Source organism: Macaca thibetana, chromosome 11 (assembly GCF_024542745.1).
Source record: "Macaca thibetana thibetana isolate TM-01 chromosome 11, ASM2454274v1, whole genome shotgun sequence".
Taxonomy (NCBI): Eukaryota; Metazoa; Chordata; class Mammalia; order Primates; family Cercopithecidae; genus Macaca; species Macaca thibetana.
Genome location: NC_065588.1, coordinates 68,123,484 through 68,267,662, shown reverse-complemented (window position 1 = coordinate 68,267,662; position 144,179 = coordinate 68,123,484). Strand labels below are relative to the sequence as shown.

The window sequence follows — 144,179 nt, the reverse complement described above, 5'->3', positions numbered from 1 at the left end:
AATTTTTCTAAATAAAAAATGAATGTATGTCATTTTCTCCAGTGCTTTCATGTCTCTAAACTGCTGGTGACAGAAGGATCAAATTTAGTGATATAAAAGTTCTTTAAGTTCTCTGGGATGAATCTATAGGCCAGATCTAAATATCTCCTTATTAAAATCCACCTTTACCAAAGATAAGAGAATGACTATGGAAAACGTTTCCCAATCCTACCCTTCATTTGCACTTGTTGGCTGTCTTCCTAGTTGAACAAACCTGTTTCCCAGCCTCTGGTCAATTCCCCAAAGCTATCCATCATGCCTATGCCTGTTAAAGGAGTGTATTTTCCCCTTAAACTCAAGTATAAAGATATCTCTTGCTTACCTAAAACCCCTACTAATGCCTGTTTCCTACAGAATAAAGTTCAGATTCTCCAGACTCACCCTTCAGGCCCTCTGCAATGTAGCAATTTTCCAACTCTCCAAACATGTGTTCAGTAGGCACAACTGTGTTTCCATCACACAATTATGCTCAGTTCCCTAAGGGAAGTTAGAGCTACTTATTTCTAAACCAGCATTTCTCAAACGCCTTTGCTTCAATGGACTTCCCAGAAATCTTTTAGGAAAGTGCTCTGGCCTTTGTTCAGGCAGTTCCTTCTGCCTGGGACATGCTCTTTTTCCACATGTTCAAAGTCCCAGCCTTCTGTGAAAGTCCACATCAAAGTCTCTGACAGCAAATAAATCCCTCTCTCCCTCACTCTTATAAATCATGTGGAATCTCTCTTTTACCACTTTATATGCCAATATAAGCATCAATATGTACCAATATAAGCACAAGGCTTTACAGTTAACAAAATAACTTTCACATATATTTCACATGAAACACAATGCTTTATAGTTTACAAAATAATTTTCACATAGATCGCCTCTTTAAATGATTACAAATGTCCTTTGTTTTTGGCAGTGTTTTCTTGGAGAAAGAGGGAGACATTTTTCAGGACTTCAGACCAGTTACTTCTATCTGAACATCAGTTTTATTTGTAAAATAGAAATACTAATGATATGGTTTGGCTCTGTGTTCCCACCCAAATGTCACCTTGAATTATAATAATCCCCAAGTGTGGTGGGAGGGACCCAGTGGGAGGTAATTGAATCATGGGGGCATATTTTTCCCATGCTGTTCTCATGACAGTGAATAAGTCTCATGAAATCTGATGGTTTTATAAAGGGAGTTCCCCTGCACATGCTCTCTTGCCTGCTGCCAAGTAAGATGTCACTTTGCTCTTCCTTCACCTTCCACCATGATTGTGAGGCCTCCCCAGCCATGTGGAACTGTGAGTCCATTAAACCTCTTTCCTTTATAAATTACCCAGTCTCAGGTGTGTCTTTATTAGCAGCATGAGAATGGACTAATACAGTGAATTGGTACCAGTAGGGTGAGGTGTTGCTGTAAAGATACCTGAAAATGTGGAAGCGACTTTGGAACTGGGTAAGAGGCAGAGGTTGAAACAGTTTGGCAGGCTCAGAAGACAGGAAAATGTGGGGAAGTTTGGAACTTGCTAGAGACTTATTGAATGGTTTTGACCAAAATGCTGATAGTGATATGGACAATGAGATCCAGGTTGAGGTGGTCTCAGATGGAGATGAGGAATTTGTTGGGAACTGGAGCAAATGTGACTAGTGTTATGTTTTAGCAAAGAGATTGGAGGCGTTTTGTTCCTGCCCTAGAGATTTGTGGAACTTTGAACTTGAGAGAGATGATTTAGGGCATCTGGTGAAAGAAATTTCTAAGTAGTAAAGTGTTCAAGAGGTGACTTGGGTGCTGTTAAAATCATTCAGTTTTACGTATTCACAAAGATATGGGTTTGGAATTGGAGCTTATGTTTAAAAGAAAAGCAGAGCATAAAAGTCTGGAAAATTTGCAGCCTGACAATGCTATAGAAAAGAAAAATCCATTTTCTGAACAGAAATTCAAGTGAGCTGCAGAAATTTGCACAAGTCATGAGGAGCCAAATGTTAATCATCAAGACAATGGAGAAAATGTCTCCAGGGCATGTCAGAGGCCTTTGTTGCAGCTCCCCCCATCACAGGCCTGGAGGTCTAGGAGGAAAAAATGGTTTCATGGGCCGGGCCCAGGGACTCCCTGCTCTGTGCAGCACAGGGACTTGGTGCCCTGCATCCCAGCTGCTCCAGCCATGGCTAAAAGGGGCCAAGGTACAGCTCAGGCCATGGCTTTAGAAAGTGTAAGCCTAAGCCTTGGCAGTCATGGCAGCATGTTGAACTTGCAGGTGCACAGAAGTCAATAATTGAGGTTTGGGAACCTTTGTCTAGATTTCAGAGACTGTATGGAAACACCTGGATGACCAAGCAGACGTCTGCTGCAGTGATGGGGCTTTCAGGGAGAACCTCTGCTAGGCCAGTGCAGAAGGGAAATGTGCGGTTGGAGCCCACACACAGAGCACTCACTGGGGCATTGCCTAGTGGAGCTGTGAGAAGAGGGCCACAATTCTCCAGACCTCAGAAAGGTAGATCCACCAACAGCTTAGACAGTGCACCTGGAAAAGCCACAAACACTCAATACCAGCCTATGAAAGCAGCCAGGAGGGGAGCTGTACCCTGAAAAGCCACAACGGCAGAGCTGCCCAAGGCCATGAGAGCCCACCTGTTGCATCAGTGTGACCTGGACGTGAGTCACGCAATCAAAGGAGTTCATCTTGGAGCTTTAAGATTTGGCTGCCCTGCCAGATTTCAGACTTGCATGGGGCCTGTAGTCCCTTCATTTTGGTCAATTTCTCCCACTTGGAAAAGGTGTATTTACCCAATTCCTGGACCCCCACTGTATCTAGATAGTAACTAACCTGCTTTTGATTTTGCAGGCTCGAAGGTGGAAGGGACTTGCCTTGTCTCAGATGAGACTTTTTGGACTGTGGACTTTTGAGTTAATACTGAAATGAGTTAAGACTTTGAGAGACTATTGGGAAGGCATTATTAGTTTTGAAATGTAAGAACATGAGATTTGGGAGGGACAAGGGGCAGAATAATATGGTTTGACTGTGTCCCCACCCAAATCTCATCTTGAATTGTAGATCCCACATTTCCCATGTGTCATGGGGGGGACCCAGTGGGAGGTAATTGAATCATGGGAGCAGGGGGTCTTTCCACTGATGTTCTCAGGATAGTGAATAAGTCTCATGAAATCTGATGGTTTTACAAAGGGGAGTTTCCTACACAAGCTCTCATTTTTCCTCTTGTCTGTTGCCATGTAAGACATGTCTTTTGCCTTCTCCCATGATTGTGAGGCCTCCCTAGCCATGTGGAAGTGTGAGTCCATTAAATCTTTTTCTTTATAAATTACCTGCTCTCAGGTATGTCTTTATCAGCAGTGTGCAAATTTACTAATATAATTGGGAAAGCATGATTGGCTTCAAAATGTGAGGACATGAGATTTGGGAGGGGCCAGGGGTGAAAAGATATGGTTTGGATCTGTGTCCCCACCTAAGTATCACCTTGAATTATAGTAATCCCCACGTGTGGTGGGAGAGACCGGTGTGAGGTAATTGAATCATGGGTATGGGTTTTACCAGTGCTGTTCTTGTGATGGTGAATAAGTCTCATGAGATCTGATGGTTTTATAAAGGGAATTCCCCTGCACATACCCTCTTGTCTGATGCCACATAAGATATCACTTCGCTCTTCCTTCACCTTCCACTGTGACTGTGAGGCCTCCCCAGCCATGTGGAACTGTGAGTCCATTAAACATCTTTCCTTTATAAATTACCCAGTCTCGGATATGTCTTTATTAGCAGCATGAGAACGGACTAATATAACTAATAACACACAATTAAAGAATCACTGAGAATATTGTCATTTTTACACCAAGGTATTTGTTCCCAAGGACCTTACATCATTCTCACACAGGGAACACAAAGTGATGGACGGTGAACAAAATCTGACCAGCACATATACTGAGTTTGGCCTGCACAGTATTTTATAAATTCAGTCAACATTTAAAAATCAGAAGTTCACTTAAAATTCAGATTAGCTCTTCAGCTTCTCTCTCTGTCCCCTCAAAAGAAGAAGGAGATGGAGAAGAAAAAGGACAAGCAGAAAATGAAAAGCTGGAGGAAGAGGAGGAAGGGGAGGAAGAAGGATTTACCATTCCTATATGACAATAATACTCTGGACTTGAGTAGCTGGTGTTCCCTTGGAAGAAGTGAGTGGTCTCCAGTGTGTAATAGTCCCCAACATTTCTTATCGTTTTCCTGACATGAAAGCCAAGTGTCAGCCCCCCTTAGCCATCACACATTGTTATTTTCTCGTAGAAGAGAAATATATCTCAAAGGTGTCTCTATCATAATTGGAAAAGTGAAGGATAATCTAAGAGAAACTCATTTTTCAGTAAAACCAAGAAATAGCACAAACTCTGTGGAAGTGAAAGTTGTTTCTACACACTTGATAGTCAAAGAAAGTGACCTATACCTGGGCTGCTTCACTCATTTACGTTACCAACCTGTTCCCTGAAAACATTTGGACTTGCAACACTTGGGCTTGACTGGAAATCCCATGAAAGAGAGTCAATATTTTGCTGTTATTGTTTATTACCATATCTTCCATACCTGGCACAAAGGAGGCCCTCAATAAGCGTTTTTAAAAGAAACACAGTTAAGTACTAGGGGGGACAGTTATTTAGAAATAATAACAGCAATTGCCTAATGGCAAGTGCTTTAAAAGAAGTATATACAGGATACAGTGGAAACACAAATGACTTTGCCTCCTCACCCAGCACAACATATAGTAAAGTTGAGCAAACAGGCATCTATGTCTCCTTGCCCATTACTCTCCACGGCACTCCCACACTAAATGTAAGCTTCCATAGCAAGAGTAAGTAAATGGTTTCTATAATGAGCCAGAGAGGAAATATTTTAGGTTTCTCAGGCAATACCATTTCTGTAGCAACTATTGACCCCTGTCATTGAAGTACAAAAGCAGCCATAGACAATATGGAAACAAACATGGCTATGTTCCAATAAAACTATATTTACATGCAGCGAGCCATATTTGGCCCAAACATAGTTTGCTGAACATTGTTCTAGAGGCTAGGAACTATTTTTATCCTCTTTGCAGTTTTTGAATTGACTTGAACTACTTGGAGAACTTTATTCTTTTGATTTTGGAGTCTGATCTTTGCACATATACCCACAAAGAGAGAGAAAGAGAAGGAGAGAGGGCAGGAGAGAGAGCAAGATATGGAGCAATGATAACTGACACTAACCACTTTTAGGAAAATGCTGCTGCAGAAATGGAAACAGGATGGGACATCTTTTTTATACAGCTTCTTAATGAAAACAAAAATCTCTGGATTTTCACAATTAAAGTCCTGACCTCAATACTACCAGTTGGTCTTAAAAAGATCCAAGGGAATATCAGTTTAGAAACATAAGAACTAGTGTAGAGAAAATTGACCTGATTTTTTTCTGATGTGAACTCTAGGAATGATATTTACTGCTGAGATTATGTTGCTTCCCTAAATTATAGTTTAGTTCCTTGAGGTAGGAAAAAAAAAGAATAACAAACACCATTTGCATAAACCACCATTTATATATATAGATAGATAGATAAAAGTATTAACATATCTATATTCTCTTAAAGGGAAAATGAAGAAGCTCTTCAGTTTAAAAAAAAAGAAAATACCTTAACATAGAAATTGTCATTTTAGTCCTGAATGTTCTTGATGGGGCTATAAAATGACTATTCTATGATTTAAAAAAAAAAAAAATTAGGGAAAAGAGGCAGGAGAAACAGAAAGAATAAGTAATAAGGAAGAGCATAGGAGAAAAAGAGAAAGAAATAATAATAAATAGAAAATAAAAGAGAAGAGAAAGAGACCAATAAGCCTGCAATAGAAAATTGGCAGACTCTCAGTAATTCCTTCAAGGTCAGGCAGAGATTTCAAAGTCATGAACGACCAAAGCCTACTTCACTGTACTTTTAAAAATCCATAGTGTTTTTACAGAAGTAAAGGTTATTGGCTTATTTCAAGTCTATGAATCAAAAAATCTATTCTAAAATCCAGACCAAATATAATTAACATAGTATTATCTCTGTGTGTTTGGGCCCCTCAGGATCTGTGCTGATGTGCATTGCATCTCCATCATTTGAGATGTCTGTTGTGGGAAGAACCATACTGCATGTGCCAATGAAAGAACATATATGGATTCTAAGATAGGCCAGAAATTGCTAAAACTGTGTAGACTGCCATTTAACATGACTGGATTTAAGATGACTCTTAAAAGTGTGAAAGACGTATCAACACAAACTTCAGAGAAAACTCCCGTGTTCTACATTCTGAAACCAATGTTGAATGAAGATAGTCATAGATTCATATGTGTCTTATTTTTCCTATCATTTTGTTTCCTGGCTCCAAGATGGTAACCAGGTCTTCAGGTTTTCTTCTTAGAGGAGTTCATGTTGTATGGCCAAAGAATTTACCTAAAGATTATGCATTTTTCTGTATTCTTTCTTCCTAAAATCCTAAACTCATCTGGGGAGTTATGCTAGGTCTTTGGGGTAAGAAGAAAAGAAAAGAAGGTGAATATGTCAAGGGAAAGCTTCTCCCAAGACTACAATGGGGACTGAGATCTGTGGGTTCTACAAGGAGGTTCTACAAAAGGAGGAGATGGCAGACATCTGAAAGGAACAACTGCATTGTGTATGCAGGGAGACTGGACACTAAGTGCCTGGGCACCCAGCCTCATGAAGACACAGGCTGAAGCTTGAAACAAAAGTAGAAGATCCCCTTCCCCTCAAGGGCTGATGTGAGTTTGGGCAGAAATCCATTTGAACCAAAAACATCAAGATCTGCCTTCCACCCATCTACCCTAAATAGCACTTTTGCCCAATCCAGAAATGGAAAAAAACTCCAATAATTATTGAAATTGAACTTTTAGTCAATACAATGAGATGAAGGCTTGGATCAGATTAAATTTGATTTAGAGAAGTATACACATACCTTGAAGATACTGTGGGTTCTTTTCCAGATCACCTAATAAAGTAAATATTGCAATAAAACAAGTCGCATGAATGTTTTTTGGTTTTCCAGTACATACTTAAGTTATATTCACACTATACTGTAGTCTAGTAAGTACACACATTAATTAAAAATGCTTTGTTGCTAAAAAAATCATGAGCCTTCAGCGCACTGTAATCTTTTCGCTGCTGGATTGTCTTGCCTACCTATTGATAGCTGATGACTGATCATTGTGGTGGTTGCTGAAGATTCAGGTGTCTTAGATTCAGACAACAATGAAACTTGCCACACTGATTGACTTTTTCTTTCAGGAAAGATTTATCTGTAGCGTACATTACAGTTTGATAGCATTTTACTCATAGTAAAACTTCTTTCAAAATTTAAGCCAATCCTTTCAAATCCTGCTGCTGCTTTGCCAACTAAGTTTATAAAATATTCTAAATCCTTTGTTGTTATTTCCAACAATGTTCACAGCACTGTGACCAGAAATAGATTCTGTCTTAAGAAACCATTTTCTTTCTCATCCATAAGAAGCAGCTCCTCATTTATTAACGTTTTATCATGAGATGGCACCAATTCAATCCAATCTTCAGGCTCCACTTCTAATTCTAATTCTCTTGCTGTTTCCACCACATTTGCAGTTATTTCCTCCACCAGAGTCTTGAACCCCTAAAAAGTCATCCATGAGGGCTGGAATCAACTTCTTCCATACTTCTCTTAATGTTGATATTTTGACCTCTTCCCATAAATCACAAATGTTCTTAATGACATCTAGAATATTAAATCCTTTCCAGAAGTTTTTCCGTTTACTTTGCCCAGATCTATCAGATAAATCACAATATATGGCAATTATAGCCTTATGAAATGTATGTCTTAAATAATAAGACCTAAAAGTCAAAATTACTTCTTGATCCGTGGGTTGCAGAATGTATGTTGCATTAGCAGGCCCGAAAACATTACTCCCTTGTACACCTCCCTCAGAGCTCATGGGCAACCAGGTACATTGTCAATGAGCAGTAGTATTTTGAAAGGAGTCTCTTTTTCTGAGCAGTAGATCTCAATAATAGCCTTAAAATATTCAGTAAATCGTACTATAAACAGATGGACTTTTATCCAGGTTTTGTAGTTCTATTTCTAGAGCATAGGCAGAGTAGATATAGCATAATTTTTAAAGGTACTAGAATTTTTTAAATAATCAATAAGCATTTGCTTCAACTTAAAGTCACCGACTGCATTATCCCCTAAAAAGATTCAGCCTGTCCTTTGAAGTTTTGAAGCTAGGCATTGCCTTCTTCCCCTCTCTTGTTATAATAATCCTGTATGGCTTCATCCTCTGATAGAAGGCCATTTTGTCTACATGGAAAATCTGTTATTTAGTATAGCCACTGTCATCAATGATCTTAATTAGATATTCTGGATAATTTGCTATAGCTTCTGTATCAGCACTTGAATCTTCATCTTCCACTTTCATGTTACAACTTCTCTTCTCAAACATCATATACCAACCTCTCCTAGTTTTCAACTTTTGTGTAGCATCCTCACCCCACTCTCCCTTCAAAAGATTGAACAAAGTTAGGACCTTGCTCTGGGTTAAGTTTAGACCTGCGGGTATGCTGTGGCTGATTTGATCTTCCATTCAGACCACTAAAACTTTCTCCATACCAGCAATAAGACTGTTTCGCTCTCTTCTCATTTGTATGTTCACTGCAGTAGCACTATTAATTTCCTTTAAGAACTATTCCTTTACATTCATAACTTGTTTAACTGATGGCATAAGAAGACTAGCTTTCAGCCTGTCTCAGCTTTTGACACGCCTTCCTCAGTAAGTTTAATCATATCTAGCTTTTAATCTAAAGTGAGAGATATGTGGCTCTTCCTTTCACTTGAACACACATAGGCCATTATAGAGTCATTAACTAGCCCGATTTCAATATTGTTGTATCTCAGGAAACACAGAGGTCTGAAGAGAAGAAGATGTGGATATGGTCAGTCGATAAAGCACTCAGAACATATACAACATTGATGGATTAAGTTCACCAACTTATATGGGTGCAGTTCATGGCATCCTAAAACAAATACAATAGTAACATGAAAGAGTGTGGGTCACAAATCATTATAACAGATACAATAACAATACAAACACTTGAAATGCTGCAAGAATTATTAAAATGTGACATAGAGACAAAAAGCAAACTCACGTTGTTGGAAAAATAGTGCCTATAGACTTATTCAACACAAGGATGCCACAAAGCTTCAATTTGTTAAAAAAAAAAAAAAAAAAAAAAAAAAAAAACACGATATCTGGGAAGTGTAAAAAAGTGAAGTGCAAAAATTGAGGTATGCCAGTAAAAGAAATATCTTACACCTAAGTGTTGGGGTGGAATAAAATTCACGGCTGCTGTAGCACTTTTTAATGAGTCACTTTAATTTTACATGGTTCAGTCACATCTCACATTAAATAAAAAGTAGAATCATTCTTAGTCTCAGCCTCCTCCACTCGCAGCTCATGAGCTACAATGTGTCAGACACTGTTCTAAGAACTTTACCTCAACCTAATGAGGGAGGCATTATTATTTCCCCCATATTACAGATGAGGAAACTGAGGCACAGAGAGATTCAAATTACTAAAGTCCCACAGCTTGCAAGTAAAAGAACCGGGACTCAAAGCCAGGCAATGTGACTACAGAGGCCACATTCTTTACCAGCCAGCTGTCTCCTGGCTCTACAGACTGGGTGGGGCCTCTCGCCTTCAAACAAGTGAAGTCTAAATGATGCAGAAAAAGAACTTCCTTGTGCCCTCAATGTCCTGGTATAGTCATATGACAGCAGATGTGAAAACTCTGAACATGAAAACAAAATAAGCCTCAGTGAATAGCTGTTGATTAACTGAATGTTTTCAGTGACAATCTCTAAAAGCAGAAACTTAAAACCTCTTTCTACAATAGTGCCTATCGTAATGCTTTTACATTTTAAAAAGGTGTGCTGAGGTCCAACCAACCCCCTTTTTCAGCTTTCCCCTAAGGTAGAGAAAGTCTTAACAGCACTTCACGCCCTATATACCCTCCTGTGGAGGAAAATGGTTCTCCCTCCTAGTCATGTGGTTGTGGCTACAGCAAGGATTGTAACCCAGCAGGAGTGGCTGGGTCAATAGGTTGTCATAGGTAGGAAGTGGAAAGGGAAAGTGGATGTTCACTATCTTGTCTATGAAGATTTACACGCCCTGTCCTCTAGCCTAAGAGGATGACCATAGTTTGCCCAATACTTGGCTGGAAGGGAGTGGGAGGTAGAATGTTGTAAAAAAGAAAAGATCTGATTAAAATCCCCCACAGCATATTCTCAGTCTAATCTCCTTTTATCTCTACAACCCGATTTCAGCAATTATGTTTATCACTTAAATGCCTCCTCTTGTTCATAACTTTGATGATTCTCACATGGGCTGTAGACTGTTTACTCTAATTGTGTTCTTATTAACATTCCCATTTTAAATGACTAAAAATAAGACTTTGACCTTCCAAAGTGAATGACTGCTTACTGCCCTTCCTTGGGGAGAAATTAACTTTGGAAGTATCTGCAAAGTATGTACATGGTGATATGTCCATTCATTTTCCTTCCGATTTGTTTCTTTAAGGTGGAGTCTCCTATTTATTTTCTGGAAGAGACGTGGGGACAAAGGATCACTGGGCCCCAAAGAAAACGTGAGAAGATCATATTGACAAACTGAAAAGGTTTCAGTAAGAAAATACTAAAGTCACTATTCATTCTCACAGACCCACTGCTCTATTGCTTTTATTTTAGGAATGAGATTAAATACCAGATGTAAAGTATTTTTCTTAATATATGCCAGCCATTAAAAATGACATCAATTAAGTTCCATTTTTTATATAAAGAGAAATTTTCATTTGATGATTTTGGAGGAAAAAAAGAAACACAAGATTGCGCAGTGCTCCCCCCTCCCAAAAAAAGAGAAAAATCCTCCTTTGGGATGTGGAACATGAAGAAGCAGGATAATGAGGATTTTGTTTCCTATACAAATTGAAGATTAAAAATGAATTTTAAAACATTTAAATTTGAATGAAAACAATCAAAAATCAAAAGAGCTATTTATAAAGACTTGAAAAACCTAACCCAACACATCTCCTGTGCGTTTACAAATGTGCATGAGAAGTGGTGTGTCAGTGCTAAATAATAATTCTGTACATTTTATTGATAATTGTCTTCAGCCTGACATACGGAAGGAAGCATAATAGTTGTAGAGAATTGCAGCAATATATTTAGTTCTTTTAAACCTCTACTTCAATCACCTTTCATAAAGTAAAAGAAATGAAAGGAACTTTGTAAAATATGCAAAGGAAAGTAAACTTATTGATATATACTAGGAGACCTAAGCCAATTCATTTCATCCACGCACACATAATTCTGACTGCAGACCAGCCTCCATTTTCTTGGATGAGCAGTCACTCCCTCCCATTTGAGCTTGACAATATCATGATCTCTGATCATGTCTCACTATTATTAAAACTGAGGCAATATGCCCACCTACCCCTTGCATATGAAAGGAAAGAAAAGTGAATAATAATAACCAGCTTCCTAACATAGAGTTTTTATGTATTTTCAGAGCTCCATGAATCTTTCAAAATTAATGACAATGGATAAGCTTCCTCAATGATTTTGCAGGATGCTCCTGGCACATTTCTGCAAGGTAAAGAAATTTACTTTGCCCTCAGTGGAGGAAAAAAGTTGGGGGGGCTTAGAAAAATAAACTAGCTTGAAAATAAATGTTTAAAGCTGAAAAAATAACAGATAAAAAATCTGACCTATTCTCAATCTTATTCATCTCAAAATCTAAAGGAGAATTAAACTTATCTATTTCTACAACTGAGGTAATTTTTGCTGAAATTCCAAAAACAGTCATTTTACAAAAGGGATAAATGACATAGATTCTGTGCTGTTCAGAGTAAGTAATACGGATTAAACAAGAAGAAGAAAAAATAAAAATGAAGTTCAGGTAAAAAGAAATAATTCCAATGAATATATTGTCTACCATTGTAACAATAATGTATCAACATGTAAATGATAAAAATATTCTAGCAAAATAATTCCTAAATCCATAGCTGACTGCAGAAAACTATAAATAATAATATGTCAAAAGTTAAACATCCCTAAGATATTTACTGGTAATTATTCACAAATAAGCAAATGAATAATCTTTCTGTCCATTATAAACTAAATACTGATAAAACAGTAAAATTCATTCAATCATTCTTTTATTCAAAAAATATTTATTAGGGGACTACCACATGCCAAGCATTCTTTGAAACAATGGAGATATAGTAGTGAACAAGATGGGGGGGGAAACTCAGAAAAAAGGTGTAAGAAGAGAGTTTATACTCAAGTAAACAAAAATAAAAATGAACAAAAAAGTAAAACATATGTATGTTAGATGGTGATAAATACTATAGAGAAACAATGTAGGAAAGGATAATGGGGAGGGCTGGGGATGGCAAGATTTGGGATGAGTGAAAAGAAGCAAATTGAATAATTAAGGCCTCACTGAAAAGATAGAATTTTTGCAAAAACCTAAGAAAGTACGAGAATAAGACATGTTGCTGCCTGCAGCAAAAGCATTTCAGGTAGAAGGAACAGCAAGTTCAAAGATCCTGCCTGACCCAAGGGTATGGTTGACATTTTCAAAAAACATCAAGAGGTGCAATAAGCCTGCAGCAACACGAGACAGAAGAAAGTAACAATGATATCATAGAGGTAAGGGAATAGGATTAAGATCAGGGTACATTCTTTTAGGCCATAGTAAGAATTTTGGCTTTTTTCCTAGGTTAGAAAGCTTCTGGAAGAGTTCAAAAAGAATGACATGATCTGACATTTTAACAGGACCACTTTGGTTACCTTGTTAAGAAATATGATCAAGAAAAAGAGATAGCAGCAGGGAAACTGGATAGAAGACTATTATGGTTATCCAAATAAGACCTGATGGTGACTGGGACCTGAGTGGAAGCAGTGAAGGTAGTGACAAGTGATCAGGAGTTGGATATATTTTGAAGGTAAAGTCCATAGGATTTACTGAATGGATGTAGGGGGAGTGGAGAGGAATGTGAGAAAGAGGAATTTACTACGACACCAAGGATTCTGGCTGAGTGTAATCAGCCATATGATTCTTCATGTTTCCCAGCATCCATGCCCTCCCTGTGGCCTCATTGTGAGCAGCATCTGGTTTTCCATTTCTTAACTATGGATTCAAACACAAATTTAACTTTGGCGAATGACATGTGTATAAAAGTGACTGCCTGCTCATTCTGAGCGTAGAACTTAAAAGGTCTTGCACATTATTTCTGGCCCTCTTACAGTTGTTCTATCAGCATGAAAAGAATATACCCTAACCAGCTTTCATGTTCTAGGAAGATAAGAAACAGGTAAAAGAGAGCTGCTCAAGTGACCGACAGACCTGCAGTGGGAAGTAGAACTGCCTTGGCCTCTGAAGCTTGAAGCAGAGGTACCTGGCCAAACCCAGATCAGCCAAATTTAAATCAACCTCAGACACGTGAGTAATAATTAATGATTGTTGTTTTAAGTTTTTGAGGGTTGGAGTGGTTTGTTATGATTCAATAGCTAGCTGATACACTGAGCAACTTAGAGGATAAAGTTATATTTACTAAAATAAGGAATTCTGCAGGAAGACCAAGTTTTGGGGGAGAAAACAGGATTTTAGTCTTGGAAATATTAAACTTGAGATGTTAAAGGGGAGATTGAATAGGAATTGCGTATACCAAGAAAGAGGTATAGGATGAATAAATGTAAGTATCATAAGAGTTTAGATGGTATTTAAAGCCATGAGACTAGTTAAGATCTTCTAGGAAGTGAATGTAGATAAAGAATAGATGAAATCTAAATCTTGAGACACTTCAGTGTCAAGATGTTAGGAAAATGAGAAAGAACTAGCAAAAGAGACTGAGCAGGAGCAGACAAAGGTACTGGAGAAGGTCCAAAAAGGAATGGCACCTGGAAGTTTAGTGAATAGTATCATGTGCAGAGCAGGTGACTGTATTAGTCCCTCTCATGCTGCTAATAAAGGCATACCCAAGACTGGGTAATTTATAAAGAAAAGAGGTTTACTGGACTCACAGTTCCACATGACTGCGGAGGCTTCACAATCATGGCAGAAGGTGAAGGAAGAGCAAAGGGACATCTTACATGGTGGCAGGCAAGAGGGCATGTGCAGGGGAACTCCCTTTATAAAACCATCAGATCTTGTAGGAATTATTCACTATCACAAGAACAGCATAGGAAAACCTGTCCCCATGATTCAATTACCTCCCACTGGGTCCTTCCCACAACACATGGGGATTATTATAATCCAAGGTGAGACTTGTGTGGAGACACAGAGCCAAACCGTATTAGTGGTCCACCGGACCAAATTACATACTGGTAGGTCAAGTAGGATGAAGACTGAAATAGCACCATTGGATCCTGCAGTGTGAAGTTCTGGTGACTTTATTAAGTTTTGCTATATAGAGAAATGGAGAAATGGGAAAGTAGCTAGAGAGAAAAATTAGGTTTAAAAAGGAGTTTTTGATTTTTTAATAGCATTGAGAATGGCTTTTTTTATTTGCTGATGAGAATGATCCAGCAGAGAAGAAAACCTGATGAAGAAGAGAGGGGACTAATTGATAAACCGGAGAGAAGGCAGAGTATATTGAAACTCATGCTGGGAGGCAAGCAGTGTTGAGTAAGAGCATAAAGAAAGTATCTTTTGGTTGCTTATACTTTCCAAGTGGAACAGGAAGCAAGGTCAGCTAAGAGAGAATGAGGGAGGAGATCTGAGCATTCTATAAGAAAGGAGAAAGTGTGAAATAATCAGATAGGAGAATAGAACAGTAAATGCACTACCTAAAGTCAGGTGAGTGATCACAAATTTAAAGCGAGACCAATCACATAGTTCTGTGTTTATCCACAATCACATTGTCTCATGGGTGTAGCCATAGAGTAGAGGGATAATTAGATTTACACAGGTTAGGATTCTCCCAAACAAAACTTATAAAAAGGGTACATGAGGGAAGCTGAGAGCACAGGCAAGGGAATAATAATGAATGACCATGGAATTGAAGCTGGAGAGGAAGCGAAATGTGTACAGGAGGGGAGTGAGGGGAAGTGAAAGACTGGATGGAAGCACTTTTAGAGTTGTGATTACTGAAGGAAGCTTCACAGTCAGGGTGGCGATGGCAGGAAGCAGTTGTTTGAAACAGAGCTTATGGAGAGATTGCAGGTATCAACAACCACAAAGATGGGGTATAGACTTTGAGACTGAAGAACTATCTGAAGGGTGGAGGACAAGAGAGGTGGAGGAGGGGAGATGAAGAAAGTGAGAAGTCAATGTAGTGGAAAGTTCACCTTCCAATATCCAATCCAGATATTGAAATTGCCAAGATTAGGGCAGGAGTACTGTTAGAGTGCCAATGATGTAAAACGTAAAATTTTCCAGAAACTCAAACTAAAAGATTTTGCATTTCTGCAAAATATTTCATACCTTAACTGAAATCATAGCAAGTAGCACTCAAATTGTTCTATAAAGTATTTAATAAGGTTCTTAAAAGTACAGTAGAACTCTCGTAACCCATTTCCACTCAGCCAACTTGCCAGATTACCTATCCACATGCTTCCCTTTCTCTGCAAAGCGTTTCTGTTGAAGCCCAAAGATGAGAGAAAGCCCCTGGCAGAGACTGCTCTCTGGTCTGCTCACTCAGTTCTACTCCCACCAGTTGAGTTGGATGCTTGCCAAGAGTCAGTTATGTTTGTTTCCAACACTGTTAGTGCCTCTTAAATTCAACGTTATAATTACATAATGACATAGTTTCATGAGATGTTATATAAGTCAATGATATATGAATGCAAAAATGTGGCTTCTTTGAAAACCACCTGGAATGCTAAAAAGATTTTATAAAGATAAGTCACTAAGAAACATGCTATCAGATTAGGTGTGAGTGAGACAAACACAAAATATTTTTAAAGAATCATAAAAACATAGAAGGTATCAGCACTCAGACTGCTTTACCCATGTCTTTGGGTTATTGCTCCACTTACAAAAGCAAAACCAGAACTCACAGACAATGAATTGTGGTTGTGGTTGATGCAAGAAAGACAATGCAGAGCTTCAACCAGAGGACCCATACTAGAAATGAAGACAGTGAGTCTCCATCAAAATATTGATGAGTGAATACAAATATACATGTTTTAAGGTAAGTAAAATCTTGAATGTGTCTTTTTAAAATAATTCCTATTTTAAGCAACTTCTTCAGTTAACTTCCTTAACCAACTACTGTCTTGATTGAACTAGATTAATGGACTTCTGATGCTACCTTAGACAAGCAAAACACAGAGATCCAATGATTCATTCTTAAAGTAAATCCTTTATAAACATGGAAAAAACATGACTTGGTTGAACTGGACAGTAACTTTGATTTTTGTTGTTATTGGTGTAAAGTCTCATCATGTAATTATTGGAATAGGAACAATGTTACAAGAGCATCAACCACAAACTTGCCTTTAAGGCAAGCTGCTTGTGAATTCCTAAATAGATGAGAATCTCTGCATTGAAGTTTCCCTTGGAATGCTTTTGTCAGAGTAAGAGTTTTGCTGTAGTAAATTGTAACTTTACATTCACCTGTGTAGGCTGCATGAATATGGTTAAGAAGTAGTTAAATAATTAAACTGATCTGCTCCAGTCCTGAGTGACACTTAACAGTGTGACATAGAAAACATCCTGGTGATTATGCTACTAGACAATTTGACCCAATATTTCTGCCTAAATCCAAAATACTAGATGAAACTACTATAACCAGGCAATCCATGAAACAAAGAAAGACTCTGAAGAGGACCTTTAAAATATCATTAAGGTAGGATGGAGCAGATGAGAAGTATTTAGCATGACAGAAGAGAGTATCAGTCTCTTCCAAACACTAGAATAGACTGTATAGTTTTCAGAAGCAGAAGGAAACTAAAAATTTGCTGCAAATAGTGAGAAATGTCCTGTTCGAAGGAAATAATCTTCTAATGTAGAACAAGGACACCATGAAATACATGGGAAAGAGTCAACAAAACTTGGAAGGACCAGGAGGAAAATTTGGAACCAAAACTGTTGTCTCAAACATGTTTAGCTGTTTAGCTCAGGTTTGTACTCACTCTTTAATAAAGGCGAGTTAAAATCCTGGTCCCATTATCATCATTGATAGTTTATTATATGTAATTATACTTAAGTTAACTAGATACTAAACTCTATGTAGTTTTCATCTCATACAATTAATTCAGTCAAAATTAAAGTTCAACGTTTACAAACCCCTCCAGGTATTTTAGGAGCCATGATTGAAGACTGAGTTGTAACCCTGTTAACCACTACAAGCAAAATTCTGATACCCATTATGGATATCACCTTTTTCAGAACAATTTAATGACTGTAACGGGTACTATAAATTCTTCATACATCTTCATCAAGTGATACTACATCAAGAAATGTGGTCTGTGAACATAGAGAGTAAATAAACACTTATATACAAAGATTTGGAGACTCCCTAAATTAACAACTTGAAAGAAATAGATAAATTATGATACATTTATATGTTACTATTGGGTCTTCCACGGACAAGATAAATAGCAAAATGGGCAATGTATATGTGTACAGGGGAGAATATTTGTTGTTTTGAGAGTTGAGTACTTTGTTCTTATCAGGATAGAAACTGTTTCCAGATGGAAAAGAAGTAGCAAGCTCATATGCTTAAAGGAGGCAGGCAAGTGACATAAATGAGTGAAATAGTCCCTATATAAGAGATAACATGGAAGATGACAGTGGGGGCATCTGTGGCATACTGAAGATCACTTGCCAATCTATACAGACAACAAAAACTCAGTTCCAGCCCAGTTGTATCTGAGAATGTGCACCCATTGTTGCCATTTCTTCTGATTTTTTTCTAAAGGAGCTTACCGCCTGGATTTTGCTATGCTTTTTGTGTCATCATGCTCAATAGTCTAAAGGGCCATTTCATATTAATCCAAGAGATGCCAGAGGGTTTGTTTTTTGTTTTTTCTTTGCATCTGGCTTAGAGATCAAAATAAATTAAGATCCCTTCGTGACTGTGGTTTTTGGGGACAAGGAAGCTTTCCAGGGATAGCCTTGATAGCCAAAAAAAAACTTCCAAAGAATGGCTAGACAAACTGTTCTGCATAAAAGGTTAATTTGGGGGTGGAGGAAAAGTAGACAAATGGAAAGAGGAGAGGGAGTAGGAAGTGAAGTAACACAACAGTAGGTGAAGTAAGGACTTATAAGACACAGATTTCTAAATATCCAATTCACTAGGATCGCTGTGAACCCTCAGTAAACTATGCCTTGCATATAAATGCCTTGGATGATGATATTTTGAGAAAATCAAAGGACAGTAGCTAGTTGCACATCCCTCTTTGTTGGTGCAGGCAAAGAAGAAAAGAATCACTCTAGGAGTTGAGAGATGAGTGAGCTTCAAGGCTTTAAGGAAATGAGAAATTGAAGAGAGGTACCATAAAATATATAATATTACTTCCAGAGGAAGTGATAGAAAATATAGCTAGGGTATTGGACACCCTATAAGACAGAAATTATTGAGCGTATTAAGGTAACCCTACCTGCCTGTCTCAAGATCTCAGTGATTTAAAGCAATAGAAATTTATTTCTATGTCATATCACAGTTCAATGGATAGCAAGTGACAAGGTGTGAACTCTGCTCCACACAGTTATTTAAGTTCCCAGGCTGATAAAGGGTACATCACATGGGTTCCAAAGTCAACCTGGACAATCAGTTAGCTCTTGGTAGGAGAGAGAGAAAGAGTGGATAACCATGCAAGATATTTCTATGTTCAACATTCTGTTAGCCATAACTCAGTCATATGGCCACACCTAATTGTCACAAAGGCTAAGAAATGTGATCTAGATGTATGCCCAGGAGGAAAGGAGAACTATGTTCTCTGACTTAGTGGGGTCAAGCCAAATTTATTTAAACCTAAAAATAAATTGTAGGACCAAAATCATCGTCTCTGGTTAGTGAGAAAATACAAATTAAAGCCCCAGCCAAAATGGGATATTAATGCTATATGGGAAGAAGGAGACACACTAAGCTTGAGAGACACTATATGTCCTTGGGAGAAAAGCAACTTCTTCAGAGCTGTGGTAGCTGAGCACCATGAAAATGTCAAGTAATTGTCCCAAACAAGGCCCTTCATCTACCCACATTTTGTGAATGGGAGGAGTCCCTTTGAGATTCTCAGCCTAGTCTTGTTCCTTCAGTGGGTATGACAGCCCAGTTGGTCTCAGCCTACCTCAGTGAAAATGACCAAGGATAGTAATAATAGCTGCTAGCATTATTGAGCACTTGCTGTGTGCACTGCCATGTACAATTCCAAGTGCTTCACATGTATTATCTCACTTAATCCTTGCAGTAACTCTGAACATTTTTATACCCATTTTACATGCAAGATAACTGAAGCACAGAAAGGTTTAGTAACCTGTCAACAGTTATTCAGCTACTAAGTGGTAGAGCTAGAATCTGAACCCCGATAGCGTGACTCCAGAGCTAAGCTGCAGACAGGCTCTGGCTTCTCTCTTGCTTCAGACAATGGACTACGTGGGGGCAAGAATTAGGTCTTACTCATCTATGCAGTTTCAGTGCCTGGTACCACTTCAGCACAAATAGGGCAAAATAGCACAGAGGTCAGAGACTGGACTATGGGGTCACTCATTCCAGGTTTTAAAAAATGACACCAGCACTTGGTATGACCTTGGGTAAGTTACTTACCTTTTCTCAATTTCAGATTGTTTACCTTAAAAAGGAAAAAGCATAATAAAAAGAGACATCTTTATTATTTATTATCTATCACATCAGGCTGTTGTGAAGATTAATGGTATAACACATTTCAAAGGCTTAGCCTAGCATTGTATTTGATAAATAATAAACGAGACTCCATACAATTGGAAGTTATTTTTGTCATCTTTCTTTGCTTTTCAAAATTATTTTTTAAATGTTCCAAAAACCTAAATGTCTCCCAAGTCCCCTCCCAAGTATCATGAAAAGTCCATTTAAAGAAAAAAAATTTTAAGTTTTATAAAAACAGGATAAAGAAAAACATCATTCAAAAGAAGTTTGATTCCCTTGAAGCTCAAAAGAAAAGTTAGGCTATAATTTGGTAAAACTGGCAGTAGCAGTGGAAAATAATTGACAAAACATACAGTTTTATGAATGTTTATAGGAGTGTATTAAGGTAGCTAATTCACAGATGTTAATTACGTGGCTGAAGAAAGTTCTATCTACCAGTAGATATTCTGTTGCATAAATCTCCCTGTTCCTACAGGTACTACTTATATGATAGTAGTAGTTTCCAGAACCTGATTTATCTTGGCCTTCCATCAGAAAAATATTACTGAGCAAAACACAATACTAGGTCTTGTGAACACAAAAACACATAATACACAATCCCTATTCTCAAGGAATTTAGAGTCTACTTGGGGAGACAGAATACATCCATGCAAAATAATTAACATAGTAAGTGGCATGGACTAAATACCAACTAGAGTTCAAATGAGTTGCACTTTTTTTTTTTTTTTTTTTTTGAGACGGAATTTCACTCTAGTTGCCCAGGCTAGGGTGTAATGGCGCAATCTCAGCTCACCACAACCTCCGACTCCCGGGTTTAAGCAATTCTCCTGCCTCAGCCTCCCGAGTAGCTGGGATTACAGGCATGTGCCACCATGCCTAGCTAATTTTTGTATTTTTAGTAGAGATGGGGCTTCTCCATGTTGGTCAGGCTGGTCTCGAAATCCTGACCTCAGGTGATCACCCACCTCAGCCTTTCAAAGTCTTGGGATTACAGGTGTGAGGCACCGTGCCTGGCCGGGTTACACTTTCAATTGCTCATGCTAGTCACTAATGTTGGTAGTTTTTTTGTAAGAACTAATAGACATTTTTCAGGAATTGACCAGTTCAGTAGTTACTCTTTCAGAGCAAGAGAGATCAGATCCAGAAAATTGCAGAAATACATCCTACCCTCTTCTCAGAGTCTGGCTAAAATCTCAATTTGGCTAAATCTTCTGACAGTAGATGATATATTTACTTGCAGATCTGTCTCCCAGCTAGCCTGAGCATTGGTGAAGGGAAATGTCCCTATTTTGGCACATTTCCATATCACATACAGGGGCTCAATTAACAGCAGTTGAATGGAATGGATATCTGTAGTGTATTATACATAGCTAACATTATTGTTAAAGTTGGACATTTTTTCATATTTGACATTCTATGATTTTCCCCTTTGGTCTGGTAAACCCAGTCATAAACAGACTCAATTATTTGTTGACAGTGTATTTTCCTAATTAAGCCCCATATAATTATGTGGCTTAAACGTAACTCTCTGTAATCAAGAAGCTGGCCTATATGGACCTAATATTGGCACAAGGCGTGAATAAGGTCCAAACACACACTAGGAAAGAAACAATGCTATCCACGGCCACTCTGCTGATGACCTGTCCATCCTTCCAAGTCACATATGCCGTTTGTTGCCTCCTCTTGGAAAGCTTTTTCCTCCCCACATGATGTCCATCCATTTCCTTCACCACATTACTTCGTCATCATCCTTAGGATTTCAGCTTATACTTCAATCCCTCAGGAAAGATTTCCCAGACAGCCTGTGATGCTGCCAGAGCCAATACTTCTCCTTAATAGCAATCATTATAACTGATAAAGTAACATTTTCCATTAATTTTATGATTATTTCATTACTGTCTTCTGTTTGTGATTGTAAAATCCATGTATGAACATAATATGTGTGCATTTTCTTCATGTTTACGTTTATATCACAGAGCAATGTGTCTTGTTTATGTGTCTATGTGTGTATATATAGATATATACGCACACATATATATTCACACACACAAGACACAAACATATATGCCCTCACATAAGACACTTTGCTCCATAATCTATACATGTGAATGAATAGGTGGTGCTCAGTAAATATTTTGAATGAATGAAGTCAGCAGATTTTACCCATGAATCATAAAGGAAGATTTGAGAGCAGGGCTGGGTCATTCCAATGATTCAACTGCATTCCAAGTTGAAAGCAGAGAAACTTTTCAACTCACCGCTTATCCTGTTGTCTTACCACCCCTAGGAGACATCAATTGTGTTTCTGGAACAACACCCCAAACAGTGCTTGTATGGGTCATATTGCCAATCTGTATCTGCAAGGAACGAACAAGCAGTGTATTGTGTAGCTCACCAAGAGGAAAGGCAGGCCATGCATGGTGGCTCACGCCTGTAATCCCAGCACTTTGGGTGGCTGAGGCAGGCAGATCACCTGAGGTCAGGAGTTCAAGACCATCCTGGCCAACATGGTGAAACCCCATCTCTACTAAAACTACAAAAATTAGCCAGGCGTGGCAGTGGGTCCCTGTAATCCCAGCTACTTGGGATGCTGCAGCAGGAGAATCACTTGAACCCAGGAGGCAGAGGCTGCAGTGAGCCAAGATCGTGCCACTGCCCTCCAGCCTGGGTGACAGAGTGAGATTCTGTCTCAAAAAAAAAAAAAAAAAAAAAAAAAAAAAACAAGGAAAAGGCAGAGGGAAGTGGTAAGAACCCGCCTATATCTCTGTGGTTCTCACCCTGTTTTGGTCAGAATATTAATTCAGCTGGAAGCATAGTGCTGTTACTCCCCTACTAACAATTATCAGTTCCTAATTAGCAGACCAAATATCTCCTTGTCTCTGTCTCTGTGTCTCTGTGTCGTACTCTCTTTCACTAGCTCTCTTTCTTGGTTTTTCTCTTACTCTCCAGGATATTATATGTAAAACAACAATAAGAAGACTCTGAAAGTTGGAGAAAAGAAGTCATACCAGTTGGAGACCTTGGGATCTGAGCAACAACATAGCAGTAAGTTCCCGGGGTTTCCTTTATGGCTTACATATCCCAAACTGGGTGCTGGAGAAGCCAGTAACCTAGACACAACAACAGGTACAGACAAAAAAAAAAACAAAAGCCCCAGCAAATGCCACTCTCTACACCCAAAGAACCAGGAAATGTGCAGCCTTCCAAGACAATACCACTTTATTGCAGACAAAATGGCAGAAAAAACTGTGGCCCCACCCCAACTAGCAAAATCCAAAGGGGAGCCTAGACTTTTCTCTTTGCCAAGTTGTAAGGAAGTAGCTCAAACCCCCTACCCAGACGATGTCAGAGAAAGATGAGTAGGGAGCTGGGACTTTCATCATCACTGAGCAGTAACTGGGCCTGTCCTCTCCTACAGTGTCAGTGGAGACCACAGGGGGACATGGAAGCAGTGACAAGGCACCTCTACCCTCTCTCAGAAGTAAGAGGAGCCCCTCCCCATCCCAGGTGTCAACAGAGGCTGAGTGGGAACCTGGACTTCTACCCCCACCTGGTAGTAACAAGGCAGGCTCCACCCCTTTCTTTGCCAGAGTGATGTTGGAGGAAGTCAATAAAAACAAAAGGTGTAAATAAGACTGAACGTCTCGTAACATAATATCCAAAATGTCTAGGTTTCCATCGAAAATCACTCATCATATCAAGAGCCAGGAAAATCTCAACTTGAATGGAGAAAGACAATCAATAGATGCCAACATCAAAATGATAGAGATGGCAGAATTATCTGACAAATATTTTAAAGACAGCCATTATATAAATGTTTGAAATAAACTATTACAAACATACTTGAAACAAACAAAAACTAGTCTCAACAGAAGTATAGAAGATATAAAGAAGAACCAGATAAAAATTTTAGAACTGAAAAATACAAAAGCCAAAACAAAAGACAACAGCAGAATAAATGAGACAGGAAGAAAATCAATGAACTTGAAGATAGAGCAGCAGAAATTAAGCAGTATGAATAACAGAGAGAAAACAGACTAAAAAAATGAAAAGAACCTCAGGGACTTATGAAACTGTAACAAAAGATCTAACATTCCTGTCACTGGAGTCTTGCAAGGAGAGAAGAAAAAGGGCAGGGCTAAGAAAAGGACACAGAAATCACAGCTAAAAACTTCCCCCAAAAAAGTGATGTAACCTTATTGGTAATTAAGAATGCAAATTGAATAATAAAATGACATTTTTATCCTTTGCTCCTCTAATTGGCAAAACATATTTATGATTGACGACATTGCATATTGGTAGGTATATAACAAATGAGGATTCTTACAGTTAGTGGCAGTTTAAATTGATATGTTTTTCATTAAGTTTTTCTGAGTTGTCTATTGCTATCAAAATTGTAAATGCGCACATTCTCCTATGCTGAAATTACACTTCCAGAAATAAATCCATCCCATGAAATAGCCACATATGTTCAGGAATTCTAAAGAACATTTATTGCAATATCATGTGTAATCATGGAAAATTACAAATAAAAACATCCATTAAAACAGAAATAGTTAATGAATTGTGACTTATTTGTACTATAGACATGACAGAGTTGTTTAATAAAGGTATGAGATTGACTTGCACACTTTGATATGGAAATAACTCCAAGTTTTAAAATGCTAGTAAAGGAACACTATGTATAATATGGTCCCAAATACAAGCACACCGAGAAAGGCGTATGTTTGTGAATACAATGCATAGAAACTGGATGTAGAGATCAGACATTTTAAGAATATCCTCAGTTCCAAGCTGTGTTTGCTTGAGCCTTTGAATAAACTGGAAAAAAAAAAAAAAAAAAAAAAAAAAAAAAAAAAAACAGAAAATGTCATTGTTAAAGAATGGTGTGGAAGGATTGATTATGAGGTGACCAAAAACTCCCTAAAGCAAAGTTTGACAGTTAATTGGGTTTGACAGAGGTGGGTGACAAAGGGAAATGTTCACACTTCATTCTCCATTCTTGTATGTCTTTGGCTCATGTCCAATGTATTGACATACTAATTGTATGAAAAAAGAAAAGTTATGAAGATATAACCATGTGATTAAAAACGAACAATGGATAAAATAATAATAGCTCACATTTATTGGGTGTCTACAAATGTCATGTGTCAAGCGTTGGACCAAATGCTTTCCGTATATTATTCTATTCACAAAAACTCTGTGAGATAGGTGGTAGGTGCCATTCTGAGTTCTTTAAACGTATCATCTCATTTAGTAATCACAGCCACTCTATAATATCAGTACCATTATTAGTTCTCATTTCACAGAAAAAAAAAATGAGCATTTAGGCCAATTACCCCTGTTAGTAGCAGAATTGAGTACTCAATTGTGTTTTTTAACCCCAGGATCTACATTCTTAGCCCCAATTTCACAGAGAAAAAAAAAATCCACATATCTGCTGAGCCTAAGCAAACCTGTTTCTTCATCAATACTGGAAGAATACTGACTGTTTGATAAGCTTTAAATCTGATTCAGGAAGAAGAAAAAGAAAATTATTCTATAAACTAAAAGAGAGACATTGTTTAATTGTATGTGTGTGTGCCTCTGAAATACAGGACAACGTGATGTTGTCTTCAGACAAATCCACTGTTACATTCTCTTTGGTGCCATTTTATGTGTAGCAATTATACTAAAAATAATGGATATTAAACTAATCTTGACAAAACAAGCTAATTAATATTAGTGTGCAGTTATCTAATTTTCTCTGGATTGAGATAGGTAATTCTAAATGATAAACTATGATTAGTTAGTGAAACACTTTAACTCATTTAAAAAAAATACTACACATTTCAAAAAAGAGAGAGGAAAGCTATAAATATCTTTACAACTCAAGTGTGGTCATTTGAAGCCAACATTTTTAGTATAGGTAGAAGTTTCAACTCTGAAGCATTGAGTGAAGTTAATGAGTCAATTTCTTTCTAAGATTAAAGAAGACATTTGACACTGTGTAGACCTCTTAAACTTCAGCCTCTGCCCTCATTTTTCTAGGTTATTCAGCACAAACCAACATAACCACAAGGTCACAGTATACAAAGGAAAAAGGTTTTGGAAAAGTTTAAGACAGAGAAAATAAGCAGGACCAAATTTTCCCACAGTAGGTACCACAAACCTTTCACATATATGACATCTAGCTAGTCAAATGAGATTTAGATCTGTTGTGTCAGCCTATTTTTCTGATAGTATCTTGATAGAAACCAGGCTGCAATAAAATCTACCTACTTCTTAAAAACAAGAAAAAGACCACTCCCAGAGTAAGGCAAGAATCTCTGTAGGAACACATACTCCACAAGCATGGAACTTGTCCAGCTTTGCTCATCATTATGCCCAGTGCCCAGGGTCTCCACCAACACCTCTGGAAAGACCATAGTCTCAGTTTTGCACAGTCCATAGTTCCTTAACCTTTGTTTAAAGTCCTTCTCCTTAGGCTGCTGGGACCACACTTTGCTAAGCCTCCTATCTCTCTTGATGCTCCTCCTGTTTGCATCATTCCTCCTCTTCAGCCACCAATTTACCATAAGAGTCCCCCCAGAAGCATTTCCAGCCTGCATTTGAGATGACATCAGGGAAAGGGAGAGGAAAAGGGAGAAGGAAAGAATGGATGGGCTAAAGGTGGTTTACCTGTAGTATAAGTTCACTTTACCCATTCTAAAAACTAGAATATTTGGATGAAGAGCCAGCAAATCCAAAAGGGGTTCATAAATTGAACCCCTTTAGTCTGATCATTTAGGACCCAAGGACAAGCTCTGTTAGGCATGGTGATTTCCAAAAGGGCCAATGCTTGTAGTCTGGACTCTAAAGATCTATTCAGATTTCTGCCCAGCCCATCTGCTTCCCGGAAAGCCTCCCTACCCACAGGTGAGGGTCTCTGCAGTCATATCTAAGTCACTTTACCCTTCTGTGCTGGCCATAGTCAACTGGACCAGGAATGGACAGCTGACCCATACTGGATCTATCAGATTCCCTTTCCCAAGATTTTGGAATTTGAAATCAGAGGCAATGAGTCTGTCTTTTTCTAAAACTATAACCTGTAACTCAGAAGTTATAAAGTCACCATATTCCATCATGTATATGGGTAAGCAAAAAATCCCATCTGCAGAGAAAAAAGAAGAAAAGAAAGTCACAGACAGTAGAGTGAAACACATGTGCAGAGAAGGCATAGTAGAGGCAGAGAGAAAATTCTGAAATCTCCTCAGTTCCCAGCTCTCATACCTTTTGAAGGCCACCACATCCCTGCTCTTGGATTCCGTGAGCCACATACAATAAAGCTCCCTTTAGTTTGCCAAGCAAACCCAAATTATACAGATGATACAAAACTAAAGTCAACAAAATAAATGTAGGAAATGGAAAATGAAGCTAAGACTGAACCAGTCTTTAATTATAAACCCTACTGAAATGAGGTAGGCTGTCACATGTCAGCTCTCCCAAGGCCTACCCTAGTTCCCCATGTACAGGCAAGCCACAAGCATAATTGCTCTGTGTCTAGGCTGATGGTTAGAATTAGTGCTCCTTTCAATGTTGTTTGCAACAAAGATAAAATGAAGAGAAAAATAAAGCTCAAAGGGAAAATGAACCCAACCATTGTTCCCCTTCCCATATTAGGATATTTTTCTAAAAGTGAATTCTCCAGCAAAGAGGACATCACAAAGAAACAGATGGTTACTTTAAGGAAAGTAGGAGACTTTCCATATTGCCTTTCCTTGTTCCTTTTTTTAACAGGAAGGACTTAAGCAGTTATGGGTATTCCTCACATACATTTGAGCCATTCTGTTTATGCAATGCAAAAGATGGATAATTGCACTACTGCACTACAAAACAAGCAGCTGAATGTGGAATGGTACTCAGAAATGGAAACCTTGTCAGTTAGTATTAGCGAATCATCACATGAAACAAATTGTTCACTTTTGCTCAGCCCATTAGCTGCAAGGATGAAAGGAATTGCTCTCTCAACACATAATATTCCAATTTCCTGTTTTTACTTAGCATTTCTCTTTCCTGCTCTGCAAATAATATACATTTATATTCTGGACCTAATTTGTTCCCTCTGACCGGGAGTTTATTTTAGTCAGAGACAACTTAAGCAATTGCTTTGTGAAATGAAGCCTTGGGAACGCAGTACCTCTCATATAGAGGGGATTGATTTGGCCTTCCTTTTAGTAGATGGTCTGGTGACTAGAACATAACACTCACCAACCACTATCCCCTGTATTTCAGTTTTTCCAAGAAAGACAATTGTGGAATGGCTCAGAGCCCACTTACCACAGTTCAATTATATGTATAATAATCATGATAAGTCTATAAATGAGGTATTTTCATTCCTATTTTTCAGACAACTAAAATGAAACCCCAAAAGTGTCAATAATTCTGTAGTGATCACCCAGTAAGTAGAGATACCAGAATTCGTACTTCTGTTTACATGATGTCAATGCCCATGTTCTCTCTCCTATGCTCTGGGAAACAAGTTTTATTTAAAGGTGCCCTAATGAAAACCAGATCATCCTAATGAAAACCAGATCATCCTAAGAGTTACAGTGAAAAACTGAGACAGCAAAAGTCTTATCCAGTTATCTAAGCTGCCTCTCATCATAAGTTGAATTCATTTCAGTTTTCTTTTTCCATAGAACAAACCAGTGAGTGACCTACAGAATGAATCTCAAGTTGTCACCTGGAATCTAATATTTCCGTTGAGCAATTTTGCTGGCCACATCTCACTGGAATCAAGTCCCACCACTCCCAACATTGGAGGAGTATAAACAGGTCAGATAACCCATATTTCTGTAGCATAGGAAGGACAAAAAGACACAAATAGTACAGACACACCATATTTCATTGCACTTCACTGTATTACACTTCACAAATAGTACATTTTTTACAAATTGAAGGTTTGTGGCAACCCTACATCGAGAAAGCCTATCAGCACCATTTTTCCAACAATATGTCTTCACTTCCTGTCTCTGTGTCACATCTTGGTGATTCTTGCAATCTTTCAAACATTTTTATTATTATTATATGTTATGGTGATCTCTGATCAGTGATCTTTGGTGTTAGCATTGTAATTGTTTGGGGGCACCATGAATCACACCCACATAAGACAAATTAAATCATAAATGTTATATGTGCTCTGACTGCCCCACCAATCAGCCATTCTCCCATCTCTCTCCATACCCTCAAATCTACTATTTGCTGAGACAAAACATTATTGAAATTAGGTCAGTTAATATCCCTACAATGACCTCTAAGTGTTCAAGTGAAAGGAAGAGTCATACATCTCTCACTTTCAATCCAAAGCTAGAAATGATTATGCTTAGTGAGGAAGGCATATCAAAAACCAAGATAACCCAAAAGCTGAACTTCTTGTACCAGTTAACCAAGTAGTGAATGCAAAGAAAATATTCTTGAAGGAAATTAAAAGTTCTACTCTAGTGAATACACAAATGATAGGAAAGTTAAACAGCATTATTGCTGGTATGCAGAAAGTTTGAGTGGTCTGGATAGAAGATCAAACCAGCCACAACATTCCCTTAAGCCAGAGCCTAATCCAGAGCAAAGTCCTAACTCTGCTCAATTCTTTTGAGGCTGAATGAAGTAAGGAAGGTGCAAAAGAAAAGTATGAAGCTAGAAGTTGGTTCATGAGATACAAGGAAAGGAGCCATCATCATCATATTAAAGTGCAAAATGAAGCAACAAGTGCTGAGGGGGAAGCTGCAGCAAAGTTATACAGATCTAGCCAGGATTGTGGATGAAGGTAGCTACACCAACCACAGGTTTTTCGTGTAGACAAAATAGCCTTCTATCAGAAGACAATTCCATGTAGGACTTTCACAGCTAGAGAGGAGAAGTCAAAGCTTCAAAAGACAAGCTGACTCTTTTGTTATACAGCTGGTGACTGTTAAGGTGAAGCTAATGCTCATTAACCACTGCAAAAAATCCTAGGGCCCTTAAGACTTACGCTAATTCTACTCCACCTGTGCTGTAGAAATGTAACAAAACCTAGATGAAAGAGCATTTATTTATAGCATCATGTACTGACTATTTTAAGCCTATTGTTGAGACCTACTGCTCAGAAAAAGAGACTCCTTTCAAAATACTACTGCTCATTGACAATGTACCTGATTACCCAAGAGCTCTGATGAAGATATACAAGGGAATAATATTGCTTTCAGGCTGGCTAATACAATGTTCATTCTGCAGCCTATGTATCAAGTAGTAATTTTGACTTTTAAGTCTTATTATTTAAGGCACATGTTTCATAAGACTCTTGTTGCCATAGATTGTGATTTATCAGATAGATCTGGGCAAAGTAAATGAAAACCTTCTGGAAAGGATTTAGTATTCTAGATGTCATTAAGTATATTTGTGATTTATGGGAGGAGGTCAAAATATCAACATTAAGAGAAGTATGGAAAAAGTTGATTCCAGCCCTCACGGATGACTTTTTAGGGATTCAAGACTCCAGTGGAGGAAGCAACTTCAGATGTGGTGGAAATAACAAGAGAATTAGAATTAGAAGTGGAGTCTTAGGATGTAACTACATTGCTGCAACGTCATGATAAAACTTGAACAGATGAGGAACTGCATTTTATGGATGAGCAAAGCAAGTGTTTTATTGAGATGTAACTGACTCTTGGTGAATATGCTATGAGCTCTTGAAATGACAACAAAGGATTTAGAATATTTCATAAATGTAATTCTTAAATCAAGAGCAAGGTTTAAGAGGATTGACTCCAATTCTAAAAGAAGTTCTACCATGGGTAAAATGCTATGAACAGCACAGTATGCTACAGAGAAATATTTCATAACAGGAAAAGTCAATCAATATGGCAGACTTTACAGTTGTCTTATTTTAAGAATGTGCTACAGCCACCCCAGCCTTCAGCAACCACCACCCTGATCAGTCAGTAGCCATCAACATCAAGGCAAGACCTTCCACCAGCAAAAAGATTATGATTCACTGAAGGCTTAGATGACTGTTAGCATCTGTTAGTAATAAAGTATTTTTAATTATGATATCTACATTTTTAGACATAATGCTATTGCATACTTACTAGACTACAGTGTAGTATAAATATAACTTTTACATACATTGAAAAAACAAAAACAAAATAATTTGTGTGACTCACTTTATTGCTATATTTGTTTGATTGCAGTGGTCTGGAACCAAACACACAATATATCTGAGGTTTGCCTGTACTTCTTCAGGAAGTTATGATTCCCAGAACCAACAGGAAAAGTGTGAAGAAAGCAATCTAAAATCCTCTACCTCTCCCCTCTTGCTTTCATCATGGATGTTAGCACTTTTTTGATGCCAGTGATAGCATGCAGGAAAATGAGAGCAGAGAGGAGAGGTCATTTATTAGCTCATGGACCTAGAAAGTCTAAAGGTACATCTAGCTACATGCACAGCTAAATCTGTGAGCTTGACAATGTTACTAAGACATCGTCTCTATCTTTTACTCTTGGCCTTGCATTCTCTATTTGGTGGTCCATGGAAGTTCCAGACTCACTTTCTACCACCTTAAATTACAGGAGAAAGCAGCACACCTCTTTCTCAAAGGTTTCAGAAAAGTCCAGGGTTTGGCTTTAATTGGCCCAACCCAGGTCCTGGCCTACCCATGAACCAATCATTGTGACCAGAAGAATATAATAGCTCACTGATTAAACACTGGTCATAAGCCCACCCCTAGAACTGAGAAGTGGAATCAGCCCCACCCAAGATAAGGAATAAGAGCGAGGGACAGGATTCACAAAAGGAAAACTATGGTGCAGTCATAGAACAACGAAGGTATGGATACTGGGCTAACAACAGCTGGCTGGTATGATCAGAGAGACAATCATCCTAAAAGACATATTTCCAACATGGAAAAATAACCTCAGTCCAGGTTAGGAGTTTGTAGGAGCTATGGGGCTTTTTCCCTCTGTTCTCAGGCAGAAGCTCAAGAGGCAGGCTCAGTCTGGCAATTAGCTGTCAGCTCATCACCAATTCAAATGTCCTGGAGTGGGCCATGCTGATGATCTGTACTTGCAGTAATCATTTGGCTGGGTGAATCAAATTATACTTTCCAATGCCACTTCAAATCAGAATTGCTATGTCTGCACTCATTTTCAGCAGTAATACCGTGCAAGTTATTTTCTTTGATATTGACTCTACGTGGGCAAGGGAGAAATTTAGGCTTCTTTTAAGTTCTGCTCAACAGGAAAGACCAAAAAGTTTTAGAGATTTGCAAGGAGACTAATTAGGATCCATTCCAATTTAATGGCTAGGCTTTCACACTGAAATGGATAGGGAAACATGTTCTGTCCTTGCAAGGTAGAGATTTTTCTTACAAGTAGCTATCTAACTTGGAAACCTCATTCTTTCATAATGCCATGTGCAGTGATCAATCAGATGTAATGATCAAAAGAAAGCGTGCCTCAATCAATCCTGATAAACAAATAACTGCTATAGTGGCAAATCTAATGTGTTCTTCACTTCAAATTCACTTGCCAATAATTGGCCTCATTAGCGTCTGTGAAGTTAGCTGTTCGCTAAAATTGGGCAAGCTGTACATTAGATGTGTTCAGTGGTTTGCAAACCTTTGGGAATAATGGACCTACTGAATCAGCAATCTTGCTGGTTCCATGGAAATGAACAAGCTAAAAAGCAAGGAGACTGCAAGAGATCTAGGAGTGAAGGAGGGACCAGGAACTTCCTCCCACCTACCTATAATTAATATTGCCTTTTGCAACCTGTAAACTAAGGACTAGTTCTGTACCGTTTTTTAGAGATTTGATTTTGACAGAAAATGAACTCGATTTCTTTGTGCCATCTAGCTTTCAAATTACCCTGCCCACATCTGTCAGATGTTTTTGTTGTTCAATTATAAAAACTGTATCGACTGGATTATGAGAATGCTGTTTGCAGGCACCATAACCACAGATGCCCCTGGGTTGAACATCAGGCTCACTGCAATCTTCCCAAAGAAGGAAATATACTTCCAGCTGCTGCACCAGACCTTCTTGGAAAGAGGACAAAATCACAGCAGGTGAACCTTTTCTGGAATATCTGAACTATGCATTTGGGGAGATGGGAGGCAGAGAGAAGAGTGGAAATAGACTTAACTAATCCACTAACGTTTATATGGCTTATTCCTACAGAAATAGCAGAGTGAACAGTGAACACAACTATTCAGCTTGCCTAGAGGTAAGAGAGGTTTTTTTCCCCCTGAATTAACCTATATGTCAGCACCACCAACATTCACCAATAATGCCTCATTTTCTGTGTCATTTTTGCTTCTGTTGTCAATATCTGTGAGTCACAAGAAAAAAAAAATGCATTTGCTTTTCATTCTAGCTTTTTCTCCGTTAAAAACTGGCCAGAAAAAGTTTCACATGATGTTTGTCAAAGGAAGGTTTAAGTATTTGTGAAAGACACAGGGTATGTTTGGATGCCACCTTTTCCAGCCAAATGCGAATCAACCCAGGTACAGTTCATTCCAGTTTCTGTTTTTCATCTGATGGCACCCACCCTCTTAACTTTGTAACTTATTTAATTACAACTATTTTTAACAACATCCACCATGATCAAGTAAGATATTGATTTTGCAGATCCCCAATATTGCAATGGCCTCCTAATTGGTTTCACTACTTCTACTCTTATTCCCACACTCACCCTTTAACCCCACTATACTCCCTTCCCACAGAGCAGCCTAAGTAAGCTCTTAAAAATATAAATCAACTAATGGCTAGCCAATTTTCCCAGCACCATTTATTAAATAAGGAATCCTTTCCCCATTTCTTGTTTTTGTCGAGTTAATGGATGCAGCACACCAACATGGCACATGTATACATATGTAACAAACCTGCACGTTGTGCACATGTAACCTAGAACTTAAAGTATAATTAAAAAAAAAAAAAAGAAAAAAGAAAAAGAAAAAAATGTAAATCAGATCTTGTCACTGTCTTCCTTACATCCCTCCACTGACCTTCCGCTGCACGGAGAGTGCACCTGAGCTCTTGTGGAACCCTGTATTATTATCTCATCCTTGTCTTTCATGCTGCCCTTATATAATTCCATTCCGCCCACTGACAATCTGTCTCTTCCTCAAACACATAAACCCAATTTCTGCTTTGGAGCCTTCAGTCCTTTTTGTTCCCTCTTCCGATAGCACTCTAATCATGCCCCTCTTCAGGCCTGGCTCCATCTCATCCCTGGTTCTTGGTCAAATGCCACCTGCTCAGAAAGGCCTTTCCAGTCCCCCTGACACCATCTCCCCATTTCTCTTTATCAAATCATCCTGATTATTTTCTTCATAGAACTTGCTGTGATTTCAACTAACCTGTTTTGTTTTGTTTTGTTTTGCCTGTATCTCCCTCTAAAAGGTAGATTCAAAGTGGGTATAAACTTTCCTCTACTTTATTCATCACTACATCCTCAGTGTCTAAAATAATGCTGATATTGTACCTGACATGTTCCAAGAAACTGGATGAATGTTTTGAAACTCCAAGTCGCATTATAAAGAATCACCATTTTATGTTCTAGAACTGGTTTTATTTCAAACATTTGCAAATCTAATATTACAAGAAGCAGTCTCCCATTGTTAATTCCCTTGACTCTCCCCAGAACATGACAATTTGCATAAGAATCATTTTCCAAAAAGAAAAAAAAAAAACTCAGACACACCAGAAAACTCTGGACTGCTTTCTTCTTCATTGTAAGTAATACAAGTTTGTGAGAATAAACATCAGGGCTTGATTCTTTAGAAGCTGAAAATTAGATCAAATGAATTGGAGGACAACTACATCTTGTGTTAATGTTTTCCTTCTCGAATGAAGAAAATGAGATGATGCGAGCCATGACTCCATTTGAAAATGAAACTCTGTATTTCTATTCGATTTCACGTTAAAACATACTGTTTCTCATTGCAGACTTTTCATGTTGGTAAATGTTGCAATACTTCACAATCATTAGGCTCAGGCCCATTTACTATAAGCAAGCAAGACAAGCACAGATATATCATGCCCATAAAGCATCGTTTGTAAATTACACAGTAAATAAATGAGACTAAGTCAGAAACCCGAGTCTCACAACTTTCACCACTAATGTGGAAAAAAAAAAAAAAAAAAAAAAAAAAAGAAGAAGAAATTTCAGGTCAAATTTTCCCACTCTTAAAAGGTATAATTTATAAATAGTCTATTATGCTTTTATTATGCCAAATAAAATGAACATTCAAGAATATACCGTATGCCTTATTCTAACTCATAATAGACTAAAATGCTTCAAGAATAAAACTGGACTAATCAGATTTTGGCCATCTTTTGCAAAGTGTGACGCATAAGCACCCTGGTCCTGCCAGGAATTTTGTGTTGATTTCTGATTAGCTGATTACAGAAGTCAGCAGCAAAGCCATAATAAAGTAACAACTCACCGTGAGATGACAGTGAGCAAGTGTCTTTAAATTTATAATTGCCCTTGGATCTATTTAATTTAGCTTTAGGTTATGAAGCGTAATTGAGATAAATGGTTACACTGAGCAGGTATCAAATATGACAAGAAGCTGGCTGTGATTATTTTGTTACACTATTTCCTTACAGGGAATTTTTCTGCCAACACTTTTCCTATGACGGCTATTAAATTTTATAGGATTTTTCCCACCATTAGCTGTAATGGCATTTGCATGTTAAATGCTCACAACAAATGAAAACCGTGATTCCATTGTTTCACAGGGGGAAAACCACAGTTACTGCTATTCCAAATGGAGAACAAATCTAAAAAGAATCAAGTAATTCCACTTCCTTGTATGATACCTATATAAGCTCTGTGGGAAAGCCCATTTACTTTGTAACTCTTCTATTTTTGAAACAAGATAGATTTTGCACATATTAGAAAACTGGATTCCACTACAAGCCAAGCAGAAGACACCTCAAATGCTATTTTTGTTGAGGGAATTTGTTTACAATTAAACATAATTTTCTCTCAAGTATATTTAATTAAGAAGCTCTAATCTCATGCAACTAGAGGGGGAAGCTTCATGGCTACTTGTAGGGGTTTCTTAATGAATATATATATGACAGGACTCTAGGACTTGTGTCTAAAGCAATACCAAATTATGAAAATAACACCAAAGGCAGACACTGAGCATTTCTTAGGCAATTTTCTTCTCTGAGAAAATTCAGCAACCAGTTCTGAAAATTTGTGGATATGCTATTCTGGATTATGATTCTGGATTCTAATTTATAAGTAATTTATTCAGGGTCATCTAAAGTTAGCAAAGCAAGACATAAGAAGCTATATATTTATGGATCTATGAAACTATCAAAATTTATGACTGCTTGATCAATCTAGATCTTTTAAATTTGGTTTAGCTTGTTCCTCATTTCTCTACCACCAGTTTTTCAAGGCACTATTCCCTTCACCCGGAATAGCGTTTATATTTTGTGACTCTCACATTCTATCCACCAAATTATTTCTCAAAATTCAGTTGTTCTGAGAATGCTTCAGAGATAAAAGATCCTCAATAGTTAAGACAACCAACACTCAAACATCTGGGTTTTCATTTTAGTTTGATCTCTCCCTGATGTGTCTTTTAGCTCTTTCTATGTTCTTCCTGAATATATTTAGTTCAAAGATTTCTGACCCTTCGTGGGCTCCATATAAGAGTATGAATTAGTTTAAAATTATATGTAATTTCTTACTAAAAGAACATCTTTGGAAATTGCTCAAGTAAATATTTTAAATTGCTAAAAGTTATTTTGTCATTTTTTTTCTTCTCTAATTTTTCTTGCCCCCTCCTTCCCCAGTCCAGTGTTCCTTACTACCAAATGCAGAATCAGAAGAACAGTATTTATGTTCGGTGAGGGAATCCGAAGAAATTCGTTCACTCTTAGCAGTTTTCTATTTGTTCACTTAACCACTTAATGTCATCTTTTACTGCAAAGACCACCAAAAATTTGTGCTGCGTCACTACTGTTTACCCAAAGTTGCCGAAACTTTGGGAAAGTGGAAAACCTTCCATAGATCTGGACTGATGTGCAGCTGTGAGGGGAAACAACAAATATACTGCTGGCAACCCTTGACCACAAACCAAGTTCTATTTACTGATAAACATTAGTTTGGATAGGTATTATTTCCCATCTCCAATAACATATTCACACATGCACACACCAGGACGCATTTATCAGGAAAACAAAAGGAAAGTGCAATGGACGATGAATGCTAGCGCACAACTAACTGTGCTGCTTCAGGCAAATCACAACTTCTCTGTGACTCAATTTCCACAACTCTGAAATCAGAGATGATCTTTATAGCTCTGTGATTTTATTCTCCTCTGACCAGAAAAAAATTGTTTAACCTCCTAAGCACGATAATTTACTTTATTTCAGCAAAAAATTCATAGTCCCAAGATTGATTGTCCACTGTTTAGTCTTTCCTAATGTCCTTTCTGAAAGTACTATCTTCCAAAATGCTTCAGGAAGCTTTCCATAACTCAGGTTCTACAAGGTCAATGCAACCTACATATTCCATTTATAAAAAGGTCTTTTCTTGCATTGTGTAAATATTCAACCTAAAAATCATTCCAATGCTGTATTACCTCAACAATTTTTGAAACAGAATATTGAATCTTTTGTTATTGTGATGAGAAGTTTCCTACAATTCTGGGTTTATATCAAATAACGCTGTGAAAACACTGATACTGTTGAAAATGGAAATAGCTTTACTGCTTTTTTCATTTTACCTAACGAACACAGAGGAAAGGCTTAGATCTGAAAAAGAAAAGGGCTTAAGTTAGACTCGTAAGAGGGCTATTTGTTTACAAATTTTAAGTAGATGCAGTTTGGTTAAGGAGACTAAGCAGGAATGTCAAATCTTTTTAAGACATTTAAACATATTACATTCTTTCATACAATGAGTGGTTATCTGCCATTGGGTTTCTTATGGTGTTTTAGATATTAACACAGTGAGTTACAAGATGGTATAGATATACAGAATTGTATGCTTATTAGCCAAGCCATGACACAGAAGGTTATTTGTGTTATATGACACTGACGGAATTGCTGCTAAGCCGCAAAAAGATCATGCTGGCAACAACATTGGTTCCAGGCATCAAATCCCCAGATATTGGTTCATTTTGTTTAAGGCATCACACACTGTGTTCAAGTCGCTGCGAAGGTCCTGCACCACATTTTCAATACTTCTGGTGTCTTTCAGAATTTCAATACTCTGCGTGTAGGGATTGAAGTATACTGAGAAGGGACGGGTAATTGACTTTGCAAAGTCCCTGCAGAATAAACAGAAATAGAAAGAGGTGTGATCAACCCTCATTTGTACAAGAGATAGACAAAAGGAAGGAATAGAGACAGAAAAATAAAGAGTTATTTTCTCTAGGTAGGAGAAAAAAGTTTACCTCATCTTTTCTTTGGCTTCTTCAAAACTTTCTGAAACAAAGTAGGCTTCCTGGAAGGTGGTGATAAGGCATTCCTGTAAGCAAGTTGTCTTTGGGTCAAAGGCTTTCACACATGCCTTGTCAGAAAGGGCATGCTGCAAAATATACCACAAAACCCGTTAAACTCTGTAATGAGACTTCCAAAGTGCCGCGACATCACATTTTTACAACACATTTGATAGCTTGGTAATCCTACAGAGCTGCTCAGTTACTAGCCTGTCATGAAATATAGAACTCTCCTGTGTGCAGGGTAAATTGGACACGAGGATTTTGTTTGTTTGTTTGTTTTGTTTTTTTAAGTGTACTAGGTACTGTGGGAGAAAATGAGATTATGGTATTATGTAATTTATTACCAGCCAAATTCATACTGAAGGATAGTTCAGAGCTATACCCCCACAGAAATGGGATTTTAAATATATGCTATGAGTAGAATCAGGGACAGCATAAATATGCTCCTAAATTTATTGCTATAAGCAATGTACTAAAATTTCACTTAAATGGCAGAAGTAATAATTATCTGCGTGGAGAGGTAATTGAGGCTCTGACTAAACTATTTGTTGACTCATTGCAGGATATTTTGAGGCCAGGTACTGTGTATCAACAGAGTCTGGAATGGGCCTGTATATTTGAGGATACTTACAAAGCATTCATGTACCTTCCAGCAACTACAGCAGAGCAATATACAGCAGATACATATTGCCAGTTGAGGAGAAAAGGAGCTCATACTAATAGTTAGAGTTATGCCAAGAGCAGGTATTAGAAAAACAGGAAAGCTGGTGTAATTACTCTTTGAACCATCATTAGCTCCGTTCAGCTCACTACATGACTGGCACTAAGAACAGCAGGGAACAATGAATGACTATATTCTCAAGATAAATTCAGTGATGTTAAAAGTTAGTGGTCATTTCCTGCCATGTGCCGCCTGGCTATTTATAGACCCTAGATTGATGGTTCTAAAAACGCAATGTGCATAAGAATCACTGAGGAGCTTATGAAAATACAGATATCCAGGGTCTCAATTTCATTTGGCAGGTCTCGATGAAACCCAGAAATCTTCATTTTAAAGGAACCCAAGGTGACTCTGACATAAGTGGTTGTGAACTATATTTTGAGAAATACTCCTCTTGATTCTTTTTCTTAATTTAAGGGGGAAATTAGTTGGGAGAGAGAAGCAGAGAGGAAAAAAAATGGAGTAGCAGAAACTGCCGCGAACTGAGAGTTGGAAAACTGGGGCTTCAGTCCAGGTCTGAGTAACTTTAGCCCAGGTTTGGAAGATTTTGAAGACAATCTCTAGGCCAGCCTCTGGATTCTACCCATTGTGCTTTTCTACCTTCTCAGTGTCTAACAGCTAAGGTTCCCTGGAGAAGTTCTGAAAACCCTTTCCTGTTCAATATTCTTGGTGCATTCCTCCAACAATTTCAAAATGCATGGAATGATTTATAGCCCTCCATGAAGAAGTCTGTGGTTCCCTAAGTTTGAAAATGCAATTGAGAACCAAAAGACTGACATGTAAGAGAAAGGGCACCCTGCATGTGATTTGCTTTCCTGCAAAGTTCCGTTGTCCAGATAAATGCACATATGAATCACAGAATGCAGAGGGCCTCTCAGTGTGAACTCATTTTTTTTGGCCCACAGAACAACTTCATTATAAGCAGAAGGTCACTACACTTGCAAATGCATTTGTGCTAGATTCAACGCAGGGCAGTGAACATCAAGGGATTTTGGTTCCACATGACCAATAATTCTGTCCACAATTTTAGAAACAAATTCTCAGTTTCAAGAAACAAAATGTCCCTTTATGAAAGCTGTTGCTTCTCTGCAAAAATTGGCTTCCTATTGGCTTGCCGTGATTTTCAGAATTCAAATTAGCTTTCTTTGCATCCATACACTCTGGTTACAATTAATGTACTATGTTGTTCTAATAGTCCATTCATCCATCAGTACATATGGAAAGAAGGACAGTGGCTGGCTCAATGTGTTCAATCTTTCTACTCTCTCATCCCTGCATTCAGGGGCATGGCCAGAGTGGTAGCAGAACAGGCTGTAAGAACATTAAAGCCATGGCTCCCTTGGGACATCCTTGCTAAGCTAAAGACATTTCACTGGGTCAAGGACAAGCACAAGAAAGAAGTGAAACTCATCTGTTTGTGTCTCCATTGCTTCTATAAGACATTAGCAACCTTAGCAGTCACTATGTATAGAGGATGCCTCCAGAGGTGTGTATGCAACGACAGAGACTGAAATCAGTGTGGTTTTGGAAAAAAAAATCATTTTGTGACAATTCCACTGGATATCCAGATACTTATTTAGTCATTTTAACAGCTAAAAAGGATTAAAGTAGATCAAGAAAAGGCCCAGAGCATAGGACACTCTGCCCCAGATTTCAAGAAAAAACAGTGGGTTCACACGTGTGTAATCTGAGACAGACCATTTGGCAATATAGATCACACTTGGCCAATGCAATATTTAAAGGAAAAACTGGAAGTTAATGGTCTTAAGTTCTCAAAAATGCAGACTATCCTCAGGAGCCTGCTATGCATGTGATATGCTGGTTACCTGCTGGAGACCTTTCCACCCAAGGAGTATGGGACCAGTGCTGCTGTTTGGCTGTTAATGAATACGGGGGTAATAATGGTACCCATGGATTAGCCTGGAGATGACAAGAACCTGGAGTTGGGGGAGCAGCCAGTGAATGAAGCCAACAAATGAAGTGATGATCACCCATATAAATGGCCTCATTTACCTGACCATGAGCTGACTGTGTGCTGAGTTCCAGGAACATCCATGCAGCCCACGAAATCTCCTATCTCTGAATATTACAGTGTGTCCCAAGAGGTATAAAATAGCATCCATGTCTTTGATTCCACCTTCTATTGCCCAATGCAGAAGTCCAACTGAGTTTGCTTCTCAGTTTCTATCCAGGTCTCACTCTAAGCCCCTCAGTTTTGGGGAGCAGCTATTGTACCCTCTTCTCTATGTCCAGAGTGGATTCTCTGTAAACATTGAACCAAACTACTTGATGTCCCCAGGGAACTCTGCAGTGATTCCGTCTTGAAATGGTAGCAGTCTGATATCCTGAAGTTTGCAAGAATTAATACAACTTCCTGCAGAGAGAAGCTTTATAATGCTGACAGAATCTGGTTGACAATCTTTTACTTTGAAGCCATTTTTAAAGTACAGGAATGCTTGAGAGTCACCTTCTCTCCTCAGAACACTCTCTAAAAGGACTATTTTGGATTTACCCATAGTGCTAGAGACAAGGGCACAGGGCTGGGAACCAGGAGACCTGGGTTCTAAATGTAGCTGTCTCCAGAGGCTAGACGTATAATATCAAATGAGTGAAACTACCCCATGTTGGGCAGCAGCTTTATCTTTGATAAACTGAAAAGATTGACCTAGATGAATTCTAAGACTCTTCTTGAAATGTAATTTTAACAGACCGCAAGTATACAGCACTCATACTACCTTTACCTCCCTCCACACCAGCCACAATAAATTGACCATAGCAGCCCTTCCCACTGGGCCTGGGGATGGACTTCCCACCCTTCTCCACAGAGGCGGTTACTACCAATAAATTGACTTTGGTGCACAAGTTAAGACTTATTTGCCATTCCAGTTTTTTTAATATAAAAATTTCTTTTCAATATAAAAAATTTCCCAGAATCCAACTATTAGTAGACAATACTATAAGGTAGTTAAAAATACAGGTCTTTATGGTTAAGAATACAGGTCTTTATGGTTAAGAATTGAGGTGTAAATCTGACTCCATCTCTACCTAACTACGTGTCCTTGGGCAAATTACTTTACCTCTGTAAGCCTATTTGAGTATTCATCTGGAAAATGGAAATACTAATAGTCATATCTATAACCTGGGGTTGTGGTCAAAATTAAAAGAGATAATGGATGCAAAGTGCCTGGCACGGGAAGTGCTCAGTATATTTAGTTATCATCACTAATTCAGTCCAGCAATGATGCTTTGTGTACAAATATGTTCAGCCAAACCTTCCACCATTTGTGCAGCCCTACTCCCTCAGGGGTCTGAAACCCATAGAGAATGAAATGGCCCCAGATCTGAGGCTTTCAGGTCCTAGACTATGATAGTGCCTGCCCTGGGTTCATCAGTTTAAAATCTTCCTTCCCAGACACCTGCTTTTGCAATGACAGTTATTATCTCAACTATTCTAGACGCAAACCCTGTGATCCTCACTATCTATATTAGGACTGGTTAAAGTTGAAAAAAAAAACCTCAAGTATGAAGTCAGGTTTGTGAATAGTTTGGGCCCTAGATTCTGAATAAGAATTTGCAAACACTCTACACTCACACCACAATCATCTTTTCCCACATCAAAAGAACAACAAATATATACATATATGTATAAATGCATTGTGTCTATATAATATTTTTGAGCCTCCCTCAAAGGCTTATCCTGCCAAATAAGCACAATGTGACATCTATATCCCCATTGCCAAATTAGGCAATGATGCATTACACTTTTTTAAATTGGCAATTAGGCTACACCAATTTGAATAAGCTGCAGGGCCAAGGGAACAACCTCCATCTTCAAGCAATCGTTCCACAAAAACCAAAGACACAGTTTCCAGCTCCCAACATCCAGCATTTACTCTGTCATTACCAACAGCACTACCAACTTCATGAGAAGAAAGAGCAGGAGGAAGGGACTCGAAAGCCATCTGAACAAGGTAAATGTGTGAGAGCTCAGGAGCAGCAAGTCCTTACTCTAGTCACACCACTGACCAAACAGATGACACCAGAGAACCTGCAAAGCCCTTGGGCCTCTCCTATACAGACTAGCAGTAATTCTGACCACCTCCCAGAGTTGCTGCAAGTGGTAATAAATACAAATTGCTTGTATTAAATATAAAGCTATTCTGAGAATGCTGATTAATAGCTATATCAAGGCAACACAATAAATTTGCCATGCAAGATATCCTAAAACTAAAGCCAAAAAATCATAAGTAAATTTGTTTAAACCATCAGCTTTTTCAAAACTCAAAGAGCAAAATAGATGTATTTATATGTAATATGTCAGCAACTACTATGGGGTGGATGTTAAGGCTACTTGCAAAAAAAAAAAAAAAAAAAAAAAAATCTAATCTCTGGCCTAAAAGATATAAATATCTAGACCTTACCCTTACTCATGAAAAAGTAGAAATTGCCTTTTGCTTTTGAGATGGGTTAGCTTTTTGATATGACTCAGCCAATTCATTGACTAGCAATCATTTCCTCACCACCTAAAGTGAAAAAACTTTACTGTCACTTCTCTAAGAGAATTGGACTCAACAAAGATCCATATCATCACTTTCTTAGAATTTCCCTACTACATTCCAAGTTCTTGAAATCTTGGACCATCAATTTTGTGTTTGTTTAACAAAATAAATGAATAAGCAAGCAAATAATAAATCAAAAATGATACACATATAGTTAGATCAACGCAGGATAAAGAGAAAAAGTGTGAAAGACACAAGTTAGACTATGGGTAAAGCAATTATCCTACTTTCAAACTTTTCTTTAAAGTCAGTGTTCCAGGTGACTCAGCTCATTGTTAATTGCTCTCCACAGTGATGAAAGGTATGGAAAAGCCCCACCCAAATGCACTTTTTGGTATTCCTGTAAGTACACCACAGAATAGATCATTAGAATAAAAGAGGGGCAACCACTGCTGTGGGGGAAAAGGTGGTGTTTATGGTTATAAGATTTATGCTAACTTTTACAAGCTTTTCCATATTTATTTTGTTTCTATCTTCAAAAAGAATAAGTTTCTATTGTCCAAAAAAAAGAGGAAAAAATGAAAGTTATCTGAACTATAGATAAACCACTTGGAAGTACTTGGCCAGCTCTAAAGAGCAACATCTATGCCTCAGGAAAATTTAGCCCCTTATAGCACAAAGTGTAGAATGTGTTCTGTTTAAGAAGAGAAGGTGATTGTGGATACTTATGTAAAAGTTAGAAAGATGACACCAAAACCTCCAGCAACTCCACCTAAAAAGTTATAAAGATGACACCAAAACCCTCCAGTAGCTGGGACTTACATCTGGGCTGCAGTTGGAACAGCATAAAATATTTTACTGCAAAAGGTAACTGCACTCAAAACTGTAAGCTTGTTTACACAGGAATAATGATAATGTTATTTATAAAGTTATCCCTACATGGGTCCAGGACTATCATTTTTTCATTCAAATAAAGGTTAAAAGTTCTCAGAAATGCTTTGAGAGGGCTCTGGGTACCTTCACAAGCAGGGCAAGGAGAATGTGGGGGAAGAGGTGCTAGGGAAAGCATCTTGTATTACATATTCTCTGTGAAAAATCAGAAGATATTTCACATAGAAAGTATTTCTGAACTGTAAAAATGGTCCAATCATAGCAATCATAAGGATGTTGAGGTATTGAAATTTGAGAATGGAAGAATGCTAATGATTGGAGGTAATGGACCAGAGCAAGAAGGTACTCTGTGAACAATGCCCTTCTTGGTACGTATTTCTGGCTGATTTCCATTTCCAGATGATTCTGTCCACACTGGTAGGAACAAAAACAACAGATTCATCCTAATGCTGCCCACACATGCCTCATTAACCAGACCAGAAGACCCGGCGGAAAGTCAGGGCCATGAGAGAGATCTGTTTCCTTTGTTTCTGGTGCAACTTATAAACCGTCTGAGGAGGATGTAAATAGACACAGCTCAAGAACTACATCATTTTCTGACTCTATTATTCAGGGAAATCAAGAAACACTCTATAGAGTGCATAGTCTTATGGGGATATGACATCACGCTGTTGCTGTGGGCTTTGCCCACTGCACTAAGATTAACAGCAAATAGATTCTTTGTTGAGAATTTAGTTTTTAAAAAAATTACCACATTACATCAGGTCATCAAGTTTTTGTTAGGTTGAATATTACTATCCTGTATTCCAGTGAACTCCAGACAGTTCTTTCAATGGACCAGACTTCAACTAGAATCTTGAGGGTCCACACGTGGCCCTCCACTGACAGATCTGTGTACCCCATCCTTTCCTTGTTTACCCTTTCCATTCCTCAAGAATCACCATGGACAGCAGGGTCCTTGACAGGAAGGCTTCTCAGGAATGGCCTAATATGAGCCAGGCACATTTCTTGCATTGTCACACTCTTTGTATTATGTGGTTGGTTGTTTATCTCTTGCACTAAAGTGTACGGTAAACTCTCTGATGGCAGGGGTCCCAGGGAGTGCAGCCTAGTGGTTAGGAGCTCAGATCCTAGAGCCTAGATGGCTGGGATTTGAGCCCAGCTCAGCACTTATTAACTGTGTGATCTTAGGCAAGTTCCCTAATGTCTTTATGCCTCAGTTTTCTCATCTGTGATAAAAATATCCCTTATCTCATTGGGTTCTTATGAGCATTACATGGGTTAATACGTCTAAAGCACCAGAAATATTGTCTATTTAAATGCTTGTTCTGACTGTTATCATTATTTTCTTTTTTTTTTTTTTTTTTTTTTAGACAGAGTCTCCTCTGTTCCCAGGCTGGAGTGCAGTGGCGTGATCTCGGCTCACTGCAACCTCCGCCTCCCGGGTTCAAGTGATTCTCTTGCCTCAGCCTCCTGAGTAGCTGGGATTACAGGTACCCGCCATCATGCCTAGCTAATTGTTGCATTTTTGTAGAGGTGTAGTTTCACCGTGTTGGCCAGGGTGATCTTGAACTCCTGACCTCAGGCGATCTGCCCGCCTCAGCCTCCCAAAGTGCTGAGATTACAAGCATGAGCCAATGCACCTGGCCTTTCTTCTTATTCTTCATCATTATTACTTGTCTTTTTATCCCCAGTGACTGCCATAGTACATGGCACTAGGTGTTCAACCAAATGTTTGAAGAATGAATGAAGTCATCAAATAACCAGACTCAATAAAACTATAATTACTTTGCATCTCTCAATAATGCAAATGGCCAAAAAGTATCAATAACTATATACTTCCCATTTATATTACATAAGGATAATCAATGCTCAAAATAAGAATGATCCACAATCCTGACCTTAGTCTGAATAGTCAAAGAAAGGTTCAATTATTTTCAGTACTATTCTAGATTGTATATCACACTGCATTTAAAATTCACCAAAACTTGCTAGCCCCCCATGGTTTAAATGGCAAGAATATTTAAATTATCAGAATATTCCAGGTCTCAACATTTCTGGAAAAAATGACCATTTTATTGTATTTTAAAACCAAAAAAATGACATTCTTTAGGCATCATTACACATAATAGATACCTCTCTGATAATATACTTATTTGGTTTATTTCTCCAAATTGTTTATGTCCACACATGTTTTAATGCACATTAATTTTGAAGAAGCTGAAATAACATCAAACTCCCCTTTAGGAAGTAGATGCTGAGGAGTCCAAAGGAGCCAGGGAGGTGTTGGAAATCAGAGGAGCCAAGCCACGCTCACGAGTGAACTTCAATCAGTAGGATCACTGCTAGCTCACGGCCCACTTTTCAGCACTAAATTTAGGCCAGCCATTTGTTACCCAAGATTTGGGCATACATTTTTCATTGCTGTTGATTTGTACAAATGGCTGCTCATCCATTTGAGTCACACTACAAACCCAGAAAGGCATGACCCATTTTCAGAAGTGCAAAAAGTGAGGTCAGCACCCACATCTGAGGTGCCAAACCCTCTATGTTAAATATTTATGGAGTATCTGTGAGTAGGAATGCTCAGACAAACAAATCAATATTTTCTCTGACCTTGAACCAGTTTGCATGGGAAGGGTATTTTCATTCACAGCTTCATACCTTTAATTCTCCAATGGAGGAAAGGAGTCCTGCTCCATATGCCCGCAGTTGCCCTTCTTGCTTGCAAAGACCAAACTCGATTGTGAAGAAATAGCACTAAAAAAAAAGAATACATATCCAGTGAACTGGTCAATGAGTTATTTGATAGGATAAAATGGCACCCAAAACTAAATGCTGTGCTGTGCATAATTTCTTCAATATTATCAATTTAAATACATTTAAATTGAGAACATTTATTGAAATCTATTCTCTTGCTTAATATTCTCTCCCTAGGTTGAATGTATTTTTAAAAAGTATTAACTACTAAAAGTCTTATGCTCCCTGAATTCAGAAGCCCTATGAGTCAAATTATATCCCCTGCAATCATTTTAAAAACAAAAAACACAGATACAGAAATGAATAAATATATCACAATGATACCTCCATAACAATATGCTATATATTTACCAAATTGTGTTTCAGTGACATAAATCAGTTTATGCAAATGTGGAAAAATAAGTTGGAATCCAGTAATCGCTAACTGCTTTTGGCAGTTTGCTTATCAATTCAACAAACATTTGTTGGTGCCAGTGCTTGGTAAAGAAACAAGAGAGCAACCAAGAAAGCAAGTACCTCTATATGACACCAAATTACCAAAACCACAATTTTAGTGTAATTTTTTAGTAAAATCTTAAATGTATAACTATGTTTGCATGTGTATATGCATGTGTAGCTTTATATATGTATTTGTGTAGGTATGTGCTCCTCGACTTACAATAGGTTTATATTTCAATAAACCCAGTAAGTTGAAAATAATATCCTAAGTTGAAAATGCATTTAATACATCTAACCTGCTGAACAGACCAGCTTAGCCTAGCCTACCTTAACAGTGCTCAGAACACTTACATTAGTCTACAGTTGAGCAAAATCATCCAACACAAAGCCTATTTCATAATAAAGTGTTGAAAACATCAAAATTCCAAATTTGAAGTATGGTTTCTACTGAATGCATGTCACTGTCACACCATCATGAAGTCAAAAAAAACTGTAAGTTGATCTAATATAAATTGGAAAGCAGCGGGGCGGTTGTTATACACACACACACACACACACACACACACACACTTTCTTAGCCCAAGTTTTATCAGCATCAACTACTACAACTTCCCCAGGACATTAGTATCTTAAATTGGTTCTGTTGGGTTTAGGAAATCAACCTAAACAGACAGAGGAATCTCTGCACAACGAGAAAAAAAAAAAAAAAAATCTCGCAGTGCTGTTGAGAGAGGCTGAACTCACACTATTTTTGCTCTGAAAGAAAAGTGAGATGCTGACAACAAGCAATAAAAATTCCATCAAATTAACACTGTCCTGCATTAGTGATGATAGAGCACTGAAGGTGTTAAGAAAGAGAATTTAAACACTCCTGAAAAGGGGCAGAAAATAATAATTATTTCCAGCACCTGGCAGTTTGCTCTATTTTTATTTGGAGGCTAAGATGTCCCTTGGTTCAGGAAGGTTATATATTTTTTTGATGTGAGGGTGATCTCTGAAGTTGAATTATCCAAAGCTCTGCAGCACTGGGCTGTACCCAAAGGACTGATCATTTCCAGGTCATGGAGCTTAACCTCCAGAAGTAAATTCTTTTTCCTGATTTACCTTCCAAAGAGGCTAAAATTACAGCCCTAGGACGGGCGTGGTGGCTCACTCCTGTAATCCCAGCACTTTGGGAGGCCAAAGCAATCAGATTACCTGAGGTCAGGAGTTCAAGACCAGCCTGGGCAATATGGTGAAACCCCGTCTCTACTAAAAATACAAAAATTAGCTGGGCATGGTGGTGTGCCTGTAAAAAGCCTTCAAGCATATCCTCCAAAATTTTTGCATAATTCTGGATGCAATTAAGGGAAGTAATCATACAGTCATAGCTTCTCAGGAGATTGAGGCAGGAGAATCACTTGAACCCGAGAGGCAGAAGTTGCAGTGAGCTGAGTTCGTGCCATTGCACTCCAGCCTGGGCAACAAGAGCGAAACTGCATCTCAAAAATAAGATAAAATAACAGCCCTTCCCACCCTCTACCACAACCTACAGCACCTACCAGCACTCCTCCTTACTCTGTTCCACCTTTTCATTCTTTCTATGAACCACTTTTTGACATAGACTGCAATTTCTGTATGCATGATATGTGCTGCTTATCATCTATCCCTCCACACTAGACTATAAACTCCACAAAAGCAGGTATCTCTGTTCATTTAGGACAAGGTTTTCCAAAGTCAGCACTATTGACATTTTAGGCTACATAATTGTTGTGGGAGTCTGTCCTGTACATTGTAGGATGTTTAGCAGCATCTCTGGCCTCTACTAACTAGGTGCCAGTATCATCCCCACCCCCTTTGTAATAACCAAAAATGTCTGCAGACATTGGCAAATGTTCCCAGGAGAGCAACATCATCCTTGGTTGAGAACAACTGATCTAGACTAGTGTGTGAAAGATAACAAGAGCTCAATAAGCACTGGGTTAATAAATAAATGGTGAATGAATTAATGATCTCTAAGTTAAACTGGCATGTGGCAGAATGACCTGGAAGAAAGGAACACACAAAGGGATCCAAGTTCTAGTCTGAGTTCTGCTTCTAATTAGCTATGTGACTCCGATCTCAGGGTTGTAGTTTTCCTGCCTGTGACATCGATCCATCCATTCATTCATCTATTCTGTGATATCCATCCATCCATTCATTCACCTACTCTACAAATACTTCTTGAGCAACTATTACATGCCAGACTCTGCCCTAGACACTAAGGATATGCAATGAACAAGGCAACAAAGCCTGTGATCCCATGAAGCATATATGCTACTGGGATGAGACAGGCAATAACAAAAACAAAAATCAATAGCCAGATAATGTCAGGCGGAATAAATTCTATATATATAACAAAACCATATAATATGTCAAATATTAAGCAGGGAATGTGACTATTTTAGAAAAAGGGTCAGAGATAGTTTCTGTGAAGGGGTAATGTTTAAGCTGCAAACAGCTTTAAAAGTAGCTTTTCATTAAGAAATTTAAAAGGCAGTTGTGCAAGGATATAGAGAAAATGATGTTCCTAGAAGAGAGGACAGCAAGTGTAAAGACCCTGAGGCAGGAATAGGTTTTTATTTCCAAGAGCAATGGGAAGTTGCTGGAGGGTTTTAGGCAGGTGAAAGATATGTACTAACTTAGCTTTCAAAAGGTCATGGAGGTACTGCATGGAAAATAGATTGTAGGGGAGCAACAGTGAGTGGAAACAGACCAGCTAGAAGGCAGTGGCACACGAGTGGTGAGTGAACAGGAGTATGACTTGGGCTAAGGATGGCAGGGAGTTGGGAGAAGTAAATATCACAGAGCCCTTAGGAGAAGAACCAAGATAAAAAATGTAAATACATGTTGAAAAGCTAAAATACAGTCTTCAAGTATATCCTCCAAAAAATTTGCATAATTCTGGATGCAATTAAGGGAAGTAATCATACAGTCATAGAATACAGAACAAAGGCTTGGAAGTATCCTGGACGTTCAGCTCTCCTATTTTACCAAAAGGAAAATTCAAGTTGAGGAAGATGAAGTGATTTGCCAAGAGCAGTCTAGACGGTGACATTTAAGAGCTCTAGAGCTCAGGATTTTAAGGAGCTTGACATCAACATCTGTCACATTTTAAAGTTTCTAGATAAAAAAATTAATAGATGCATAATTTTCCTTCACAACCAAATAATGGAGAAATAAAAATCTAAAATGGAGGAAATCTAGAATGTCACAATATCTTCTTAGTGTGCCTTTGGCTGATTTTCCTAATTTATATTGCACTTACAACACCTGGCATGAAATCCTTGGAGCCTTAACATTGAATATAGAAGAGCTTGTGGAAAAAATGTGCTGTCAAATTCAAAAGCATCCAAAATACACATTCAGAGCCAGCTACAGGAGCATTTGGGTCAGCCTATTAAGCACATGTTTAATTTTTTTATGCTAAATCAATGCATACATAATTCATGGTCACATTTATGATCTAAACCAAAACACACTAAGAGAGCCTCTGAAAAAATCTGCTGTGCCATAGACACCGTCTTCACATAGATTTAGCAAACCATTCTAGTCTAAGGTAGGAATTAAAAGGTAGGTCTGCACCAATTCAACTAAAGATCGAAAGCTAAATCTCTCACCCAGTGTGTCTTTGGTTAATGTGCTTCTAGAATCAGAGCAACCTCAGAGGAACGAGCCCCTATGCTCTTCCTTCCCATTGCTCAGAATGCTGTCTGGCCCCAGACCTCATCTGGGAGTGCTTCCAGAAACTCTGGCCTTACATACTGCCATCTGCTCATTCCCTATCTACCTTTCCCTTTGGTTTCCTGCTGTCCTCAACCAAGGAAGGCCCCTAAATGCTGTTTCTGCAGCCCATTCTGTTTAGAGAATTAAACCTTTTGGTTTGAGACAGTTTTCTGTTTGCAGCTCCATGTGTGGCTAACAGATAAAGAGAAATGGTAAGTTGCATCTGAAATTAGGTTATTAGCAAAATTCGAATCACAAACATGCTTAGGATAATTTTTCTCTTTCTTTTTCTCTTTCTGTTTTCAATACTGGTGAAGACCTCAGAATGCATAGGGCATGATCACTAATCAGGAGGAGGAGACAACCACACATTGCTACAGTTTTAAATGCAAAGCCTACTTAGAGTTGCACTCAAGACCCCTGAAGACCCTTCAGAAGTTGAGGATAACGAATTGCTTCATGAAAGTTTAAGAAAATATAATTTGGTTTCCTCAGAGAATTCTCCAGATGTAGCTCTATAATATATTCCCTAGAGATTTATCAAATGAATAATCCTACCTATTATCGAGAAAACCAAAAAATAAAACTACGCTGAGACTTGTAAGAATACCTGTAAAAGAAAATTGCAGATTCTTGGCGACTAATGTCTTTTAAACAGAAACAAATAATAATACTAAGACTAACACCTCCCAAATTGAAGGGTACCTTTCATCAAAGCTGGTGCTCATGAATTCCAAATTTTACATACCATTAATGACATGTAATTATTTATAAATATTTTATTTGGATATAATTACATATAATCATTAACTAAAAAACAAAACAGAAATGATAGCTCAACTTCTTTTATGGAATAATGGCAGAGGCATTTACATACATACAGTCATTAAGCAGAAGAAAGTCTGAGTGACAATCTGAAATCCAAACACGCTGTGGACCCGAGCTGCAGTGAGTGTGCTTAGGAAAATGAGATAGGTCGCCCAATGCTGCCATCTTCAGATCACTACTGGTAGTATACCTTTCTCGCAGCAGTTCCGGCCTAGCCAAACGGGCAGTGGCAAAAGCTTGAAGGGACCAAGTCCGCAGACACAGAATCACACCAATAAAATATGTAATGGTGTCACCTGGTGATTTATAGAAGCACTCTATGCAAAACCCTTGTTATGTTTGGCATTAGGCACCTGAAGTTCTTGCTAAGGTCACAATTAAAGAGATGTATGACTTTGTCAAGGAACACTTGATGGGAAAGAAATTTACTGTTCCCATTTCCCTACTGAAGGGCCCTTTTGCCTCCCTCCTCTCACTCCCTCTGCATCCCTCCTTGAAATAATTACATAGCCTCTTCCTAAGGGTCCTTGAATATTCACATATTAGATTAAAATGATACATATAAACTTCTAGGAGGAAGCCCGAGTTGCCTACTTCTTTCACTTTCTCCAGGAAATTGGCTTACACACGTCATTTAAGAAATAAATTCCTGAGTAAGCAAGTGAGGAAGTGACTGAGTGATATATTTTCTCTATCGCCTTCCCTAAAAATTTGATCTTGCATATTGGTAGCATATATTTTAAAATAATCACATACATCATTCCACATCTAGAATTCCATTATCTATATATCTAGCACATAGGCAGGAAGCAAGAAGTTATCAAAGAGAACTTAAAAGGACTCTTTTAAGATGGATTTGAGATTGGTTTGAGATATGCCAAACGTAACAAAAAGTTATACGCTAAATTTGGTGTACTTCACTTATAAGATAATCCCTCAGGTCCTCAGACCCTAGTTATCCTTATCTTGTACCCAGTTCTAATAAAACTTAGTTACGTAGCTTCCAAACCCACACCATCACTTAGGAGGGGAACAAGAAAAATATGTGCAAAAAGCAGCCCAACCCAAAAAGATCAGCAATACAATATTTGGTGTTTGAGTAAATAAATGCTCCATATTAACATTATCACTAAAGAACAGAATTCATCAATTATACAGAAATAACAAAATAATAGGAAAACTTAGCCAGAAGAAGACTTCCTCATTTAATAAAGTGTTCTCACATATGTTACCTTACTGCCCATTGTGAAGTAGATAGAGCACTTATTATTTCCATTTTACAGATGGGAATACTGAGACTCAAAGTTCAAGTGGTTTGCCCAGTTCCAAAACTAGTGGTTGCCAAAGCTAAGAATCACACACAAGTTTCCTGACTACAAATCCAGCATTCTTTTCTTATCAGTAACTGCACTTATGGATACAGGGCCACTGTCAGCCAGTCACACTGGCACAGCCATTCCTGTTGTTGAAATACTGAAATATTTCCAGGATGAGTGTAAATAGCTATCACCTTATGCTCCCCATGACCCCAGCCACTGACACTGCCCCATCCCTTTCTAGATTTCATCCCCCGCACCCTCCCCACCACTGTCACTTCTTCATGATCTAGCAAATGAAGGCTCAATGTCTATAAAGCTGGGAATTCCAGGATCCTGATCGGATGCTAATCTAGCAAGCATCTGTGCTATTAGGGGCCCACGTCATAACAAAAAGATAAATCTCAGAAAAGAAGAATATCACTCAAAGATGTTCTAACATCAGCGGCTGTAGCTTTGGTAAGTGCAAATAAAAACACATAAAAGGGGTCTGTGGCTCACAGCCTTCCTTTCACAGTGTTTTTGCTAACATTTTTCCATCTAGTTTTTGAGACAACTAGCATGTCAATGTATACACTTACAAAGTTGTTGAAAGGTAAAGGCCCCTCAAGGTCCGCTCGCACTTACCCCTTTACCACCTACCCCAGCTACTAGAGTTGGAATTTTGCTATATCAAAATATCAGTTTACAAGCAGCAAGTGTTTTCCCACCTTTAACCAAGATTCCTTAATCTTGATTAAATTGCAAATGACAATAGTACTGAAATAAGAATGAGGCTTGATAGCTAAACAGGAAGCTTTGGAATAGAAGTTTTAAGGTGACAAAAATCAACATCGGAAATCAGAAGTGAAAACAGAGTCTGCATCGCTTAAACTATGGAGGTCCCACTGCCTCTGAAATATCTATCCCAACATCATTCATTCAAACCTCCCACCAGACATCAATTTTTGTTGTCTCTTCAATCATTTAAACTCCAAATACTCCTGAGAGTCACACATAAAGCCAAATCACACTAAGGCATCAATGACTACACCAATGCTTTGTTTTGCAGAGCAAGGATTCTTGAGTTAAAAATTTTTCTGTGCTGGACATGGTGGCTCACGCCTATAATCCCAGCACTTTGGGAGGCCAAGGCGGGTGGATTACCTAAGGTCAGGAGTTTAAAACCAGCCTGGCCAACATGGCGAAACCCCATCTCTACTGAAAATACAAAAATTAGCTAGACATGGGGGCGGTTGCCTGTAATCCCAGCTACTCGGGAGGCTGAGGCAGGAGAATCACTTGAAACAGGGAGGCGGAGGTTGCAGTGAGCCAAGATCACTCCACTGCACTCCAGCCTGGGTGAGGGAGTAGGACTCCTCAAAAAAAAAAAAAAAAGAAAAAAAAAAATTCTGGGACTAGGCTTCAAGAGATAGCAGAAAACAGGTTTTTGCATGCTTTATTATTTTGCCCTGGGCTAGTCCTGTGTAAATTAAGACTGTAAAATGCTAGAAACTTTGAGATGGAAGATGTTAGGGCTGGTCCAGAGTTCTAGTCCTCACTAACATGGTTCTGTGCAATCCTGGGGCTGCAGCTGCTCTGTAATCACAAGTCACCCATGTCACGTCTTGAAGTTTCCCTTTGGCAATAGGAACCCACTAATCAAGCATTCACAGACTTGGGAGGCGGTCATCATATAGATTCCAAGTACCACTGGTCCAAATGCCTTTTGTGACTAAACCTAGATTTCTATTCTCATATTTTACCATATACTCTCTTTGAGCCTCTCAATGAAACCCACGATTTCACTGCTGTTGAAAAGGTAAAGACCCCTCAGGGTCCCCTCCCACTCTCACCCCTTTACCACCTACCCCAGCTAGAGTGTAAAAAATGCTCGAAACTTAGAGCTGGAAGACATTAGGGCTGGTCCATAGCAATCAGTAGGTCACAACTTCATCAAACCACATTTTTTAAACTAAATGTACTGAATTCCGCTGTGCTACGCTCTGGTTGAGATGACAAAAGTAGCTGAAGAGATGGTCTCTCTGCTTAAGAAAGGCACGATATGGATACAGAGGGACTAATGATAACAATAAATCCCTCCTGTTTTTACTCCTACCACAAACATTTCATTCTATCTTGAAATCATCGTTGCTTATCTGTCTCAGGATGTGAATATGACGCTTGTGCCAAATTTTGAAGGAGAAATGGGATCTTAGAAGGATTGCAAGTAGAGAAGTTATTGGAAAAAGTAAATGGTCTAGGACACTAGCCTGAGGTATTGGGTGGGGTGGGGGTGATTTCAGTGAACCCAAAAGGCACGTCATAGGAAGGTGGAGGTCAGTCAAATTACAGAATGTACCAGATCACAGGCTCCCCTGAGACCAGCAGAGACGGCCTCTTTTACCAGTGATTCTCCTCAAAGCAAGAGAGGGAAAAACAAGTGGAGAAAAGAGAAGAGTTGGAATTTGAGAAACATCTTGTCAGCTAGAAAAAGATGACCCTGAATTGTGAAAACAGCATGCGTTGTCTTAGGTTAAGAACAGTCATCGAATGAATTAAAATGTAAAAACCTAAGCTCTGAGGAAACATTACGGCAAACCTTGTGGAAAATTGATCATCAAATATAAGAGGGACATCCGTAGGAAGAAAAAAAAAGCGTCAGCAGAAAACAACTTTTATTGAAGAATACGTCGACATAGGCGATTTTCAGCAGCGCTGTTTTAGTCTGAATTTTTCTGTGTGTTTCTTAACTATTGCTTCCTACATCTTTTGGGTTGCTTTCAAGAATAAATGGATGATTGTGTTTAAGTGTTCTCTGGCCATTTCAGTTTTACTGCCCCTTCCTCAGCTTATCCGGGAGCATTTTCAACTGCAAAGAAGGCCACCTGACTTATTATTTAACACTAGTTCCTATACCAGCCTTTAATGGTATTTTCTAAAATAAAAAAAAAGAAGAAAGAAATATACCCCAATCTCTTCCTTTCACTTAAGGATTAACAGGAATGTCATGCATTCATTTGACATTAGTGCCACCCAAGCAGTTGGCCCACACTTAAAACTCTGGCAAGACCCATCTAAGATACTCCCATCTCCAAGACTCAATGGTAGGTCATGACAACCATCTGGTAGCCCAGTGTCAACCTTTCATTGTCTCACTGCTCTAGAGTAAAAGTCCAAACTTCTTTAGGTGGCAGAAAAGGCCCTCCATGGTCTAGCCACCGCTTTCTCTCAACCTTCATTGCTCAACCCTCTTCCTCCCAATTGTCCACCCCATGCGGAACTAGTGGCAATTGCACAGACTGATCCTGCTCTCTGCAGATTCCACCTGGGCCTTTCCACACTGCGTTCTCTCTGCTTGGAATGCTCTTGTCATTGCCCAGCCCCTTTGTCTTATTCGTGTCCATCTGGCTGGTTAGGTGGCCCTCTTCCCATCCGCAAGGTAGCCCATATGAATCCACAAAGAAACTGCCAGTCTTCGTGCCTGTCCTCTCCACCAGACCCTGAGCTTCCTGGAATCAGGAACAAGGTCTGACTTTTGTTGTTGTTGTTGTTGCTGTTGTTGTTGTTGTTGTTGTTGAATTCCTGCCCTCTATCATCCCGCCTGACATGCAGAAGGTACTCAGCAAATAGTCAAGGTAGGAAGAGAGAAAGAGAGGGAGAGAGGAAATAGATAAGCAAGAAGAGTTGCCCTGCAGGGCATGCCAACAGAACCGATGCCAGCCTTCTAAGTGAGTCATTACTAACCTCAGTCAATTTTCCAGTATTACAGACTGTAAAAGTCTACAGTAGCCATCAAAGTGGTTTTCACTTATAGGTTTAGAAATAGATCTGCTCTTTGACCTCTCTCTTTACTCCCTTTAAACAATAGCCAGTGGTCCCCAAGTCAGTGAGGAAGGATGGAACCAGCCTCCTTGCCACAGTCAGGCCCCAAGACACCACAAGCCTTTTGGAGCATGGATGAAGGTTGGTTGGCAGGTAGCTCCTATAGAAGATAGGCAGCAGTTTTGTGGTTAAGTGGTTTCTGGTCTCCTTCATCACAAGCAGCAACTCTGAAGACCCATTGATTCTGACATCTGGATTCTCATCCAAAAATGTCAGGGGGAAAGTTTTTCAGTTTGCTGCTTTTGAAGGTTGTAGCCAACTGGAGACTAGCCAGGGAAAATGCTAGGGAATGGAGGAGTTTGTAATAGATCCAAGCTCCAAAGTGCCTCACAGCCCAACGTGCTCAGAATTAGCAGCTACGAGGAATTTCTATCAGCATCACTGCCCAGACCTTCATTTAGCAGATGATGAAACACAAGATCAGACAGATGCTATTTTTTCTTGGGGATGAATCTCTGAGATGTCCATCCATCCAATTCTGTTTTTTACAAAATTCAATGTCTCTTTAAAAATGAGTTTTACGAATACAAACAGGCTTCTTTTATTCCTTCTGGACCTGCAGGTATTTTGAGTTTCACGAATCAAAAGCTAGTTTTATATTCAGCAGTCTCACTCATCGAACCTTAGAAATAGTACATGAGCCTCAGTGTAACATCTCCATAACAAAGCAATTGACAGAATTTGGCTCTTCTTTTAAAGCAGGTCCATCTTTTCCCAAATGACCCTTTGTTGAACTTACGTAACTAGCTACCTTGAAATAGCTAAACTTCACTGTGAGGACACGGACACACACACACACAGGTACATATCATTTTCATATCAGGTTCATGGATCAGCATTCCATTTATATATGTGCTTCATCTACTTTGCACAGAAGACCTGCTTAAGCAAATTCTATAGCTTTGGCAGTGCCCAGGAACTGACTTTTATAATCTGAGCAATTCTGAGCTCCTTGAAAAAGAAAACTGATGAGCGCATTCTCAGCCATTCATCCTTTGGCATGCCCTAAAATGTTCTGCATCAAATCACACATTCTCCCCAGATGTGGTGATTTTAAAGGTCAGCTCTCAAATGCTACTATGAAAAATGAGGTTTTTACTGACTCCCGCGTGAGCTGTGGGTAGTCACCACTGCCTTTTAGAGGGTCATTTTATTTTTATTCCTGCATTACTAAAAGCAACACCCTCCTAGACATTGGGTCTAAGGAGCTTGCACTTTCTCCCCTATTTCTTTCCACGCAAGACAGAGAATCCCGGAAGATGATTTTATGTCTGAAAACTGACGAGAAAGGTATGTTTGGCAGGGAGAGTCATTCTTGCCACTCCATTGCACTGAGCAGTCTTCTATTTTAAGTTTTTATTAATGAAGTCATGTTTCTTTTCTAGTCACTAACCATCACCACTAGCATCATCATCTCTCATACTCAGAGATGACACCAAGCATCTGTATGTGTAAATGGGGCTGAAAAGATACACCTGTGAACTGGGGTCCCTGTCACATTGAGGGTCTTTTAGTAATTGAACCTCTAGAAGGCATTTAAGCTCAGTTGAGCTCACCTCTCTCTAATAATAATCACTGCCAGTTACTGAAGCCTGCACTCCACCAGACACAGTGTTAAGCACTTTACATCATATTCACAACAACCCTGAGAGGCAGACACTATGAAAGTAATGTAATGTGGTAGTTTGAGCATTGACTTTGGATTGAGAGACCAAGGTTCAAGGGCATGCTCTGCCATTTACTTGACCTTGGAGACGTTATCTAACCATTCTGTGTTTTAGGTTCCCTGTGTGTAAAATGGAGAAAATAAAATTACTACTACTTATTGAAGTTATATTATTTGCCAGTGCTAAATCCTCCATTTCACAGGTGGGGAAACTGAGATGTAGCTTGAGTAACTTCTGCAAGTAGCTTGAGTAACTATTGCCCTTAAAGGGCAATAGAAGTAGATTGGAATCAAGTGTGCCTAACCCCCAAAGACTATGCTGTATTTTACCATACCACACTATCCTCCTGTCCCCAGAGTGACTGAACATTACAGACCCCCAGAATTGATGTTTACATCGTGTTCTTGATAGCTGAGCTTGGTGTATGCCAGAAAAGACAGGGGTCTGTCTAGCTTTCCTGCAGCCATTCTGCCATGTCCTGCCCTGGGGGTAGGTGCCTTCATTTCCTTTGTGACTCCTGGATCTCCTAAGAAACACAACACAGGCCTGTTAAAAGTCAATGAGGAACACACACTATAAATAAATCACAAAAGGAAGACTAGTCCTCTTAGTCTCACCCTTTGGAAATGGCACTCCAATTAGCACCGTTCGTGAGAGCTGAGATTACAATCAATGAGGCTAGTTTAGAAATATAATAAGTTGTGTCTCTGTTAAAAAGCCATATTACAAAGCACAAAACAAAATACTATGTAATATTACTTTACAGCATTCTACTTATGTTTGCATTATTTGATGGACACAAAATTAATTTGGTAAAGGATAGTGAAAATTCACGAGACAATAAAGGATGATGACTTGAAATATTTCTGGTGTCTCATGACAAGTTATTTTGCCAACTTACTCTCTGGCTCTGGCTACCAAGAGAGCTGGTATCCAGAATGACAATCCCAAGCTTAGAATGACAATCCCTCTCTTCCCTTTCCCTTCCCCTAATCAATCAGTAGAGGCAGGACAGGCAGGTGATTGAAGATGAAGTTCCACTTCCCAGTGGAGGATCATGAACCCAATTTAAGGGGACAACAGCAACTCAACTCTGACCAATTGGCCACTGGTATAAAGCAATCTGACTGCCAGAGAAGCTGGTTTTCTTTTAGTTTTTGTTTTTGAGAGAAGCTAAGAATCTGGATGTCATGTGATATCCTCTGATGTGTAAAAAATAGGCAATTTTTTACACCGTAAGCAAGATGCAGGCATACACACACACACACACACACACACACACACATACACACACACTCCTCAGATATTAACCAGACCAGACAATGCTGCTTTGTAATCCCTTTTTTAGAGGATTGCATGATTTAAACACCCTGAAATCCACTTTGTAGCAATAAATTGCCTCTCCAGGACAATGAACAAGGACCTCTGCTGTATCGTCTGGTCACAACTTACCCTAACACCCTAAACTCCTGAGGAGTGGTTTGCTAGACTGGACCAGGACTCAGAAAACATGGCTCAGCCCCTGCCATTATTCTGCATTATGGTCTTACACACAACTTTTAACTTGTCTGAACCTCCCTTTATTCACCTATTAAAATGGGGATTCCTTTCCTCACCAAAATTGTATTAAGCACCAATTGTGTGTGCAGCATCATGTGAATGAATACCAGGACTGTGTTAAGGGATAATATGAATCCTGCCTCCCTTGAAGTGCCATTGTGAGACTCACATGAATGAACACATGTCAGATGCTAAAAAAATGTTAAGAGCTATAACTCAGGTGAAGATTCCCTTCTCTGGGACAATAAGGAACAAAGTTATCTGTGTGGCTGACTCATCCCATCTCAGGGTTCTGATTCTGCAAAGAAATTACATTCTTATTAGGCAAGCATGGGCTTAATTATAGGTCAACAGTTTCTGAATCTCAGTCTAAGGAGTTTTCCAATGTAGAGATAACCCATTAGATGCAAACGTTTCCTGAAGTATTGACATCTATTCTATCAGTAAGCATATGTAACAGCAAATTAAACTTTACCAGTTTGACTGCTGAGGGAAGCCTCCCCTCAGGAAACCACCTTTGATCAGCCATCTCGCTCCCTGAACCTGACGTGAGTGCCCTCCTTCTTCTATCTTTGCCTTCACAAGCTATAAAGTCCCTGTTCACTTATCTATATCCCTCGGTAGACTGTAAGCTCCCAAAAAGTAGGACTAGCTGTTTAACAGTTGAATTCCTAAATCCTGGCACATAGTAGTTGCTCAGTAAATATCACTTAATGAATAAATGAATGGGCCATAACTGATTCTATCAGCGCTGTGGAAAATATATTTAATAGGAATATAATAAGAGTATGCCTTTGCTAGAACACCTTTGCAAAGAAGCAAAATCCAATGCCCTTACCTTGCCTATTATAGCCTTGGCTTTTTTCTTGGAAGAACTAAGACTCCTTAATTAGATTTGAAAGAGGAAAAAGTGAACAGCCAAAAAAAAGTTTTTCTGAGAGCTAAACAATTATATGTTTCTAAAGCATGTCATTTTAAGGTACTTCCCCTTGTTTTATTACAGAGAACTTTTAAACGTTGCTAGTTAGACACCAACATAGGACCCCTGTGTACAAACATGAAGACATATCCAAAACGCATCAAAACTAGAGCAAACAACATCTTTGGGAACTCTTCCAATGGCTTCTTTGCATACTTGTATGTTAATGAAGCCATCTTACAGCCAAACTGCAAACACCTGGCTGGAGTTCTCAGCAGCTTGAACTCATAAGGAGGAGCAGCCGAGATTTGAAACCCCAAATTTATTGCTTTATTTAGTTATTCAGGGAGGGCTGCATGTATTTATGAACAGCATCACTCCTAATCTGCTTAAGAAGTTTAGTCAGGAATTCATCTTTCACAGGCCCTCACTGGCACAAACAATATTTTCTCATTTGTTTTCCCCAAGCTGCTTCCTGTGACTTGCCTTTCTCTATGCTCAGGGGAGGTGTGCTATTAACTGAGGGGAAGCCTCCTCCATCTCCAAGGAGAAGCTCGACATCTCTTAGGGGAGGCCTTACCTCTATTATTTATGGTTAAAACACTTTACATTGCAAAGTAGCATGCTATCTCCATCTAAAACCATTCTGTAATATAAACTGCATAGTCTGCACTTCAGGAGGGAAAATGTGAGTTGCTGAAAGTTAGAGGATTACCCAAGGTCACAGGAGAAAGTGAGAAACTCTCCAGGGGCCTTTCCTGGACATGAGTGCTTTCTGATATGGCCACCTAGAAGTCTGAGAGTACACTCATGTGAAACATGCTAGCTGGCATTTTTTGAACACTTAGCACTGTGCTAAGCAGCTTCGCAATACATTATCTCGTCAATTTTCACAACAGCTCTACAAGATAGGATAATATCATTAGCCTCATTTTAAAGATGACAAAACTGGGGCACAGAGAGGTTAAGTAACTTGTCCAAGGTTACTGACAAAGATCTTCATCTTAACCAAACTCTAATCAGGTTCCTCTGAGCCATTTTTCCAGTGACATCTTGACTTTGGTGCTTCTGTGCTCATGTCTACATTGTCCAATGTTAGCAAGAATCCTGCTAAATTGTTTAATTCAGCCAGAATCCCTCACCCTTGACATCTGATCACCCTCGATATCTGATTGGAATCACCCTTGATATTTGATCATCCTTAGAATCTGATCAGATTCCTCATCCCCTACCTTTCCCCCGATGATGTCTGAATCATCCTGGCCTGCCTTCCACAGGAGTCCGGTTAGGTCAGTTTAGCCAGAATCCTCCCTTGCCCCTGAGGTTTCCTCTTAGTAACTCTCCATGCACTGACCACCACCTCCACAACCCTGTTCCTTGGCTATAAATTCTCACTTTTCTTGGTTGTATCAGGATTTGAGCCTAATCTCCCTCCCCTACTGCAAAACTTGATCGCAATGGTTTCTGCACCTATCCTGATAATCCTGCATAAAGTCTTCCTTACCATTCTTTAACAAGTGTTATGAATAATCTTCTCTTCAACCTCATCCAGCCAGTAAGTGACAGAACCTGGGTATAAACCCAGGTAAGTTAACCCCAAAACCTGCACTCGGAATTACCCACTATACTATACTGCCTCACTAGCAGGTGCCTATAGTGCACAGCTCTGGAAAGCTGCGTAGTGTCATATACAGTAGAGTTCACTATTTTGTGGATTCCACTTTCCCTTTTACACCCTACCTGTTTGAGTGTCTGCAACCAAGTGCAGTGGGAGAGCTTTAGAATACTTTTGCTACTGGCAGATGTATATTTATGATCTAAACTCAAAATTAGAACAATGAAAGGGGCAAGTATTGATTAGACTGGATGAAAATAGCTCTCACTAATGGGGACAGAACTAAAGGAAAATTTGAAGATTGAGGAAATATGTGTGGAAAACAATTATTTAATTAAAAAGTGGTATCTGCTCAATTTTTTCTCAAAACAAAGAAGGAAAAGCAAACAAAACTCATTAGTCACAGATAATGTTCACTAAAACACTTTGCAACTTAGTTGAGTGGAAGTCACAAACCCCACATTTCTAGAATATACCCAATTTATTCTTTCCTCTGTAGATATAAAAGACAAAGACTCTCCTGACAGCACAAGTGTTTGATAAATGGATGCACACCTCCATGCTCCTTTTTCCAATGACAGAACTTCCATTCACTAAGTTCTTATTTGACTTGGCAAAATGACTTTTCAGAAAAACTAGAAGACTATATGCCAAAATGTTGAGTGTTTATTGCTGCTGTGATAGTGTAAGTGATCTTTATTTTCCCTCCTTATCTATGTTTTAAAATTTTCTACAATAAATATATATTACCTTTTTAATAAGAAAGAGGAAAAAAGGCTTTTGTGAAGACTTTAAAGCCCCCTCAGTAAAGAAGTCCCTGAGTCACCCTGCATCAGCCTCCTCTTCGTTGCTGAAGAGATGATTTTTTATGGACATTCTAAAGGACAGACTTTCAGATCCTGAAAAAAATGATGAGCACCCCCCTCACAAGGTGATTCATTCCTCCCAAACCGAACAGCATTTCTTACTTACCCCTAGTCTGGATTTAAGCCCTCAAATGACAGCATTTCCTTTTTCTAGGAGACATTTCCCCAGTGTGAAATTCACCCATCAGAAATAGTCCAGAAATGCCCATCCTTACTAAAGTGACAAGCCTATAAAACTCTAAGCAAATTGCAATATTTCTAAGAAGAGAGCAAAGAGATTTCTAATCACTGTGTGTTCAATCTCATGTCGTGTTTCTTATTGTGATACCATTCATTGTGGTGGCTCATAAAGTACAGTAATACATTTTACATCTACTAAATGTATTCTGGGTTTTTATATCACAGTTCAGAAGAATAGCTTTAGAAATCCTTTTGACTCCTTTATTTGAAAACTACATTTGTGGAATGGGGTAATTAAATCCCTATAGTTTGATATAACATTACCTCTGCTATTCTAGCTCATAAAAAAATCCCAACCATCTTCTTTCTGCTTTTGCTAGAAATGGAATTACACCACAGATATTTCTGTTGTATTACAAGTCTAAGATTTTGAGAGCCTACTCCACTGTAGTTAAACCAGAAAACTCTTTCTTTTGTATATCTTTATGGAAACTGAAATGACTGCAGAAATCTGTGCTTGATGAATGTATTCTAGCTTACTTTGAGAAGAAAAAGTAAGAAGGCCTCAATGTCAGGACTTTTGAATTATGGGAAGAACTAGAGAATTGGAGGACTTAAAATGACTTTAAAATTATATATCCAATAACACACCTCCTTTGATGCAGTTAGAATTTTTGGTAATGGTGAGAAGAAGTATTTCCAGACCTGAGTATGATGTAGATAATGTCATATGTACATCACTGAAGTATGCCATCTCCTTTACCCCTTATTCAACACTGGGTGGTAGAAGAGTATCTTCGTTTGAAAGATGACATATAATTTGTTGCTTTGGGCCTAAGCTGAGCACAAGGTTAGGAAGTAACAAATCTAACACTTAAACCCAGCTGGGCTAACTTCAAGTTCAGATTCTTTTCACCACATTGCACCACACCACATACTGCACATCAAACATCCCGAATAGCATCTTCATCAAGCTCGGATGAGTGCTGAGAGATCCCAGCTGTTGACCATGGTGTTTCTACACGGACAAAATGAAGTGTGTGCAGAGAATAGTGGGTTCAGCACCCAACTCAGCACATGAACAGAGAATAAAGAGTTACCAAGGTAGTCCTATCTTTATGAGTTTCCAAATATCTAAAATAGGATTGTGTTGCTTTGTTTCTCATCTGCAGTTATATGATGGCTCTCTGAGAGCCCTAGCATACAGTTCTAAATAACAAAGAAAGACTTGAGTTGCAAAAATATATAACTATTCCAGATTGCAAATATATTTGTTTCTGAACATAGTGGGCAATGCAGAGCTCCTGTTTGTTTTTGCAATTCCAGATGACTGTGGTGTTCTCATCATAATATAAATAGATGGCAAACACCTCCTAATGGCAACAACAAATATCATAAGGGAAACATGCACATATGAGTAGAACAAAACAGCCTGGGCTACAATATCAAAGTTCTCAGGAGAGAATTAGTCAGCAGGAAGTGTGGTAGAGCACCCAGGTAGAAAAAGACCAAGAAAAGGTAGTGGTGAAAATACTGAAAAAGGACAGAAGTTAAGGTGTATGTGAGTAGTTAAAGAATTCGAGTGCTTCTTGCAAGATGCTACTACCCTTCTATATGCACAGCAGACATAAAAGTGAAAGTAATGACTTGGAATAGATATTATTAACTTTTAATTAAGTTACTCTTAGAAATAACACACAAACTGATCATCCACACAAACATCTCAATTAAGAATGTATAAAAGTGCATTTCTCCCAGCCCTTTGTCAGCTTTGTATCAAATGATCCAAACAGCTGAACTAGTTCAAAGACTCTACATGGAATAAATAAGCCTGAGGCTTATTTCAAGCTTTCTGTAGAGATACTAAAGCGGTCATTTTTAATGTCATCCATGTTCAGAAAGAACTACAGCTGTGCGTAAGTCTTTCAGCATCCAAAGATTCCCCATCCCCAGCCAGGTAGGCAAAGACAAGAGGGACCAGGAAACAAGTTAATATCCTCAGCAGGCAGGAAAATATTAATTAGCAATTTATAAACTAAGGTTACCTTTATAATTACACTCCTAATATAAATTATAGTTGATTATCAGTTTAAGACTGACTGTACATTTCATTACAACTCTCAGCATGAGAAAGTCCTGGTTATCCTGAAAATTCAAATACACGTGATTCATGACCACCAAAAGCCCCAATCAATGCAAATTCTTTTACTTGGAACAAATAAATTATTTGTTTTAATCAAGGAAAGTAGAAACAGAACCCTGTATTATTAATTTCCTGACACTTCTTTCCTGCAAAAAATAAACTAAAATAAAATAGCTGACGGTCTGGTCAGGTTCACAATGAATTTCATCCTTTCAAAAAACATTCTAGATTTATACCTCCTAAAATGTGTTTACTGGAATACTAAAAGCTTGGGATGCTAATATGCATTTCATAAAAAGAGACCACTGTGACCATATAATGTATTTTCTTTCTTTTTGTTTTGTTTTGTTTCTAAGATTTGTATTACTTGTCAAGTGCACTCCATAGCAATCAGTATCTAAATGTTTAGGGTTCTACCCTTGCCATTATCAGAGCTCAGATGTAGCCACGGTTCTTCCACCCTTTCCTGGTCAGATAAAGAACCAAATTCTAATTTACGATTACAGTGTATTCTCATTTTCTCTGTCTGTCTCTCGTTGTCTCTTTCTCTTCCCCTTCTCTCTTTCTCTGTCTCTGTCTCTCTCCCCCTCGCTCATCTAGTGACATCTGTAGTTCTGCTTATAACTGTAAGCACTGGCCACCGTTTCTTTGTCGGCTGGGAGTAAAAACAGCCAGACCCTCTTTGCATGGCATTTATCTTTTTCTAATATTATTTTTGATTGACAAATCATGGTTGTATATATTTATGGGATACAATGTGATGTTTTGATATTTGTATGTGACGTGGCATGATTAAATCAAGTTAATTAACATGTCCGTTTATCTCACTTACCTACCTATTATTTTTATGGTGAAACATTTGAAAATTACTCTCTTAGTTATTTTGAAATATACATTATTATTGACTATAGTCACCCTTCTGTGCAATAGACCTCAAAACCTATTCCTTCTATCTATCTAAAACTTTGTACCCTTTGACCAACAATTCTCAAGTTTACTTTTTTTATACTTTAACATTTCCAAAATGGAGCTTCATCTTACAATATCAAAAATTTTGCTAACTGAATCTTTTTCCTTCTAAAAAAAAAGCCACTATTAAATTAACACTATGTTTTACAACCAATGGCACCTTCGAATGGAGGAGATATGGTAAGTTTAGAAAAATAAGTTTTTATCACTTTTGGAGATTCATTCCACATATTATGTTATTAAAGGTTCTAAGAAGTTTGTAATCCCAGCACTTTGGGAGGCCAAGGTGGATGGATCACCTGAGGTTAGGAGTTCGAGACCAGCCTGGCCAACATGGCGAAACCCCATCTCTACTACAAATATAAAAATTAGCCGGGCATGGTGGCACATGCCTGTAATCCCATCTACTTGGGGGGCTGAGGCAGGAGAATCGCTTGAACCCGGGGGTGGAGGTTACGGTGAGCTGAGATCATGCCATTGCACTTTGGCCTGGGCAACAAGAGAGAACTCTGTCTCAAAAAAAAAAAACAAAAACAAAAACAAAAAAAAACACGAAGCTGTTTATTTAAGCTAGTGCTGTCCAAATACATTTGCCCATGGGTCCCTCCTTTTACAGAACTCATAATACCATTTCATAAGGCCATAAGTCTAACATTCCAGGAACCGGTTCTGGGAAAGACTCCTTATTCCCTCATTACCCTTAGCCAAGACTCCTCTCATCAGCATTACCAAGACCCAGTAACAGAAATCCTTCAATTAGAAAGTGAAGGTAACCATGTTTCAGGGTTGACAGAACTGAATGGATCACCTAAAACTCTTGTGGAGGAAAACTTCCAACTGGGCCAGAGGCCGATTTATTCTGCTTTGGAAACATCTGTGGTGTATTCATACTGATTGCTTTCCCCTACAGATGATTCACAGCTTTGTCTGTTTCAAATGCCTTTATGATATGAGAAATGAATAGACTGAATTGAAGCCATCTGCATCATAGGATGGGTTGTACTGTTTGACAAAAGATGCCCCTTTACATTTTCTAACATTTGGGGGAAGGGAAATCAATATATTTCAGGGACTAGTTCCTAAATTCATCTGATCAGTAAATTTCTGTTTGTGTATTTGTATAAAAATAAATAATGTAAGTCGTATGGAAAAACAGCAGACAGAAGAGGATGAGAGCAGAGACACAAAACAGAAGCAATGACGTGGCTCTCATAGATGCAAAGGTCTGTTTACAGGGCTTGAATAAGTCATAAATACACTCATCTCATACTGCATGATATTTATCTGGTGATATCCTGTTCATCCAGTTGTTAGAAAATCAGGCAAAATATGGAAATAAGGATGAAAGATTACTATGTGCCTTTTGAAAGACATACTCTCCTATTGTCTAATGGATCTGCATGTCTAAAATGTCACCCACCCTTCCTGCTACCAAAGTGTAGTCCTTGAACCTGCAGCATCAGCATCATGTGAGATCTGTCAGGTGCCGAGTCTCAGGCCTCACTCCAGACCCACTCTATCAGAATCTGCACTTTAAAACGATCCTCAGGTTACTTCGTATACAACACAGTTTGAGAAGCACTGATCCAAGGGATATAATCTTTGTCTGACTTCCTATTTATTAGGGTCCACAGACTGTAAAGCTCAATGTTAATTTGTGAAGATCGATAAATTGCAAACTATTTTGTCCACTAGACATGCAAATAATTTCTGCCCAGTAGAAAAGACAACCTCAAGGTTATAGTTTTATTGCCCTGCAGAACATTAACCATTTTGCATCTTATTTCAAGATTCTTTCCTTCAGTGACTATATATTCTTGGTTCCTCAAATTCTTCTTTGAACTAGATTTACCATCCTGCTTTTCCCTCATTAATGGGTTTTAAATAAATATTTGACACATGTTCAGTGCATATGTATGAGAGTCGTTGTTTGTAACAGGTTTAAAGTTATAACTCACAAGCAGTCACCTCTCAACTGCAATAAGATACTTATCTCTACTGAACACTGTAATAGCTGTCTTTTCTTAGAAAAAATATTGTGCTGTCCAGAAAACAGTAATTGAGAATGTGCAATGTGATATAAAGAAGAATCTAGCATGGGCTTGTCCCTCAAGGATGGTCTAGTCTAAGGTAGAATTTAACCGTAGATACAAGGACAGAGAATTGAGAGCCTTGTAGTTCTGTTTCAGCTTTTTGCAGACACCACTCGCAGCCAAAGAACATTTTGTCTTGTTTCAGTTTTTGAATTTGAAGCCCTTTAGCATAATACATATTCTCCAGTTGTCCACATGCTCTAATACTCCTTATTTTCTTATATCAGGCTATTTCACACGTGTGTGCCACCTAGCTGGCCACTGAAGTAACATTTAAGTTTACCACTCCTAACATACACACTAATCTATTAAATTCACTTCCACTAGTGCTACAGTGGTAAATAGCTGGTCTCAAAAGTATAACACACTCTAAGCAGCCTTTATTGGGAATATTTTTGCATATCTATCACACACAGACCTTGGACAGCCATGATGAGTATGAAGAGAGTAATGCTGCCACAACCAGTGGTCTTATTTATTATCCACCAGAGGGCAATTTATTTACATGTATAACAATGCACTTGAAATACATTTTCTAAGTATTGTCATCAATTTCTTCAGATACAAAAGAGTTCATTTAAATGGTTCTCGGGGCATAGAAACCATTGCCCCCATTAAACAGCAGAGATAGCTTTATTCTCAAAACTGAGCACTATTAAAATGTCAAAATAAATATTCTATAGAAATATAGCAAGGAGATAGAGTAGCCATAGGCAATATAGTCTAGTACCTTGGAAAATCAGACCAAGAAGTTCAAAAGCTGCTTTGGACAAAGAGTTTGGCATTGCCGATTAGTCCTAGTGGAGGTTATTTTCTTCTTTAGATGGATTTGTTGATAGTACATCACAGAAAGTTATTACGTGTCTGCTTTCACTAGGCATGACTCTCTTTTTCCTAAGTGCTTAAATTCACTAAACAAGGAAAAACAGGCACTATAGAAACAGAGTCATTAATAATATAAATCTCGCCTAGAGTTAAAGAGTAATATGGCCTGTCTCATTGTTCTGCATAAATAGTGATTTCCATGGCTTTCCATTTGTCCTCTCTATAGATTTTTCTCCTTTGGTGCATCTCATTGCTCATTTTCCTCTACTTCTTCAGAAGACTTAATGTCAACAACTTGGAGGAAATCAGCTAATAATACCTCTATTTCTCCTCTGGCCTTGCTAGCTACCACTATCCCCCTGCCATGGACTTTTTATCCCTGCCAGTAAGACCTGAGCTCTTAAACTTTTTGTTTCTGCAAGTGGGTCATTAAATTTGCCTTCTAGTTTCAGTATATGGCTTGAGGTTCATTAATATGCATGGTATCCAACAGGTTATTTATGCCAGGGCTTACTTTGAAATTGCCTGGTTGGAATCTGTGTGTGTGTGTGTGTGTGTGCGCGCGCGCGCGCGTGTGTGTGTGTGTGTGTTTTCCCCCAAGACTATCTTCTGGCAATTTTCTATTCACTTTGTTCTTAACTGATGGATGGTATGTGGCTCTTGAAGTCAATAGCAGTTTTAGTATCATCTCAGGAACAATCTCCCTTAGCCTCCTCACACTGTATGAGGTTATCCTCCTCCATACTCTCCACATAATACAGAAAAAGCCTTCCAAATTTCTCTTTGGTCTGCAAAACACTATTTGAAGTAAATGGGCAGTCTATAGAATTGGGAAAATTTGGAACTGGAAGGTTCATGAGAGAGAGAAAGTCAGAGTGAGTTGGGGTGGGAGCTCAACCAATATAAAAGAAAAGAGAAATGAGTGAATCAGGCAAAACCATGGTGAGGCAAACACCCAACCCTACTCCATCCCAAATTCTTCACTGCATTTAAAGTGTTTATGTTAAGTCCTTTGCAAGTTTACGCTTTTTTTTAAGCTTTCAAAATCATCATAAGACTGCAGGTAGGTTGACCTCCTTGGTGGACACTTGATCCTTCCTACCCATGACCTATACAGAGAAGACCATCTCTTCCGGCTCCTGCCCCCTATCCTGAAGCCCAGCCTCCAACACTGAACTCAGAACTCACTCACACACGGTGAATATTCAGCTAAATCCATTTCTTCTACATAACTACTCATGTATATAAATAAAAAATAATATTGACTCTGGGCTTTTTGTATTTTGGAGTACTAGACTGTGAGTTTCTTGAAGAAACTACCGCTCTTTTTTTTCCCCTGTCCCTACCTCATGGTAGCTAGGATCCTTTAGCCATTTAAAGAATACCTGGTAGCTTAAATTGACTTTTGCAAAAAAGCAGGTACATTTCAGGGAAAGGACAATAAAAGAGAGAGGGAGAGAAAGAGAGATGGTGAAACATGATTAATGGCCTAATGTTCTCTACCAGATGGAAGTGTTTTTAGCTGTTGAAGCTCAAGCAACCCAAGGCCAAGAGTGTTGGAGTTATCCTAAGGAATGTAAGCTCCTAAAGAAAACTTACTCATCCTACAAATTGCTGGCCTAGTAAAATAGATTTCAAGGTATGAGTATTCGTTTTTTCCAGAAAGTGTAAAAGTAGAAACAAAGAGTAATGATCCTATAAAGATTTTGATGCCCTAATCCCCAGAACCTGTGAATATGTTACCTTTGCAGATGTTGATGATGGCCACATATAGAGAGATGGGAAGATTATCATAAATTATCCGGGTAGGCCCAATCTAATCACAGAAGCCCTTAGAAGCACAGGACCTTTCTCAGTCTTGGTCAGTGAGAGAGAGAGATGTGACGACAGAAACAAGATCGAAGAGATGCAGCGTTGCTGGCTTTAAAGAGGAATGAAGAAAGCCATGAGCCAAAGAATGAAGACCGCCTCAAGAAGGTGGAAAAAGCAACAAAACGGATCATGCCCCAGAGCCCCCATAAAGGAACACAGCCCTGCCAAACCGGAGAGATTATTCTGACTGAAACTATTCCTCTATTCCCTCTTTCACTCTTCTCCACTTGACTCTCTTTTCTCATCTTTAAAGATTCAGTACAAACTTCCTCTTAAAAAATCTGTTTTGTCGATATAAGCTATAATTTTCCAAAAAAGTGGGGAGGACAATGTCATATTCCTTATAAGTGTAATTTGAATGATGGAATTAATTAATCATAATTTGATGGACTATAAAAATAAAGGACAATAAAACAGTATTCATGTCACTGCTTTTAAAAAAGAGATTAACAGGCTAGGCGCGGTGGCTCACGCCTGTAATCCCAGCTCTTTGGGAGGCCGAGGCAGGCCGATCATGAGGTCAGGAGATCGAGACCATCCTGGCTAACACAGTGAAACCCTATCTCCACTAAAAATACAAAAAAAATATTAGCCAGGCATGGTAGCGGGCACCTGTAGTCCCAGCTACTCAGGAGGCTGAGGCAGGAGAATGGCATGAACCTGGGGGGCGGAGCTTGCAGTGAGTCGAGATTGCACCACTGCACTCCAGCCTGGGCAACAGAGGGAGACTCTGTCTCAAAAAAATAATAATAATAAAAATAAAACAAAAAAAGGATTAACAGCACTCATGAGGATCCACCTACATTTACATTCATAAACTCCTGCTTTTCTTCTTCTCCTCTATTTGGATGCACATGTTCACATGCACACATGCACACACACACACACGCACACAAGTCAGCTCCACACAGCCTGGCCATCAAGTATCAGTTTATGGCTATTCAAAGTCAGACAAGTGAGCAATATATCTTGCTCCGTGATCAAGGGTATAGACGGAAGGGAGTCAAAGAATGAAACCAGAAAATGTCAAGGCAAGTCTGAAAGGCACAGAAAAGGTTCCAAAACAAGGCATTTAAAACCAGAACCAAGGTTTCAGAACTAAACAACTCACGATATGGTGGTTTTAAAATATATCCACAAATACTTTGCCAATCCTTTTTCCAAATGGTGAAAACTAATTCCACTCCAGTTGAGTGTGGGCTGAAATGAGTCCCTTCTAATGAACAGAATATGGCCAATGTGAACAGCATCTGATCAAGCCACAAAAGATATCACAGCTTTCTCCTTGCTCTCACTCTCTCTCATCACTTGTGGAGGATGCCAGTGGCCATGTCATAAGTAGCCTAAGGAGAGACCCACACAGTGTGGAACTGAGGCCTCCTGCCAATAGCCACATGAGTGAGCCATTTTGGAAGCCAATTCCCAAACCTTCAGACAATTACAGGCCCAGCCAGCATCTTGACTACAACCTCCTGAGAGTCACTGAGCCAGAACCACTCAGCTAAGCTGCTTTCAAATTTCCAACCATAGAAATTATGATATAACAGATGTTTGTTGTTTTAAGCCACTAAGCTTTGAGATAATTTATTATATCATGATGGATAGCCAATATACATGAGATACAATCCTTATACCAGAAGTTACACATTGGAAGTCAAGATCTAGATTCAGTCTACAAATATATTTTCTTCAGCTCATAATAGTGGGATTTTTTTTAATAAGCCAACATTTAAAAATCATTACATTTCATTTTGAAATCTAGATTGCCAGTCTCTCTAAAAAAATTTAGGAGATTTCTAGCAACACAAAGTCCTGCATCCCACCTCTGGTAACAAGCAGTGAAAGCTGAGCACCTGCTATACAAGAGACACGCTGTCCCTCGTCCACCACAGCCACCACCAGAGACTATTCATCTCCATACTGACCCCAGAGGTCCTTGCCATTTAGATGGCTTCTGCATTGCTATTTAACTTTTAGTTGAGAAATATTTCCCAGTTCCTATATCTTTATCAAAAGTAGGAAACAAAAGATGTACTGAAAGGTCTGTGTGTTTTCAAGAAATCCAGGAGAAAACTTATTTCTGAGCGGAAATGAAGAATATTCCTGCATATCAAATATGCCACTGTTGTGTACCTGTGCTGAATACATACAGTTTAAGAACACATTTTTCATCCCCTGGTGGTTTTGCTCACTAGGCTAACTGACTGGTCCCTGTAGGTAATGGGTTGGCTAAAACTGCTTTTTCTCTTCCTGGACCCTTAGAAATGGAGCTAGGGTAAGGCATATGAGCATGTTAGATCTGGTCCTTCAGCATCTAAAGGTAGCAGCCAACATTAGACCTTTCCTCTCATATTGCTTGTTTTCAGAAGAACTTCAGTTTTAGGAAGATACTATAACATCCATTAAATATTTTTCTGGCTTTGTACTTAGAATAATTGTTGAGCCTGAGTATGTTACTGGTTGTTGACTCAAATTATGTCTGAGTACAACCATCTAAAATAATCAGAGATAGTTTTAGGTGCAACCCCTACTTTATCATAAATGCATGCCTTTTACTATTACTAATATTTCTGTGAGGGTCAGCAAACCACAGCACACAGGATAAATCTGGCCCACTACCAGCTTTTATAAATAAAGTTTTATTGGGACACAGTCACACTCATTTATTTACTTTTTTGTTGTCTGTGGCTGCTTTCATACCACAGTGGCTGAGCTGAGTAATTCTGACAGAGACCTTACAACCCACAAACCTAATATGTTTACTATCTAGCCCTTTATCTCTAGCTGACCCCTAACAAGAATGATAAAATACAAATGTTTTGGTGGTCAATAAGCTGAGAACTCATTGTGCTTCAAAAGAATACAACACAGGAAAAGGTAAGTTCACCATGCTTTCTCCAGAAAATTTACCGATAACTCATAGTCAATAACCCTGAAGCTTTCTTTACCTTACAAATGGACATAAATATAACTGGTTTTAAGTTGAAAATGAACTCACCGTGGCTAGTTTCTGAACATCTTCATCTGATGCTCCCAGAGACGCCAGACCTATTTCTTGTGAAAACTGAGCAAACTTAGGATCCGCAAGTAGTGGAACATGTCCCAAGAGTTCATGGCATGTGTCTCTGACAAAGACATCACAAAGACATGTTGTATAAGAAGCTTTAAATTACCACTGGTAGAACACAACTTAAAATCCTAAATAAGACCTTGTCACTATAATTAATTAGTTACTATAGTTCATCAATCCTTGGACTTTTTAATCATTTTAATATGTCTGAAATCCCAGTGCATCTCATAATCAACAGCAATTAAAACATATGATATATAATATTTTAATAACATAAAAGCAACTACCATTTTCAAGTTCTTACTATATGCCAAGTACATGGTAGGTGTTTTGTTGTATGCATTATCTCTTTTATTCTCAAAATAACCTTAGAGAATTGAAGTAACTTGTTAGCACAGGATCCTGTAGATCACGGATAGGAAAACAACAGCCATGGTCCAAATCTGTTCCATTGCCTGTTTTTGTAAAAAAAAAAGTTTTACTTGAATATAGCCATGCCCATTCACTTGTGTATTACCTGTGGCGCTTTTGACCACACTGCAGAGTTGAGTAGTTGTGACTGAGATCATAGAGCCAAAATAATTAATTAGCTGACCCTTTTCAGAAAAAAAATTGCTGTTTCTTGCCATAGATAGTGAGGAAGGCAAAATTGGAATCCAATTTGTCATGATTTTTAAACTTTTGCTGTTAACCCTTAAGTTGTACTGCAACTCTGTTACACTTTGCCAGGCAATGGGTAACGGGAGAGGATTCTATTGTCATCATCATCAAAGTAGCTTTTCCAGTAGATGATTTATACCTCTAATATAAGCAACTTTCTCGTGATAACACACTATAAGAATCTCCCAGTTCTCTGCTTTGGTTAGCCTGAACTAGGTAATAATAGAAGCCTGGAACCCCTCTCATTTGTCTGAGCTTTCATTTGGAGCCAGATAAGTGGGCAAAAGACAGGTATCTTTCACAACAATACAAGGCAGATGCCTTCCTGAGTCATTGCCATGAATAATGAACTGTTCCATGATACCAAGCTGTAATGGAATGAATTCCCCTATGGTTGTCTGGGAATGGATTGAGATGCAGGAACATTTTAAATTACTGACCAAAAAAAACACCAATTACCTAGGTAGTAATTAAAAGATATTTTTGATTTCACTTGTACTCCTCTGAAATCTATCACTTCAAATAGGTGCTAGAATACAAATACCAGGTGCTACCATTATCACAATTATAAAGTATGTTGGATGGTCACACAGTTGAAGCAAATGAATGATGGTCAAGGGCCAAGATTGATGCCCACATAAAATAGATAGCATCACTCAATCACTCAATCAAAAAGTCTTATTCTCACAACCCAAACCATATCCCCAACCTTGGCCAGTTACTTCATAGAGAGCAGGTTGAAAGGGCAGCCAATTGAGAATAGTGAACAGGATACTGAAACAAACTCCAAATTCATCCCTTGTCAACTGTGTCAATAACTTCCTTTTTTGTACATGAACTGAATTGAATTTGTTTTTTTAAAAAAAAAGGAATATGAGGTTGTTATTCTTCAATCGCATTGCTTATGGCAAAGAAGCAGATGCACTGGATTTCAGGGTATAGGGGCATTTAAATGTAATCCAAGCCCTTCATTTTACATATGAAGAAATGAAAAATAAAGAAGAGAGAGAGAATATACTGAGCTCCTACTATGTACCAGGTAATGTGCTAAATGTTTTCAAGTCACATTGGTAACTGAATCTTTCCTTACGTGTTTTATAAAGGAATAATAAATATAAATAAGAGAAGCTTTATTATTCCAATTTAACAAATGAGGAAGCTAAAATTTAGTAAATCTAAGAATCTTTTCCTAAGCTACCACATTTTTAGCAAAGACAGAGACAATTCTTTTCTTTTAATCAGGATCTCCCTTTGTTGCCCAGGCTAGAGGACAGTAGTGCAATCACAGCTCATTGCAGCCTGGACCTCGTGGGCTCAAGCAATCCTCCCACCTCAGCCCCTCAAGCAGTTGGGACTACAGGCACATGCCACCACACCTGGCTAATTTTTTGTAGAAATGTCAGGGGTGGAAGTTGGGGGGGGGGGTTCCTCACGATGTTGCCCAGGCTGGTCTTGAACTTCTGACCTCAAGCAATCCTCCCACCCCGGCCTCCCAAAGTGCTGGAATTATAGGCATGAGCCACTGCACCCAGCCCAGAGACAAGGTTCGAAATCAAATTTTTTGAACTCCAAACCTACACTCTTTCAGCTCTCTGTTGTTTCAATTTGTAGATATGGTGTAAGCAAGAAAGGGGCTGGGGCGTACATAGCTTAGGCCATAGGAAGAGAGTTTAGTCAAGCTAGCTAGCACAAGTAAGAAATGTAGTCAGTATTTCCTAAGTCTCTTTTCCTCCAACTCAGTGCTTCTCAACTTTCCAAATCACTTGAGGAGTGTTTTAAAAATACAGAATGACTAGGCCCTGCCTTAGACTAATTCAATCAGGCTCCCTGAGATAAACCTGAGCATTTTTTTTAAACTCTCACCAGGTGATAATAAGACACAGCCAGGGCTGAGATTCACTGTCATAACTGATGACTCTAGGAGCTCTCCTAGCAAGCTTCAAGCAACCAGTACTTAAAACTACAACTGAATGTGATTATGTAATTGAGAGCTGCTCAAGTTTAATCCCACTAAAATTACATCATGATACTGAAGAATAATGAAAGGTGGTGACTGAGAGGTAGATGGGTAACTAATTCCTTCTCCATGTGCATTTGATTCAGTTAGAAGTCCAATACTTCTAAGCCGGGAGTGGACCCTATGGACTCATTCTTCTGATCAATTTTTTAAAAGGTCATGCCGCCTGCGCCAATATTGGAATTAAGATCAAGTAACCCACCATGGAAAAATCTGAACACCTCCATTGTAGCTCATGATGTAAACGCTAAAGAGCTCCCACTGATCCAGGCAAAAGATGTGGCAACAATAATTTTAAATTAGTCACTATGTCAACTCCAAGAAAATACTGAAGATGATGAGTATTCTCTCATTGCATAAACAAGATAAGCAGAAACTAAAGTAACAATTATAGTGAATGCTTACTATGAGCCAGGCACTGTGCTAAATGCTTCATAACGTAAGAAGAGAATAGGGTAGGTCAAAGCTACAGTGGTGTTAGATGCTTGGTGCAATACGGAATCTACCTTTGAACTTGTTAAATACTTGAAGAAGGCCAATCCAAAAGACAGTCTTCTGTCTACTTAGATACTAATGGAGTCCAAAAGCTTACTGGTAGAAGGTAAGGTGAAAAGTTAGCAGTTAGGAAAATACTAGAGATCCAAAGACATTCAGGAGTCAGTTCTCCATGGTAGAAAAAGGAGCTATCACCTGAGTGTTAAGATGTCATTATCAGAAACCTATAACTCACTAGCCAACTTAAGAACCTTTAATACCATCACAATGACAAAGTAATCTAACTACACAAAGAAGAGGATAAAAGAAGTTATAAATTTGGAAGAAAAGAATCATACAATACAGCAGAGTGAGTTATATTGTTTCATTAAGAATGAAAGCCTGAAGCGAGATGTCTAGCAGAATTATTAATGGAACCTCAGAGATACCCTTTGCTCTATTACAAGTAGAAATGATCATGCTGTATTTTGCTAGCTTGTGCCCTCTTCTCAGCTCCATTTCCATGCAGAGACCCTGAGAAAGACCTTCCCTTCAGATTCCTGAACAAAATGTGGACACAGTATGTCATGGGGCCAAGACTTTGAGCACCTGTATTTCAAGACCAGGAACAAGGTTATTATATTTTATGTCTTTGGTGAAACATTCTCAGAAATAAACACCATATTGTTCTCTATCCCACTGTCTTTGGCCAAGGTACATGTAGACAAAGGAAATTGAAGTGCCTGGAAACTCTTCAACCAGAGAGCAAAGATTTTTAACATTACTAATAAAAGCAATTCATTAACTTTCAAAAGTTTACATTTTTTAGATTCTCTGAGACCAGAGGAATTAGAAACTGAAGTGACCTCCACTGTTTGGGGCAGAAAGCGGTTCCAGGCTATGGGGAGTCTGAAGGAGACTGCAGACCGCAAAACCTTCTCTCTAACCTCTGTACCAATTAAGGTCCGCTGGGCTGAAATTATGCTATTAAACTTTATTTTACAAAGTGCAAATGCCACTGCGCTGGGTCCTGCATGTAAAGTAGTTTGAGATCCTACTTTGGTTGTATCATCCACAGCCGAACCCCTGAGTATCTAATTATGAACAGATTTCTGATGTGAGTTCACAACTATTGCCTTATCTCACCAGATCTCTCCAAAAAGATTCAATTATTTGGCCATAATTGCACCTGTCAGCACATGCTGCCTCCAATCTCTACATCAGCAAACTTTTCTCTTTTTAACTCCCATCGCTTTGATACATTTTTGCCTGAATAATGCTTTTTAGAGTCCTTTTCACAAACGTGCTCTGTTCACTGGAAATACAAGACCTTTCAAAGCTGTTAACACTGTAAAACATCATGTCTCCTTTTTATTAAAAAAAAAAAAAAAAGCAAGAGCTGATATCAGACACTAAACTTTTGCTGCTCTAAATTGGAATCTTCTCTGATAAGCCCTGCTAGGAGGATTCTAAAGCCTGCAGAAATAGGTCCACAAAGGAGCCTCGGTGAAATGTCTCTGGGAAATTCTTAACTCAGTCCAAGAAAGTAGCCATCATTTTGCTATGAAGAAATAAGGGTTCTGGTTATTAAGTTCAAATTCAAAATGAGTCTGGCATTTTTCTCCTCTTATCAGTTTTCAAAGCTGACTCCTTGCACTACATGTTGAACAACTCCTTTTTATTTCTGGTGTAAATTAAAGCCTTTACGAGGCATTGAGTGAGCGTCCAACATTTGCTTCCCATCCCAAATCTGCACATCTGTCTTTAAAAACGTATTTCTATAGGTTTTGTTTGCTCTAAATGACACAGAAGCCAACACTTTAGCTAAATCATGAAGAGAAGGAAAGGCAGATGAGTGGGAGAGATGGAAAGTTTGCATTAATAAAAGGAAGCAGGAGGATGAGCTGGGAGGCAAAATAGGGTGCGTTTTTCGGCTTTCACACAACATTTGGTGGGTAAATGCAAGTAATGTGGGATAACACACTGGGATGCATTGCAGACAGGTGACTTGGTTTGCTTTCATTGCATAAGATGATAAGGGGAATTAACTTGGTAGTGAGGCAACTTTCTCTCAGGGCTTGTTTTGGAGCCATATACAGAGTTTCTTTAGTTTCGATTTAAAATAGCATACTGTAAAATCTGACCCAGATAAGATTTTAGGCAATTCTTATGCTCACTCCTTCTTATATTCCTATCATAGTATAACTACAAAGTCACTTTTTTCTTTTTTTTTTTTTTTTTTTTTTTTTAAAGTCGGGCACCTGGATGTTGCCCTGGAGAAAATCTTCTTTGCTTTTTCCCTTAGGAATCACATGGGCGTGCACTGATGTTTCTCTTCTTTATTACAATTCTTTTAAGACTGGCAGATATTATAGTTGTCTTTCTTAAAATTTAGTTCATTGTGTGCCTATTTGTACCAGGTGCTATATTAGGAACTCGGGCTTAAAAGTAAACAAGGCATAATCTTAGAATAACTCCTAGCAAAAGTCACCATCTGGTTTCAGAAAAAGGCAATCACATAGCAAGTACAAACTTTCCTGATGCATCAAAAGAAACAATTTCCAGTTCTTAGAGGGACCACAGAAAGACTGCAATGGAAATTCTGTTTGGTATGTCACTAGCTCCCTACTGATATAGCTTAGATATTTGTACCCAACCAAAATCTCATGTTAAAATGTAATCCCCAATGTTGAAGGTGGGGCCTGGTGGGAGGTGACTAGATCACGGGGGTGGATTTCTCATGAATGATTTAGCACCATCCTCTTGGTGCTGTCCTCAGGATAGTGAGTTCTTCCGAGATCTGGTCATTTAAAAGTGTGTTGCACACCCCCTCTAACTCTCTCTATCTCATTCCTCCTTTTGTCATGTGAAGTGCCTGTTCCCTTTCTGCCTTCCCTCATGACTGGAAGCTTCCTGAGGTCTCCCCAGAAACACATGCCACTATGCTTCCTGTGCAGCCTGCAGAACCATGAGCCAATTAAACCCCTTTTCTTTATAAATTACCCAGTCTCGGGTATTTTTTATAGCAATGCAAGTATGACCTAATAAACCCACCATTTCTGAAGTATTTCTTATTTCTTGGAGAAATAAGAGATATTTAACTTTCTCTCCACCTCTTCAAGTTCAGTGTATTAAGAAAGCAATATAACACAACAGTCAAAAGCATATACCCTAGTGTCAGACTTAAGTTCATCTCTCATATTCTTTTGTAGGCAAATTACTTAGAGCAGCACTGTCCAATGGGACTGTCTGCAACATTAAAAATGTTTTGTAGCTGTACCATCCAATATAATAGCCACTTGACACAGGTGTCTACTGAACACTTGAAATGTCACTAGTGCTACTGAAGAACTAAATGTGTACTTTTATTTAATTTTAATTAATAAATGTAGGTAACCACATCTTACCATATTGGACAGCACAGACATAGTGTTCTCTCATCTATAAAATGGAGATTGTAAGATTTCTTCTCTCTTATATTATTTTTTCTCTTATTGAGATGGAGTTTCCCTCATATCGCCCAGGTTAGAGTGCAGTAGCCCCATCTCAGCTCACTGCAAGCTCCGCCTCCCAGGTTCAAGAGATTCTCCTGCCTCAGCCTGCCGAGTAGCTGGGATTACAGGCACCCGCCACCACACTCAGCTAATTTTTTTGTATTTTTAGTAGAGACGGGGTTTTACCATGTTAGCCAGGCTGGTCTCAAACTCCTGACCTCAGGTGATCTGCCCATCTCGGCCTCCCAAAGTGCTGGGATTACAGGCGTGAACCACCGCACCCAGCCATCTCTTACATTATTAAACGATGTAGTAAGAGAATGCATGGAAAATCTTAGTTCCCATCAGTTAGGTATTATTATTCATTACATTAAATTGTATTTATATCTAAGCCTATCATACTTGAATAAGTTTTGCCCTTTGAGAAGGTACTTTTATCACTTAAGAAGGAGTAAGTTTCTCTAGGATAGAGATTAGGCCATGTTCATATTTGGGTCTGCAGTGCTTAGAAAAGCCTAGCACATAAGATATGCTCAATAACTGCTTTTTTAACTCAACTGAATAGACCAGGTGATGATGGGGCTCTATTGCTCCAAATAGAAGTGAATCCAAGTGAAACTCAAGTATGGTTTTCCTAATTTCCAGTGTCACATAAAGGCTTTGGACCAGAACTTGGTTTTGGTATTTTCTAGTTGTGTAACCTTAGGGAAATTACCTGACTTCTTTGAACCTTGGAATTGCCATCCGTAAAATGGTGACAATCCTGTTGACCTAAAAGAGATGAGTAGGATGATGCCAGACAAACAGAATGTGTTTGGGAAATGTCTGCTCCCTCTTTCCTTCTCTCTTGTGGTGGAGAGAGAAGATGTAATTCTCTACACGGTAGTAAAGAGGTATGAACAGTGATTACTTCTTTCTTGCATAAAATTCAATCATTTTGGATTTCTTCTTCTGAACTTGCAATTTAAAAATGCAATTACTCCTGGAAAAATTTCTCCCTGGTCATCTCAGTCTTCCACACCTGAAAATACATAATGAACTTCTCCCTGACTACAGAGCGCTGGAGGAATATAAATTTTGATTTGGGCCAGGTACTTCTGAGTGCTAATTTTGGATTATGGGCTCCACACAAGGAAAACAGAACTGGGTGCAGGGGTAGGGAAGAGTGACATAAGGAATCCTGCTTTGAATCAGCAAAAAAAAAAAAAAAAAAAAAAAAGAAGAAGAAGAAGGGTGGCTGAAGCATTGAAGCCTTATCCCAAGTCACTACAGAAAACAGCCTAAAAGAACAAAAACAGGGTTCCAGCAGACACTTAGATGCAATTTTGGTTTCACACTGCACATTTTAAATAATGTATAGGACTTTTAAAATGTAGAATGTATATTGTTAGAATGCATAAGCTCTTGAGACAAAAGACTCTATAAGAAGCCTCAGGGGTTATTTTTGCTTTTAGGCACTTCACAAAACTAGACACAATATTATGATTGAAAACTTGGGAGTCCAGGTCTAGGAACATGGCCTTGTAACTAAGGACGCACTGGAATTTTATGATGCACATTAGCCCTCCACATGAATTTAAGAGGTGCCGAGTAAGGGTGGACTTACTTGGTATTTTTATAAAGCTTTTTTCTCTCCAAAGATCAAAGTGTTATTTCATCATCGCTCACACAGGGAGGTTAAATGGCTTGCTGACAGTCACGCTGGGAGCTGAGAGTGGGGCCTACATTTCTAGGCAGGCAGGTCCTTCTGCCTGAGGACACAGCAGTCTCCTATCTGTATTACTGCCCTTTCAGAAGGTACTTTAGCACTTAAGAAGGAGTAAGTTTCTCCAGGACAGAGGTGAGGCCATGTTCATATTTGGGTCTGCAGTGCTTAGAAAAGCCTAGCATATAAGATATGCTCAATACTGTAGAGAGGTGCTGTCCCCTTCTTTTTCCCAGTGAGACAGCAGATGCCTCCTCCTCTTGATAAATGGGGCAGACCAACTGTGACCTTGTGAAGATCAAAGGAGAAGGTGGGCCTCCAAGGAACCAGGAAGTTGGGCCAAGGACTGGATGGAGCAGCACAGCACTAAACTATATAATAGCCATAAACAGTCTTATGGTTCTGGCAAATCAGGGTCACCAAATAAAAGTAAGGAAGTATCCCTTTCAAGGCCAGGCACAGTGGCTCATGCCTGTAATCCCAGCACTTTGAGAGGCCAAGGTGGGCCAATCACAAGGTCAGGAGTTCGAGACAAGCCTGACCAACATGATAAAACCTCATTTATACTAAGAATACAAAAATTAGCCAGTTGTAGTGGCGGCCCCCTGTAATCTCAGCTACTCAGGAGGCTGAGGCAGGAGAATCACTTGAATCCAGGAGACGGAGGTTACAGTGAGCCAAGGTCGCACCACTGTGCTCCAGCCTAGGCAACAGAGTGAGACTCCGTCTGAAAAAAAAAAAAAAAAAAAAGAAAGGAGTCTTTTCAAATCTCTTCTACAAAATGTACCATTGGAAAACAACAACAACAAAAATGCTATTCACCTTCAGCCTAGAAATAAGTTGTGAGTATTTCTGTTTAGTGTTACTGATTAACAAAATAGTGGCTAAGCCCACAGGTGCTGGTATTACTCCCGAATTTCAAACCCTGACTCACGTACTTACCAGCTATGTTACCTTGGGCAATGTATTTAACCTTTCTGTGCCTCATTTCCTCATCTATAAACTCAGAATAATAATAATAACAACGCAAAGTGTTGTAGTATTAGGTGAGTTCATCCATACATAACACAAAAAATAGTGTCAGGTGCTATTAACAGTAAACCTGTGTCCAGTTGATATATAGTAGACGTGTTTGTTTGCTATTCATAGTAAAAGTATTGTTGCTACTGCTGTTGTGGTTGCTGTCAAGATTATCTATGCTAGAGGATGGAAGGAGTTCAAGTATTTTCAGGTCTTGAGGCCACTAACATCTTAACTGGCCCTCAGTATAGCCCAAACCAGACTTCTCTTAAGTTAGAGGATGGCTACCAAACTGAGGGTATGTGCACCAGTTACAAAGCAGGAAAGGGAGGCCAGATGGGACCGGCTTTCTGGGAACATGCCATTTTCCAAGAATCACTGGTAATAATTCTGCTCTGCAATCCTGAGCAGCAAGAATGGTAATAGTGCTATGGAAGAAGCCAGGTGGATGAGCAGGAAGCTTGGCACCAGGTTCGCGTGTCCTATGGGAAAGAACAAGTTTAAGCTAAACACAGCTCGTGGGCATGCAGGTTAAACTCCATAAAGCTCTGGTTTATCCTCCCAGCTCTGCAGGAAGACCATGTCCTGAGATGACTTCAGCAAGGCCTGATATTAAAAACACCAACAACAGCCAGGGCCCAAGTCCCAGAACCTCTCAGGTGGGAACAAGGAAGAAAAGTTGGGAAAGAAAACTTCATATTTTTCCTCTCATTATGGACCTAGTGAGAGGCATCTGTTCAATCAAGACGGGAGCAACCAAGCTTTCCTAATAAGCAAGGGTTAAGCAAAAAATTCATTTACTTTACTTAGAAATGGATGAAAAATAGTGTCAGAAATAATTCACTTTTATTTTCCTTATAAAATTAAACAGCAGCAATTATAAGAAAAATCACCTGACTGCAAAGCCTTTAAACAGTTATATTTAAAAATAACATTAATTGCCTCTAAACTGGTCAACTGCAACAAAAAAGATGTTCCTTAACACAAATGTGTTTCATGGTATTATGGCAATATAAGTTGCAGTATTAGTCACTGGTGCCCTGAATTATTCCTCAATGCTGAAAGTTTGCTCTTTGATTTGAAAAGTGACACCGGCAGAAAAGAAGAGATGTGTGGAATAGGAACAACACAGCAAAGGATGCTGCCTTGGCATTAGAAATAGAACACCGCACCCATATATACCAAGCTGGCAGCCAGTGAAAAGAACTGTGAGTTATCGTTCCTACCTAGCAGACTGCGCCCCCACTTTGCCTTTTAAACAGACCACTGAGGCACCTGACCGTGAACCTTAGGGGCTCACACTCTGCTAGTTGCCAGGGTTTGTGCCATCTCTCTCTCTCTCTCTCAATCTCTCTCTCTCTCTCTCTCTTTCCTCTCTCTGCCTGACTCTCCATTCCGATCCACAGGACCCAGGGTTGAAGGAGGACTGCTTTCCTGATACACTGCACCCTCTCTGCCTCGGATCTGCAAGTAACCCTGTTCTAAAAGAAGATGAGGTGGCAGGAGGGCATAGCATGAGAGAGCGCACAATGGACTTCCCAGAGAGACAAAAATGAGATCAGGGAGATTGAGAACTTCTCAAGATTTTGTTCTGCCACTGTACACATGCCAGGCGATGCTCACATAGCCACATAACTTGGAACTCTGCATCTTTCCCTCTCATTCCAGTGAGTGAGAGGGAAGGTACAATTGGAATAACTGAATTTGGCCCAGTTGATTTTTTTTAAAGGAAATTATTTGCAAACTTCCTTACCCGATTAGTGAGAACATTGCAATCACAGCTGATCAAAGCATGCAGCCAGGCAATACTGAAATGCAGATTCATTGCCTCAGGCACTGCTCAAAGGGAGAAAAGGCAAAGAGTCCATTTCCTCTTCTAGCAGATCAGTGACCTTTCAATCCAGGCATTAATGCATAGAAAAGCAACCCCTCCCACCAGGAAAACCAGAAGTCACTAATTCACCAGGGGTTCTCTATTGTCCTCCAGGCCGGAAAACTTTCGCCCAGGAAACCAGTCTAATCTGCCATCACTGTTTTTTTCTTTTGATAGATTCAGGGGGTCCATGTGAAGATTTGTTACAGGAATATATTGTGTAATGGCAAGGTTTGGTTTCCAGTGTACCAGGTTTAGAGAAGTCAGAGCCTTTAAAATTGTAAAATGTAAAAAGAAGTCGAAGATATGCTTAAAATCCAGTGTGTGTTGAAAGCTGTGATGGCAAAATCCATTCTACCAGACTGAAAGCGAAAATAAAATTCTCTTTTCAGATAATGTCTTTTTTGTTGCTTCATGCTCCTTTCTACCTGGGTCTTCAGGGCTCACCTTTGTCTCATTAGGGCAGCCTCCACTACAACAGTTCAGCAATTGAAAGCAGCTATTTGGAAGCACAGTACAAGCACCAAACACAGTAGCCAAGCTGAACTTCATAAATTGGAGAATCTGCCCTCCAGTTGGTTTTCAATTGAGGAAATGGGATTTCATTACGAAGACAATGCCTGTGAAAGTGCTTGGGCAGGAAACATCCCTCCCAGTATAGTACCCATAGATTCAAACTATGTGGCTGAGAAGGGACAAGGATTAAAAAGATCTTTACAGAGAATTTTGTCTGCATAGTATATTTCTGGAAGGATGAAATGGAAACTAGTAGCAGTGGTTGCCTCTGGAGAGGATGCACTGGGTATCAAGGGGACAGAGGATGGAAAGAAACTCACTGTTCACAGTATATACCTTTTAGTGCACTTTAAATTCTGAATTATGCATATGTATTACCTATTCATAAAGTAATAATTTAAAAAACCAAATGAATGGCCTGTAATCCCAGCACTTTGGGAGGTCGAGGCAGGTGGATCACCCGAGGTCAGGAGTTCAAGACCAGCCTGGCCAACATAGCAAAACCCCATCTCTACTAAAAATACAAAAAATTAGCTGAGTATGGTGGTGCATGCCTGTAACCCCAGCTACTAAGGAGGCTAAGGTAGGAGAATTGCTTGAACCCGGGAGGCAGAGGTTGCAGTAAGCCAAGATTGCACCACTGCACGTGACAGAGTGAGATTCTGTCAAAAAAAAAAATACAAATGATATGAAACCCACAAAAAATAAAGGGCTTGTAAAAACAACCCCAAGTTAGGGAATCCCAAGTTTCCATCCTCTGACTTAGTCTCCTCTTATCTGTGTAGTCATAGGAGACTTGGGAGAAAAATAATTACTCAAATCTATTGTGGGTGCTTTGTATTCACTTCTGAGCTTATCATCTTTATTTGTAACTACGAGAAACTTCTCCATCTGGAGGTTCCAGCCATAGGCACTTCACAGACACCATACCCTAAACCCATCCTCCTCTTCCCTCCCTCTTTCCTTTTCTCTTCCCTCCAAGCTTGATCCCCCTCCAATATTCTCAGTCATTATTAGAAATGACTTTCCACTCAGCATCCCAAACAAAAACCTTAGCATTACCTTAGGGGCCCTCCCCTCATCTCAATCCTATTGTAGTCACTGGATATTGTTACTTCCATCTCTATGGTGTTAAGAGGGCATCAAATAGGTGCTCTCTTGTACTATACCTCTGACCTCACCTAGCTCCACACCTTATGAACTATATTCCTTCATAGAATGTGAGCTCCCCAGCCGGTTTTCCATGTGGTTCATTCTCAACAATTCCCCAGTCCTTACCCCAGTCATTTTTCTCCAATACACATACCTGACTATGCCTAAGAACCTTGGATAGCTCCTTATTGCCTACAGAATAAAGTCCAAATGTCCTAGTTTGACAAATGGTCATTTATAACATGGCCTGAAGATACATTTCATCCCTACTACATAAACTGTACCCTGGCTATTCTGGTCTAACAAGCCTTGCACGTGTATGCCTCTTGCGTGTCTCCACAACTTTGCACTTGCTGTTTCTCCTGACTTGGAAAGCTTCCCCTTCACTCCCCACCCAGCCTTGTACAAAAATGAAATTTCTGCTCATCCTTCCAGACCCCCACACAGGTTATACGTTCTCTGAAAAGACTTTCAGGACTGTGCCTTCCTCTGTGCTCTCCAGCACTTTGTACACACACTAATTATAACCCTAACCACACTATTTCCTAGTTATTTACGTTTCTATCTCTGCTGCCAGAATGTGAGCTGCTTTAAAAAAAAAAAAAAAAAGCTACTATATTTTATTTATCTCTGAATCCACTGCACCGCCCTGCTAGCATTGCACATAAATGTTTGCTGAATGAATTGGCCGAAAGTACTTTGGTAAAAATGCAACACAGTATCCTCTGTGGCTAACATCTCATTTCTTTGCCTCTCTCTCTCTCTGCATACCTATTGGCACGCTATCACAGGTCTCAGGAGGGCCAGTTATTCAATGGGAACTAACAAAGTGCCTTCTATTTGTAAACAGGGCCATTTGTAAACCCTCTGGGCTAGATTTAGAGATTGCCTTTCTAACTCTGACAATGCTTCTTTGAGCACTCACTCCACTGAAAGAAGCATTTCTTTTCCAAATGTCTGGGGTCCTATAAGTAACCTTTGTTTACCCTGAAAACACTTTCAGGGAAGCTGAAAAAAGCTTAAAAAAAAAAAAAAAATGTAGTGACCCGACGGGGACCTACCTGGACAGTGAGCCTTATGCCAGCCTAGGAAGAGGAGGGGTGCTTCAGAGATTTGACTTACCCTTGCTCACTTCCACTACCATCAGCTACGTAACTGTTTGAACCTCAAAAGCTTCTCTGCTCCCCAGTGAAGACCATGGCAACCCATTAACCACAAGTGCATTCAAGTAAAGCAGCATCATAAGCAAAGCGATACCCTGAGTGGCCTGAAGAACAGTGGGGTAAGATTAAAGCAAGGCACTCATTTAATGGAGCCCAGGAAGGCAAAAGAACCCCAGAGCTCCCAGCCTCAGGGTCTCTGCTTTTGCTGTTCTCTCGGCCTGAAATTCTCTACCCCATCATATACACATTCAAGTCTTTGCTCAGATGTTGTTTACCAAGAAGCTGTACTGACCCAATCCAAAAAAACAGCACCCAGGACGCTCTGTCTCCTCCCCATGCTCTCTTTGTCTTCACAGCACTTATTAGCTCTTTATGGAAGCACTTACACCTGACACCATATTACCTATCTGTCTGTCTGTATGCTAACCATTGTCTTCACCATTCACCTGGAAGGGCAGGAATGCTGTCTCATTCCCAGACAATCCAAGCATGTAGTTGTCTCCCAGTAAATACTTGTTACATATTTTAAAGCACTCAAAGAAATATGATACAGGGCATTTCACACTTGGAGACTGTGCAATCCCATGTGTGATTAGGCCAAATGATTAACATGTGGGTGTTCCCAGCTTACTCCTGCTTCCTACCCATGTCAGAGCAGTATAGCATCACCTCTTAGCTTCTCTCCCCACTCCCAGCTTACCCATTGTCCAGGAGAGAATGGATAAAAGCCCCAAAGGAAAACTGACAGAACCAGAGCAGAATCACAAACCTCATCTATATCTGGAGGTGACGGGCAGGACTAGAGAAGTGGTCAAGAAACTAAAATGGCAGGCAGAGCAAAGCACAGAGTTCTGAGTTTGGAGGTGATGAAAGAGATGAGAGGGGATTAGTAATGAGTTGCTATGGTGTGTGGACATGAACCTCCTTCACACGAAAGAGGCCTCCTAATGAGAGAGCCTCACATGTTCTGACCATGTGTTAGTGTCTACTTTACACTTCTGTGCCTTCTCTTCCCCATCAGAAATGGAGATCTGGCCAAGCAGATGGCTCAGTGTTGGGGTAAAGCTAGAGCAATGAGCCAGAGCTGGAATATCAGGAACCCCCACGGACCCAGCTGAGGAGTCTGAACCTTCAGTGAGCCCTTTTTTCTTTAGGTGAGTGATGTGACTGTCACTGACTCAAAGAAATTAGTTTGGAAGTAAAACAGGGCCTAAGTCATTTTCAAGTAAAGGGATCATTGACCACTTTGTGGTGTGGTGGTCTCTGTCCGGCCTGGGCTTTAATGTAGGTACTCACGGTTCCGGGGTGTAGAGGGGATCTGAGCCATGCCGGATGTACTGGGTACAGTGGAACACTCTGTAGGCCAGTCCCGCCAGAAAGTCTCGTGGGCTCAGGTATCCAGCCACCGGCCTCACGGTGAAGCCAGACCTTTCTAAAAAGGCAACAGAAAGAGCCAACTAAATATTAACCCAGAAAGACTTGAAGGCCCAAGCAGAAGCTTCTGTGATTTATAAGGAAGATCCAGAAACAAAGTAATCAAGGTCATAAACCTCTTGACAACTGAATGACATATACTGTTAACAGCTATCATGTTTGGTGCTTCTGATGACTAAAATCACTCTCAAATGATGGTTTCCAGGAGAACAAGACATTCAAAAAAATGAAAAGAAGGGTGAAAAAAGTATTTAGAGATTTAAATTCAGAAGCCCAATTAGGATAAGAAATCTCAGAAATCAGGTGTTGTGTGGTTCCACATCACCTGGTATCTTTCTAAGAGACCTTCCTAGGGATCTCTTCTGTGTGCATGTGTTCAGTGACACACAGCCAAGCACCCACTTCACTAGCATCTTCAAATCAGTTCACACTGAGGCTTTCTATTGCCCATACCCGCTAACTCCTTCATTCTATATTGTTTTCTTTGATGTTATATTAATTATCATGATTTAAAGAGGTACACCAAAGCCCTACATGCTCTATTGGTTTATGGTAAGAGGAAACAAAGTAAGAATACAATAAAGTCTATAAAACTGTCCTATACCACTAATTCAATTAGTTGTGAGTGTTCTCAGTCTAAGGGTTACATAATGTTTTCTTCTCAGGAAGGCCCAGAAAACTTACAATAGAAGGGCTATTCTTTTTTTTTTTTTTTCTTTCCAAATACACATTTTATTAAATTGTTGTATAAAGTCATGCATTGCTTAATGATGGCGATACATTCTAGGAAATGCATTATTAGGTGATTTTGTTGTTGTGTAAATCTCATAGAGTGTACTTACAGAAACTTAGATGGTACAGCCTACTTCTAGGCTACAAATCGTTTCAACACATTACTATACTGAATACTGTAGGCAATTGTAACACATTAGTAAGTATTTGTATCTCTAAACATATCTAAACATAGAAAAGGTATGGTGAAAATACAGTATTATAATCTGATAAGATCACCACTATGCATATGGTCTATTGTTGACTGAAAAGTCTATATGTGGTACATGACTATTTTTAAATAGCTGCTTTATGCTCTGTTCTCTTCTCACAAGAGCAGTTCTATTTTTAATATAAATTGTATATATTTAAGATGTATAACTTTATGTTTTGATACATGCGTACAGTAAGTCCTCAACGTCGTCAAACGGTTCTTAGAAATTGCGTCTTTAAGTGAAATGACATAAAGCAGTGCCCAGAATAATATCATTTCCTTCAACATTGTACTGTCATAATGTTGATGAGGGGAAAAATTGGTTTTGTTATACATCGTTTCACTTTAAGCCACAGTTTTCAAGAACCTATCAATGACATCAAGTGAGGACTTACTGTAATAACGAAATGATTACCACATTCAAGTTCATTAATATATCTTTCTTCTCATATAGTTATATGTGCACATGTGTGTGTGTGTATGTGTCTGTGTGTGTGTGTGTGGTAAGAGCACATAAAATTTAGTAACAAATTTCCCTTATGTAATATGGTATTATTAACTATAGTCCTCATGCTATTCATTAAATCTCTGGATTACTGGGCACTGTGGCTCACACTTGTAATCCCAGCACTTTAGGAAGCCAAGGTGGGTGGATGGTATGGTTTGATGCCAGGAGTTCGAGACTAACCTGGGCAACATGGCAAAACTTCGTCTCTACTAAAAATAAAAAAATTAGCTGGCATAGGCAGCACGCACCTGTAGTCCCAGCTACTCGGGGAACACAGGCAAGGCACAAGAATTGCTTGAGCATAGGAGGTGGAGGCTGCAATTAGCGGAGCTTGCGCCACTGCACCCCAGCCTGGGCAGCAGAACAAGACTCTGTCTAAAAAAATAATAATTATAAAAAAAAGATCTCTAGACTTATTCATCCTATCTAACTGCAACTTTGTACTCTTTGACCAATATCTCCCCCACTTACCCCATCTCCTGCCCCTTGTAACCACTGTTCTATTCTTTGCTTCTGTGTATTTAACTTTTCCAAATTCCACATATGAGATGATGCAGTATTTTTCTTTCTGTGTCTGGCTTGCTTCACTTAGCATAATGTTCTGGAAGGCTATTCTTATCCCTGATTCTAGCATTGTAAAGGTTCCCATTCTGAAAACTTGAACTCATTAGGAGAGTACCACACAATGGTTGAAAATGATCTTAAGAGGCAAGAACCAACTAAGCTTATAAAACAGGCCCATCCTGGGATTTCTGGTACCTGCTGGAAATAACCTGTTCTCAGGCATCCTCAGACCCATAATTTGAACAGCACTATGCTCATTCCAAAAGCCTTCACTTTGGATTATTCCCTGGTGAATATCAAAAAGATAAGTGTATTTTCTTCTTTTTCCATATTACATCAATTAAGCCAGTATATCCCACATGTGGGACATATATAACAGTACACAGAGGAACATTTTTTATTTTAATAGTTACGTATTTTATTTTTATGTGAATTAAAAAATATATAAAACCATGACATCAAGAACTTTGTAGATACCATTGCTTTAAAAGTTTCTGTTTTAAATAAATTAGGTATTTTAAAAGTGAGTCAATGAAATTATATAAGGACACCTATACTTAAATCATACTATCTACATGCCAGTGTGTGATACAAACTAGGCGATATATCCAGTTCACCAAGGGTTGTGGAAAACAATAATAAAAGAAATAGCTAAGACTCTGCTATGCTTAATGTGTGTTAGGCACATTAGGCCTTTAAGGTATATCAATTAATTTCTCCTCCCAACCACCTTGTGAGGTAGATAAAATTACTATCTCCATTGACAGAGGAGGAAACAGAGACACAGAAAGGTTAAGGTGACTCTTCTAAGGTCACATAGCTAGGAAGGGGCAGAGTGGGGACTCAAGCCCTGACATTCTACATCCAGGGTCTATGGTCCAAGCCACTAGACCATACTGCCTCTCATAAGAATATTAATTGGGGGAGCAAATATGGCAATATTTATGAGGTGATATTCTAACTATTGGGGTTTGGGGAACAATGCAGTAAAAAACCATCTCCATATAAGGAGCTCTTGGTAAAGAGGTAACATGCATATAGCTCTGTGGGAAACAAAGAAGAACGAGACAGGCGAATACAGTCTAGTTAAACAACAACGTAAGGCATGATGTAATTAGGTGTTAATTAAGTGATACTGATCCGTAGTTCTCAATCTCTTTTCCTCAATAACAAACATAGTAGATGATGTTCACACATAACACAGAATGAAATCAGAGTGGGAGAGATCATGGTGGCTGCTACGATCAAGATTCATGAAGGAGGCAGGATTTGCTGTGAGTCCTGAAGAACAGGTAGAATTTGAGTAGGTGGAGAAGAGATGAAATTTTCTAGTAAGGAACAGAGTTTCAGCAAAGGTAAAGAGAGCCCACAGCAAGGGCAGAGGGTTTGTACAGGGCAGTTGCAGCAGGAAACTAACTTGGAAACCTGGGTCAGGGCCTCGGATTGAGGCTGAGCTGTTCAAACTTGAGCGTGTAAAACAGAGATCAGTAAACTATCACATGCAGGCCAAATCCAGCCCACTGCCTGTTTTTGCACACCCCGTAAGTGAGAATAGTTTTGTTTGTTAGTTTTGAGACAGAGTCTCACTCTATCACCCAGACTGGAGTGCAGTGGCACGATCTCGGCTCACTACAACTTCTGCCTCCCAAGTTCAAGCGATTCTCGTGCCTCAGCCCCACAACTAGCTGGGACTGCAGGCGTCCTGCAGACCCAGTAGCTGCGACTACAGAAAATACAAAAATTTTTGTATTTTCAGTAGAGACAGGGTTTCGCCATGTTGGCCAGGCTGGTCTCGAACTCCTGACCTCAAGTGATCCACCGGCCTTGGCCTCCCAAAGTGCTGGGATTACAGGCGTGAGCCACCACACCCAGCCAGTTTTTATATTTTTTAACAGACACATTTAAATGGCTATAAAAGTACCTATGTAATAGCCTTGATTTTGCCTCTTGGCCCAAAAAGCCTAAAATATTTACCATCTGGCCTTTTACAAAACAAGTTTGCCAGTCCCAGTGAAAACAAGAGGGAGCCAATGATAGTTTCTTTTTTTTTTTTTTTTTTTTTTTTTTTTTGAGACAGAGTCTCGCTCTGTCGCCCAGGCTGGAGTGCAGTGGCGCCATCTCAGCTCACTGCAAGCTCCACCTCCCGGGTTCCCGCCATTCTCCTGCCTCAGGCTCCCGAGTAGCTGGAACTACAGGCACCCGCCACCTCACCCGGCTAGATTTTTGTATTTTTTTAGTAGAGGTGGGGTTTCACCGTGTTAGCCAGGATGGTCTCGATCTCCTGACCTCGTGATCCGCCCATCTCGGCCTCCCAAAGTGCTGGGATTACAAACTTGAGCCACCGCGCCCAGCCACCAATGATAGTTTCTGAGCAGAGATGTCAGAAAAAAAGTAATGTTTTGGAAAGTAATGTTTATGGGCAGTGGAGAGTTAAGGGAAGAAAATATAGGCATCAAGGTTATAAAATGATGAGGACCTCAATTTGGGTGGTAGCAGTAGAATGGAAAGAAAAGGACAGATTTACCACATGTCATGAAGCCATAAGTGGCAACAGGGGGAGATTGTGGTAGGCTAAATAATGGCCCCCGAAGGATGCCTACATCTTAATCCCCTGAATCTGTGAGTATGTGACCTTACATGGCAAAAAAGACTTTGCAGATGTTATTAACTTAAGGATCTTGAGATGGAGAGGCTGTCCTAGATTATTTGAGTGGGGCCCATATAATTATAAGAGTCCTTATAAGAGGGAGGCAGGAGGGTCAGAGTCAGAGAAGGAGATGTGACAATGGAAGCAAGAGGTTGGAGTGATGGAAAGGTGAATCCACGAGCCAAGGAGTGCAGGAGGACTCTAGAAGCTGGGAAAGGCCAGGGCACGGAAGCCACCAGAAGGAATGAGCCCTGTCAACACTCTGATTTTAGACTTCTGAGCTCCCGAACTGTGAGATAACTTGTGTTGTTTTAAGTCACAAAGTTTGTGGTAATGTGTTACAGCTATAATTGGACACTAACACAAAGAAGGACTGAGTATGGGATTGGGGGATCAGGTGGGTAGGAATTCAGAGGAGTCCTTATAGGCAAGCCTGAAGAGTGCAGAGAAAACAGTACTGATAGAAACTGGGAAGACAAGCAAGAAAGCAAGTTCCAGGAAAGAGAGCAGGCAATGAAGTTTTTGCTTTTGGAACTATAGCACTTGAAAGAAGAGAGAGAAAAGGGCAGAGAATCCAAGGACTTAAGCACAAGGAAAAACAGAGGAGGAAGCGGGACCACCATGAAACTTTGCCTCTTCCCCCAACCCCTCACAAGCCTATTTCCTAGCTGTTGTTCCAAGGAGGTGTTGTCAGTGAAGGGATCCACGAGAGTGTGAAATGATGTTACTGTATGACTCACTGGGTTCACTAGTGTAACATCCGCAACAAGTACAATCCCTGACACACAAATTATAACATAAAGTATTGATCAATTGGTTAATTGATTGACTAGTTTTGTTACCAGAAAGGGGTCCCATTCCAGACCCCAAGGGAAGATTCTTGGATCTCACGCAAAGAATTGAAAGTGAGTCCATAGAGTAAAGTGAAAGCAAGTTTATTAAGAAAGTAAAGGAATAAAAGAATGACTACTCCATAGGCAGAGCTGTGGAATGGATCACTGGTTGCCCATTTTTATGGTTATTTCTTGATTATATGCTAAACAAGGAGTGGATTATTCATGAGTTTTCCAGGAAAGAGGTGGGCAATTCCCAGAACGGAGGGTTCCTCCCCTTTTTAGGCTATCTAGGATAATTTCTCAACATTGCCATGGCATCTGTAAACTGTCATGGCACTGGCGGGAGTGTCTTTTAGCACGCCAATGCCTTGTGATTAGTGTTTAACGAGTAGTGAGAATGACCAGAGGTCTCTCTCATCGTCATCTTGGTTTAGGTGGGTTTTGGCTGGCTTCTTGACTGCAACCTGTTTTATCAGCAAGGTCTTTATGACCTGTATCTTGTGCTGACCTCCTGTCTCACCCTGTGACTTAGAATGCCTTAACCTCCTGAGAATGCAGCCCAGGGGGTCTCAGCCTTATTTTACCCAGCCCGTATTCAAGATGGAGTTGCTCTGGTCCAAACGCCTCTGACAGTTGCCTGATTTCCCCCAGAGGAAAGTCACTAATATTCAACATTATCCATAAGATTTCATCATTCAGCACATAATTTTTAACAATGCAAAAAAAAAGGCACCTTTGGAGGTCATTTCATACTCATATAGCCCAGCATATCAGCTCCTGGATCAGAAAAAGCTCAGAGCTGAACTTGTAAATATCCTTTGGGCCTTAACATTTACAGCAGCCAGCCACAAAGAGGCTTCAGCAAGCCCCAGAGCTGCAAAAGCAGCTGAGTCCCTGCTCTGCTTCCCACAGGTGGTCACAGCTAATTGTTGGCTCAAAGCCAACTATTTTTTTAAATCACTATTTTTCCTCTTTTGGAAAAAGAGCCATTGCTACAACCTGTGTCCTTGGAAGGCAATTGAGGATATTGACTAATAAGAGGCAGCCTGTGTGAAATCTTACCTTTCAGAAACATGGAGACATCTTCGAGTTGAGGCACATTGTCCTCTCTGTAGCCACAGTATTTAGTCAGCAGAGGGAAGTTTTTCAAATACTCTCGGCAAGCATGAGTGGGATAGAGTTTGGAGAGCTCCCGGAATACAACGCCCCAAGTTTTAGTTTCTTCTTCAGTATACTCCACCCTGGGAATGGGCTGACCACTAGGCAGGAGAGAAGAAAACGAAATGAATCTAGCTTTGAATCACTGAGTTAAGTATTTTCTCACCTCAATACCTATTGCAAGTCAGACCCTGACAAAGTGGAGCACGTGAGCATCTGAAAGGATCCCATTAAGCATTATTTTTTAAAGCAAATGCTAATCTTCTAACGTTGTGCATGTGCATTTGAATTTCCATATAAATTATTTTTTAATCAAGTTATATCTTCACACATCCTTAGAAAAATGTGGTAAGATTTATATTCTTAAACTGAGGTCAGTAACAAGTAATAGTTCTGGGTTGGAAGGAACTGGTTTAGGTACAAAACTATTCTCTGAGAGCATTTTCTGCAAACACCTGACAACAGTAACAAATAAATGTTTTGTCTCTTAAAAATAAAATTGCTTTATGGGTTCTCTCTGTCCCTTGCCCAGACTCACCCCAATCTTCAAGTGTGTAATTTTGAGATTATTTGTTCAATGTCCAAAATGTCTGGGAGATACTGAAAGACTATGCTGAATTTAAAAATGAAAGTTTTGCAAACCAAAAAATAAGGAGCATTCACTGCAGGTCATGCTGAAGGATACATACATTAAGCCCCTCAATTTAGAATGAGATCAGCAAACTTTTTCTATAAAGAGCTAAAAAGTAAATATTTTAGGCTTGTGGGTCACATAGTCTCTGTCACAACTGTTCGATTCTGCCACTATGTCTCAAAAGCAACCATACACAATAACAAATGGATGTAGGTGTATTTTAACAAAACTTTTCTTTATTTGGCCCATAAACTGTAGTGTGCTTATGACTGGTTTAGAATATTGAGACATTGTGCTGGACTGAAGTGGTCACAGAGAGCTTCCTGGAGGAGGCACAACTTGAGCTGACACTTTTTGGCCAGGTAGGACCTGCAGGTTCTGATAAAAAGAAAGTCAGGAGAAACTGGTGCTCTAATATAATAGCAGCCAGCAGCCACAGACAAGGAACATACCTTGTGATGCAACCAGGGATGAAGAGAATACAAACGTGTGCTTTTGTAAGCTATTGCTTGAGGGACTTGAATCTGAATTTAGCCTCTGATTAAGACACCTATTCTGAAACTCAATTAGGATTTGAGAAACCCTCTCTTGACATACTCAACAGCCACCTGCAGCACGCCCTCACTTCCCACCCCGGCCATGCATCAGAAATTCTGCCTCCGCAATTAGCAAATATACACGTACAACATATGGAAGCCCAAACATATACACATAAAACTAGGATTTGTGCCCCTGCAATCTACAAATCCAGCCTATAGCAGGCGGTCACCACAGGAACCCCTGCACAGACAGCAACTGTCACTCAGGGTTGCTGCAGTGAGGGGGGCATCTTCAATGAGCTGGAATGGTTCAGGAGCACCCCGAGGTAGAGAAAAATGAGACAGAGGATGATAACAGGAATAGGCTATCAAACAGATCCCTAGCTGCCTTCCTCCTCCCCAGCCCTCTACCTACTTCAGTGTTCTCGGCAAAATACTTTCTGTTTAAAGTTCGGATCCAAATGGAGTTTCTCCTGCCCCCAAATTATTTTTGTTTAAAAAAAATTAATTGCAGTACATGAGGGATGAGTGAATAACACATACTGAAGAAAAAAACAGAAATTCACATTTACTTTCTCTAAATACCAAGACTAGGTCTTCCACAAACCAAATTAGAACAAGATTAGCCTTGGTTAAATTTGGCTGTTGATAACATAAAAAATTACAACCTGGCAAATATTTTCTGGGAAGATCAAGGCTTCTAAGACCTCGCACCTGTGACGAATGTAGAATGAAAGCTTGAAATGAAAAGACAAAAATAGAAAAGATGGAAGGAAATAAGTAATAAATGGTCTGCCTCTGGTTCCAGAAAATTCAACTAACTCTATTTGAGTTGGGTAAGCCAGTAAACCTAAAAAGGGCTGTGTATGATCAGAAGGTAGGAAAGCAATGAGGCTGGGACAATAAAGGAAATAACAAAAAGCCATTTGAGAAGAATCATTAGGTCAAACTTTTCCCTTCAGTATCAATCTGCAAACATGCAGCATTTCAGAGGGGAGCTGAATATTCAAGAGGCAGAAAGAGATCACGTGTAAATTAGGATAGGAAGAAAGAGTTACATAGGTCTGTTACTTAATAATGAACTTCCAGCCTCACAGTCTTGGAAATATGAGTGGTCGTGTGTGTTGTCAACTGTTCTGTCTGTCTGTCCTGGATAACTTGTCCTGCTCTTTGAGTTAAAAGTTGGTGCAATGTACTGCTGCTACCCTAAACCCAAGTAAGAAGTAAGTCTGCCTCTGGTCATATCAACAGATTTCTCGTACCACTCTAACCCCACACCCCAGGTAATTCTTTAAGGTAAATATTTAAAAATCAATTTGATCACAAAGTAAATACTAGTTTTATCTACTTCATTTCTATTGAAAATATCCAAAATACAGAAAAAAATAAGAAATTTTCCATTTTTCTGTGTAGTTAATATAAGCATACAGTAATGCTGATATTTGAGAGCTTACTATGTGCCAGGCATATGTTTAAGGTTAAGTATTTTTATATGAATTAACCCATTTGATTCTCACAATTCCATGAGGTAGATACTGTTATTATCTCCATTTTATGGATGAGGAAAGTGAGGCTCAGAGAAATTAAGCTGCTTGTCTAAAATCATGGATTCAGGCTTAAAACATAGTCAGTCTAGCTGAAGACTGGCTGTAATCTTAATGGATTAGTATACACAAATTAAATGAAAAATTGTACTCCAGACTGATGGAGTAAAATTGATTTTTTTCACATCCCAACTTATTTTTCACATACCAAACTAAAATAAAGTTTTTGGTGTATATATTCCTATGTAGAAAATTTCATATACAATCATATGTCATCATGATACTAGGATATATTTGTGGATCACAAAGAGTACTTTCATCTTTATTCACTTATTTAAACTTCTCAGTAAGACTGTGAGGTTTTTTCTGGCTCCTCAACAAAATAAACATGTGTTTGGGGCACCAGGAATGCAGGGCACCCACATTTTTTTAGGACTTTGAAATTTGACATTTGGGAAAAAAATCATGGTCATGGGGAAAATGAGAATGTGTTGTATTTCTTTGAATTTGGTATGGGTTAGTGGGTTTTTTGTAAATCATGTAAGAGAGGGGTACCCTGGTCTTTTCAGGGCCTTCGATATATACTTAGGTGTCATCATGCATCTTTCTGTGGGCACATGTTGTAATGTGTATATAACAGAAGTCATATTCCAGCATCCTACAACTCTGCTCTGGTCGAAAACTAAAGTTACGTAAGGACTCCACATCCTACAGAAATTCCCCAGCAGCTGAAGCCAACCATCTCCTTACAGGGCTTGGTGAGAGGCAGCTCAAATTGTCCTACCACCAACAAACTCCTCCTGTACTCACCTGTGCCACACTCTCACCAGACCTCATCCACCAGTGTACTAGGGAATCAGAAATGTTCAGCATTGTGAAGAGGTCCGTGTTTGAGGGAAAGGGCACTTTCTTTCCTCCTCTCAAAGTCAAGACAGCAGGCTGCTCCCTGAGAGCGCACCTGTGAGAAGTGGAGTAGGGCACTTTCTTTCCCAACTGGACCCTTACTGGGCAGCAGGATCCAGGCCCCCAGCTGCTGCCACCACTGCAGAGCAGGGGACTGACAGTCCCTGGGAGAGTGTCTGGAGGCCTGGGAGGATGGTGTACCATGGGGAGCCTAAACATATGTTCTCTGAAATCTAAGGTTCATGTGAACATTAAGTCTAATGCCCAGCAAAATCTAGACATTCATGTGAGACCCAATGCGGTGTGCCTGCGAGAAAGACGGTAAAGTCCCACACCATCCAGTTCTGCTCAGTTCTCAGGAGGCAGAAGACACCACAGTGGTCCCATCACCGTCATGAAGAAGCTCTGAGGGCTGCCCCAGCTATGGTATGTCACTGACAAGGCCAGGGGAGGCAGAGCATACTTCTGCAGCTGTGGAGGTGGGGGAATGGTCTCACCCAAGAAAACTATGAATAACACCATTTCAGCAGAGAACACTCTATCAAAAAGGATTTGTCAGAACCAGGGTGAGTGTGGCCTGAGACCTACTCACACTGACATTCCAGCAAGCATGTAAAAGGGCCTCAGCCTCCTCCCTCCCTCCTCGCAGCCCCCAACTCTAGAAGAAATAGGTCCTAGAGAAGGGAAGGCAAAGTGTCTCAGAACCAGAGAATCCCAAAAAAACACATGCACATCCACACATTCACTCCAAATAACTGCAGGAGAGGGAGGATATACTTTGAATCAAGTTTGAGATTAATATGTTTTAAATGAACAAGACCAGGTCTTAAATACCCAAATGAGACATTACTGATAATTGAAAATGACAGGAAATTAGATGTTGCTAAGGAACTTGCTTCCCAGCAGGAAAATAGAATTCAACCCAATACAGTTGAAAGTAAAGAGTGGGAAAAATAAAACCATTTTGTGTTGCTACAAGATGATACTCCTCAACAGACTAATTATATGTAAATATTATAATTGGATATCTAGAGAGTCTCCTGCATTTTTATGGAGTTAGTTGGGATTACAGTATTCTCAACAACCACCAAAATTATAATTTACAGGTTCTTAATTTACTGGAGAAAAACAAATGGGACTTTCAGTAGTCTCCATTCACTGTAGATTCTGCCCTCTTATCAAAGAAAGGCAAACTAAGATTGTATGAGCATTGATACGGAACCAGCGTTCAGAGACAACAGTACTAGAAAGAAGCTAAAATGGTCACCATGGGGATGTCAACTTGAAAACAGGGAAAACTCCCTGGTGGATTATGTTACTCAGAGATGACTAAGAACTTTCTTTGAAAATATTGAAGGCTGTGGGAGGCATCTGTCTCCCTGTATGGTTAAACTCCACTCTTCCTAGAGACAGGGAGGTGATTCTGAAAAACCAGCTTTGTGCCTACAGAGAAGAGGGAGTGGAAAATGCATAGACAAATCTAGTTGAGGGCAGGTATAGATGTAGTTATTCTGTGTGAGTCCGGAGCTTGTTAGACCAAAGTTGTTTAACAAACACTTAGAAATCCAGGGACATATACCCCACTGAGACTGAAATTGTGGAAGTTCTACAGCCAGATGAATAAGCAACAATGCTTTCATTCTATTTAACTGTTGTTTGATCTTCTCCTTCTCCTCCATCAGGTCCAACAGCAAGCTATGTTTCTTACACATTTTTTTAAATTAGGAGAATTGGAAAATACTCGATTGTGATGTTATATCCTGGCTGCCTCCTAGAATCCTTGCTGCTAGAATTCCTAATATGAGATGCAGTTTCTCAGCTTGTGTTATCTTTAGAGGAACTTCAGTGTGAGGAAGCAATTCACTTATTCACTTGAGGAAGATGTGACAGGCTGCAATTGATAGTATTTACATCAGGATGGCAAGACTGTCTGAAACACAGCACCAATTGTGTTATTTGAAAAGAGCCGGATTTTCTCAGTGGCAAGGACCAAACAGAGCAGAAGATAACAGAGAATTGAGTAAGGGAATGGGAAAATCTGATAGAAACAGTTAAGAATGAACTCATTTACTATTTTATTTCATTACATGTTCCTTAGGGCAGGAAATGCCTCACTTATTCAAGAGATGTTTATCTGCCTGGAATAGACTGTTTCTCTCATCTTTTCTTTCTTTCCCCACCTTTGGTGTTTCTGTCTTGATTGACATTTCTACCTGAGGGTTGCAGAAAACAAATAAGAAGAGATTAAATGCATCAACTTTGGAACTCATTAGCAATTAGCGCTCCTCAGCACGTTCTGCACGTGTATCCCAGAACTTAAAGTATAATAAAATATATATGTAATTTTACTGTGTGTAAACTATACCTTAATTTCTAAAATGTAATTTATGGTGTTGAATCAATAAAACCACAGAATCCTTTAAAAAAAAAAAAAGATTTAGACAGAGCCTTTGAAGAAAGATACTGCATGTTCTCACTTGTAAGTGGGAGCTAAATGATAAGAACTTATGAACACAAAGCAGGAAACCACAGACACTGGGGTCTCCTGAGGGTGGAGGGTAAGAAGAGGGCTAGAAGCAGAAAAGGAAACTATTGAGTACTAGGCTTCACACCTGGGTGATGAAATAATATGTACAACAAAACCCCATGACACGTGTTTACCTATATAACAAACATGTACCCCTAAACCTAAACTAAAAGTAAAAAAAAAAAAAAAAAGAATTCATCATCACAAAATTTATAATTAATTGTTATCAAGCATTTGTTGCACGTCTCACAACTGAGATGTCACACCAGGTGTGTAGAAATTTCAATCAGTAATTGATGACTCTCACTTTTAGCCAGTGACCATAGTGTTGCCTAGTACTACATTAGTTGGTACCACCTTCACGAAATAGTATCATCTGCATCCAGGTGTCTACAGAGTACAGCCAAATACTGAATGAGTATTCAAGAAGATTGCTTATGCCTCTGAGACTGGAAAAATATTGCCAGAATATATATATATATTCTGCATCAACTAAAAATACAAAAATACTAAAAATACTAAAATTAACTGGGCATGGTGGCGTGTGCCTGTAATTCCAGCTACTAGAGAGGCTGAGGCAGGAGAATCGCTTGAACCCAGGAGGTGGAGGTTGTAGTGAGCTAAGATCACGCCGCTGCAACTCAGCCTGGACGACAGAGACTCTGTCTCAAAGCAAAACAACTACATATATATACATACACACACACACACACACATATATATATTCTGAATATTGCCAGAATACTATATATACTAATATATAATATATAATAAGCATATATACTAATATATATGTGTATATATATGCCCAGAATATTGCCAGTATGTATGTGTGTATATATACACACACATATATATATAAAATCCCATTCCATTATCTTCCATTGATTTGCTTTCCCAGGTTTTGAATGAAACTGAGATATATGTGGTTGTTTGGGTATTTTGTGACTCCTGCATAAACACCAGTTGTTGATGCTTTAATTTCTCTGAAATGGTTTCTCCTTTTTGCTTTTTGGGCTTGGTGGGTTTCAACAAGAATTCTCAGCATTTCCAATATGCTGAGATTTCTGTAAAGAGAAGAATAATTTTTTAAAAACCCAAGTCACTTAATTTGAGTGGTCTTGTTTTCAACCTGTGTGTGGTACCACCTGTGTCAAATGCAAGTTGCTAAGCAGATTTTTTTTCTTTTCTTTTCTTTTTTTTTTTTTTTTTGAGACAGAGTCTCATCCTGTCACCCAGTGGCACTATCTCGGCTCACTGCAACTTCTGCCTCTCAGGTTCAAGCAATTCCTCTGCCTCAGCTTCCTGAGTAGCTGACACTATAGGCGCATGCCACTATTCCTGGCTAATTTTTGTATTTTTAGTAGAGACAGGGTTTCACCATATCGGTCAGGCTGGTCTTGAACTCCTGACCTCGTGATCCACCCACCTCAGCTTCCCAAAGAGCTGGGATTACAGGTGTGAGCCATCGTACCTGGCCACTAAGCAGATACTTTAAAAAAGAAAACGTGGTCTCTTGGGCAGTACATATATATACACATACACTAATACATAGTATTAGTATATATATAATATATATGGTTATATATATGATATGTATAATATATAAAATAATCATATATATTATATATATACACACACACACACTAAATGGAGTTAATGATGAATTCTAATTAAGGCTTAACCAGAAAACAAATGTAATTTTTATTTACTGACTTCCAAGAATTCGTAAGAAAAGTCTGGGAATCCTGCATTTGATAAATTAGACTTCAGAATTCAGACCATAAAGGACACTCAATAAATTTATGATAAAATATTATCAGTAATGCCCAGAGGCAAAAAAGCAAAAAGTAAAATATTCAAAATATTATTCTGCTAAATGTGTCTCCCTATTAGGATACACACTTTTTGAAGGCAGAGATTTTTGTTGCTTTGTTCATTTTTGTATCCCTGCTACCCAGGGTGGAGCCTGGAATGCAGAGCTGTTCAGGCCAGGCACGGTGGTTCACATCTGTAATCCCGACACTCTGGGAGGCCAAGGCAGGTGGATCACTTGAGGTCAGGGGTTCAAGACCAGCCTGGCCAACATGGTGAAACCCTGTCTCTACTAAAAATACAAAAATTAACTGGGCATGGTGGCGTGTGCCTGTAATTCCAGTTACCAGAGAGGCTGAGGCAGGAGAATCGCTTGAACCCAGGAGGCAGAAGTTGCAGTGAGCTGAGATCATGCCACTGCAGCTTAGCCTGGATGACAGAGACTCTATCTCAAAACAAAACAAAACAAAAAAATAATATTTGTTGAGTGAGAAAATCAATCAATCGGCCTAAAGCAAAACACAAATTTAAATGTTGGGGAAAAAGTAGTTATACATTAGAGTCTGGCAGATATGTATTTGTCTTGCCTCATATATTTCAATTACTATGCAAAAAGCAAAGATTCAGGATTTTAACAAACTTTCTGGTAACTTCCAATTATTCCTATGTACAATTTACATGCAAGGGTTCCTTTTTGCTAATTTTCTCCATTCAGTTTTCCTGACCCTTGTCTAGACATCATCACTCAGTCATACTTGTAACCAAAATTTTCACCAGGAAAGAAAGCAGCATATGTAAACCCAAAGGGAGAGAAAAGTCCAAACTCAACCAAATACAGAGATGTTTCCTTGGCTGGACATTGTAATGAATGAACTTCAAAAGCATTTTCAAGGCCACAGAGCACAATGATTTAATAATATTTTTTTACAAACAAAAACTCACAAATCAGTACAGCAACTTAACAACCATCTAAAGTATGCCTAAATTTCAAAACACAGTCAAGTCAGCTGACATACGTGGCTTGACGGGGACTCTTCTGTAGAGGAGGTTAGGAGCCCCATGACTGCTAAGCCATGCCATAGAGTAAATATAAAGGCATAAACGCATTGTCAGTTAGTCCCCTAGGCCAGTCAGGTAAAGAGCATTTGCGATCACATATTTTATTTGCTTTTGCAAATGAGTTTTGCGCACATGAATTTTCGTAAATGAGTCTATGGGCCCTAAGGAACTTTCAGATGGGAGCAAACAAAAACGTTAGTTTGCTTTGTTCACATTGTTAATATTGGTGCTGCCTTTACAAGAGACATAATGAAAATAAACTACTGCACCTAGGGAGCCTCAGGGAGAACAAAGATTTAACTCCTAGAAATTATTTGTTTTTATTTGTCCTGTGCACCACAGGATAGGGCTTCCCACCATTTTCTCACCTGGCAGAAAGCCCTCTTCATATTCTAGAGAAGTGATTTTCATCTGCAAAAACTATCATGAAATTAAATATCAACAGCAACAACAATGTATCTAACATCCATCAATATGTGCATGCTCAACATACACAAGGAGCTTGAGCTCAAAGAACTTGATACAGAAAAGAGCTAAAATTCCCAGTCGCCAATAGGAGCTAACAGTCTCGGGCCACTAGAATGAAGAGTCACAGAGGTAGAGTCTCTAAGAGCTACAGATTTAATCAGATACATCTTGCACCTTGTTTGAAAGGGACAGAACACAGTTAACTACTAGGCCCTGATCTTTTTCAGAGTGATAGATGAAGAAGCATGATTATCCTACAGCTCATGGCCCTGTGCAAATTAATAATGGCATTCATTTATTCACCCACCCATTTCACTGTAACAATAACAACACTATAATAGTTCATTACAGGGATTATGTCATATAATGCTTATCTTACAGAGTCAGTAAATGACTATTCATCTCCTCACTTAACTGTTGAAGAAACTGAGGCTTACAAATGTAATAATCTGTCCAAGATCAAACAGCTAGTAAGTAGAATAGTGCGGACTCAGAGGTAGGAAGGCTAGCTCTAGAGTCTCCACTCTTGACCAATACATATCAGTACAATGTACTGAGTACCCAATACGGATCCAGCATCAAGGTTTGGCCTCCGTTTCCTCATTCAAAACAGGGAAGTAAGGCTTCTCACATCGTGAGGATCAAATGAGAGGTCATCTGTAAAACATCCTGGCCGGTGCCTAGTGCCTAATAGGTACTCAATATGGTTGATTCTCTTCCTCCAGGTGTATAAAAATGAATGAAATTTCATCACTTCCCTGCAGGGTTGGGAACAGGTCTGGAGATGACAAAACAGCACTGTTCCATGTAAACCATTCACCTCTCAAGCAGGACCTGTAGAAGTAATTCAAATCCTTCATGTTCATGAAAATCATTTTAAAGTAAAAATACTCATACCTCTTTCCCTGTGAAACACATTAGAATTTGGTGCAACTGTTGTCCTTGTCAGTAAGTGATACAGGACCATACTGCGTTAATGTTTTCCACAGCTGTGGGAGCCACACTATAATCAGACAGCATCCTACTGAGGCATTCACACACATTTAAAAAACCCACCAAGCCCAAAAAGCAAAAAGGAGAAACCTTTTCCAAATCAATTTTCCCTTTTGTCTTTCTTTGCAACTCTCAGGCTCCCTTCCTTTCAGCTCTTGAGCTGCGCTTCAGGTAGGGAGAAACATTTGGCATGAAAATGATTATCCCATAAAGCCTGAAGTCTTTTAAATCCTTATAAGAACTGTGCATTTCAAATCTGCTAAGACTTCTGTAAAGAGAAGGATAACTTTATAAAAACCCAAGTCACTTAATTCGATTGGTCTTGTTTTCAACCTGTGTGTGATACCACCTATGTCAAATGGAAGTTGCTAAGCAGATTTTTTTAAAAAAGAAAAGACGTGGCATCTTGGGCAGAGAAAGATATTTGAATTCTACAAGAGAAGCACTCTAAAAGTCCCTAATATGACCTTCCTCAGAAACTATCCTACTCATCTGGGAAATGACCCCAATACTACAAATATTTGGTTTTGTTCTACTTTTCAATTTACCGCTTCATTTCAGAGAAATTAAAGCATCAACAACTGGTGTTTATGCAGGAGTCACAAAGTACCCAAACAGCCACATATATCTCAGTTTCATTCAAAACCTGGGAAAGCAAATCAATGGAAGATAATGGAATGGGATAAAATTAGCTCAGTCAGGGAGAAAACATATTTGCCTTCTAAGGTGCCTCTTCTCAAAAGGGCAGAGAAAGGAAAAAAATTAAAGCTTGGTTTCACATCACAGTAGAGCCTACAATTCATCAAGGTGACTATCTGTCAATGAAATTGATGAGGAAAACATCATTAATAAGAAAAACTTGCAACCCCCCAGTTAAGTTTTTTCCCTGTTAAGAAAGCATAACCTTCCCTTCCATTCTTCCTCTACCTTCTACTTGTTATGTTTCCAATTAAGATTCGCCTATCTAAAAATAGGTAATGTGGCACTCACAACTCCTGTTAGTAATGTATTCCTTTAAGCTACATTCTGAAACCAAGCAGGATCCATAAATCATGCCTCTTCTCTCATGAAATGAGAAATGCTAAGGTCAACTGAAATTTCTGGAAAGGTGGAGAGGTAGAGCCACCCCAGTTATTTTTCTGCAAGTTGCAATAATTGCAAATGCCTCTTAGGAAAAACTCAGCAGCAGTAATCCCCTAGCTCAGACACAAAGCTAAACTGTCACAGCTCCCTGCAAGCGGAAGAAACCCCAGTACGCTCAGTACTGAGCACTAGGGCGCGAGAGGCAGGGCAGCAAAACAGCTCTACTCCAAGTCTGCAGTCTACTCTTATTGGTCTCTGATCATCCATCTCTTTCTTTTTCTTTGCAGACCTATGGCTGAGTCATCTAGTGAAAGAGGAAACTGAGAAGACCTCCTAAGAAGTGAGATACTGGCTTGGAAATCCAATATGTTCATTCCAAGGCACATCCATTCCATATTTACGTATCTACTCAAATATCTTAAAATGCACTGTATGTTACCAAATCTCAGTCCCAAAGGGCTTTGTTTTGACATCATGTAGTACTTGGCGGTATAAGCAGGAAGAGGAGGGGTAAAAAAAGAAAATGCCCTTCTGTGCTTTGATGAGAAGAGAAGGTTAGCATCACCACCACTGCATGTAACAGGAGAAAATTCTCTGTCTCTCTGATGGAGCTGAGTAGAATATTCACAAGCTCACCCAAATTGAAGGTGCCTGCTGAGCTGGTGATTGCACTTTTCAAATATGCTAGTTCTCTTTTGGAGCTGTTTTGTTTTAGGGTCTCTGTTTAGCTGTGTACTTACACTCAGAGCAAATGAATCACAAAGGGTGCAATTTTATAAATCAAAAAAAATCAAGAAATAAATAGGCTAGCAGCTAGTAAAAATCAGAGTGACACATTCCTGGCAATTAATTTTCAAGCCCCAGCCCAGCTGTGTTTATTTCCATTCATTCTATGTCTCACGAGGGTCAGGCTTTGGGTAGGAGGAGAAGAGCATGGGGCCTGGGAGAGAGGGAAAAATCAGCACATGGAATGGAAACATGCTACTGCCATGCCAGACCCTGGCAGATGTCCCCAACAACCTGCGAGAAACAGCATGGTTTTGCAGTGTCACAGGGTTGGTTTGAGTTCTGAGTCCATAAAGTTCTAAGTATATTGAATACTTACAAGGATTGTGCATTTCAAATATGCTGAGAATTCTGTAAGGAGAATAACTTTTACAAATGGCAAGTCACTTAGTTCTGTCACTGTTATTTCCAGCTTGTGTATGAAACCACCTGTGTCAAGTGGAAGTTGCTAAAGCCACTTTTTTTGTTGTTGTTCAGAAAACAAAAAAGAAAAGGGTGTGGAATTTTGAGCAGACATTTAGATTCTACCAGCGGCATTCTTGAAACCTCTAAAAGTGACCTTACTCAGAAACTATTCTGGCCATCCAGGAAATGACCCTAGAACTACAAATATTTGCTTCAGTTCTACTCTTCAATTTACTGCTCTATTTCCAAGGAATTTGAAGCATCTATACCTGGTGTTTTATGCAAGTGGCACGATCAGCTGTGTAACCTTTAGTAAGTTTCTTAATGTCTCCCTTCCCACAATGTGGCACAGTTGATCTATGAAATTAACAGATACAGCAAGAGTGATGGTGTGTCACTTCCAATGCTAGGTTATAAAAGGCATTATAGATTTTGCCTTGCTCTCTCTCTTGGATCACGTGATTTGGGAGAAGCCAGCTACAATATCTTGAAGATATTCAGGCTGCCTGGTAGAGAGGCCATGTTGCTAAAAACTGAGGCCTCCTGCAAACAGCCCTGTGAGTAACCATATTGGAAGCAGGTCCTCCGGCCCCAGTCAAGCCTTTGGATGATTGCTTCCCTGGTCAACAGTTTGCTTTATGATTAGGGTTCTACATTAGAGTTCCCTAATCTAGAACCCTCCAGCTAGGCTGTTCACAAATTCTTGACACTCAGAAATTATGTGAGATAATAAATGTTTGTTGTTCTAAGGTACTAAATTTGGGGATTATTTTCTATGTAGCAATAACTAATATAGTGTAAAAATCAGACAGAAGTCAGGATTGCACAAAAGCCTTGGCCAAGGGGAGTGGAGATGGCTGGCAACCAAAGGGTAATAAAATGATTTGGAGCATGAGGACAGACAAAAAGAAGAGATCATTTGAAGTGAGAACATAACAATATTATCAAATATTTGTATAGCATGTATAGTGTTCTAAGTTTTGTTACTATATTCGCTCATGTAATCCACATAACAATCCTATAAAGTAGTACTAGAGTTATCCCCATTTTACAGATAAGGAAACTGAGGTACAGAAGATTTAAACAATTTGCCCAGGTCACTCAGTTAGTAAATGGTAAAGCTGGGATTCACCCCAGGCAGTGCAGCTCCAACTTCTGACACTTAACAACTTCACACGCTGCCTCTCGGATCTAAAGAAAAATAGGAAATACAGCCAATGCCTTTATGTTGTCAGCGGTCTGAGTAAACCCCATGCCTTTGGTCTAGAGTGTTTGATTCTTGTTTTAATAAGGATAATAAAGTACATTGTATAGCAATGCCCCACTTACTTCACTTAATCCTTTAAACAAACTCCCAGGAGAGGCAGAAGAGATATTTTAATCTCCACTTTACAGAGGAGAAAAACTGAGGCTGAGCAATGTTAAGGGATAATTTGAATCCCTGAATTCGAAATCAAATGAGTTTTCTTGGCAAATTAAGGAATTTTCCGGCTCTAGGTTAGAGTTGGAAATTCTGACATGCTGAAACTCTCTTGTTTACCTTACCTATTGACAGTTGTAGTTGTCTATTTACATTTCAGATTCCATGGATAAAAATACATAAATCAAAGAGGAAGCAGCCCCGTGAGAAGAACATGAGGTTCATGTGCTACCTTACTTTCAACCAGGAGTAAGTACATTCATAATAAAACACAATCACAATAATATTCAAAATCAATTTAAGCAAACAAGAGTGGCATAATTAAAGCTAGAGCTCAGGGCCTCTTTCCAAAAGAATAAGATGGATTGAAATAACTACCACCATCCCCACGAAAAATATAATTAAATTAAATATGCATGTATATCGTTGAGGAATAATCATTGTAACAGCCCCCAAAAGAAAAATGTGTTTAATTCCAGTCAACTGAAAAAATGTATCATTGATTTTTCCCCCAACAATATAGTAATTGTGAAGTCCACAGAAATGCAGCAAAGTTAATGCTAAGGTTCAAATATGAAGGCACCAAAGACAGAAAACTGGACAGTTTCAGACAAACCTAACAGCTACAACATCGCAGTCACAATTTCCTCTTCCTTCACATGCCATCTGCCCCCCACGCACTTCCATTTCCTCTGAACTGCAAGTCTATATGCACATCACATTATCTAATCATGGAGTACTTTTTTCCTGTTTATACTAGAATTTATTTTATTTGGGCGGGGGAGGAGAGGCGTGATCTGTGTGTTAGACATTCTCTCACAGATGATTTCAGAAACAGTGTCCTCTCAATCCAGGGTGTTCATTCTCAGATCTTCTATGAAGAATGATATTTGCACTAATGAATGTTTCCTGTGCTATTATTGGTGAGGCAATTAGGCCTTCCCACACTCATGTCTGCAGGCGGCTGTGGGCCTCTGGGTAATCAATCATGTTTCTCGGCAGCACTGTCAATCAGAAGCTCGCCTGAGTGGCATCTATTGACAGTTCTCAGCATGCCGGCGCTTTCCCGCTCCCTCTCCTCTTTCGGGCTCATGGTAATACAGACTTTGAGCCTGCTGTTTTTTCATCATAGAGTGGAATTTTTTCATTTTTCTCTGCTTGTGTTTATTCTTCCCCCCTGCTTTATCCTTTCAAGAATATCACAGAAAATATAGTATTCAACACGAATCCCCCAGAGGGCTTCTTGGCTGTGGTTTCAATATATATTATTCTGTATTTCATTTCTTTCCCTTCTCCTTACCTTTAGACACCTCAAACTACATCCTGCCAACCCCTATTACAACCCCAAAATATCCATACTCCATCTTTCTCTGCATTTCTGACCACATGTTTGACTTCTTCTCATTGTCCAGAAAGTCTTAACTAATGATCAGCAGGGAAGGGAATCGAATTGTTCTCCCCATCAGCATGGTCCCTAATTTTATCACCAAACTATATTTGTGAGGACCGCCTATGCCGGATTTTTCAAAACAACCCCAACCTCAAATGATCCATTCCTTGGACAAAGTGGTTCTAAACGTCAGTTTGGAAAATCAGGTTGTTGCACACTTAAATGAGATTATTTGAAGTGATTATGGTATTCACATCATTCTCCTTCATGTACTCAGAAAACCATCAGCACTAGAAAAAGACCTATTTCAATTAGAAACTGCATCCCTGTCTCCTGTAAACTGAAGGGAAACCTTACCTGCTACACGGCAGCCTGGACACAACTGCGAAGGCCCACGTGGAATTTGTCAGTGTCTGTGCCCCACCCCCGCCAGCACCACAGCAGGCACATGAGCCCACAAGTGACACACAGGACTGTCTCTCTCTTATCCATCCTCAAACTCACACTCAGAGAAACCTTAGCAATGACGGCACACAGGGCATTAAGGAATGATCCTTGGCTCTACTTCCCACAAGTCCTGGGTTCGTGCTTTCCTGATTCAACTACCTTTGGTAGGCACCTTCCTTGGTCCATCCACTCACAAGAAGTACTGGCAATCTGTTATTAGTATTTTGGCAGCTTCCCATGTGCAGAAAAAAAAAAGGGAGTGGGGAGGAATATGACTGCTTTTTATGAAATCTCTCTGTAAAGAGGAATGTAGATCAACACAAAATGCTTCTGTATATGCAACAGCCCTTCAATGGGAAACTAAACAGTTTCTTCCAAGAATGTTTTGAGCTACACTATTTGATAAAATGGCACATAAACAATGGTATTAACATCCCTAAAGAAGAAAACAGTAGGTCCACTGGAAATGGAAGACAGCCTGTGGAAAAGGTTGGGGGAGATGTGTTAATAATGTAAGTGACATTTACAATCATTGGTCATGTGTTGGGTTCTGTGTGAGGTACAGCACATGCATTCTCTGTTTTAGTCCTTACTACAACCCTGTGAAATGGGTCCTATTGTTGGGCACACTTCCCAGATGAAACAGCCATGGCACAATGAGGTTGCACACTCAGCTCGGAGCAGTGGAGTGCATACAAGCTGAGACTGTCGGAGTCCAATGCCCCAGTTTTTAAGCCTGCTGTTATCCTGTCTAGTCAGTTTGGTCTCAGCACCATCCAGGGGAGAGGGCTATAATGCCCTGGATTCTAAACTCTGTTAGGTAAATATCCTTTGCTTTGACTCTGTATCCACCAAGTAGCCTAAGGTTATAGTCCAGCCTCCTCTGCTATCATGACTATAAGGATGGTTTTGTGAGTCCTTTGAGGGTTGTTTCTCACTATAAAATGATGAATTGGCCATTTCCTGGCTCTCTTGGCCTCCTGAACATTCAGTTACCAAGAGTCAAGCCCCTTGAACCTTAGCACTCCCAAACCCTCTAAACTGGGTCCAGATCCTGGAATGCCCCAGCTCCATCCAGCCCTCTATTATATAAATGTCCATCAATTTCTCCATTTTCTATTTTTTTTCCCTACAGATATCACACCTTCATTTTACTCTTTAGCTATGCAAAGGTGGCAAATGCAAAATCTTGTTAACCTTTGAGAACCTCGCTTTCCATCATTTTGACTATATGCTCATTTTCTGTCCTCTCCATATAAATATATTTTCTTTAAAACCAAATGACTCCTCATTATCAAAGTTCCATGAAACTAGTTGACTTGTATTCTACTTGTATCATATTCTACTTGTATCACCACATATATTCTACTTGTATCTACTTGTAGATATATTCTACTTGTATCACCACAACATCATATATTCTACTTGTATCACCACAACATCAGCTTGCCTTTGTTTAGCTTTTGAATTCTATCAAGAAGAAATAAGTAACACTTGAGCTAGTCTCTTAGTCTTGGCTCACTGCAACCTCCGCCTCCCAGGTTCAAGCGATTCTCCTGCCTCAGCCTCCCGAGTAGCTGGGATTACAGGCAATTGCCACCACGCCTGGTTAATTTTGTATTTTCAGTAGAGACAGGTTTTCTCCCTGTTGGTCAGGCTGGTCTGGAACTCCTGACCTCAGGTGATTTGCCTGCCTCAGCCTCCCAAAATGCTGGGATTACAGGCGTGAGCCACCGCATCCAGCCGAAATCATGTCATTTTATACACACACACACATACACACACACATATATGAAACATATAGCATCCACATATAAAATACAATTTCTGGCCAAGCACAGTGGCTCACACCTATAATCCCAATAGTTTGGGAGGCCCAGGCAGGAGGATCACTTGAGCCCAGGAGTTTGAGAACAGTCAGGGCAACACAGCAAAACTCTGTCAAAAATACAAAAAGTAAATTTAAAAAATTAGCTGGGCATGGTTGCACATACCCATAGTCCCAGCTACTCTGGAGGCAGACTGAGTGACAAAGCAATCTACTTTATCTAAGGGAAAAGGCTCTGCCAGGCATTGAGCTTCTACCATGTTCTGGCAGGTCATGCTACAAAGAAACTGCCCTGCCCATACCCCCTCTAAGGATCCACCTATACAGTCATGACCTGATTCCACAGAAGAAGCCTGTGGACCAGGGGGAGCCAATCATAAGGCTCACAACCATTATCAGGGCCTGAGGTGAAAACGTGAGCTCAGCTGGTCCGAGTCCTCTCTTGGCAATTTAATCAGGAAACACTGGGAGATGGGGCTAGAGGGGTGGTGGTACTGAGGGTAAGAAGGGAGCCTGAGGTTGGGCTTGGGCTAGGGCAAGTGCATGCTGATATTGCAAGATATGGAAAGTCACAGTAGAGAGGGCAAGGAAGGTGCTTAGAACAGAGGAGATGAGAATAGGCATATGTGAAAGGGCATGTGCCATGTGGTCCTGGTTTTCAAGAATATGGTTTTCCTAAATGTGGTAGAGAAAAGAGGAAGGATGCCTGGGACTTGGGAGGATGAAGGGAAGAGCACCTAAGCATCAAAGGAAGCTAGGGATGCCCAATGAGAGGTGGGATGAAGAATCTTCTCATCTGTCTTAAGCACCTGTGTGTCAAATTCCTTTTTATAAAAAAAGCCCATACTGAGACCCTCTATAATGTACATAATGTCCTAAACTTTCACCAATGACACATTTGCCTCTCAGGACAGTAAGTTTCACACCTACTCTCAATTGGGGTAGGACGAATCTTTCCCTTACGAGGTATGGATTTACATTTTGTTCTGATGACAAGTTTCCTGTAGCTGATCACATACCAGACAGAGGAAAGAGAGCCTTGTGATGATCTATGAGTTATACTAGCGTGAGTAGAACAAACACAGGCCTAACCACCACTGCATTTTTCTAAACGTGGCCTACAGTCAACATACAACATCGCAAACACATCCTGTCACTACCACATAGCATCATGTACTATGCACAGTCCTCACCCCGAAAAGTGAGGTCCTCCTCTTCCATCCATAACCCCTGCAGTTTACAGGAAATTTTCCTCTCCATGTAAAGCAAACACATGTCTTTTCTATTACGGCTCCTTAAATGAGCCCTTTCACCATTCTTGCTGAATCCTCTACTTTCATTGGGGAAGCAGGAGATTGAAGAGAGTTACTGAAAAGTCAAGGCCAAAGTAAAATTAAAATGAAAACACAGTTTCTGAGACCTGCAGAGTGCACAGAAATGGTCTTTGTCTTGGTGGAGCTGGGAACACAATGGTGTAAATGTAGCTCTTGGCATGTGGCCCGCAGGTCTCATTATTTTACAATTATACCCAGATGTCAAACATCAATGTTGGCATTTAGAGCCTACAGAGTTGGTGAGTGTTTAAAATGGTTCACGCCTGCCTTCTGCAAAAGTTAAAGTGAAGAGATGACAGGTTTGTTTAACACAGCATGTGTTTTTCCTAACTAGCCAGTGACAAGAAAGAGTTATACAGGTACTTACTATTTATAACCCATGGCCACATCCACAAAATACTTTCTTCTCTGTCGATAGGCATTGTCCTTAAATCCCTTAAACACAAAAGAGATTAAGCTATTTAACAAAGTGCTGAAAATTAGCTGCAGAAGACCTAAAAGAAAATCACTGTGGTGTGTATTCAGTGTTCAATTCATATGTAAATCTTATCCTAGGATGGCCATCTTGATGACACAGACAGAAACAAATTGTGCTTACAGTAAAACCTCATTAAATTGGGGCTGTGCTAATTTAGGATGTGTGGCAATTCAGGCTAAAGTTTACCTTTCCACTAAGTAAGCAGAATGACTTAGTTGAGCAAGTTGATATTGTGAACAACACCTTTAGGTTTTCAAACATCATTTGCATGTAATTGATCTTAATCACAAATTAATCCTATCCTATTCCTTAAAGCAGATCCCTTTAACATGATTATTCAGTAACTTCACCTAATTTTAATTGCTTTGTATAAATAACTAATAAATGTGACATTTATTATAAATCCTATCATTTAGAATAATCAACACATTCCCAAATCAGCATGAATTAAAGAGGTTTTGCTTTATTTTATGACTACGGCCACATAATGCAAAATCGATTTTAGGGAATTCATGCACAGAATAGCAGCCTAGCACCATTCCACTCTGACTTCTTACAATTCTAGTTAGTCTTAGCCAACTTCAAGATTTTTATCCATCATCATCCACTTGGGAAATTAAACATTATGTCTGTCATTTTTCAGTCAAGTGAAATCCTTCAGAGAGGACTTCTTGGTTTACTCAAAAATCTCTCCTCTTGTCAACAGACTTTCCATTTTCCTTTCCTTTAAGCACTTTCAGACAATTCTTTCCAGGGTTGTTTCTTCCAGCTGTTGGAAGCTCAGAAGGAATTGTTGCAATTTGACTCCTACCTCTACAGCCCTGCAACCTGGAAGGATAACCAGAAAGCAATGGCTTCCTAAGAATGGAGGCCAGGCAAGGAGACAAGCCACTGGGATCATGCTATTGGAGAGTGAAAGAACAGGGTGAGGCCCACAAAGGCCTAGACTACCTCTGCTGAACCTAAGACAGTTCTGCAAGATGGGCTGCCCAAGAGGAGCCTCAAACTCATTAGCAAATTGCCCCTCGCTTGCCTGGCTGAAGAAAACTGGCCTCGAGGCTAGAAATCTTCACAGGGCTATCTGCTGGACAGAAATGAAGAACTTCCATTGTCATCAACCTTTCTTTCAGGAATGACAAGAGAGTTACTAAGAGGAGGAGAGAGAAGATGACCTGAGACCACCTTTACACCATGTAGAAATGAAGTATCCTCTGTCCAAGAAACTAGCACTTTCTTTTACTGTGAATTGGGAGTTTTTAAACTGGGGTTCATAGACAGGCTTGTGAAGTCCTAAAATGTCTATATAAAACTTTTTACAAAATAGTTACCACTATCCTTGAATTTTGGGTATTTGGCAAAAATAATAATAATAATAATAATAATAAAATAAATAGTTACCACATTCACAAATAGATCTGTGCCCTTTAAAAAAGGTCTCCTGCTGTGTAGGGTAGATGCAGTCATGCTAGAAAGTACTTGTTTCAACACTCACTAGTAAAACTACTTGAGATGGTAAAACCAAAGAATTCTAAGCACCTTTATTATTCAAAAAGAAAACAGGCCATGACAGAAGGAAAAGCGTCCTGTGAAAAGCATAGCATCTGTTCCCCGGTTCCTGCCAGACTGGACACCATGGTAACGGCATCATAATCTGCTGGGCCTCCTGAAGAATCTCAACTGCCTCTCTTCTGCAAACACCTGCACCTTTTCCAAGGACGCAAGAGAGTGATTTACTCATCATGCCTCATTAGCTTAGTGTGGCAGTGATTACGCAAATGTTGTGGGCGATCCAAAACTTCCTGGATTGAACCATGTACTGGCAAAGTAAAACAGGGATGCTAGCTGCACTAGTAGTGACAGAGAAACAGCATTCCTTGGCCATCCATTCTGAACTGAAGCCAGGGATAGGGTTACTGGATAAAATACAGGGCACTCAGTTAAATTTGAATTTCAGATACACAACAAATAATCTTTTTAGTATAAATATGTTCCAAGTATTGCATGGGACATACTTATACCCTAAAACTATTCCTTCCTTATCTGAAACTCAAATTTAACTGGGCATCCCAGATACTTATTTGCTCAATCTGGCAACCCTAGCATCCAGAGAGTACCCACCCTCCCTCTCTCAATTTAAATCAAAGGAAATTGAAGACCCAGCCTGAACTCCAAAGTGCTCAGCTAAATTTCTGTTGACACTCAAGTAGCTATCCCAAATAGGTCAACCTTCACGGAATATTAGAATCACCTGGGAGCTTTAAATAAAACATCAAACCTGGCCACATTCCCAGAGGCCCTGGCATCAGTACTTTTTAATTCTCCACACGTGATTTGAGTGGAAAGCTAAGGATGAGAATCACTGAGCTAGAACATTAATTAAGACATTAGTTCTGAAACTTTAGATCTCATCAAGGTCTCCTGCAGATACTTTTAAATGCAGATCCCTGGGCCATCCCTGAAAGTTCTGACTCAGTAGGCTTCAGATGAGCATCAAGATATTGTATTTTTAACAAACACTTTATGAGTGAACCTTGAACCCCACTTCAAAAGACCTTCCCAGTCTAGATGCTGGCTCCTCAAAATGTGGTCCCCAGGCTCTCTGGTGCAAGCCTTATCTGGGAGATCACCAGAAATACAGAATCCCAGGCCCTACAGAATCATTGTCTGATTTTAAAATGATCTCGGGAAAAAATTTTTGCAATCTACTCATCTGACAAAGGGCTAATATCCAGAACCTACAAAGAACTCAAACAAATTTACAAGAAAAAAACAAACAACCCCATCAAAAAGTGGGCAAAGGATATGAACAGACATTTCTCAAAAGAAGACATGCATACAGCCAACAGACACATGAAAAAATGCTCGTCATCACTGGCCATCAGAGAAATGCAAATCTAAACCACAATGAGATACCATCTCACACCAGTTAGAATGGCAATCATTAAAAAGTCAAGAAACAACAGGTGCTGGAGAGGATGTGGAGAAATAGGAACACTTTTACACTGTTGGTGGGATTGTAAACTAGTTCAACCCTTGTGGAAAACAGTATGGCGATTCCTCAAGGATCTAGAACTAGAAATACCATATGACCCAGCCATCCCATTACTGGGGATATACCCAAAGGATTATAAGTCATGCTGCTATAAAGACACATGTGCATGTATGTTTATTGCGGCACTATTCACAATACCAAAGACTTGGAATAAACCCAAATGTCCATCAGTGACAGACTGGATTAAGAAAATGTGGCACATATACACCATGGAATAGTATGCAGCCATAAAAAAGGATGAGTTTTTGTCCTTTGTAGGGACATGGATGCAGCTGGAAACCATCATTCTCAGCAAACTATTGCAAGAACAGAAAACCAAACACCACATGTTCTCACTCATAGGTGGAAATTGAACAATGAGATCACTTGGACTGGGGAAGGCGAACATCACACACCGGGGTCTATTATGGGGAGGGAGGACGGGGGAGGGATGGCATTGGGAGTTATACCTGATGTAAATGACGAGTTGATGGGTGCTGACAAGTTGATGGGTGCAGCACACCAACTTGGCACAAGTGTACATATGTAACAAACCTGCATGTTGTGCACATGTACCCTAGAACTTAAAGTATAATTAAAAAAAAAAATGATCTCAAAGGTGATTTGTTTGCCCCTTGAAGTTTGAAAGACACTGACCTAGATATTTAACCCTTTCTAGGGAGCCTCAGCAACCTTACTCTTATATTCCAAGCCTCTTCTGAAGTACCCTATCACAAGGGTCCCTGTGTTTGTCTCAGGGCTGGGATTATTCCCAGGCATAAAAAGTGCTTAGACAATTTTTCCATCCTCATCAAACAACTTACGAAAACACCAATTTGCCAATATTACATTCTGTATAATGAACATTTGGTGTGCTTATAAAAGAAATATATGTGGTTTAAAAAATGACAAGAGAGGGGATTGCTAAGTACTTGCAATTATTTCTAGTGACTGCACAGAAAATAAGAGAAGGTATCATAAGGTGGGTATAATTAGGAGTAATGGAATAAAATTAAGCACAGGAAAATTTATGCTGGGTATTGGAATAAATTTATTCTCAGCACGGTCAGTGGTTCCTACGGTTGTTCCATTAAAATGGCTGAACTCCTTTCTCCAGGTTGAGTAATTTTCAAACTAGACTAAGGGGAGCATTTGGAAATAGGAGGTTATCAAAAAATCCTTTACCATCCAGGCATTGATCTGGATGATTTAATACAGCATTTCTATTTCTGGAATTAAGCATTTACTCTTGCCAAATGCTTTCCAGTTGTTTTATTAACTAGGCTTTTCAAACACCCCTTTGAGGTCAATAACAAGTTTATTTCCACTTTTTACATAAAGAACTTGAGGTGCAGAGGTAAAGGGACTTGGCCAAGGTCATTCTGTAAGTTAACAGCTGGTGTCTGTGCAGCCCGGGTACTGCTTAGCTGCTAAGTCAGGTTCCTGTGCTAATTCTGATGCCTTCTGGAAGTTGAGAGAGGGGAAAGATAACAATGGGTGATTATTAAAGCCATTTTTAATGTTTTTCTAATGTTCAGAAGCCTTACATGTGAATTACTGGAACATATTCTGAAATTTTAGGCTATATTAGCAAATATAACACACTGTTTCTTTGAGAGAATTTTTGAAAATAATGCAGTTGAATTGGGTCTGTTTGACCATTTGTTTGAATGGTATATTTGAATTGGTCTGAGTTGGTATGTTATGTCAAATGACTGGTTTAATTGAAAATTTCCCTAGTGTTAAAGTTGTCATAGTTTCCTTTAAAACAGAGGTTCTCAAACTTAAGGGTGGACTTGTTAAAACAAATTCCCACATGATACTGACACTGCTGATGTTGGGGTCGCACTTAGAGAGCCACTGTGCAGAGTAGAGCCACACTGTCAAACCCCCATATTTCCTCAGTTTAAACAGCAAAGAATGTCTGTAAATATTACCTGCAGACCACAGAGACGTCCTGTAAGCATTAGTGATCTGCTTGGGTTTTACTCTTTTATCTGCCCATTTTTAGACAAGGGGCACTGGGGGAGGGAAAAATGCCTATAATGAATGGGTGCATTGCTTACTTCTCCCACACTATTAACTGTACTTCACTCTGGCCATAAAGAAGTTCCAGGTCTCCTGTGTTAAATAAAAACTGATGTAAAGGGGGGAAGGGGAGAATAATGGGAAATGCTTACCCGAGTATCATATTTCTTTAAAGATGGTCATTTTTATTGGAGTAGAGGAAAGAATGATGGTAGATAGATTCAGGGTAGATGTGGGAAGAGATATGTCTTCCATCATAGCCTTTATTCTAAAACGCTCTGCCTTTCCATTGAGACTGAAGTCAACTTCATTACTCTACTCCTAACTACCTCCAGTCAAGGAAAATAGCAAGAAGAATTTTATTCTCTCACTGAGCCCCATAATGCCTAGTCCTCCCTAGTTTCCCAGAGGCATGATCAATTTCAGCTCATCGTTTTTCCAAGGGTCACCATCTGCAAGTATATTTCAGGCTGTCTAATTCCACAGAAATATTCTCCAAGGTTTAGAGTCTCCTCCTCTATCCAACCCTTTTAAAAATAAATGCTACGTGAAAATACCATCCTTCTAACCTGCTTCCAGTCAACACGCGTACAGGGAAGCTTTATCATTTGGAAGTCTGCTCTCAGTTATGGGGAATAAATAAGAAATTGTTCTATAATAAAGCATTGCAGCACAGAACATGGCACACTGCCTGTCACATGGGTGGAGCTGAGAGAGCATGTGAGAAATATATTTTACTGGACACTTACTGGGTGGTCGGCATCAAGCTCAGAACCATACATGAGAACTCTGTGAGAGCATTTGTCTAACTCAGAGATCTTCCGAGGGAACCAGGGCACATCTTCTAGCTCTGTTGAAAACAGTGCAGGTTCAAAAATATTAGTTCACAGATTGTGTTTTCCCCTTTGCAATATTTGTCAGATTTCAAAATTACCCAACAAGCTAAGACCACCCTTGCCTTCTTCCTCTGTCCAAATATTCTCTGGAGGATTCAGCGTCACAATAGTGGTTTGAAATTTCAGCAACTGAATGAGCTCATTGAATTCTGTTTTCCCACACTCACAGTCCACAAAGATTTCAACCTCAGAGCTCCTTCGCCGAGATTTCCTGGATTCAATATGAACCATGTGGACGCGTTTTTCCTGTGGAAACATGACCATCTCAAAATCACCTTCGGGGGACAATAAAAGGAATGCCATCAGCTTTTCTTGTTCACGTCTTAAGCAAGGTGCCAAGTACCCATGCAAGAGGAAGAGACAATCTCTTTGTTCTTTGAATAAAACTTGGAAATATTTCCAACCATTATTTCTGTTAATAAAAAATCTATATATTCATACTTCTGTGTATAGGTTGTCCTGCCTCATATAAAACAGAAGGGGCATTTAAAATATAAACTGGCCCTATAAAATGAACATCATCATTTCCCAGAGAGTGGTACACATCCCATAGGTGGCACATTATTATTTGGGGAAAAAATTATTTATTACATTATCATGTAATAATCCATATTTATATGTTTCCGAAAAACATAACTAAAACTCAAACCCCTAATATAAAGTTTTCTTTTAAAATAAACAGAGTTTTAAAATAGCCTTTTAGAAATAACCTTTTATAATCTTTTTATAAGTAAACAGTACAAATGGCAAGCAGAAATGGGGGAGGTGGCATGAAAATGACTGAGGCTTGGGAAACACTAGCCAAACTGTAATCCATATGGTAGAAAAAGAAATAGGAGCAAGATAAGTAGTCAAGAGAGGATCTCTGAAGGCAAAAGGAAAACAAACAACTTAGGCAATTGCACAGAGGGTGAAGAAAAGGTAAAAAATAATGATAATAACCCCTAAATGGGATCACTTAATAATTGTTCTCTTTTGACAATCTTCAAACTAGCTTCAACCAAGGATGTGTTGCTGCAACTATCACTCTATGATGGATCTCAGAGATAAGGACAGTGATTTAATATTTAAAAATCAGGTTAGAATTTCCCCCAGTGATGTGTTCTTCATTTCCTCTAAGTTAATTGAAGACTCTGTTCTTTTCATCCCAACCCACCTCCAAATAAGCAGACATTTTCTCACTCCAGATGATACACTGTGATTACCAGCACAATTCCTGATACAATCCTAGACAATCTCAGAATTTTCAGCATAAGAGCAGGATACGTAGTTTCCAGTGCCAGAATAGTATCAAATCAAACAGCACCCTCTCCTATATAAAGAAACTAGTCTTAAAAAAAAAAAAAAAAAAAAAAAAAAAACTAGTCTTGTGACTAGGAAACTAAATGTTCTATTTCTGTTTTTATTAACCTTTACAATAATGTCATATTTTCTCAACTGGCTGATAATAACATTAAGATTAAGTTCAAGGTCCAAGAGACTTCACATACATTGTGTCACGTTAGGCTTTTAATGACTTTTGGTTGAAGCAGAGTAGATATTTTTAGGGGAACTGAGGTCCAGATGGGTTAAATGGTTTAGCTAAGGTCCGGTGACTAGCTGATGGCAGAGTGAAAACTCAGGGCTCCTAACTCCTTCTCCAGGAATTTATCCACTGCACCCAGCTGTCTAATTGAATTGGCCTGCCTTTGGCACTGTATGGACACATGCTTGGATGACATAATTATCTGTAAAATATTTCCTCAGATTTCCATTACCACTGTTTATGGTGCCTGATCCTTTCTTCAAGGTCAAAAGAGAACAAGAAATGATTTGCCAAATCAGGCTGCTAATTCCCCTGCTATGATCATCATAGAGGCATCATAATAATGCCTCATAGTTATACACTTTACAAAGCACTTTCACTCATATTATGTCATCCCAGCAATCCTGTTAGGTAGGAATTATTATTGCAAATTTACAAATAAAGAAATTGAACCTAGAAAGCAGCTAGTGTTTAGCCAAACCAGGAGAACACAGGTCTGAATCCCCTGACTGCAATTCCAGCTATCTTTCTACCGCACTAGCAGCCCAAGGCATCATGCAGAGCTAGGCTCCTTATCTTACAGCTCTCATCAACAGCCACTGCCCCCAAACAAAATGCATTTTGTAAGGGAGGGTGTTTGCTGAAGGGTAGAGAAACCGTTAGGTACATGCTGGCAAGAACACAGCTTTTCTTCCAGCCTCACCCCTAACCAGAATCTTTCTTGAGGGTTCAAACTACAGATTTGGGCCTGAGAAGATGCTACGACATTTCTATAAGATAAGGGAAGAGCTAGCCCCACAATGTATAATATAAGGAGAGTGACTCATCTTCACAAAAAGATACATAAAGACACATAAACAATGAGGCTTAGGGGAATACCGAGTGCCTATACTCATGTATCTCACTTTTTTCGTAATAAACATGCTCCTAGGACATGTGTAAGTTCAAATGTGAACAAATCAAATCAAGCTGCAGGCTCTTGCTACTTAAGATACCCTGTTTGGCTCCTCTTGTGTTTTCATTTTCAGGTGGGAAGCTCACATTTTTGAAGTACTGACCTCCTAACCTGGCAATAGTCTTCAGAGTTCCTAACAAGCTAACTGCATTAATAAGCCACAGCTTATACAATTCTGCTTATTTCATTGCTTGACAGACAGACCCCCCTTTTAAAGCCTCTTGAAGTTTGGTTCCTTCGAAACTTTCACCACATTATCCAGAAATTGATTCAGAAATGTTTCAGAGCAGATAACAGGTTTGTAACCAGGCACACAGTCACTTTTAAAATGATGTAATGATATTTTACATTCACCTGAAAGAGCCTCAGTGCTTTCACCAATCCACCGACTTCATTTTTCAAGGAGAAAACAACTGCTGTCTTGCCACTTTCGGTAGCAGTTTCATTTTTGCTGCTTCCCTTGTTGCCTTTGTCGTCATTTTTGCCAGAGTTAGCTTTATTTAGCTTCAGGAATGTCGAAGCATAATAAAATGAAACGTTAGTTAGGGTTCCAGAATCCTCTGTAATTAGATTTTTCCCACACATTTCATTCATAAGTTGGAAGCTCCACCAATCATACAAACTTAAGGTGAAGTTGCCATGTCACTCATAACTTTCAATCATAAATATTGGTTTAATTTACGCTGAGAGACTATTTTCCAGTGGTCTAAGACATCATCTAGTGGTTGAAATTAAAAGGGGATCAGATTTGCTTCGCTTTAATAGCAACAAAAACCTGACTGTCATAAAGCCTGAAGTATCATATATGAACAATTCCTGCCTTTCTAGAATTATTTTACAGCACAAAGTTTGATCTCTTAGCGTCATTGAATCATATGGAAACTATATTAATTACTAACCATAATAAAAATAAGATCAAACATATTTTTGACAATAATTTTAGTTTCAATTAAATTTTAAAAACAAAATATTTATTTCGTTCTGAAATATGTCAGCACATGCCCAGAAATTAATGAGTAATTTTACTTTCTTCAGTTAGATCCACAGTGTCCATGTGAATCTGCCTGCAAAAGTTTAACACAGACAAGTGTATAACTCTAAGGCCATCTGTGTCAGAAGACAATGCTTGAAAAGTGACTATTAAAATTCAGTCACAAATAAAATGAAAAAAGAAGAAAGGAAGAAAGAAACCTGGCAAGCTAATTATTAGGAGCAAACAGTAAAATCTGAGAAACTGAAAAAGATTAACACTTCATTCGCCACTTAAGATTTTATATTGCCTGAGGAAGTAATGTCTATTAGTCCTGCTGGCTAAAGAAAAAAATGACAGATTCCAGTAACTCAGGTCACATTGCCAGAAATGCAGAATAAAAATCTGGAAACTTTATTTAGGAATAGAATGGGAGGAAACAAAACAAAAACAACAAGCTGGGAACTTTCATTTGACAGACAATGCAAAATTAGGATGGTCTGTTTTATATTCTTTATATGCAAATACAGCATTGGGCAGACAAAGAAGTAACTCCTGGCAAATGGTGATTTAATACAATCATACCAATCTGCTACATCCTCATGAAACTGAGAAATGTAGGTTTGCTTTGGGACCCAGTGAATAGTTATCTGCCATTGTCTTCTTCTGATTTCTCTACTGGCTTTATTTTCACACATCAGTATTGCCTTACTCACTAGATTATATGTAATAGAGATGGAGATTTTATTATTTATGACTTGAGGGAGGGAAGAAGTTTATGCAGACATTGACATTTGACAGTATGTTTAGTCATTAAAAGCTCAAATGTCTCAGTGTTCTTAACATCTGCCTCCTCCTCACCACATAACACACAGATCTCGCATATATAAGTAGCATTTTTTATATAAAAGGGTCATACATTAGCATTACCCTAAGCTTTCTTTGTTTTCCTTCTAGCAGTTAATTATGACTTCAAAATTCTTCATTGTAATATCTCATCCAAATATTCATTATATTTAAATGTTAGAAAATCTATTTACGCTTTGGCCTTATTTTTGCAAATTGATTTAAATAATTCTACAGAAGTTGCCACGTTTACTTTTCAACATTTTTATCAGTAATAATATGTCAGTACAATGCAGCCCTCTGGCACATATTTGGAACTACAATATTAAAACAGATTATTCTATGATACAGACTGAATTGGATTTGGTTGATAAACTCTGGTAGTACAGTAATAAAATACCATTTAATATTTTTAATGACTAGGACCTGGACACATTTTTATTTCATGGTTTTTGTTAAATCCCATCACTATTACCTCAAAGCAGGATCTAAAATCCTGCAAATACTGCTTTTTTTATTCTGTAGATATTATAAACATAAAACTCCCTTAAATACCATAGCAAGTGATGTATTGCTTGTATTATTCCATCAAGTAAACTGAAAAAATTGAGCAATGTGGAACACAGAAAAACTTTTGAAAGGAATTCAATCTTTCTTTTATTCCAATAACCTGCACCCATAACTAAGAACAGAAAATAATAGTTCTATGTTTAAAGACCAGGCTTTGTAAACTGAAGGGGGTGTAGGAGACACAATGATCTTCTGAAAACCGTGGAAATTTATTTAATTTGTTCTCCTTACTCCTCCTCCTAATAATAAATGGCTTTTCAAAATTCTTCACACTCTTTTTTTTTTTTTTTTTTTGGTTGTAGATTTAAGACATTGATTCATACAATCTCTGATTCTTAATGTTCAGGAACTTCTTAACTCCGTACTTATAAACTTTGCGGAAAAAAAGTTTAGCACGCAGTGATTGGCACACTCGCTTTGCTTACGGAGAGAAGAGGAAGACTGAAGGCAGACAGGAGGAAAGCAGGGTAGAGAGTTTATAAAGAAGGAGAAAGTTGAGGTGTGCGTGCTTACTTACACTACAAGAGGGATTCATATGGTGAGGAGAAGATGGTCACTGCCCTAGAAAATACTTCTCCATAGTGCCAGGTACGTAGTACTCACTGTTAAGTTGCCGAGTAGCTGATGCTCTTCGGGCACTGCTGAATCCAGGGAAAACCCTCTCCTTGCCCAGTATTTACTGGAAAACATCATCATTGCTGGCTGCATGGATCCCAGTGTAATATTCTTTCTCTGCAGCAGGGGGGACTAGAGGGGCAGTAGCAGCGCTGGCGGAGATTGAGAGGAAGGGGCGTGCGATCAGCTGCCTGCTTGGGGCGCTGTCCAGAACACTGGTGCTGAAGAGCAATGAGAATCCTCCCATCCCCGGGCTCCTTTATATGAATGACTGGAGACTGATGGAAGGCTGATTAGAAAGAAACTCATTTCTGGTTGCCGATGGCCACAGTCAGATTACAGACCTGAAGCCTGGGGTTATCTGTGCTCATGATGTGATTTGTTTCATAGGTCGAGTAGCTTTCTGGGCGGGGGTGGTGGAGAACAATACATAAGGGGGTGTTATTTGTACAAGAAACCATCTATCCCCTGACGTTAGCTCTCTCATCTCTCAAGCCTGCCGCTGGCAAGTTAACCTCAGTCTTTAAGCAACTGTGAATTCAAAGATTTTGTGCTTTCTTTCCAAAATTAGAAAAATAATTTACGAAAGATCAGCACTGCTGAATCCTTAAACCATTTTATGGATTTTTTAATTTTTAATTTTTATGGATAACGAATAGTTGTGCATACTTATAAGGTACATGTGATATTTTGATAAAAGTGTGCAATATGTAATGATCAAATAAGGTAATCAAGATACCCATTGCCTCAAGCATTTATCATTTCTTTGTGATAGAAACATTCCAATTCCACTCTTTCAGTTATTTTAACATACAAAAGAAAATAAATTATTGTGCTCCTGAATACTAGATCTTATTCCTCCTATCAGCCTATTTTTTTACTCATTGACCAACTCCATTTTATGTTAATAAGCTTTTTCTGACCTGACATACTGTAATTTTGTGCATGCAAACATGTGAGTGTACATATGTGTAATGGCTTTCATAGAAGGACTTCTTCTTAATCCTGTGATTCCTCTATGTAGAGTTATATGGAGGAAAATGTATTGCAAAGAAAATGTAAGGGTTTGATTTAGCCACAGGGAGTTTACGTATAGCTCAGATACTAACCCTGGAATCTTCCTTACTAAATGAGAAATAAAAGGAGACTAGATTCCCATATATCAGCCATTCATTTTAACACTCTTGTGGTTACTGAATTTTTTCTCTCCACTGAAAATCATGGAAATTTAATCATTGACATAACCCTTTCATATAAAAACTGCTACTTAAATATATGAGATCTGTGTGTTATGTGGTGAGGAGGAGGCAGAGGTTAAGAGTACTAAGACATCTGAGCTTTTAATGACTACATATACTGTCAAACATCAGTGTCAACTAGATCAAATCCAGCAACTTGACACGCATAGATTAATCAATATTCTTACTATTCAAACCTTAGAAAGTCATAAAATTCACAAGGCCACAGGAAAATGTTACCAATCTCCTGAAGAATGAAAAACTCTTGGCCAAATGTGCTTGTTTCACTAAAAATCTAAACAAAATCTGGTGCTGGTGCTGGCACTGCTTGCCTATATATATATATATAAAAAAGGGGTTTCAAAACAAGTTGGGATGAACTAATATTGACTGAAGTTTAATTGTTTCTGGAATCTTGAAGGGATATAATTATTAATTGATCTAATTCTGAAAATATTATTTGGTTTACATATTCTGTAAAGGTCAGCTCTAATCAGCTAATAGGAGAAGCAAGTTTAAATAAGATGAATGAAGTAATGACAATAATAGCTAATGTTACTGAGATGTAATGAAAAAACCAGAGATGTGAAGGGATAAAATCCACTAGACAGTGTCCCTGCTTGGATGTGAAAGCGAGGGAAAAAAAGATATTAAAAGTAATTTATTTAAAATATGTATTTACAATATTAAAGATTTAACTACCTTTTCTCACCCTAGAAACCCTATTAAAACAACATAAAAATTCCTTTTCAAGGTACATAAGAAATGCATAAATTGGAAAACAACAGCAACAAAAAATTAGCAGCTTGAAAGAAGAAAAAAATGATCAAAGGCTTTGCAGTCATGGGAAAGCTGAACCTTAAGCTATCAATGAAGAAGACTGAGAAGCAACGCAATTTACATGACAGAATATCCTAAAGGCTCAAATATCTCTGGAATTGAAGGTAGATGAGACTGAAAAAGAGTGGTTCGAAGTGTGAGAAGCAGTTAGACAAATCAAAACTTACAACAAAGTTACAATAATCAAGACAGTGTGGTACTAAGGACAGATATATAGGTAAATGAAATAGAATTGAGTGTCCAGAAATAAACCCTTATATGTAGAGGGAATTGATTTTCAACAAAAGTGCCAAGACAATTCAATGGGGAAAGAATGATCTTTTGGACAAACTGTCCTGGAATAACTTTGGATATCCACATGCAAAACAATGAAGTTGAATTTCTATTTCACATTGCACACAAAAATTAACTCAAAATGAATCATAAACACACAATAAGATCTAAAATTAAAACTCTTAGAAGAAAGGGTAGGAGTAAATGTTTTTGCCTTTGGATTAGGCCATTGTTTCTTAGATACGATACCAAAAGCATAAGTACCCAAAGAAAAAAATAAGATTTTATCAAAATTAAAGACTTCTGTGCTTCAGAGGACACCCTCAGAAAAGTGAAAAGACAACCCACAATACGGGAGGAAATATTGGTAAACCATGTATCTCATAGGAGACAGTATCCAGAATAAAAATTTCTTACAACTCAGCAATGAAAAAAACAAATAGACCAATTTTTAATTGGGAAACAAGGTTTATTTGAGACAGCTTGCTCTGTTATCCAGATTGGAGTGCAGTGGCACAATCATAGTTCTTGGCAGCCTCCACTTCCTGGGCTCAAGTGATCCTCCTGCCTCAGCCTCCCAAGCATCTGGGACTACAAGAACAGGCCACCACACCCAGCTAATTTTTTGTTGCTGTTGTAAAGGCAGGGTCTTCCTATTATGCTGAGGCTGGGCAAAAAATGTTAATAGACATTTCTCCAATGAAGATATGCCAATGCAAACAGGAAAAGGTGCTCCACGTCATTAGTCGTTAGGGAAATGCAAATCGAAAAACACAGTATGACTTCTGACCCACAAGGATGGCTAAAATAAAAAAGACAGACAATAACAAATATTGGTAAGGAAGCAGGAAATGTGAAACACTCACACCTGGTGGTATTATAAAATGGTACAGTCACTTTGGGAAACAGTTTGGTGGTTTCTCAAAATGCAAAACATAAAGTTACTGTATGACTCAACAATTTCACTGCTAGGTATGTGTAAAATGGTGTAGTTACTTTGAAAAAACGTTTGGTGGTTCCTCACAAAGGTAAAACTAGAGTTACTACATGATTCAGCAATTCTACTCTTAGGTGTACACCCAAGAAAAATGAAAACATATATCCACACAAAAACTGTACATGAATGTTCAAAGCATTATTATTCATAGTAGCCAAAAGTAGAAACAACTCAAATGCTATCACATAATGAAAAAAAAAAAAAAAAAAATGTATCATAAATAAAATATTATTTCACAATATAAAGAAATGAGGTACTGATACATGTTACAATATGGGTGAACCTTGAAAACATTATGCTAAGTGAAAGAAGCCAGTCAGAAAAGACCATGCATGTATTGTAAGATTTTGTTTATATGAAATGTCTAGAGATGTTAAAAGAGATCATTTAAAAAAAAAAGAGAGCCGGGCGCGGTGGCTCAAGCCTGTAATCCCAGCACTTTGGGAGGCCGAGACGGGCGGATCACGAGGTCAGGAGATCGAGACCATCCTGGCTAACACGGTGAAACCCCGTCTCTACTAAAAAATACAAAAAACTAGCCGGGCGAGGTGGCAGCGCCTGTAGTCCCAGCTACCCGGGAGGCTGAGGCAGGAGAATGGCGTGAACCCGGGAGGCGGAGCTTGCAGTGAGCCGAGATCGCGCCACTGCACTCCAGCCTGGGCGACAGAGCGAGACTCCGTCTCAAAAAAAAAAAAAAAAAAGAGAGAGAGAGACACAAACAGAAAGTAGATTAGTGGCTGCCAGGGGCTGGAAAAAGAGAGGAGGTGGGGAATAACTGCTAAAAGGTACAAGGTTTCTGTATGAAAATGTCGTAAAATTAAATATTAGTGATAGTTACACAACTTTGTGAATATACTAAAAACCACAAAATTGTACACTTTAAGGGAGGGAAACTTTTGGCGTATACATCATATCTCAATAAAGCTGTTATCTTATTTTTAAAAAGCAGTTAAAATTCCATATTCCCCTTGACTATTCTAAACAGCCACGCCACCTCCTCTTGGGAAGGTTACTCTCTGGAAAGGGTAAAACAAAGGGCCACTGTACTTAGGAGCATCAAGCATAGTTGAGAATAGGGGGTACCATTCTGATTAAACGAATGTATTGAGGTATTGAGACTCATATCATGACATGGAGACTCCCAAACATCGGAAGGCTGACAGCCAGGCATTTAGTCTCCAGCCAAATAAAGACAAAAAAAATTCTTTGGAGAATCTGGCAAAGGCAAGATCTTAAAACACAGTGAGAGCTAAGATAATATTGAATGCTCTGGACAAAATAATGTAATCAGATTACCCTGTAAGTTCACATTTGACAAGCCCCAATTTAAATATTTGTTGGAGAGTATGGGGTTAGATTAGTGACAACTATATATAAAATCAGCAAGTAAAAAACCTTGATAAAAATTAACTCCCCAAGAAAAATGAAAATTAGGGCTGAAGGGGAGCATGTCTCACTGGAGGATTACATTTACAAAGTCATAACATAAGCACTAAATATTGACCTAACCAATATTATATCAATTATATTGGAAGACAGATAAGAAAGTGTGCATATGAATAATAGGGGCTGTGGGGAGAGGATAAACAGCTAAATTCTCATCTTCCAAGATGAAAAATCAATGGTTAATGCCTAGAGCTGAAAATCAAAGTAGTTGCAACATACACATACTACAGCATTCAGACATATGGAAGTAAATACCACAAGCATGACCTGACAGTTGAAAGTCTTGCCACTGGTGGAGGATGAGGAGGGTAGGAGGATATGGATGGTGGGGAGAAGGGGAGGAACAGTTTCTCATAACAACAAATCTTGTGGAAACCATGTACATATGTGACATTGATTACAAAAATATAAACTTTGAAAATAAATTATGCCAGGCATAATGGCTCAGGCCTATAATATCAGCACTTTGGGAGGCCAAGGCAGGATGACTGCTGAGTCCAGGAGTTTGAGACCAGCCTGGGAAATATAATGAGACCCCATTTCTACAAAAGACAAAACTAAAAATAAAAATAAAAATTACTAGTGTAATGGTATGTGGCAGTATTCCCAGCTACTGAGGAGGCTGAAGCAGAAGGCTCGCTTGAGCCAAGGAGTTCAAGGCTGCAGTGAGCTATGGTCATGACACTGCACCCTAGCCTGAGTGACAGAGCAAAACTCCATCTCTAAAGTAAATAAATAAATGAATAAATGCTGCATGGAAATAAGGCATTTTTTTAAGTAAAACAAAGTTTAAATCTTGGCTTTGCTATTTCCTACTTGTGCTTAAGCAGGACACATTACTTCACATTTCTCAGCCTCCATTTCTGTAATAGAAGGGCAATAATATCTAAACCTTATAGGGCTGTTATGCTGATTGTATTGGATATGTATAAAGTGATTAACATGGCGGCTGGCAGATATTCGACACTCAAAGTGTTAATTATCTTCCTATGCCTCATTGATTCTGAAGCCAGAGTAATATAAAATTGAGCATTGGTTTGCAATATTTGACAGAAATTTAAGAGACATGGATACCTAGGTTTTAATGAGGTGGTTGCCCTCATAATTCGTGTTAAGTAAGAAGTCAATAGTCATAAGGTGAGCCAACAGAATTGGTTTGGATCAAGCAGCTACAGAGGCTAGAAGTCAGGAAGTGGAAAATTGAGTAGAAAATACAAAGAGAGATATTGTCAGATAAGGAGACCTCCAATATAATATCTTACAGGAGGAAGAAGGCCATGTGATCATGAATGGCCACGATGACAAACAGCTGAGATATGAAATAGGGGTCCACAAAATTAGGGAAGTTTTATGTTAAGAATATCAGTGAGTCCTCAACATAGGTATTTGTTGTCATTGAGGAAAGTAGTGAAATGAGAGAAATACTATAAACCAGTCCTTAAAACACCTGGATAAATGGAAATGGCTTCTGTGAGGCTGTAGCCCATATGAACAAAGAAATGAAAAAGGCAATATAAATAAACTAAAACAACCAAGGGGATGCTGAAGCGTCCATGGCCCACAATTGGAAGAGACTAACCTATCCGTGCCTACCAATTTCCATGTTGTAGACAGAAGGTGAGAGGCCTGAGGACTCCTTATTTCTTCTCCTTCCCTTACCACTCACACCCATCATGCTGGCCAAGTTAGAAGCCAGCTGGAAATGCAATGTCATGAAGAGAAAGCTAGACTTCAGTAGTGCAAAGAAATGTGTTTGGGAGAAAGAATGAAAGGACGTGAGTATACTTAAAGTAAGGGAGAATTTGCCTGGCAACACCCCAGTGTGAATGGAGAAAGCAGGTGTAAAGTTATTAATGGATAGATATTGTATGTGAGTGTTTGGAGATACTCAAAGCAACAGTGGGAGTTTCAAGATTGGAATTCAACAAAAAGTCTGATTCCTTTTCCCTTAATAACTTGTCCTTTAGGTTTTAAGCTATCATTCCAGTCTATCAAGTATGTGTCACAAGCAAATTTGATGCATGTGCTTACTATGCTTAAATTCATATTGAACAAGACAAGAGAAAGGGCTGACTTCTATGTTTATAGCACACAACCAAGCTAACAATCAGTTTGGCTGGATTTTTTTTCCCATTGACATTTGTCTTCCAGAGATTATAGGGTATACTTTAGTCTTCTTGGAAGGAATTGTTCTCTATTACTACCAACCACTCCTAATTTTGTCAAATTAACCGCATGAATGTCATACCAAAATGAGTTTATTGCCCATCTAAGGTGCTTCCTTGATTTACTAGTATTGTAACTTATCAATAAAAGGAAATGAAATAAGCCTGCAATGATTTACTTTTAGGAAACTCAAGCAGACTCCTACATAACACCATTTTATTTTCAAGATATTCACAAACTAACATCTCTCCTGACTTTGAGTGAAGTCTTGATTGATTATTAGTCTCAATAGTCAATATGAGTGATGCACTGTGCTCAGATGAAAATTTCCAAAAATTAATACTCAAGTGACTTTTAGCACTTCAACTCATACTGTAACAGATGAAGGTGTTTATAACACAAAAGTATTTGTTCCTGATTACTCTCAAATACTACATAAACTATCATTTGAGAGGGAAAAAGGATAAACAAAGAAAAATTGCACTGAAACTTTGCATGAAGGTTGTGTCAACCATCTAGACATGCAGACAATACAATCTGACCTGAAATCAAGCAGGACAATTTGATATCAGAGTCTGACCGAATTGACCTAATGTTGAAGCAAAACCAAAAACAGCTGTCCACAATATTAAGCATTGTTTCCTAATAAAATGTTCACTGTCAGACACTGTGATTTCCCATACTACTTAAAATGTTTAACGCAGACATGTCATTTTTGATTTTGTGATTATTTATTGATTGAGGGTGATCAGACCTCATAAATAAGCAAAACATGAGCTATATCTTACACTCTTTTCTCATCATTTTAAATAATTTTTTATAAAGGGAGAATGGATAAAAGGCAAGCATATCTAAGCCAAATATGAAGAAAACTGAAGCACAAAAAGAATAGTGATTTATGGTGGGGGCAGTAAGGCTGTGGCTCGGAAGAAACCGGAATACACAGTTCAGATTTGAAGTCAAAATGACCTCAATCAATAGAAAACAAACCGATGGGTGCCTCAAGGCTCTATCTGCAGGGTAGTATGTATGGGGAGGAAAAGCAAACCACATAGCTGTAAGATTCAAAAAGATGGTTTGTGGCAGTATTTGGTTGCCATGAAATAATAATAGTGATAGCATTTATAAGTGCTTTATCACGCCCAGTACCATATTAGACATTTTATATGTACTCCATTTACTCCTCACAACTGAGGTAAGTAATATCCTCTTCTACAGATGAGAAAATGAGGGCTGAGAGGCCTGGTCACAAAACTAAGAAGCAACTGAACCAGGTCTCAAATCCATGACTGACTCAAATCTGTGCTCTTAAAATTTTTGTTTTACTTCATAAGTAGACATTTTCTAATATGAACAATTCAGTTTGACTAAATTATTTTCTGACGTTTGACTTCCAAAGCTTATAGAACAAACTTTATATCTTTTGCAAGAATAAAGCACCTTATAAAAGTGACCCAGGTATCCAGACTCCACCCTGATTTCACCTTGAATTTGAGAAAACAAGCCCCTAAAGCAAGTTGTACTATTTGATAAGACGACCTATCAACACGGTTCACATTATTTGTGTTTACATGGGTATAAAATTCTAAATTGTGGCCAAGAAACTTTGGGTCAGCGATAGCATATAAATTATAACAGAACAAGAATAAAAATAAGGCTTATAAAACTTCTAAGTTTTTTTTCTTCTCCTTTTTCTGAGATGGAGACTGGCTGTTGCCCAGGCTGGAATGCAGTGGCATGATCTCGGCTCATTGCAACCTCCACCTCTTGGGTTCAAGTGATTCTTGAGCTTCAGTCTCCCTAGAAGCCTGGATTACAGGTGTCCACCACCACACACCGCTAACTTTTGTATTTTTAGTAGAGACAGGGTTTCGCCATGTTGGCCAGGCTGGTCTTGAACTTCTGACCTCAGGTGATCCACCCACCTCAGTCTCCCAAAATGTTGGGATTACAGGCATGAGCCACCGTGCCCGGCTGCATTTTTTAAAGCAAGCTTAACAACAAAGACTGTATTTTTTGAAATCCGTGGTGATGCTCTTAGACAATGTGAGTCTTTAAGGAAAACTTAGGAAACTTAGGAGATTAAAACATGAGTGAACCCTGGACCAAGGGTAGGCCTCTTATGGATCTACTCCGTATTGTGAAGCTATCAAGTACAATATTTATAATTCAAACCTTGTTACAGAATAAACTCTCTTCTAAACTTATTTATGTCTAATTCTGAGGGGTAGAGCTGAAGGATGTGGAAACCTCAGCAACCCAGACATGGGAAAAAGTGTCACAAAATCAAATTCAGTGACCCATAAAAATGAGAATTTCTGTGGTAAAGAATCTCCTTTGCTACAAGAGTTTTGTGTGTGTGTGTGTGTGTGTTTGTGTGTGTTGTTTTTAAAAGGAAGGTGTATTCTCATGTTCAGAATGATTCAGTTGTCCTGTTAGGCTCAAGGGGAATATATTTGGAGAAAGGATGTTTCTTTGGTGGGAGGGCAGATAGTTATCACCTCAAGCACTTATCATTTCTTTGCATTAGCAACATTCCAATTCTACTTTTTATTCTGAAATACACAATAAATTATTAACTACCATCACCTTATTGTGCTAACAAACACTAGATCTTATTCCTTCTAATTGTATTTTTATGCCCACTAACCACCCCTTCTTTGTCCCACCTCCCCACTGCCCTTCCCAGGCTCTGGTAACCATCATTCTACTATCTCCATAAATGCAGTTTTTCTTTCTTAGTCTCCACATATGAATGAGAACATGAAATATTTATCTTTCAGGGCCAGGCTTATTTCAATTAACATGTCCTCCAGTTCCATCTGTGTTGTCACAAAAGTCAGAATTTTATTTTTATGGCTGAATAATATTCCATTGTGTATATGTACCACATTTTCTTTATTCATCTGTTGATGGATGCTGAAGTTGAGTCCATATCTTGGCTCTTATAAATCATGCTGCAATAAACACGGGAGTACACATCTCTCTTGGATACGCTTATTCCCTTTCTTTTGGATATGCACTCAGCAGTGGGATTGCTGGATCATAAGGTAGTTTTTTTAGTTTTTTTTTTTTTTTTTACTAACTTCCATATTGTTCTCCATAGTGGTTGTACTAACTTACATTCCCACCAACAGTGTATGAGAGTTCCCCTTTTTCCACATCCTCACCAGTATCAGTTATTGCCTGCCTTTTGATAAAAGCAATTTTAATCGGGGAAGGATTCTACTGTGTCTGACTGATGGCTTCAGGATTCTGTCATCTGAACTGACCACATTCTTATTTCTTAAATTCCATCCCTAAGATGTGCCTTTGCCAAGACAACCCATCCATTATGTAAGCTGTAGTTTATGAAGCGCTTTTCAGGTATGAAATGTCAATGAAAAGGATTCTTTTCTCCTCTGTCTTCACTTGTCAATAAAACTTTGGCAAAAGTCATCCTCCACAGAAAGTTCAAAGGTTAGTTTAGAAAAACATTATTAGTTAGTAGGATGTGGAGGAAACTAGTGAGAACCATGATAGTTTCTCCTCCTTTAAGAAGTCTTAAGCTTTTATACAGAATGCTTAAAAGCTCTGTTAATCAAAGAAGAATATTTGTCCCAAAGTTACTCAACTTTTGAATAACTTTGGGACAAATATTTGAGCAAGTTTAAAAAATTCACCTTTTAGACTTCACTTTACACCTTGATGTGCAAAAGAAGACTGGATTTTGTCCATTTGGGGGAAGAAGTGTCTGAAGGGGCATCGATGTGTTTATAATAGCATTACTTGTAAAAGTACAAAAACTAAAAGAACTTAAATTTCACTCCAAAAACCTAACAATTTAATTTCTATATAATTTATTAGGGTTAGATGCTGTTAACTTTTTTTTTTTTTTAAGAGATAGGGTCTTGCTCTGTCTCCCAGGCTGGAGTGCAGTGGCACCATCATAGCTCAATGTAACATTAAACTTCTGGGTTCAAGCAATACTCCCATCTCAGCCTCCCAAAGCACTGGGATCACAGGCATGAGCCACCATGCACAGCCTAAATACTGTTAATTTCCAATGACTTACTTCCTAGTCAGCAAACACTACATTTGGCTCATTTAAGACTTGACTTAGTTAACAAAAAAAGCATGTGGCCAAAATCGTTGGGTACATACTCCATATCCATGCCCCCGACAGTGACTGTAGCATGCAGTGTTAATGCTGACATTCAGAAGAACCATGATGGCTGTCCTACTGGAGAGCAACTTGCTTTGCAAAGCGAGTCAGTGACACCAATGGAAGAGATTCCAGTACCTACACAATCAGGGAAAACAACACTCAAAGCCATAGAAAAACAGCCCTATTTGTATTTTCAAAGCAGTCTACCAACCCACTGGGTTCTGTGCTTCCAGTAAGACTAGTGTGATGTTGGAAACATTATTGACTGTCACAGCAAAAGTCCCTCTCAGAAGTTAATAGGTCTTTTTAATTAAAAAAGCTAAACTAGACTGCTGCTCAATGATCACAGCAAAGCTTACTGGAATTTCTTTTCATTCTGTCACCTTTTGCAGAGACAGAGGTATGTGAGGAGCAATATACTATCCAGATCATTTGAGAGGGAGAGGCATATTTAATAGCTCACTTCCTATTATTCTAACATCCTGATTTCATGAATAGGGATTGAATCACATCAGGCAAAAACCATATTCCTGATTCCTGATTGTTCTTAGAAGACTTTTGTTTATAATCACTTCTTTTAAACATTGATTTCATAAACAGTGTAATTTCCCAGGTGGCTGAAAGAAGTGCTGTGGATATCAAAAAAGAGTGTGGATGTCCAGTACAACTGTAGACACTCCCCCAACCTTTCTAAGGGTAACACACCGTTTTTCCCTGTGTCAAGATGGATGGCCTGAAAAATAGAAAACTGCTTACAACAATGGGGAAAGCATTTGTAATTAGAAAACTGCTCAAATATACACAACTTAAATTCCTCATAAGATCCCAAGGGAAGAACAAGCCAAATATGGTTGCATCATTTAAATGGCAGTGTATATACATATGTCCAAGTACAGATACTTAGTATCAGGTAATGACATTAGGTACTGATGGAAGCCTTTCAGATTCCAATAATTTAATCTTGTTTCGTGCTCAGAAGTGACACAAAAAGCTTAATTTTCTTCAGAAAGTAAGAAATGAGGAGAAACCTACATATTAACAGGCTGAGCTGTCATCACTTTTTACTAAAAATGGCGACCAGAACTAGAGCAAATCCATTTTAGAAAATCAAGGAACAATCTTTTTAAAAACTAAGGGAATTGTCCACTTAGCCATAAATCAAAAGATTACCATATGAAATACAATATATAATGGTAGTGCTCTAGCTTCAGAGGGGCTCAGGAAATCACCTAGATGCTTGTTAAAAATGCAGATTCCTGATCTGACTTCCAAAGACTCTGATTCTGTAAGCCTGAAGTAGCACCTGGACATATATCTTAATAGTACAGACCAAGGATCTGGAAACAAGCACTCTGAAGATATTTTAATTAATGGGAGCTCAGCACACAAAATCATTAGCATAAGTTATACATTGTTACTATTCTGGTAAATAACTTGTAACAATGGTTACCAACATTTGAGGAAAATCAGAGAACACTTTCAGCAACTATGTGACCTGCCTCCAAAAACATGGAGGTACACCCACAAGACTTTGCATACAGTGAGGTTCCTGGATCTTCTGAAAACCCCAAAAAGATGCCCAAGCTAGAATGATGTTCTCCTGGTACATATCTGCACATAAGTCAGTTGAACTGTAGGTTCTTCAATAAACATTTAGGGTTACTTTATACAAACTGTCTTTAATAATGGGCATGCTTATATGTGAATTTCACATAAGAATTCATCGGCCTCCCTCTATAAAATTTTTTTTTTTTTTTTTTTTTTTTTTTTTTGAGGCGGAGTCTTCACTCTGTCGCCCAGGCTGGAGTGCCGTGGCACCATCTCGGCTCACTGCAAGCTCCGCCTCCCGGGTTCTGGCCATTCTCCTGCCTCAGCCTCCGAGTAGCTGGGACTACAGGCGCCCGCCACCGCGCCCGGCTAATTTTTTGTATTTTAGTAGAGACGGGGTTTCACCGTGTTAGCCAGGATGGTCTCGATCTCCTGACCTCGTGATCCGCCCGCCTCGGCCTCCCAAAGTGCAGGGATTACAGGCGTGAGCCACCGCGCCCGGCCTATAAAATTTCTTGGCAATGTCAAGTTCATAATAATCACTCATCATCTGTCCCAAAAGGCTTTTTTACTGCTCAAAAAGAAATTTAGTATCTAATCACTAAGACTAAAGTTCCTTATAAACTGATGAAGAATCTTAGACCCATGAAATTATTAAAATAGGGAGGTTCTTAAATGCAAAAGGTTCCCATAGATTCATGCCAGAACTGAAAATACATATGCATTTCAACTTCTATTGAGGTTATGTTCCAATAAACATATCATAAACTGAAGACATCATTAATAAAAAATGCTTTTAATACATCTAACCTACCAAACATAGCTTAGCCTACCCTACCTTAAACATGCTCAGAACACTACATTAGTTTACATTTGGGCAAAATCATCTACCACATAAAGCCTATTTTATAACAAAGTGTTAAATATCTCATGTAATTTATAGAATATTGTAGTAAAAGTGAAAAATGGCTGTATGGGTACTCAAAGTATGGTTTCTATTCAATGTACTGCTTTAAAACCATCATAAATTTAGTTGAAAGTTTGTAAGTCAAATCATCATAAGTTAGATCTGTACTTTTAACAGTTAATGTTAGAAACTGAATTTTAACAACTTTACCACATAATATAGCACATATTTTACATGTTATAAGGGTGGGGACAGAGCATCTTGTGAAAACAAACCTTTAAAAAAAACTAGTAAATATACCTGAACTATATATTTTAGCAATCTTAATAGCACATAGTATTTGCTAACTAGACTCTGTGGACTGATGAAGACTTTCTCTAGAACTATACTATACTATCACTTCCATATAAAAAATATGCTAGATAGAAATGCAGTTTAGTAAAAATTGTTTTAACAAGTAGTTTTGTAATAAAACTTGACAGAAGTTCAACTTACTAAATGTATTAAGATTAAAAAAAAAAAATCTGAAGTGGGTATCACATTATGCAGTAGCAAAACTCCCAAAAAGTCACTGTCCAGGAAGAACAAGGAGGACATCAAGATGTTCCAAGCAATTTCCTGAATAGCAGGAAATGAAAGGCTGGAGATGCTGGGTTTTTGATCAGTTTATGTTCTTTTTCTGAATAGGCTTACTCATTATTAACTGATGAAAGATAATACACATAATATTAAAAACTAAAATCTCCAACAGTTCTACTGTTGTGATTGTCAGTTAATGCTCAACCAGCAAAAAAGTTCATTTTGTTCCCTTTCTTGGGGGAAAAAAGTCTATCTCTAGGACCATTTTAGAACTGCACAACTTTTGGCCGGGCGCAGTGGCTCAAGCCTGTAATCCCAGCACTTTGGGAGGCCGAGGCGGGCGGATCACGAGGTCAGGAGATCGAGACCATCCTGGCTAACACGGTGAAACCCCGTCTCTACTAAAAAATACAAAAAACTAGCCGGGCGCGGTGGCGGGCGCCTGTAGTCCCAGCTACTCCGGAGGCTGAGGCAGGAGAATGGCGTGAACCCGGGAGGCGGAGCTTGCAGTGAGCTGAGATCCGGCCACTGCACTCCAGCCTGGGTGACAGAGCAAGACTCCGTCTCAAAAAAAAAAAAAAAAAAAAAAAAAGAACTGCACAACTTTTTTCTTTACACTATTAGCATCACTTGTAGTAAGTTGCTTTACAGAGTCAAATAACTATATCCTTCAAGGCAACACTGTGCCCATTTCCATGCTAATGAAAAATTTTTTTCAGTTTTAAAAGGGATGTTTTTCATTTCCATAACTTATTCAGATGATCATTTTAATCACATAAAAATGAGATGAATTGAGGTCCATCTTGGATGTTTTTTCTTCTATTAAAGAATTAGCCGGGCACAGTGGCTCACACCTGTAATCTCAGCACTTTGGGAGGCTGAGACAAGTGGATCACTTGAGGTCAGGAGTTAGAGACCAGGCTGGCCAACATGGCGAAACCCCGTCTCTACTCAAAATACAGAAATAGGTTGGGTGCGATGGCACAAGCCTGTAGTCCCAGCTCCTCGGGAGGCTGAGGCACGAGAATCGCTTGAACCCAGAAGGTGGAGGCTGCAGAGAGCCGGGATTGTGCCACTGCACTCCAGCCTGGGCAACAGAGCAAGACTGTCTCAAAAAAAAAAAAAAAAAAAAAATAGCAGACTATTTCTAAGTATAATTTAACTAAAAACACTACTTCAACTTCAAATTTATTTTAATGATATATACAGGAGTTAACAACTTACAATTAAACCAAAGTAAGTTATGTTTATTCCACATAACTTAAAATCATGCAATACTGCATGGTAAAAACAACAGCTTTGTGCACATACAAAAATTATTATTTTGAGACTCATGAGAGCATCTAGAAATTTTTCAAATAAGCTTTTTGCAAAGTGTACTTTATAAAAATTTAAATACCTGATTAATCAGTTAATGCATTATTAGGAAAGATAATAAACATTATTAGTAAAGTGAGGTTACAAGCAATTAATTTTAAAATTATACCAGGTACAGGGTTGAACATAATCTCATGAAATAAATGTTTTAAGA

General features: G+C 39.0%; 1 protein-coding gene across 1 annotated transcript; it reads right to left on the bottom strand.

The window, feature by feature from the left end:
• Window positions 1-36,741: 36,741 nt before the first annotated feature.
• Window positions 36,742-128,741, bottom strand: TPH2 (tryptophan hydroxylase 2). The gene is made up of 11 exons (XM_050749279.1): window positions 128,496-128,741; window positions 125,861-126,010; window positions 123,089-123,272; window positions 122,880-122,980; window positions 116,961-117,028; window positions 97,323-97,519; window positions 90,583-90,718; window positions 75,141-75,267; window positions 47,148-47,243; window positions 38,325-38,458; window positions 36,742-38,198 (listed from the first exon to the last, which is right to left on the bottom strand). The coding sequence occupies exons 1-11, from the start codon at window positions 128,598-128,600 to the stop codon at window positions 38,024-38,026; spliced, it is 1,473 nt and encodes a 490-aa protein (XP_050605236.1). The 5' UTR covers window positions 128,601-128,741; the 3' UTR covers window positions 36,742-38,023.
• Between the last annotated feature and the right edge of the window lie 15,438 nt (window positions 128,742-144,179).

Coding starts and splice junctions, on each gene's coding strand:
- TPH2 (XM_050749279.1), bottom strand. CDS start 128,600: ATGCAGCCAGCAATGATGATGTTTTCCAGTAAATACTGGGCAAGGAGA. Junction 126,011..128,495: donor AGCTACTCGGCAACTTAACA/GTGAGTACTACG, acceptor ACATTCCTGAAG/CTAAATAAAGCTAACTCTGG. Junction 38,459..47,147: donor CCTCCATTGGAGAATTAAAG/GTATGAAGCTGT, acceptor TATATTTTGCAG/CATGCCCTTTCTGACAAGGC.